At 36.1% G+C, this 111,959-nt stretch overlaps 1 long non-coding RNA gene, 1 other non-coding gene and 1 pseudogene across 3 annotated transcripts; 1 reads left to right on the top strand and 2 right to left on the bottom strand.

Moving 5' to 3' along the window:
* Positions 1–31,325: 31,325 nt before the first annotated feature.
* On the bottom strand, positions 31,326–31,432 carry LOC145161949 (small nucleolar RNA R71). Its single transcript, XR_013738804.1, has one exon. It is a non-coding gene; the product is annotated as a small nucleolar RNA R71 (small nucleolar RNA).
* A 9,315-nt stretch (positions 31,433–40,747) lies between these two features.
* On the top strand, positions 40,748–65,170 carry LOC145159235 (putative disease resistance protein RGA3; annotated as a pseudogene). Its single transcript, XR_013737563.1, has 2 exons — positions 40,748–40,818; positions 61,738–65,170. The product of XR_013737563.1 is annotated as a putative disease resistance protein RGA3 (transcript).
* A 550-nt stretch (positions 65,171–65,720) lies between these two features.
* LOC145159236 (uncharacterized) lies at positions 65,721–67,248 on the bottom strand. Its single transcript, XR_013737564.1, has 2 exons — positions 66,863–67,248; positions 65,721–66,221 (listed from the first exon to the last, which is right to left on the bottom strand). It is a non-coding gene; the product is annotated as an uncharacterized LOC145159236 (long non-coding RNA).
* Positions 67,249–111,959: the final 44,711 nt, after the last annotated feature.

The raw sequence follows: 111,959 nt of genomic DNA, 5'->3' as shown, positions 1-111,959 counted from the left end.
TCATTGATTCAATAAACCAACATTGTTAGACTACAAAAATGCTTACAAAAAATAAATAAATAAATAAATAAAAAATAGCAGGTCTGTAAATAAAAGATAACAATTGTAAACTTCAATATAAACTAAGAGCATAAGCTAGAATATCTTGTCAAATTACTTTTTATCAATTATTTTTTGTATTTGTCATTTAACATTTTATACCTTATTTAGATAATTATATAAAAAAATATCATGCATTGGAAACATAATCATATCTTGATCAGGATCAATGTTTAAATTTATTATTACATGGTCTCATCTCAGCCAACTGGGCAATATGATATTAATTAGGTTGTGGTTTCCTTCTTTAATCTTACAACTCCAGCCTTCTGCAACATCACAAATTTTAGCAATCGCTATGTGGAAGTTTCCTTCAAACTTCAACATTGGATGATTTCTAGAATACTATTCTACACATGTGGTTTTAATTTGTCAAGAATGGGTGGTAGCATGTTTGTCAAGCTTGGATGGTAATAGACAATTGAATTCATACATTCATTTGCCTATAAAAGGAAATGAAACCAAGCTTATTAAAAACACCACACCTCAAATTACATCTTCATTTTTCTCTCATATTCATACAAATATATATTTGATATATTTGTTTTTCTTTCCTCTATCTCTGTAAACACTGAAAATTATAATAAATTGGTTCTCGGCTTCCTCCGCCCGTGGTTTTTCCCGATTTGGGTTTCCACGTAAATATCGCGTGTTTTTTCTTTTTATCGTTCGATTTATTCTTGGTTGATTATTCAAATAGTTTTATATTCCGTTGAATCGCTATCGTGATATTTGGGTTTTATACTTCGATCTTGAAGTTATCGATTATTTATTGTAGTCGATTTGTCTACACGCTATAAGTCAAATGTCATGTGATCTACAAACAAATAAAAGCTATGACTGCTTTATTAAAATTTTACCATTTTTAGCAACAAATTTAGTAAACAATAGCATAAACTTTTATCAATATGAAAAATGGCTAGACAGATAGGCAAAAAAAATCCATTTTTGTTGCATACATTGGAAAAAAGATGCAACTTCACTACAAAAATTAGTGTTTTACCATCATATTAAGACCATTAAAGATGCAAATATGATCTTGATCCTGCCAAAGTCATTAAGTGAGGCTCTCTTCTTCTGAACAATGAGCTTTAATTTCTTCCCCAAGAACTACTCACCCACTTGTTCTTAACATTTGCAATTAATCAATACTCAGGTATCATATAAGCTGCATGAACAACATGTCAGGTGCATATACAAGAACCTATCAATCAATAAAGAGAGGTCATTAAAAGCATGCTAGACATGGCTTCTTCCATATAAACAAACCCATTTACTGAATGGATGAACACGATATGTTTAACAAGATCAAGTGTCATTGGAAATGTGTTAAGCAACATAATCTGTTACTCCCCAAAACATTTCCTCCTATTAATTTGAACATGGTAAAGATCAAATAACTAAATTAACTTAGCTTTGTGATATTCGAAATGTTGGGATTTTGCAACAGGCAAAGGGACTAAAAATGAATCATGGTTGAAATAGCCAAAGTACAAATTTGCTCACTATGAGTCCTAATTTAACCCTTAGCTCAACAAATATAAAACCTAACATAATCATGTGGAAAATACGAATTGGGGATTCACAGTACAACGAAATCACACAAAATAGAGGTATATTATATTCAAAAAAATCACATCATTCAACTCTGAAATACCGTCACTCTGTATCATGAAATCAGATTGCCGAGATCAGTCGCAACATCCAAATGTCATGTAAAATTAGGAACAAGGAGAAAGGTCTTACATGATACTCGATGAAATCTATAGATGAACTGGAACAATATCACGAACACATTTTTTCTGATGCTCAGATGGCCTTTATCTGCCTTGATATCTATGAGATTTCAATATCCTTTCTTTTAGATGCAACTCTCATTTGTGAGTCTGCAGGATTCTACTTCAACAAATCAAAACGAAATCGTAAAACTAGAGATAAAATCATAAATGGGTTGCCGGAGGTGAATGAAGCACCGCGGGGGAGAAGAAGCTCCGGTGGTAGGGGTCGCCAAAATCACCAGAGAGCTAGGGCTTAGAAGGGTAAGTGGAAGAGGTAATTGTCGGTTTTTTCTTTCAAAATTAAGTGATTGGTTTTAGACTTCAAGGTATTTCATGGGGTTTGTAGGAATTGGAATTTAAATTCAACCCATTCTCTTGTTTGGCGGGAAAAATGCAGGGAAATAATTCCAGTGAAATCCAATAAAATACCGACATCAAAGGTTTTAGAAAATCTTCAGACAACAAGAAATTAAATTCCCATTTTTTTTTTACCTGTAACCAGTAGTTTTTAGATCAAGGTATGAAGTTTTCTTGAATTTATGGGTTGTATTTTGATTTTTTTTTTCTTTTTCTTGGAAAAATGATGTTTTCGGAATTGATAATTATCATGTCTCGAAAGATGGCCAAATGAGATAACAATAATTCAATAAAGGGGTTCTCGAGCAGAGGGTCTTTTAATTTACTAAATAATAATAATAACAATAATAATAATAATAATAATAATAATAAGATAAAACGCTAAATAACAAATGAGAATACAAGAAGTTAATTACAATCTTTAATGACAGAGACGAATTAAAATAAATAGATAAATAAATAAATAAATGACAGAGACGTAAAATATAAAAGAACATTATCATGAAATATGAACAAACTAAGGGTACAATAGAGTTGGAAGGTTCATATTATCATATGGCCCATGCTTTGGGATTTCTAATGAGTTTTATAAACTTAGTTTCTTCTTCACAAAACCTTTACCCTCAAGTAATAATCTAATTTATATATTTATTTATTTATTTTTATATTTTAGAAAAATGTGTTTGGCATGACTTTTGTATCAAAGTTGGGCTTTGGTAAACATATTTATAATATGCAGTTGCTCATTCATTGTCACCACCGATGATCTTTTCCACTTGATGTGATATTTGATCATTAATGATTATGTTTAACTTTTTTGAGAATTTAAACCAATTTGAGATTATCTTTTAGAGATTATTTGTTTTATAGTTTTTGCTTGTTTGCTCTTCGCAAGAATCTCATTAAAATATTTTTCATTCTTCAGGATATTTTTGCAGTTCATATTAGTTTTACTTGTGAAGGGATTAGGGTTTTAATTTTCAAGGTGATTACGCCTAAAATGTGGATCTTTGTCAAAGACAATCCACTCAAAAGAGAGCATGCTCAGCAGCTCACTAAAGCCAACGTATTCACAGGGCCGGCTAAACTAAGTGAACCAAAAATTTGAGGCCATTATATTTTACAATGTTGTAAAAATCGTTTGATGGTAGTTCGGCGGTCGACTGACGATAAGCGATTAATCGGACTAGGCGGGGATTAATCGGCAATTAATCGGGGCCCCTAATTTATTAACAAAATTATTTTAAAAAGTAATATTTCCTAAAATGTTAAGTATTTGAAAATTTAAAATTTTAAAATTTTGAAAAGTTTAGTATTATATTTTAAATTTTGAAAACTAAAAAAATTTGAAAATTTAAAGTTTTTGTGTAATATTAAAAAATAAAAAATTTTGAATTTGTTAAATATTTCCTGCCTATGACCGCCGAGGACCACCATGCCGGAGTTTGACCGATTTTGATCAATTTCCGCCAAACACATTAATCGTAATCGGTTCAAGGCCGCTAAGCGATTAATCGGCCGCCAATGCCGATTTTTGCAACACTGATATTTTATGTAAGATTGTAAAAATCGTTCGACGGTAGCTTGGCGGTCAACAGATGATTAGCGATTGATTGGGCTAGACGAGAATTAATCGGGGAACCTTGATTATTAATAAAATTATTTAAAAAAATTAATATTCTCTAAAAATTAAGTATTTGAAAATTTAAAATTTTGAAAATTTATGTATAATATTTTAAAAGTTGAAAGCTTAAAAATTAAGAAATTTATAATTTTGGTATAATATTTGAAAATTTGAATTTTTAAAAAAATTCTCGCCTATGACCGCCGAGGACCTCCAAGGACCGCTAAGCCCGACTTTGACCGATTTTGACCAATTTCCGCCAAACATCCTAATTGTAATCGGTTCAAGACCGTCTAACGATTAATCGGCCGTCAAGGCCGATTTCTGCAACACTGACTTTATGTTATAAACCATCTTCCTATATCCTGGATTGGGATCGGCAATAATAAACTAAAAACTTTATAATTGGCCGAGTTAAACATTTTTTTTATATTATGTATATAAACATAATGTTAGATCCTTCATTATAAGCAAAAACAATCAGGGATCCTTACCTGTCGACATAGGGGATGTGGCAGAAGAGCTTTCTTGCAAAGTAACCTATTCGAATCGGAAGGATCTCTCAGCTTAAGGCAAGGCCAAAAACTTCTCAATCTTCTCTTCAGAGCCCTCAGGAGCAGGAACAAGCTCTTCAAGCTTGAAAGCTGCAAAAAAGCAAACAAAATAACAATTGAATTCCAGGATCCTTATATCAGTATAAAAGAACCCTACCTTTCTTAACCCAAGCATCCGGCAGGAGATCCCCACCGAAAACGGAGTCGCGTCTCATAAAAAGGTATTTTTTCTTTCCATGCTCCGTCGTTCTATTTTGTTTTTAGGAAAAGAGAGGGTCTGTGGGCTTTGACTTTGAGAAGGAAATGAGAATTCCCGAAGGTCGTAAGATCATACATACATGCCAGTTCAGAAAGACCTATATCAAGCCTTTTTTACTGATTCACTTGGTCGATCCAATATAGATCCTCCAAATGATAGGCATGACCTGAATGTATGAGATCCCGATCACCTTAAAGAACTCAGAGACGATTGCAGGAAAAGGGTATTTCAACCCCAAGGAGAAGGGGTACTCAGGAAAACATATCCAGGTTGGGGAAACGAAGTCTGGTTGGATAAGAGGATCGAAGGGCCTAAAAACAACTTCAGGAGGGAAGGCTCCACTAAGTCTTAAAGACTCGATGTCATCATCACCAAAGAAACATATTCCTCATAGGAAAGGATTCCTTGATCAATGAAGTCGTCTTCGGGAAGAGATAGGATGCTTTGCGAGAAACGACCATTTTCCTACCCATGACAGAAGAAGTAAAAATATATAGAAGAAAAAGAGAGAATTACCTTCAAATAAATCACCGATAATTGAAAGATAGCAGGGAAAAGTAAAGAAAATTGAGGAACTAATCATCCCTATTTATACTACAAGAATAGCTTATTTAACTGCTTGTAACGGCTAGTAATTCACCCATTGAAATTTGAATTATCCTAACCGTTAGGGGTTAAATTCAGAAATTACCATTATCTCTTTTTTCATTTATCTTCTTTAAGTTATCCCTTAAACAATCTCGAAACTAAGTCACTTATTTTCATGAATAATAAGCGATAATTGTTAGGGCTAGGATCCTGAAACTACTCTAGTACCCTCAAGTCTAAGGATCTTCAAAGGCTTAGGATCCTCGAACCTCGGGATCCCGAATATACCCCAGGATTCTGACTAATATTTTTTATTATTCATAACGACGATATATTCTTTTGTCTTTCTCATATGTGCAGAAATAACCAGTCAAAGTCACTGATATTGCCATATTTATACATATTTTTAGGCAATATTTAATTACATTTTTATTAATATTTTGGTTATTTGCATAGAATTATGGTACTTATAAGGATAAATTGTTATTTGCAGCCAAAGTAGAAGCATTTTCGAAGAAAGGGACCAAAATTGACAATACTTGGAACTTTAGAGACTTGAAGATTTAAAAGAAAAGAAACCCACGAAATCTGCTATACTCACGTCGTGAGATGTCTAGATTCACGACGTGAGTTGGAGTGTTCTAGAAGATATGCATCCGGATGAAAGAGTCCTTGTCGAACACGTTTATCTCATACTCACGACGTGAGGATTATCGGGTCACGACGTGAACTCGGCAAAATCAGAAATTATAGATACCTTAGTACATTACGATTTGAGAGACTTTTTGGCTGCCTTGGAGGGTTCCTGGAGACGAATTGGAGAAGAAGAAAACTTATGGAATTGGTTTTCAACACCAAGGAAGAGGAAGTTCAATATTTGATTCATATTTTGGTACATTTAAACATGCTTTTGATTATGGATATTATTTGCTTAGTTGCTAGTATGTCCAGCTAAATCTACATGCTTCTGTTAGCTAGATGAAGCTGGAACTCATGGTTTTAATACATTAGATTTGAATTTACTTGTTGGTATTATGCTTGTGTTTGGTTGATTTACCTAGCATGTTTGATTCAATTTTTGATTGCTTAAATTTCTTGTTCTGTGTAGTTAGTGAATACAAATCTGCATGAATTTGAATACCTAATAATTCAGTGAACACTAGTTTATCAGAGCTAAGATCAAACCAATCTTAGATAAGTAATTGGATCATTGAATTAGGTTGTGCTAGAGAACTCATATTATGACCATAATTGTGTTTATTAAATCAATCTTACATGGCTCCAATCTTATTCAATAATTGATTATGTGTTAACTATTGTGTGACCATACATAGACTTACATGAATTAATCAATGTTAGTAGATTTAGAACTAAATTGCTAATACTATCTTAATTGGTACCAACAGTAATTGTCATAGCTAATTTATAACCCATTGAGTGAAAGTAGATTCGAACTAACAAAAGTGTTTGTTTGATTGATTGAGTTGTGTTAAAGAATTAAGTTCATCTAAACTTGCAAAATTAGATAAAACCCCTTCCTTTGTTAATAATTAGGTTAATTTAGTAGTAGATAATTTAATTAGTCAAAACCGTTCCCTGTGATCGACACCCGACTTACCCTACTATTCTATAATTTTGACTAGGTACATTGCCTAGGTGCAATTTAGTTAGTTAAGGTAGTTAGGTTATAAATATTAAAATTAGGTGTAGCTAATTGTACGCATCAAGTTTTTGGCGTCGTTGCCGGGGAACGGCTTAATTGTTAGTTGATTTATTTGCTTTAGGTTGATCGATCCTTTTTGTGGGGTAAAACCTGCAAAACGTTATTTTTCAGTTTCGTTTATTTGCAGTACTTAACTCACGACGTGAGCATTAGTGGCTCACGACGTGAATTCAGTGATTTCCAGTTTTCTTTGTTTTTAGTTTGTTTTTTTATTTTAGTTCAGTCTTACGTTTTTTTTTATTTTATTTTGCAGGAGTACATGACCAGAGGGTCCAATACACCTTTGGTGCCACCTCTTGAAGATCCAGAGTGTGCCCTTCACAAAAAGAAGGATAAGAACGTGAAAGACGATCAAACACCAAAGAAGACACCCTTACAAGAGTTCAAGTCAGTGTTCTTAAAGAAGTCGGGGAAGAAAACGGGAGAATCAAGCTCATCTACAAAGGACAAGAGCAAGATTGCAAGTTTAGATCAAATACCTATCTGTCACACCCCAAAACCGGAACGGCGGAAACGTTCTGGGGTGGAGGACGTCATGTTTAGTATCACAAGTCATGCATCATAGTAAACAAAGTAATAAACAACCATTTCATTAGAAAGAAAGTGTTACAAAGTATGAGATTCACATAATATAGAAATACATAGCTAATAACAAAAGACATGAAGCTATACTGCTCCATCTTCTGAATCCCAGTATGCGAACCTGTCTACTGGTCTCCTGAGAATACAAGTTATTTTGAAAGCGTAGATCAGCATTTAAGATGGTGAGTTCATAAGATTTAAGTGATGTAAGTGAGTAGTAAGAAAGTTGTAGAAAGTTGTAGTAAGTTCTTCTTAGAAAAGTTTGGCTGTTCCTCCAGAAAATCCTATATTTGCTGCTTTGATGAAAGATAAGTAAAAATGACTCTACAGTCCTTTCTATGAGTATTAAATGGATACAAATTATATATAACTCAGAGTAAACAAACAATCGGTTGTGTGTATCTACCCTAAGCCCACAACCAAACAAGGAACAGGAAATGAGGCGGAAAGCACACATCCCATTGTTTGTTAGATCATTGTTGTATATAACCCTGGCGTATTCACTTGGTACTCACGAAGTTAACTGTAATAGTTCATTTAGTTTGATGAAAATATTCCTTAAGAAAACCCTTATTTCTTATAATAAAATGGTAACCACAGTAGTTCCTTCTATAATCACTTAGTTTATACTAGCTATATATAATCTAATATCGAACAGATAGTTAATTGTGTGAATCTGCCCTAAGCCCACAACCAAACAAGGAACAGGGAATGAGGCGGAAAACACCCATCCAACTACCTATCGAATATTAATTATATATAACCCTGATGTATAAACTAAGGTATTATAGAATTAACCACCTAAGGTCCTTTAAGTTATACTGGTTTAATAAAATGGATTAAACCCTTTACTGGTAAGTTTCTAGTTTTGTATATCAAAAGTTCTTTACTTGAAAAGTATGATTTGTACTAGAAAACGGTGCATTGAATTAGTGTCCTATGACCTGGCCCATACCTGGTACCCCTTATGATTACTTAGTGTATACAGAAACATATACATATCTAAGATCGGATAGATAGTAGGTTGGGTGAATATGCTCTAAGCCCACAACCAAACAAGGAACAGGAAATGAAGCGGAAAGCACACATCCTACTACCTATCAGATCAGATTAATATATATATATATATATATATATATATATATATATATATATATATATATATATATATATCCCTGAATGCATACACTAAGGAATCATAAAGTTAACATTATAGGCCTCATTCTACTGAATGTAGTAGACTCGACTGTTCTGTGTGTCGGTTGTAAAATTATGACAACCCGAAACCTCTATCTTGTACAAACCATTCACTTCAATCAAAGTCAGACTTGTTACTGTTAACTTTTAACACTGTTTAGAGTCTGTTTGAGCATTCAAAGCTTGGTACATCAAAGGATTAGGTGTTGAATGGGTCAACTAAAGTTCCAAACCATCAAGCAAGCCATAAACCCTCAAATGAGGAGTTTACGGCCAGGACCCATGAGTTTACGGCCGTAAACTCATGATGCCCGTAAACTCCAGCCTATAAGTATGATGCTTGGTCCATTTCCTTCACTCTTTCCATTTCCAAGGCTTGGAACTCGAAAACTCTCTCAAGTATCATAGGATTTTGCTTCAAAAACCCTCAAAATGTAAGTAAATCCTTCCATCTAAGTGTTAATACTTCTCTTATCCATGAATCACCATTGATTTCATCCATGGATTTCATCTTTGAGTCTAGATCTTCAAAGATTCTCAAGAACATCAAGAACACTTAGGTGTTTTGGGGCCGAAAACACCCTCCTTTGCCTTCAAATCGTAAGTATGACTTCCCTATACTTGATATCTAGTAAGAACTCATGCTTAGCACCTTGAAAACATCCTATATCCATGATCAAAGTGAGCTTACGGCCAAGAGCATCTCCCTTGGCCGTAAACCCTTATTAAAGGTGCAAATGTGGTCATAACTCTTCCTAGGGCTTGGACTTAAGGCTAGAACACTTCCTTGTGGATTGTAAGACCTTAAAACACCCTTTTGGGCACAAATCATCATGAGTTTACGGACGTAAACTCTTGTGGCCGTGAACACATGGCCGTAAACTCTTGTGGCCGTGAACACATGGCCGTAAACTTAGTGGTGTGGCCTTAAACTCCTTAGATGCAATCCTTTGAGGTTATAACACTTCTATATAAGTGTTTCCTAGTTCCTAAGGTGTTTCACTTACATGATTAGTTGTATAAACACTAATTATATTCACATATGTGTCCTTATATGCTTATTAGGATCCGTGTGTGTGCTCAAGTTTCCACTTGACATCTAACATCCTATACCACTCTTTCATCCAAGCTACTCACTACAGGTGAGTTCATACCCCTACATTTTCCGTGTTTTTAACGTTTTCAGGTGGGGAATACAAGCCAAATATAAATGCTTTTGTAAATTAATACAAAGGGCTATTTATAAATATAAAACTCATGTAATTCTCATACTTTAATCCCTTTTGTACTGTGTTAAGCATAAGAGACGTTTTCACTAAAAATGGCATAGTTTTCCGAACTCGCTATTCACTACGCTTTACATGCAAACTATAATCGGTATAGTTAGGGATTTTCGAAACGTAACAAGTACAGAAACTTTCAATACTAAACATATACACTATGACATATTTAGTTTATGGTTTACATCACTACATGAACATGACATTCATAACTATAATTGTCACTACATACGGTATACATACGAATTTCACTACGGTATAACACTACAACACCACATGTAAACTAGATTGTACGATACTGTGAGGCACTACCTCAACACTGTACCCTTAGGTGTACAGGGATAATTCCTATCATAGTATAACCAGAGTCTCCTGGAGGGAGAGCGTGAGATTTGTGAATAGATCTATTCGGGACCGACAATCCCACACCCGAATTGCTAGCTACAGTTAGGCAGGCATGCCTGGGGTGACAAATGTCATTTAACTCAACGCCTGAAGAACGTTGGAAAGGCCTCTAGTCATATCAAGTATGGTTATACGACTCACATTATGTATAAATCACCTTTAGTTTGCAAGTTGGTACTCTTCAACACTTTTATTTATACTAAATAGAACTAATACACACTACAACTGGAGAATTTCTAGGGTTTTCAAACAGAACCGATCATACTATGGTTTTACGTATGAAATATTTATACATCATGATTAGCATTAGCTAGTCACTTGAAGTATTATTTTCGCACATCACTACAGCTTTCAGTAACGAACATTCATCGTTATATACAAAATTGAAAACACTACATCCTCACTATAGAAAATATCGGATTTTCTTGGAAAATACAGTTATTCATGGTTTTATACAGAATTGAAAACACTACATTCTCACTAAAGAAAATATCGGATTTTCTTGAAACTATACGAACACCTTTACAAACTCATCAACAAGTTTTCATTACAAAAATACCGCTTATGAACTCACCAGCTTTATGCTGATATTTTTCAAACTGCTTGTATTCTCAGGAAATCAGTAGATAAGTACCTGCTGGATTTTTGAGGAGTTGGACCAATAAGAGTTTTATGTTTATATTCATACAAACTATTTGATGTAATTCAAAGAAGTTTCAGACAAAGTTTCAAACTGTGTAATCATTTTCATTTAAGTATTCACTGTAATGGTTGTGTTGCTATGATTGCTATTATTCATTGGCTGTGATGCTACACATGACGTTCTCCACCCCAGAACGTTTCCGCCATTCTGGTTTTGGGGTGTGACAGATTGGTATTAGAGCCCTTGTTTATAGCGAACTAGTATACCGAACCATACGTGGTATACAACTATAAACACTAAGGGGCGTAAGTGCTCTACACTAAAAGTATACTTTCAAAAATATAAGTATTTTTATAAAAAGTATACGAGCATGCATACATAACAGAATTCGTGTCATTAGTAGAACAAAACAAAAAGTATTTGGATGTTGGGACACTGCGGTTAAACTTGGGCAGATATGTAATCATGTTTAGGGTGAATATAGCCTGATCAACAATATTCAGTCAGGGCATGACCAACATGTGCGTGGGAATGACGGTGGTGTTACAGCAGGCCTAAAACTTACCAAAAACATTCATCCTAAAATACTATAGGAGTATTTTGTTAGAGCCAAATTCATTGAGGAGATTCATTCCTAGTGTTGTTACCTATTCGTTTCTTAGCGATAGCTTACTTGCATGAGTAACCTTTCATTGCTTGTCGCTTGGTAGAACACTTTATTATCAGGATGAGATGTATTTTGTTTCATATATCTTGAGGACTTACCATCCTCTTCTTCCTGGTTGTTTCTAGAACAAGATGCCTCCCCGCCGAAGATCCGACAGGAGAAACGACGACGCACCGCCACCACCACCACCCCCTCAGTTCGACCTCGTCATGTTCCAGGCAGCAGTTACCGCCGCCGTGACTGCAGCAATGGCACAAGTGGACGCTGGAGGGGCTGGAGGTGGAAACGACCTTCAAAGACAAGACGGAAGTCAGGGACAGCAAAAGGAGTGTTCCTACAAGGACTTCATGACTGTAAAGCCCAAGTCCTTCGATGGAAATGGAGGAGTCATTGCTTTGACTCGATGGTTCGAGAAGATCGAATCCATCTTCGAGATTTGTGCTTGTTCAGAAGCCAACAAGGTGAAGTTTGCCGCCTGCACCTTCACCGACCGAGCCTTGACCTGGTGGAATGGTCAAGTCAAATCCCTAACCCTGGCAGTGGCTAATGCCATGGGTTGGGAAAGACTGAAGGAACTCATGCTTGCTGAATACTACCCGAGGGGCGAGGTGCAAAAGTTGGAGCACGAACTTTGGAATCTGGAGATGAAGGGATCTGACATCACTACCTACACTGCTAGATTTTGTGATCTGGCTCTCCTTTGTCCGGGAATGGTCACTCCGGAAAGAAAAAAGATCGAGAGGTACATCTGGGGGCTAACGGCCCCGACCAAAGGGAACGTCTTGGCTGCTAGACCGACTACATTTGATAGCGCCAAGTGCCTGGCACAGACTCTGATCGATCATGGAGTCGATCTAGATAAGGTGGCAGCTGTCTCTGAGCAGCAAAAGGAAAGTGGTGGGAAGAAGAAGAAATCCTGGAACAAGCGGAAGAGTCAGTCTTCACAGGAGCCTTCCAAGAAACAACAAATAGTGACAGTTCATGTTGCTACTACTCCTGCTGCTACTCCAGCTGCCGTTCCAACCACTCAAGCTCCTGCCAGCGGTTATTCAGGGAAGCTACCTCTGTGCAACAAGTGTAACTTTCATCATCACGGACCCTGCCGTGAGTTGAGTTGCAACAGATGTGGAAGGAAGGGACACACAGCTCGATACTGCAAGACACCAGTCCAACCAACCAATCAGGCTCCTGGAGCGGGCGTTGGTCAAGCCTGCTATGGTTGTGGAGAGGTTGGACACTTCAAAAGGAATTACCCCAGGGCAGCAACAGCTAGCAACACAGGGAGGGTACTAGCTATAGGCCAGGAGGAAGCAGTCGCTGATCCTACCGTTGTTACGGGTACGTTCCTCCTTGACAACTCTTGTGCATGTATTCTTTTCGATTCTGGTGCGGAAAGGAGCTTTGTTAGTCATGCATTCAAACATCTAATCAAATGTAAACCCCAACCTTTAACCGAAACGTTCACCGTCGAGATGGCTAACGGAAAGAAAGTGAGCGCTAATGACATATTCTTAGACTGTACTCTTACCCTAGACAATTACTCTTTTCCCATCGACCTTATGCCCGTGTCCATCAAGAGCTTTGATGTCATTATCGACATGGAGTGGTTGAGCTCCAATCGTGCTGATATTCTTTGCTTCGAGAAAGCTATCCGTCTCAATCTTCCCTCTGGTGAAACCCTCATGATTTATGGAGATAAGCTTAGCTCGAACCTTCGTATTGTTTCATGCATCAAGGCCCAGAAGTATCTGCGGAAGGAATGTCACGCATCTCTAGCTCATGTTGTCGATGAGACGCAAAGAGTTAAAGACCTCGAGAACATCCCCAAAGTCTGCAACTTTCCTGATGTCTTCCCCGAAGATCTCCCAGAAATCCCTCCTGAACGTCAAGTCGAGTTTCGTATCGACTTAATCCCCGGGGCTACTCCTGTAGCTAAATCTCCTTATCGTTTAGCGTCGGCAGAAATGCAAGAGTTATCCAGCCAGCTCAATGAGCTGATCAGCAAAGGATTCATAAGGCCGAGTTCCTCATCCTGGGGAGCTCCAATCTTATTCGTGAAGAAGAAAGATGGATCCTTTCGGATGTGCATTGACTACCGAGAGCTGAACAAGCTTACCATCAAGAACCGTTATCCCTTACCCAGAATTGACGATCTCTTCGACCAACTTCAAGGAACCAGTTACTTTTCAAAGATAGATCTAAGATCAGGGTACCATCAGTTGCGGGTTCACGAGAATGATGTGCCCAAAACAGCATTCCGAACTAGCTATGGACACTACGAATTTGTAGTAATGCCCTTTGGTCTAACCAACGCACCAACAGTATTCATGGACCTGATAAATCGAGTGTGTCACCCTTTCCTAGACAAGTTCGTGATCGTGTTCATCGACGACATACTTTTCTATTCGCGGAGTGAGAATGATCATAAACAGCACTTGAGGCAGGTGCTGGAAACATTAAGGGCGGAGAAGCTTTACGCGAAATTTTCAAAGTGCGAGTTCTGGATCAGGAAGGTAAATTTCCTTGGTCACGTGGTTAGCGAAGAAGGAATACACGTGGACCCTTCCAAAATCAAAGCGATTGAGAATTGGTCTGCACCAAAGACACCCACAGAAATCCGACAATTCTTAGGTCTCGCGGGCTATTATCGCAGGTTCATCCAGAACTTCTCCAGAATCGCTAAGCCTTTAACTACCCTCACACAGAAAGGTGTAACCTTTAGTTGGGGAGTCAAGCAAGACACTGCATTTCAAACATTGAAGCAGGCCTTATGCAGCGCACCTATACTGTCCCTGCCCGAAGGGACGAAAGACTTCGTTGTCTACTGTGATGTATCCAATCAGGGCCTAGGCTGTGTGCTCATGCAACGACGAAAAGTTATCGCCTATGCCTCGAGGCAGTTGAAAACACACGAGGTCAATTACACAATTCACGATCTAGAGTTGGGAGCAGTGGTCTTTTCATTAAAGATCTGGAGACACTATCTCTATGGAACCAAGTGCACTATCTTCACCGACCATCAGAGCTTGCAACACATCTTTGATCAGAAGGAGTTAAACATGAGACAACGGCGATGGGTAGAACTACTCAGTGACTACGAGTGCGAAATTCGCTACCATCCCGGCAAGGCCAATGTAGTAGCAGATGCCCTCAGTCGAAAGGAGTATTCAGGGCGAAAGGTGAAAGCATTAACGATGACCATTCATTCCCATTTATCCGCGCAAATCAGAGAGGCTCAGCTGGAAGCCTTGAAACCAGAGAATGCGGCGAACGAGGCCTTGTGGGGAATGGACAAGAACTTGGAGGTCAAGAGAGACGGAGTGTACTATTTCATGAACCAGATCGGGACCCCAAAGTACGGCGGGTACAGGGAGGTTGTCATGAATGAGGCACACAAGTCAAGATACTCTGTTCACCCAGGTTCAGATAAGATGTATCTGGATCTCAAACAACTCTATTGGTGGCCAAACATGAAATCAGAAATTGCTACCTTCGTGGGTAAGTGCTTGACTTGCGCCAAGGTGAAGGTAGAGTATCAAAAGCCCTCAGGTTTACTTCAGCAGCCAGAAATACCTGAGTGGAAGTGGGAAAGGATAACAATGGATTTTATCACTAAGTTACCTAGATCTCTAAGTGGGTATGACGCCATCTGGGTAATTGTCGATCGGTTGACAAAATCCGCCCACTTCCTGCTAATCAAGGAAAAATTCAAAATGGAGAGACTCACGCAGATCTACATTCGAGAGATAGTTCGCCTTCATGGGGTACCTGTATCCATTATCTCCGACCGAGATAGCAGGTTCACCTCAAGATTTTGGCAATCGCTACAGAAGGCTCTTGGAACTAAGTTGGATATGAGCACGGCTTATCATCCACAGACAGATGGATAGAGTGAGAGAACAATTCAGACATTGGAAGATATGTTGAGAGCCTGTGTCATTGACTTCGGCACGTCATGGGACGCTCAACTTCCTCTGGTCGAATTTTCCTACAACAACAGCTACTATACCAGCATCAAGGCTGCACCGTTTGAAGCCCTCTATGGCCGTAAGTGCAGATCTCCTCTGTACTGGGCTGAGGTGGGTGACACGCAGCTAGCCAGGGGTCAAGTCCCCGACAGTACTCTCACTGGTCCTGAGATCATCCGAGAGACAACTGAAAAGATCGTACAAATCCGGGAACGACTGAAAGCCTTACGAGATAGACAAAAGAGCAACGCCGATAAGAGACGAAAACCCTTGGAATTCCAGGTTGGTAACCGCGTCCTTCTGAAGGTCTGACCCTGGAAAGGCATGATACATTTCGGAAAACGTGGAAAGCTAAACCCAAGGTACATTGGACCATTTGAGATCCTTTCTAGGATCGGTCTCGTAGCATACAAACTCCAGTTACCACGAGAGCTCAGCAACATCCATCTTGTCTTCCACGTGTCGAACCTAAAGAAGTGTCTGTCCGATGAGACACTTGTGATTCCTCTCGACGAGATCGAATTGGATGAGAGTCTACACTTTGTGGAAAAACCTGTCGAAATCATGGACCGAGAGGTCAAGCGTACGAAGCAAAGTCGCATCCCAATAGTGAAAGTCCGCTGGAATGCCAAGCGGGGTCCTAAATTCACTTGGGAGCGCGAGGATTCAATGAAGCAGAAGTACCCTCATCTTTTTACAAGTCCATAATTTGTATCTCTAGTCTTGAATTTCGGAACGAAATTCCCTCTAACGGGGGGATGATGTGACAACCCGAAACCTCTATCTTGTACAAACCATTCACTTCAATCAAAGTCAGACTTGTTACTGTTAACTTTTAACACTGTTTAGAGTCTGTTTGAGCATTCAAAGCTTGGTACATCAAAGGATCAGGTGATGAATGGGTCAACTAAAGTTCCAAACCATCAAGCAAGCCATAAACCCTCAAATGAGGAGTTTATGGCCAGGACCCATGAGTTTACGGCCGTAAACTCATGATGCCCGTAAACTCCAGCCTATAAGTATGATGCTTGGTCTATTTCCTTCACTCTTTCCATTTCCAAGGCTTGGAACTAGAAAACTCTCTCAAGTATCATAGGATTTTGCTTCAAAAACCCTCAAAATGTAAGTAAATCCTTCCAGCTAAGTGTTAATACTTCTCTTATCCATGAATCACCATTGATTTCATCGATGTATTTCATCTTTGAGTCTAGATCTTCAAAGATTTTCAAGAACATCAAGAACACTTAGGTGTTTTGGGGCCGAAAACAGCCTCATTTGCCTTCAAATCGTAAGTATGACTTCCCTATACTTGATATCTAGTAAGAACTCATGCTTAGCACCTTGAAAACATCCTATATCCATGATCAAAGTGAGTTTATGGCCAAGAGCATCTCCCTTGGCCGTAAACCCTTATTAAAGGTGCAAATGTGGTCATAACTCTTCCTAAGGCTTGGACTTAAGGCTAGAACACTTCCTTGTGGATTGTAAGACCTTAAAACACCCTTTTGGGCACAAATCATCATGAGTTTACGGCTGTAAACTCTTGTGGCCGTGAACACATGGCCGTAAACTCTTGTGGCCGTGAACACATGGTCGTAAACTCAGTGGTGTGGCCTTAAACTCCTTAGATGCAATCCTTTGAGGTTATAACACTTCTATATAAGTGTTTCCTAGTTCCTAAGGTGTTTCACTTACATGATTAGTTGTATAAACACTAATTATATTCACATATGTGTCCTTATATGCTTATTAGGATCCGTGTGTGTGCTCAAGTCTCCACTTGACATCTAGCATCCTATACCACTCTTTCATCCAAGCTACTCACTACAGGTGAGTTCATACCCCTACATTTTCCTTTTTTTAACGTTTTCAGGGGGAATACAAACCAAACATAAATGTTTTTGTAAATTAATACAAAGGGCTATTTACAAATATAAAACTCATGCAGTTCTCATACTTTAATCCCTTTTGTACTGTGTTGAGCATAAGGGACGTTTTAACTAAAAATTGCATAGTTTTCCGAACTCGCTATTCACTACGCTTTACATGCGAACTATAATCGGTATAGTTTGGGATTTTCGAAACGTAACAAGTACAGTAACTTTCACTACTAAACATATACACTATGATAGATTTAGTTTATGGTTTACATCACTACATGAACATGACAATCATAACTATAATTATCACTACATACGGTATACATACGGATTTCACTATGGTATAACACTACAACACCACATGTAAACAAGATTGTACGATACTGTGAGGCACTACTTCAACACTGTACCCTTAGGTGTACAGGGATAAATCCTATCATAGTATAACCAGAGTCTCCTGGAGGGAGAGCGTGAGATTTGTGAATAGATCTATTCGGGACTGACAATCCCACACCCGAACTGCTAGCTACAGTTAGGCAGGCATGCCTGGGGTAACAAATGTCATTTAACCCAACGCCTGAAGAACGTTGGAAAGGTCTCTAGTCATATCAAGTATGGTTATACGACTCACATTATGTATAAATTACCTTTAGTTTGCAAGTTGGTACTCTTCAACAATTTTATTTATACTAAATAGAACTAATACACACTACAACTGGAGAATTTCCAGGGTTTTCAAACAGAACCGATCATACTATGGTTTTACATATGAAATATTTATACATCATGATTAGCATTAGCTAGTCACTTGAAGTATTATTTTCGCACATCACTACAGCTTTCAGTAACGAACATTCATCGTTATATACAAAATTGAAAACACTACATCCTCACTAAAGAAAATATCATATTTTCTTGGAAAATACAGTTATTCATGGTTTTATACAGAATTGAAAACACTACATTCTCACTAAAGAAAATATCGGATTTTCTTGAAACTATACGAACACCTTTACAAACTCATCAACAAGATTTCATTACAAAATATCGCTTATGAACTCACCAGCTTTATGCTGATATTTGTAAAACTGCTTGTATTCTCAGGAAATTAGTAGACATGTACCTGCTGGATTTTTGAGGAGTTGGAGCAACAAGAGTTTTATGTTTATATTCATACAAACTATTTAATGTAATTCAAAGAAGTTTCAGACAAAGTTTCAAATTGGTGTAATCATTTTCATTTAAGTATTCACTGTAATGGTTGTGTTGTTATGATTGCTATTATTCATTGGTTGTGATGCTACACATGACGTCCTCCACCCCAGAACGTTTCCGCCATTCTGGTTTTGGGGTGTGACAAAAATGTAAGTTTTCCCCTAGTTTATAACTATCTTGACTCAAAAATAGTTTGTATTAACTTCCAAGTGGAACTGTCACAAAATGAAAGTAATAGGAAAATATAGGTACTCAGTTGTCTTATGAACTGACATTCTGCAGTACTGTTTACCTTTAACTTATTAGTTTAATTAAGGTAAAATGTGATATTATTGTTACCATGCTTGATTTGACTAGTATAACACGACGTTCGAGACATCGAAATGATATGACATTCGTCACCCGTAGACCTGCAGGTCCCACTGTAGCTAGCAGCAAGGTGTGGGATGGTCAATCCCATATAAATCTATACACAAATTCACGCTCTCCCTCCAGGAGACTCTGGTATAAAACATGACACTACACTGTATGCCGCGCCATGAAGTAGTATCTCACATTATAGTTATGGTATCTTAGTATCCTCTCGTTATAGTATCTTAGTATCTTCTTGTTATAGTATCTAAGTATCTTCTTGTTATAGTATCTTAGTATCTTCTCTTGTTATAGTATCTTAGTATTCTATAACATCTAGTATGAACTGAACCCCTAAACTATACCCCTTATAGTTTACTAGTATTTTACTTGAATTGTTGTTGAAAACACTCATTTTCCTACTAAGTTATGCTGGTACTTTAAAAATGGAGTTTTGTTAAACTATAAAGTAACATAACTTTAAAAGAGTTTTTGAAATGTTTTGACCACTTATAAATGACATAAGCAATCCTTGAAAATGTTTCTAACAAAAAATTTCACAATTATCATTGTGTTCAACTTGTATCCCCCCCCTTAAAAGCATTTAAAACAGTTTAAAAGATTGATTACGGGGTATGAACTTACCTTATGTGGGTGATTCAAACGAATATGCGCGTAAGGATGAGAAGTTCCACGAATGAAGTCCCGAGACTTAACGAGTCCTAAATGACATATATTGACATATATTGACATAAATATAGTGTTTAGAAGCAACCACATGCAAGGAAACACCTTACGGGACTAGGAAACACTTTGTCCAAGTGTTGGAATCACATCTGATTCACTAAAAGGGAGTCTACGGCCATATGAAGGAGTGGGCGGCCGCACACTCATGGTAAAGAGTGCTCAAAAACGTTTTCCAAAGGTAGGGAGGCTTGTAGGACTAATGCTCAACAAGTGGTGAAGCTGGAATGCACTTTGAAGGCCCCTTTAAAGGTGTTTTGAGGGGTGTACGGCCACACCTGGGTGTGCGGCCGCACACACCATAATATCATGAGTTCTGGGCATTTTCAAGGACTTAATCTAGTGTTCTAAACAAGATTCAAGCATAAGGTAAGAGTACTTACGATCCGGAGGCTCGAGATGGCACAAAATCACCAAGAACAAGTGTGTGTTCTTGGTGAAATGGATGAAGATTTGAAGATCTAGCCAAAATATGAATTCCAATGGATGAAATCAAAGGATGTTACTAATTTAAAAGGATTAACAACAAATCAAGGGAAGAACACTTACAATCTTGAAGATCTAGGCTGAAAATCGGCTGATAGTTAAGAGAGATAATCGAGTTCTAGGCTTGGGAGTGTGAAAAGGGATGAATGAAGGCTAAGTCTAGCCTTTGTACACGAGAGTGTGCTTCCAGGAGAGGGGTGTGCGGCCGCACACCCAGTGTGCGGCCGTACACTCCTTATGTTGGAGTGTAAGGCTCGATTTTGGTGCTAGAAGTGTACGCGATCCATTCCTATACTCGATGCTTGAATGTACTGAGCTTTGAACCTTTAAACGGACTCTAAATGAGGCTAAATGATAGCAGAAACAAGTATGACACTCAGCTGAGTTGGATGGTTGAACTGATAAAGCAAAAAAAATTCGGTTTGTCACACTATCCCAAACGAGTGTGAATACGAGTCCGAGAACGAGTTTGGACTATATACGAGCGAACCCGAAGACGAGCCAATCAACGAAATGGTGAACATTGAAGAAATGACAATGGGAGCTTACAAGAAGCGTATTCGAGAAGATGTTGGTCCGGGATTAGTACAACCCACGATTCCTGCCACTGGCACATTCGAGTTGAAGGGACACATCATTAATGCACTAAAGGATATTCCATTTTATGGAAAGGATCATGAGGATGCTTTTAAGCATCTGGTGTAACACCCAAAAATTCAAGCCAATTTAAAACTTTTTAAACAACCCAAAAACCTTTAGTTATTACAAACTTGTTTTCAAAATGTAAAATATCAGAGTATTCCCAGAAACATGAACATAATAGGAGGAGCTGTACGATCATGCCTTCGCCTTGCCGCGATCCCCTGATGTACCTGAAACAATAAACTGAAACTGTAAGCCCGAGAGCTTAGTGAGTTACCCCCAAAATACCGATACACATACAGTCCACATAACCATGTCACACCATGACATATCATAACAAACTGAACATAACAGCATGCAATGGGTCCACGGCTTTACAAGCTGGTTTACCCCTGGGTCCTCCGTACGAGTCTGTAATGCCTATCGGGCCCTCAGCTCGTATCTGGAATACCATCGAGCCCTCAGTACGAGTCTGGAATGCCTACCGGGCCCTCAGCTCGTATCTGGAATGCTCCCGAGTCCTCAGTATGAGTCTGGAATGCCTACCGGGCCCTCAGCTCATATCTGGAATACTCTAGGGTTTGTTGGCTATCGCACGGAGCAGTACAACCTCAACCCATCCCACATAACATATCAACATGTAACAGATAATGCACATACAGTTAATCAATCAGTATCACAGGTAGTCCTATAGACCTACCCTCTAGAATTTTAACTAGCATGCATAACTAACTCATACTCAACATAATACAACTAGTAGGATATCAAATCCAATGGGCCGGCCTTGGTGCCTTAGACCCCTTAGTATAGTGAGGATAACTCACCTCGCAACTGCCGTCGGAAACAAGAAAACTCAACTCCCGGATCACCCACACGAACTCCACCACCTGTAGGTACCATAAAACCCTTTTTCATAAATTCCCAATTTACCAGAATACCCTCAGAAGTCAACCCTTGGTCCAAGTCAAAGTCCACATTCAAAGTCAACAGTCCATGTTGACTCGACTCGTCGAGTGCAGATCGCCAACTCGTCGAGTCCTTCCTGACCTCGAGAAGTCGTGACATCCTTGATTGGCTCGTCGAGTTCCCTTTTAACTCGCCGAGTTCATACGTGCCCAAGAATGGTGAGAAACCCTAGCCGACTCGCCGAGTCTTCGAACGACTCGCCGAGTTCAAGGCAATCTTCAACGGGCTCGCCGAGTTGTTCATCCACTCGGCGAGTGATGGGTTTTGAGCACTCTAACACTTCCTAAGTGTACATGCAACCCTAATAACCTTGAATCTATGTTTTCTCTATATACATGTAAATTTCTTTTTCAAGGCTATTTCCTAACTAGCATGGCATGGGGATTACATAAAACATAAAAAAACTAGTAGAAATACATACCTTGTTATTGCTTGGATTCCTTCAAGACTTTGTGAGCCTAGCACCCCAAATGTTGTGCCTCAAATGCTTCACACAACACCACAAGACTTGGAATAACTTGAGAGAATACTTCTAGCACTCAAAATTGGTTATGCCCTCTCTAGTAACACTAGGTCCACTAGCTCTACTAGGTCACCATTTTGCTAGCCATAGGGTTCCTTTTATAGTGTTGTCACAATTAGGGTTTACACATGAATGCCCTTAATTGTCATAACTCTTGATTTCCCATGACCCATGGATTTGTAACTCCCATGGACTATCCATGGAGCTCAATTTGGTTACATCCATAACCCATAAACCATGGATCATTAATCCACCATAAAAGAATTGATGATTGTCATAATCAACCCTATATATTTAATTAGTCTCACTTTGATCACTAAATTAATCCTAGATTAATACTTGATCAATACTGATTAAATAATACTATTATTAATATATTAGAACTTATAATATATTAATAATCATAAGTGCCTTATTCTCTCATTTAGTCTATCCAAGTATTGCAATGTCATGCAACCCAAATGGACCATGCCGGGTCGGGTCAAGTACATACCAAATAAAGTTATGGACTTAGACACTATATCCAACAGTCTCCCACTTGGATAAGTCTAATAACTATATTTGCAAATATGACTTCAAAATCCGACTAGCAATCGTAGCTCTTTCAAAGTCTCTCGGAACTGAGATGATGATGATACGCCATTTAAGATAAGTGATCATATAATCCTCTGTTCTCATGATATCAGCCGGACAAACACATGGAACATGGTCTTACTTATTGTCCAGCATTTGTTTCTCGATCTCTGATTTGTTTCGACATAGAACTAAATTGAACACATCAATTAGGTTCTGACCAGGCCCGGTACATAGGTCAAAACCAAATCATCGAGGGGCCCAGATATCGCTTCTATTTCTAGAAGGAACAGATAAACTTCGACTTATATGCTTGTACTAACTACTTGTTGAATTATTCACAAAGGCACGTTTTATGACATCGAGTTACCAATGCGTTTTCGTACAATCAATGAATAACCAACTCATAGTCAACAACTCATATCTCTAGGTTTGAAGATTTATATGATATTACCGTCTCACGATCACTCGAGATAAATTCCATGAAGTGATGCAAGTGAGCGTGGGTTGGATCCAATACTCAGCCCTTATGAGCACTCATGAATGTTGTAGCAACCATTGCATTGTCCAAAGCACTTTTAGACAAATCATACAAGCCAAATTCATGACAGTCTTAAATCAATACTTACTTCCAAAGTTTGACTGACTGTGGATGGTTTGAATAATAACATAATTATTCTGGAAGTAAAAACATGCAAAATTGAAACATAGTAAACAATCAACACAAGATAGTAACACCTTACTCATAAATAAATAACAACTTTTATTTATCATCAAATGTCAATTACATTTTACAAGTTTCAGGAATCTAATTATTGAAACTAATATTATCCCTCAGCCCAATGCGCCTTGCATGCTGTAAATGCTTAACCCTGCTCAGTCCCTTCGTGAGGGGATCTGCCGGGTTCTCATCTGATGATACCCTCTTAGCAACGAGGAGTCCTTCTTCTATTCGATGTCTGATGAAATGGTATTTTCTGTCAATGTGCCTAGATCTCCCGTGATCTCTTGGTTCCTTAGCCAAAGCAACCGCACTTTCGCTGTCACAGAAAATTTCCATTGGCTCTTTTATAGCTGGTACAACTCCAAGGTCTCCGATGAAGTTCTTTAGCCATATCGCCTCCTTAGCTGCTTCACTTGCTGCTATGTACTCTGATTCACAAGTAGAATCAGCTACTGTCTCCTGCTTGGAACTTTTCCAAGTAATTGCCCCTCCATTTAGGATAAAGACCCAGCCCGACTGAGAGCGGAAATTATCCCTATCAGTCTGGAAGCTAGCATCGCTATACCCTTCCACTCTCAAGTCATCACTGCCTCCGAGGGTAAGGACCCAATCCTTAGTCCTCCGCAGATACTTGAGAATGTTCTTTACCGCTGTCCAGTGTGCCTTGCCAGGGTTCCCTTGATATCTACTGACCATGCTCAAAGCAAAGGCCACATCAGGGCGAGTACAAGTCATAGCATACATGATCGAGCCCACAGCGGAAGCATATGGTATATGACTCATTTCAGCTATCTCAGCCTCTGTACTCGGACTCTGAGTCTTACTCAGCTTGGCATTACTCTGGATTGGTAATTCTCCTTTCTTGGAATCTTGCATACTGAACCTCTTCAGTACCTTATCCACATAAGTACTTTGACTAAGTCCAATTAGTCTCTTACTCCTATCTCTCAATATCCTTATCCCTAGGATATAGGCAGCTTCCCCAAGGTCCTTCATAGCGAAACACTTCCCAAGCCAGGACTTAACCTCCTGCAAGGTTGGGACGTCGTTTCCTATGAGAAGTATGTCATCCACATACAACACCAAGAAGCTAACTATGCTCCCACTAGCCCTGACATACACACAAGACTCATCCTCACTCCTAGAAAAGCCAAACTCTTTGACTTTCTCATCAAAGCAAAGATTCCATCTGCGAGATGCTTGTTTCAATCCATAAATGGATTTATCAAGCTTACACACTCTATTAGGGTATCTTGTATCGACAAAACCCTCTGGTTGAGCCATGTAAACATCCTCAGCCAACTTTCCATTAAGGAAAGCGGTTTTGACATCCATTTGCCATATTTCATAATCATGAAATGCAGCTATGACTAATAATACTCTAATAGACTTAATCTTAGCTACTGGTGAGAAGGTCTCATCATAGTCAACTCCCGGAGTTTGAGTAAAGCCCTTCGCAACCAGTCGCGCTTTATAAGTGTGCACCTTCCCATCCTTGTCGGTCTTCTTCTTGAAGATCCATTTGCACCCAACTGTCTTACGACCTGGTACATTGTCAACCAAGTTCCAAACTTGATTGTCATACATGGACTGAATCTCGCTGTCCATAGCCTCCTTCCATTTAGCAGACTCAGGGCCTGCCATGGCTTCCCTGTAATTATTAGGTTCATCCAAATCTATTAGTGTACTATCACTAATAAATGTATCACCTTCAGTGGTGATGTGATAACCATAATAAAAATCAGGTGTGTTCCTCACCCTAGTGGAACGTCTTGGAGGTACAGACTCGTCTATCGGATCAACAGGAGTTTCCTCCTCAGGTTGGTCGATAGCATTTGAGGTTCCTTCACCACTTGACTCTTGAAGCTCTTCAAGGTCAATTTTCCTCCCACTGTCCCCTTGGCTTATGAATTCTCTCTCACGAAAGACTCCTCTTCTTGCTACAAAGACCACATTATCACTGGGTCTGTAGAAGAGGTAACCAAAGGATCTCTGTGGGTAGCCGATGAAAATACACCTCTCACTTCGAGGTTCAAGCTTATCATGAGTCTCACGCCTCACGAAAGCTTCACAACCCCAAATCTTGATGTGGTCCAAATTGGGAACTTTCCCAGTCCACATCTCGTGAGGTGTTTTGGCAACCTTTTTAGTAGGGACTAGATTAAGGATATGGGCGGCAGTCTCTAAGGCATACCCCCAGAAAGAGATTGGTAACGAAGCTCGACTCATCATGGAACGAACCATATCCAACACGGTTCGATTGCGCCTCTCAGCTACACCATTCAACTGTGGTGTTCTGGGAGGTATCAATTGTGAGACAATCCCACATTCCTTAAGATAGTCAAGGAACTCAATGCTAAGATACTCTCCTCCTCGATCGGATCGGAGCATCTTGATGTTCCTGCCCAATTGATTCTCAACTTCCTGCTTAAACTCTTTGAACTTTTCAAAGGTTTCTGACTTATGCTTGATTAAGTAAATATATCCATATCTACTGTAATCATCAGTAAAAGTCACATAATAGCGATTAGCATCCCTTGTAGCAACTCTGAAGGGCCCACACACATCCGTGTGTACAAGGTCCAACAAACCTTCACCCCTATCACAAGTACCTGTGAAGGGTGACTTTGTCATTTTTCCAAGTAAACAAGACTCGCAATTATCATCTGACTTGAGGTCAAATGATTCCAAGACTCCAGCCTTTTGGAGTTGGCCTATGCGCTTCTTGTTAACATGTCCAAGACGACAATGCCACAAGGATGCTTTATCTAAGCTATCTGAAGAATCAATATACAACACATTATTTCCTTGATTGTCTACAACATTCACGGCTTCATATACACCATCACAAGGTAATGCTTTAAAGTAAAATACATCATTGTAATAAACATTAATAGCACCATTTTTATTATCAAATGAAAATGTAAAACCTTGTTTGTACAAGCCATGAAAGGAAATAATATTTCTCGCCATTTCGGGCGAGTAACAACACTTATTCAAATCTAACATTAACCCATTATTAAGCAATAAAGAATAAACTCCTATCTTGGTAACAGGTGATGCTTTCCTGTTGCCCATGACTAAGTTTATCTTCCCGTGCTCCACTTGCTCACTTCTTCTTAGTGCCTGCAAATCAGTACAAATGTGAATACCACACCCCGTATCAAGCACCCAAGAATTAGCGTTAGATGAGTTGTTAGACAATATTGTGTAAATACCTGCATGGGTGGGTTTAACCTTCCCATCCTTTTTATCTTGCAGATATTTAGGGCAGCTTCGCTTGAAGTGTCCCTTATCCTGGCAATAGAAGCACTGTGCTTCCTTTGGGTTTGAAGAAGGAGTAATGGGACCTTTCTTTGTCCCACTTGAAGAGGAACCATCAAGAGTCTTACCCTTGGTACCCTTCGAAGGGTTTTTCCTCTTCTTACCCTTTCCCTGCCCAATAGCCAGAACAGGGGCTGTTGAAGGAGTAGAAGTAGCAACCGCTTTACCCTTAAGGCCATTTTCAGCTGTCCTTAAGAGTCCTTGAAGTTTGCTAAGTGTGACTTCCTCCTTGTTCATATGATAAGTCATACGAAACTGATCATAACTTGGAGGTAAGGAATGGAGAATGATGTCAATCGCCATTTCCTCAGGAAAGTCAACATTTAGCTTCAGCAACCGGTCAACGAACCTTTGCATCTTCTGCAAGTGACCGGTGATGGGTTCACCATCCTTCATCCTTGCGGTTATCATGGAGGAGATGATTTCATACCTCTCCTGACGCGCGCTCTGATGGTACCTTTCCATCAGATCCAGGTGCATCTCATAGGGGTAGAAATCTTCATAGGATTTTTGAAGTTCAGGAGTCATGGTGGCCATCATGATGCATGCTACTTTAGTAGCATCCTTTTCATGTGCAACAAACTCCGCAAACTCTTCAGGAGTAGCAGTGGCTTCACTCACAACCTTAAGCTCCCTATCGAGGACATATTCTTTGTCCTCATAGCGGGTAATCATTCTGATGTTTCTGATCCACTCATTGAAATTGGATCCATCAAAGATGACCTTACCACACAAGTTCATAAGGGAAAAGGAGCCTGTTGGGTTTGAGCCAGAAGCATTGTTGGAAGACATCTGAAAGGAAAGAAAGACAAGTTTTATTAGATTAGGAATCCTTAATAATTCACCCAAATGAAATATTAAGGCTAGGATCCAACAAACTATTTATAGTTGGAAGAGGGATGCCGTAATCCATACTATAAAATATTTGAAGGTAGGTAAATGACGATTTACCAATTTCCACCATAAGAACGAAATATTTTATTATTAAGTTTTATTGGTTTTGAAACTCCTAGATCTTTTGAGATACATTGAACTTTTCAATGGCATGTTTGAATCTCGATTGTGCCCTCTCAAGTTTGTGACTGGGATGCCGAGGATCACAAACAAGGTGTGAATAACCATACAAATTGACTTGGTACCCTTAACAATATTACCTAATCGATGTGCCGGTTAACCACACACGCTCCACCGATCTATAATAAGGTCAAGTTACCCTTTGCCACTCTTACTAGTCCATGTTAGTGTGCCGGTTAACCACACACGCTCCACTAACGACTTGGTAAGGTACAAAGTGTAATTTTATGGGCTAGCACCAATTTCACATTTTCCTAAAGTAACTAAGATTGGGAATTTATAATGTATAGTTACTTTATAATTCATTACACTTTTAACGAGTATTTAAAGTCGTATCCTACCCGTTCGGCTAACGACCCTCCACCGATCAAGGAAGCGGTGGGTGAGAGTGGACACCCATTAAGTCACCATTTTATAGGCAACAACCTTATACCCCCCTTATAGACCGGCTTCGTGAATGAGGCCTACTAACGGTAAGAATGACATATTCTTATACATATCTATATAATAAAATTATAATAATAGTATAAGTGTTGATTTTTAAACTTTTTTAAAAATCTAAGGTTTAATTTGGAATTAAAGTATTAAAATATAAGACTTTTCAAATTCCAAAACTTGAGGGCAAGATTTGAAACTATTCCAAGTCTCTTCAATTTGTAACTTATGAGTTTTAATGGTTCATAAAAATGAAGACTCTTCATTTTATGAAACCTCTTTAGTTCTTTAATCACAATTAAAAGAAGTGACTTTTGGTTATCCACAACATGAGGACAAGTTATGGACACCATCATAGCCATTAAGATCATGAATTAAACACACATGGTGGTTACACATAATTCCTATGATCTTCTAAAAACTCATAAGAACACAAATTCATGTCAAGCAATTTCAAGAAATCATATAAACATATACAATACTTGAAAATTGATAAAAGTCATGTAAAATGGGTTAACATAATCATTATCATTTTGAAAAACAGATTTTACAAGTCCAAAACAGATTGGGATAATGATCTTAATCCATTTCCAGCAACAAAACTCGAAAAAACTGCCCAGCACGCTCCTACTCGCCGAGTGCATTATTCTACTCGCCGAGTAGGATGAATTTGTTCATGGACTCGGCGAGTCCTCCCCATGGACTCGACGAGTCCAGTCGTCAGAATGCAGAATTTTCGATTTTTAAGCAGTTTTGCATCAAGTATACATAAAACAATCCTAGGCTCTGATACCACTGATGGCTTTTGAGCATTCTAACACTTCCTAAGTGTACATGCAACCCTAATAACCTTGAATCTATGTTTTCTCTATATACATCCAAATTTCTTTTTCAAGGCTATTTCCTAACTAGCATGGCATGGGGATTACATAAAACATAAAAAAACTAGTAGAAATACATACCTTGTTGTTGCTTGGATTCCTTCAAGACTTTGTGAGCCTAGCACCCCAAATGTTGTGCCTCAAATGCTTCACACAACACCACAAGACTTGGAATAACTTGAGAGAATACTTCTAGCACTCAAAATTGGTTATGCCCTCTCTAGTAACACTAGGTCCACTAGCTCTACTAGGTCACCATTTTGCTAGCCATAGGGTTCCTTTTATAGTGTTGTCACAATTAGGGTTTACACATGAATGCCCTTAATTGTCATGACTCTTGATTTCCCATGACCCATGGATTTGTAACTCCCATGGACTATCCATGGAGCTCCATTTGGTTACATCCATAACCCATAAACCATGGATCATTAATCCACCATAAAAGAATTGATGATTGTCATAATCAACCCTATATATTTAATTAGTCTCACTTTGATCACTAAATTAATCCTAGATTAATACTTGATCAATACTGATTAAATAATACTATTATTAATATATTAGAACTTATAATATATTAATAATCATAAGTGCCTTATTCTCTCATTTAGTCTATCCAAGTATTGCAATGCCATGCAACCCAAATGGACCATGCCGGGTCGGGTCAAGTACATACCAAATAAAGTTATGGACTTAGACACTATATCCAACAGCGAGTTCATGGTCATCTTCAACGGACTCGCCGAGTTGTTCATCCAACTCGCCGAGTTCATGACCATCTTCAACGGACTCGCCGAGTTGTTCATCCAACTCGCCGAGTCCTTGCAGTTCTTTATCCATGCAGATGCTTTTTAAGCCATGGCAAGGTTCCAGATTACAGATCCAAGCTTCTAATGCATGTTTTTCACGTAAAGTTGCAAACTTTACGTGTATGCATGGCTAATAAGGCTCTTAATGGCAATTCTAAACCCTTAATGGAACTTCATGCTCTAGAGGGACCTCAATCATGACTAAGGCTGTAACTTTATGCTTATAGAATCCAAGGAGGGTCCAGATCTGGAGTTACAACTTCAGATCTAGCCCATAGCTCACCATATCAACTCAAAATCCACAAAACCCCCAAAACTCAACCAAAAGAAAAGAGATCTAGAAGGAAAGGGAAGTAAAGATTGCACTTGATACCTCCAGAAGATGCTAGCTGAGGTAGTTCCTGCTTCCCACACTTCCTTGCTACCACTCCTTTGCTCTTCAAGCTTTTCCCTCCTAGCCAACCTTCTTTCCAAAGCTTAAGTCACACCAAGAAGAGTATCACACGAATTAGGGTTTCACTGAGCTCTCAAAGACTGTAAGGAGGCCAAAGGAGGCCGATGCTCCTTTAAATAGGGTGTTAAACCCCGGGATTTAGGGTTTCATTCGCCAGCTCCTACTCGCCGAGTTCCTTATTGGACTCGGCGAGTAGGTCACTTAAACGTGCGACCCAACTCGCTGCTACTCGACGAGTAGGGCAACCAACTCGTCGAGTAGCCCTTGAAAACAAGAAAATTCTTATATAATATCAATACCTGAGAATCGGGGTGTTACATCTGGATGAGGTCAATGACATTGCTGACTATTTCAATGTCCCAAATATCAATAGAGATAATGTCTTGTTAAGGATGCTACCATTACTTTCAAAGGAGCTGCAAAAGACTGGTTGAAAGCACTCTCACCTGGTACAATCACTACTTGGGTTCAAATGCGTTAGCAGTTTCTAGACCAATTTTGCCCACCATCCAAGATAGCAAAACTCAAGAAGGCAATAGCCAACTTTGAGCAACAGCCGGGGGAGTCACTATACGAGGCATGGGAGCGTTACAAAGGATTGTTAAGGAATTGTCCTCAACATGACCTTAATATTCAGCAAGAGATGTCTATTCTCTATGATGGGGTCAATGTCATGACTAGATAACTCCTTGATTCGCAAGGCCCTCTCACGAAGAAGAATCCTAATCAGATCAAGGTGCTAATTGAAGAATTCGCAAAACACTCTCGTGAGTACCACAACCCAAGACAAGATAGAACCAAAGGCAGTGGGGGTGCATAATCTGAAGAAATGGCTGCTATGATGGTGATGTTGAATAATATGGACCGGAGATTGACCCAAATGGACCAATCAATTCATGCAATAAGAGTTGGATGTGAAAGGTGTAATGGTCCACACTTGACCAAGGATTGCAGCTTAGACGATAACAGGTACAAAAAGGCTCAAGTTTGCTACTCGAGTGGGGATAAATATGATAAGGATTGGAGAAAACCAAAAAAAGAGTGGCTGCCATATGATGAATACAAGAAGCAAAAGGAAGAAAAATATAAGCAGACAGGCCGAGGCTTCTACCAAAAAGAGCAACCACCAGCCGAAAAGAAAGTAGACTTGGAAAACATTTTGACCAAATTTATGGAAGCTTCCGAGAAAAGGCATGATGATACTGATGCAGTGCTAAAGGAACACATGAAAATGATGAAAGAACAGCACACAATGATGATTGACCAGCAAGCCTCTTTAAGAAATCATCAAGCATCGATCCATAATTTAGAAGTCCAAGTTAGTCAATTAACTACTTTGGTGAGCAACAAATTATCCTCACAATTTCCCGAAAAGAATGCTCAATCCCATGTAATGATGATTGATACTGAAGAAGAGGCCATCTCTGAGTTCCTAGAAGCACTAGAGGTGGAGCCAAAGCTATCCGGACCAAGGCCAAAGAAGTCGAAGCTTGAAATCGAATATGTTGCTAAAACACCAGACTCACGTCGTGAGCCCGCTATGCTCACGTCGTGGGCTCGATCTGAACAGAAAAATTCAGATTCCGTCCCGGCTTACCGACCGCCTTTGCCGTTTCCATCTCGAGCACATCTCAGTCCACTGGAAAGGGAACATCTGGAATTTATTCAGCAAATAAAGGGTATTCCTATTAATACCCCTTTTATCGATTCACTTTTAAAAATTCCAGAATACGCGAAGTTCCTACAAGATCTTATAGATACTCGTCAACAGTTAAAGAAGAACTCTAAAGTAATTCTTAGTGAGCAAAGTTCAAGAGTGGTATTGGGAGACAAACCTAAGAAGATGGGGGATCCTGGACGCCTCACTCTTCCATGTGAGTTTGGTAATAACTTAAAGACTTATGCTTTAGCCGATTCTGGGGCTAGCATAAATTTAATGCCATATTTATTTTATCAAAAGCTGAATATTTAGAAAATGAAGGGTACAAAGATGACCATCCACATGGCTAATCATTCGGTGACTCACCCGAGGGGAATTGTAGAAGACATCCTTGTTAAAATTGGGAAATTTGTTTTTCCAGTTGACTTTGTGGTTATGGATATGAAGGAGGATGATAATGTCCCAATTATTCTTGGTCGCCCTCTACTTAATAGTGCTAGAGATTTAGTTGATGTTTGTGAATCCAAGCTTACATTGAGGGTTGGTGATGATGAGGAGACATTTGGAATACAAGATGGTTTTCAAGGAGAAGATGTAAAAGGTGAGGTGTTCAATATGGATGAAGATAATGATCTTGAAGAATTGGAAAAGCTAATGGAGGAAGAAATCAAAACAATTCATAAAGTCAAACGTACCAAACCGAGAGCAGCCGTCCTGTTCTTCGTTGAAGTCATTACCTACACAAAACCAACAACTTTGATGAGTGAGGAAAGTGATGAATTGTCGAGTGATGAAGACAAGGCTACTTCCAAGGAAACGAGTCCATTGGTGAAGGAAGAAAAGATTCCTTGGGAACTTAATAAAAGTGAAGAAAAATTGGAGACGAAAGGGATCAAACGCAAGCTCGATGGAGACGAGACCAAAGCTAAAAGGGAGAATTCAAAGAAGGCGTACATTCGATGTGTTCAAGCGTACAAGAGGCGATGGAAAGAACAGAAGGTGCAGGTGGTGGACTCCTCTGACAGCTCAACGTAGGAGGCACGGAGTCTGGCTCACGACTCCATAAAAAAGAAGCGCTTCTCGGTAGGCAGCCCGAGCTCGGTTTGAATTTTCTTTTCTTTTTCTTTTTAGTTTTTGCATTTTTAGTTTTTAGGAATTTCGATCGTCTCATCATCTAATAATTTTGAATAGTAAAACATTAAAAGTGGGCTCCCTGAATTAAGTGGTAATTAATCATGGTTTTAAGTAAACATGAAGATAGATTTCACGGAAAATAATCTGACCAGACCGCACTCACGCCGTGAACACTTATGGATCACGACGTGAGTCCAAACAAACATGGGATACGGGATACTTTAGTCTGATAATTTCGTTATCCCAACATGTCTTCTTAGCCCATTCATAAGCCAAATTCTGTTAGACCAATAACCAATTAAGTCCACTTGATGATTAATAAGATGACCCAACTATAGAGCCCAGCACGGACTCATGACGTGAATCTTAAGGATTCACGACGTGAATTTTGAAAACATATCAGGACCACAGATAAGGGACAAGATACACTTTGACCTAATTCATTTCTTAATTCCCACGAAGTGAGAACGGTTCCTGGTCCCCCCTTATTCCGATTGCGGCCGACCACTACCCCTTATTCCATTTTTGCTTACATAAACTCCATCTTAAGGTATTACTTTCTTGTTTTTAGTGAATAATTTTGCTTTATTAGTTGATTTAGGGCTAGGGTTTGCTATTTAGTAAAATTTTCATATGTGCCCTAAAATTCATGTTATAGTCCCTGCATGTTGGATGAATGAACTCAGTATTGTTCTAGCATAAAACCCCAACTATTATTTTGGCTCGATTCATACACTGTATTGACAGATTCTGACCTCTATGGACGAACTCACGACGTGAATCCTTAGGGGTTCACGACGTGAATTCTGGGCGTGACAAAATTGGCTTCTATTTGATTCTAATATGTTGGATCTTTCTTGTTTGGTTTTTGTTATTTCTTGTTTTGCAGAAATGGCTCCTAGGCGCGAGATTCCAGCAGAGGTGGCCAATTTGCACCCATTTTACGTTTTCCCAACAACTTTGCCTCGGGATATTTTGACACGGTGCAACAACCGGTTGGGGTGGCTGTACAACCGTGAGATTGCTATTGCCCCTACAGTTAATTGGGCAAGGTTAAGGGAGGTGGAGCTTGTTAAACAAATGTCCCAATATCTCACAAAAATATTTTTGGGAAATGGGTTTTCATTTACGTGTAAAGGGTGGAACAACTTGTTCAAAATTCAAGAAAGGGTGTACAAAGAACTTTGTGTGGAGTTCTTTGCAACTGTGACATTTCATGAAAATGTCCAAGATCCTACCTATCAGCGAACATTGGTTTTCCGTCTCGGGGGCGAATACCGAGAGTGTTGTTTGGTGGAGTTCTCTTGGCGTATGGGGTTGTATGAGGCGCATGAGGCCATGACTCTTGAGTTTGAGATGTTTTTGAGGGAAGCTGCCCGCGGGTATGAGAATGGAGTTTTGGGGATTGGTTTTTGGAGCAACATTGCTTCCGGAGTGTTTAACTCCGGGGTGTCACCAGAGAGCAACATTAAGTCACCAATCCACCGCCTACTCCACCGCCTTATCACTTTTTCCATCCACCATAAACATCATGGGGACAAGGTTACAAAGATAAACTTGTTCTATTTGTGGACAATTTTACAGTCAGGAGTATGCTGCAACATTCCATACTTCTTGGCCCACTATTTGGCAGAATTTGCTACGAGTTCCCACCCCGGGAGCCCCATTTGTGGAGGCCATTTTATTACAAAATTGGCCCAGTCTTATGGTTTGATTGTTCCCGACATCACCCATTCTTTGACTTGTATGGAGGGAAACAAATTCACTATGGGGTATTTGGAGACAATGAGGGTAGTGAAGAATTATGGGTCTCATTGGGGAATTCTTCATTCGAATGATGATGATGGTGACGAGCAGCAAGATGATCAACCCGAGCCACAACCACAACCATGGCCTCGACGGAGGAATGTTAGAGGTCGAGGAGAGAGAGGGCAGCCGGTGCATCAACACGCACCCTTTGGAGGAGCACCTCTTGGAGGAGATATGGCAGGATATTTTGATCAATTATCCTTGAGTACTAATTGGATCGGGGGTACAATGGAGAATATGGTCAGACATTTCGACATTGAGCAACCACAACACTTGGGGAATCAATACCCCGTTTGTCCTACATGGAGCTCTTATCAGCAGTCAAGGGGAAACGAAGTGGGCACATAACGATGAAGAAGATGATTGATCGTTTGCCTGTATTTTGATTAATTAGTTTTTTTTTAATTTGGGTCGTGTTAATTTTGAACTTGTTTGGATTGTTAAACTTTTGATCTTGTTTGTTTTGATATTATGTTACTTCTATTTTTCCTTTGGTTGCTATATTTCATATTTGCTAAAGGAGTCTCGGGAAGGAAAGTCGAGTCGAGAGCGTATACGTTTAGACAAGTGTCGTTTAGAGTCTAAAGTTTAGAGTCGAGACCCACAATTGGAAATAAGTGTGGGGTCCGTCGAGAGAGAGGATAGAGTTAGAAGATTCGTCAAACACTACATTTAGAAGGGTCTTAATTCATTAAGACATTGGTTGGAGTACATTTATTTACAAGAAGGATGGGGCTATTTCCGTTTTTGTTTGCCTAGTTCTCACGTTGTGAGTCCTTATTCCTCACTTCGTGAGATGGGTTACGAAGGAATTCAAAATTCAGATTTAGCGACCTTACGTCGTGAACACCAATACTCACGTCGTGAGTCGTATATTCTCATACAACTGCAGCCTTTTCATTCACTGATTTTACATGCTTCACCACCATTCTCTTTGGAATTATTTTGAAGATTATTCTGGCTCGTTTCTTCCACTATATAATGTGGCGTAAGCTTTCCCACATTATTCTTCACGTTTTGGAGATTTGCACCACCTTTATTGAAGATTGAAGTTTCGATTCGTTATTGGTGCTTTACATATCTAACAAGATCAAGATCCAAGTTCCTACTTAGAATAAGTCCATATTCAAGATGCACATTTTATCCGCACGACTGGAGTTTGATCACGCCACTGCTATCCCAGGGGAGTTTGTTCATTTTTCTCCCTTTTATTGCTTTTAATTTATTTTATGCATACAATGAGGGCATTGTATGAAATAAATGTGGGGTAGGGGGTCGAAAAAGTAAAAAGTAAATTGCTTGTAAACAGTGTTGTAAAAATCGCCGAGTTGGCCGAGTACTCCTCTGAGTACTCGCTACTCGGCCCCTTACCGAGGCGAGTTACAAAATCCTGAGTACTCCCCGATCGGCCACTTACTGAACTGGGTAATGTTGTAAAACTCGGTCAACTCGATGATTAATATGTATAATATACTTAATGATTTATTATTTAACACACACATGTGATTATTACTACATATATATCTTAAATTTTCAGTAATTATTCATGAAGTGAGACCATTATGTGTTTTTCATTTTTTGTGTATTCACATATATCTAATTTTGTTATATATTTCTATCAACTTATGATTTTAACTTATGATTTTGACATATATAATTTCCCTAAAAATATTTCTACATGAAATACCGAATCCGAGTACTCCCCGAGTACTCCTGAGTACTCGCTACTCGGTAGTCGGCCGAACAGGTACCGAGTAACGAGTTCTACAACCTTGCTTGTAAATATAAGTAAATTCAGAAAATTTAAAATTTTTAAAAACTTAGTAGTAATTTTCATAGGTTTGAAATAATAATCTAATAAATTGTCTAGTAATGATAATTTGAACTTAAGTTGCTAGTATTGTGTGGGATGATCTGATGAGAGCTCAAATGTTTAGTTGAGCCAATATACGTTATAGTGCATTTGTGGCCTCCTTTATTCTAGTGAAATCATGAGACAAAAACACAACCCCGCTTAGTTTGAGGGATGCAATATGTTTAGCAGCCTGTACTTGGAATGTATCCAGGAAAACTAATATATTTAACCAATAAAGGTTGAAGTTAAGCGCCCCTGCTTAAGCATGTAGGGTTTTGAGTAGAAAAATTGAGATATTTAAAAGAGAGAGAGAGAGAGAGAGAGAGAGAGAGAGAAAGAGAGAAATTACCGAAATGTTAAAAGCTTGAAGAATTTTTGGAGCAATCAAGTATAAAGTTTAAGTTTAAAGATCAAAGATCAAAAAATTCTGAAGAAAAATCAAAAGTTGAAGATACCAAAAATCACACAAAAATGTGATGAATTCAAAGTACAAATTGAAGATCAAATATCAAAGAAAGAAGAATTCAAGAGCTCCATTGTGGTATCTTAAAGTTATAATTCTCTAGATTATGTATGCTTGGGTGGCTTTACAAAAATGCCTTGAGGTTAAAAAGATTTATGCAGATGGATTCAGAGGGATGCATAAATTGAGTGTTGTTCAAAAGAAGTGGGCGAGTGTTTATGAGGATTGTGAGTATTTAGAATTGAGGGGGGTCCTTAGGAAAAAATTTCAGACACAAATGCACGCGTTGAGGTTTTGGCATAATGGCTGAGCTGGAGTTGGATTGTTCTATGTGATGCTAGTGATAAAGGTTTAAGTTTAAAATAGTTAAATTTGCTTGAGGGCAAGCAAAACATAAGTGTGGGGTATTTTGATATTGCCATATTTATACATATTTTTAGGCAATATTTAATTACATTTTTATTAATATTTTGGTTATTTGCATAGAATTATAATACTTATAAGGATAAATTGTTATTTGCAGCCAAAGTAGAAGCATTTTCGAAGAAAGGGACCAAAATTAACAATACTTGGAACTTTAGAGACTTGAAGATTTAAAAGAAAAGAAACCCACGAAATCTGCTATACTCACGTCGTGAGATGTCTAGATTCACGACGTGAGTTGGAGTGTTCTAGAAGATATGCATCCGGATGAAAGAGTCCTTGTCGAACACGTTTATCTCATACTCACGACGTGAGGCTTATCGGCTCACGACGTTAACTCGGCAAAATCAGAAATTATAGATACCTTAGTACATTATGATTTGAGAGACTTTTTGGCTGCCTTGGAGGGTTCCTGGAGACGAATTGGAGAAGAAGAAAACTTCTGGAATTGGTTTTCAACACCAAGGAGGAGGAAGTTCAATATTTGATTCATATTTTGGTACATTTAAACATGCTTTTGATTATGGATATTGTTTGCTTAGTTGCTAGTATGTCTAGCTAAATCTACCTGCTTCTGTTAGCTAGATGAAGCTGGAACTCATGGTTTTAATACATTAGATTTGACTTTACTTGTTGCTATTATGCTTGTGTTTGGTTGATTTACCTAGCATGTTTGATTCAATTTTTGATTGCTTAAATTTCTTGTTTTGTGTAGTTAGTGAATACAAATCTGCATGAATTTGAATACCTAATAATTCAGTGAACACTAGTTTATCAGAGCTAAGATCAAACCAATCTTAGATAAGTAATTGGATCATTGAATTAGCATGTGCTAGAGAACTCATATTATGACCATAATTGTGTTTATTAAATCAATCTTACATGGCTCCAATCTTATTCAATAATTGATTCTGTGTTAACTATTGTGCGACCATACATAGACTTACATGAATTAATCAATGTTAGTAGATTTAGAACTAAATTGCTAATACTATCTTAATTGACACCAACATTAATTGTCATAACTAATTTATAACCCATTGAGTGAAAGTGGATTCGAACTAACATAAGTGTTTGTTTAATTGATTGAGTTGTGTTAAAGAATTAAGTTCATGTAAACTTGCAAAATTAGATAAAACCCCTTTCATTTGTTAATAATTAGGTTAATTTAGTAGTAGATAAATTAATTAGTCAAAACCGTTCCCTGTGATCGACACCCGAATTACCCTACTATTCTATAATTTTGACTAGGTACACTGTCTAGGTGCAATTTAGTTAGTTAAGGTAGTTAGGTTATAAATATTAAAATTTGGTGTAGCTAATTGTACGCATCAGTCACTCTCAATGTATACTCGTCAGAACCATGCAAAAGATCCAGAGGACCAGGTCAAGCAACAACTATAAGTTGATCTCGGAGGATCCCGAAATTTTCGGAATTGTTGTTATTAGCTTTAGACTATATATATCACTTGTATTCATCACAAAACACACGATTTTTTGACATAATACTAGCACTTGTAATCGTACTTAATATACTTTTCTCTGTAACCAATTACTTCAATCAATAAAATTATCAAGGCAGGTGATCATTATCACCTCCTAAGGTTTTATACTGGAAATCCTAGCAAGGATCAATGATTTACCTTGTAAACCACTTGTGTAATCTAGTTCTCATTTCACGGATCAATTCATTAACAACACTACAGTCTCTCATACATTTCGGTTGATTTTCACTTAGTTGATTTTTGACCAAAATATGTATCATAAATGAGATTTTCTAATATGTGTCCTAAGGACATATATAAGAAGCAGAAGTGTTAATTATAAGAAACATAACCATAACTAAATGTGATAAACATTAATTATTGTAATATTCCTTATAATTAATACTTCAACTAATGTTTCTTATATTTGCCATTAGGACATATATATTAGAAAATATCATCATAAATATATAAATTTCATCGAACAAAACTATATGCATATTCAAATCAATAACTAAATGTGATAAACATTAATTATTGTAATATTCCTTATAATTAATACTTCAACTAATGTTTCTTATATTTGCCATTAGGACATATATATTAGAAAATATCATCATAAATATATAAATTTCATCGAACAAAACTATATGCATATTCAAATCAAATTTTTCATCGGTTGCGCCATATGTAGCCGAATGGTGGATTTGTATGGAGAGTGAGTTTTACTTATTTTAACTTGGTAAAAGTGGTATACCACTTTGTATCGAAGAAGTCTCAATTAAACTTAAGAGAGTTTAATGATGAATAACTTTAATCAGTAATGTTTTATTATTAATTAAACAATTTAAATAGTGTTTAATAAATTAATAGTTTATTTAAAAAAAAAATATCTCGTCATGCTCAATTTTGTTCACATACAAGAGAGAGTGGACCCCGTATGTTTTCATTAGGGCAACGCACAAGCCAAATAATTATCGTATTAGATTTAAATAAAGATATTATATATTTGCATAAATATAATACTATGTTTACAATCACACGCACCCCTCCTACTACAATATTGTACTTGTATACATACCTTGTGACTTGAAGTCTTTTTTCTTCACAACTACTCAATTTTATCTTCCAAAATTTGCATCATTTCTCTGCAAAGAAGATCGAAAGAGATAGCACTCGTACCAGGTATTATTTTCAAGAAGTGTTTACTTAGATATTGATAATTGTTTATATTATTTTTGTTCCAGTCTATACAATCCATTCATTTGTTGGTCCAACCCCCTTAAATATTGTAAAACAACACATAAATAATGAAATCCATCACGCATTCGTTATTACTTTTTTTATCTCAAAATATGGCCATGAATTTGGATTTGTATAAGAACATCAGAAATTAAAAGTGGTTTTAGTTTACTTTTTGCATATTAGTTTTTATATGAGCTTGTGTGGGTATGTTTTGATGTTTTCTTCTATGTATACTATAACATGGGGCGATAAAAAACCACCTATATTTCGATCTGAAAGTGAAAACGATATTTCTAAAACGGCCGAAATATATAGTCCTTTTTTTTTGACAAACCTAGAACAGATTACAAAATCTATATATAGGTACGACAAATCTGGATTAATATAGCTGTTATCAATTCGGTTTGGGATGCTTTTTCCGGTCTAGAGTCCCTTTAGTTCATCCTATGTTAGTTTTTTTTTTCATGTATTTTTTTTAATAATTTTTCAGTTTTCGTTTTATGTTCCTACTGAGAGCGGCATTGTGTTTTCGTAATACATACAGAAAGGCTTGCAGTCGGTTGAAAGTTCTTGAAAATATACCATGTAGCTAATATGTTGGAGATTTAAGTTCCGCTTGTTGAAAAAAATTTAAATTTAAAAGTTGATGAGGGTATATGAGTTTGTTATTTAAAAATGTTTTCATATGACATGATAAAAGCTTTTGTTTCAGATAAGCAACCTTGAAAACCTAGTTGTAGGTTAGTAAGTTAGTAGAATATCAATATATGTATTCAACTTTATTGAAACGTCTACGGTCTAGCTACCAAAGTTATAAGATAATTTTATGTAGACAAATCTTTAAAAATGGTCCTTGGAGCATTTCAGAAACTCTATTCTTTAATTGATTCCATTCTGATGGCGGAGTTCCAAGGCCAACTACTTACAGATCATCCAGCGGTGAAAAACATGATTTCATGTTGGTAATTAAAGCTCCTATCAATTTGATAGATTGACTTCATCAGGTGCTCCAGTGGGCTAAGTGGGCTACAGTTCAGTTCATAGTGCAAACCCTAAACATGACTTTTGTGGTGTACCTACTCACAATTACTATGTGCGTCGTGATGCTTGCTGTGCTTGAGGTGAAATGGTCATGTATTGAGTTAGAAGGAAATGAGGAAATGGGAGAAGATGAGCAGGTGATCGAATGGGGTTTATGAATAATCATTTCTCAAATTTAATTACATGGAAAAAGTTAAAAGACACATTTTCCTTCGTCTAACTTGCACCTAATCAGACCTAACACACCAAATTAAATAGTGTTAGGCACACAGACGATCCAGTAATAGTTTTCAAACCCAGAAATCATCCTTTGAAAACAGAAAAAGTTATGGACCAAACTCAACTTTATTGGGAACCATAGACACCATTTTTGAAGATTTTCCTTTCTATATAAAGTCTAATTTCTTTTTGATACCGGTTAAAGGTGCCTCTAACAAACACTAACATTGTTTTTCCATTTTTAATAAAAAAAGAGAAATTAAATTACCTCCTACCTTTTTTGTCTACGGTTATTCCTACCTACTAAAATTATGACAAATCACCATTCAATTTAATTTTTATTTGATGTATTCTTAATATAGCCTTAATGAGTTAGTTAATAAAATATGGAATGATGATATTTGTCATAATTTTATTGGGTAGGAACATTTGTAGGCATGAAAAGTAGGAAGCAATTTAATTTCTAAAAAAAAAAAAAGATAGGAGAATAAAGACATTGTTTTTTTTTTCGTTTTTCTGGGATTGAAAAGGAGGATGAAGAATTGAGTCCTTGGATGATGGACAACACAATGTACGTGAAAGACATTGACGAAAAAAACATGATATTTACGCCACATTGTGTTTTATATTAAGTGAAGAAGAGAAAACTCGATAAAAATCCTTATATGTTGGCAACATAAACGATTTAGTTATTATATATATATATATATATATATTTATTCAATTTAGTCCTAAAACCGGACAATCGTATGCATTTTGACCCATGTACATGTTCAACATGCCATCCGATTTTTAAATTTTATATTTTTGGCCCAAATTTTAATTTTTTTTTACAAATTTGGTCTAAAATTTATATTTTTGGCATAGATTTTAAAAATTTGTTACAAATTCATCATAAATTTAGTTTGTTTACATCTTTTTTAAATCAAAATTGTTTTTTTTTGCTGTATAAAATCATATTTATACAAAAAAAACATATTTCTATATAAAAACCTTTTTTACAACATTTTTGTATAAAAATTACATACTTATAAAAATATTTCTTTATGTTAAATACATATCTATAAAAATGTACTCATGTGAAAATACATGAAATACACTTATGTAAAATACGTTATTATATCCATAAAAATGTATGCAAAGATGTATTTTATAAATTAATATATACCAACATGTTTTTATAATATATATATATATATATATATATATATATATATATATATATATATATATATATATATATATATTCATCAAAGATGGTCTATGTGGTTTGAAAATATTTACTAGATCGTTCTTATGGCTAACTCCATCACATTTGGTCCGTTAAGTCTGAATGTTTGTGAGACATGTGAGGGCAAGATCGTCATTTAACAACCACAAGGACCATACTTAAAGTTTTGTCTTAAAAAAACTTACTAACCCATCGTTGGACTAGAATATCAAAAGATATAAATATCAAGGACCAAAAATATAAATTAATCTCTTCTTCCCCTTTCTAACATCATCCATATTTTCTACTACGGTTCTTGAAGATTTGTCTTGAGAAAATAAGACAAATACATCAGTAGAAAATCCAATTCAACCTTTTCATATACATTGTTTGTTCGTGTAGCCATTTGGCCTAATCTAAGCCAAAATCGAAATCCTTTTGCTCTAAATTCTCGATCCCCACATCCAATTACAATTTGTTGCCTCCTAAACTATTCTCCGAAAAGACCACCAATTTTGGTTGTCGTTGTCGTAGGAGATGTCATGTGGCCATTTCAAACGATCCAGAGTCTTTCCCACTACTCAGAAGTTATTGATCAATGGATTCTAGGTCTTAGTCACTCATTTTGTTCTTCAGTAATTAATGCAACACACACCAGCAGAAAGAGTGGAAATGTTGTCGAGTTACTGAACTTAGTAGAGGCCGAGAAGATTCTAAGAGATGTTCGAGCATATAATGTGAGAGTCATACCTGTTAGAAAGCAATCATAGTTTACAGATTTCATTGTTGTTGCCACAGTTCATGTCACCTAATCGTTTCTAGTAGAGGCGGTGTTTGATGCCTTGGACCATTTCAGAAACTCTACTCTTTTAATTGATTCCATTCTGATGGCGAAGTTTAGAGTCCGACCACTTGCTGATCATCCAGCGGTGAAAAACGGAAGACCGCCTGAAGCCCTACCCATTCCCCAAGAGCTTCTTGACACATCCACTATTGCAGAAGCAATAAGTGTGATTTCATGTTGGGATGAGGATAAAATGGAATGGGGGCAACATTAATCATGATTTCATGTTGGTATAGCTCCGATCAATTTGACAGATTAATTTCATCATTTGCTCCAGTGGGCTACAGGTTCAGTTCATATTGCAAACCCTAAACATGACTTTTTGGGTGTACGTACTCACAATTACTATGTGCATCGTGATGCTTGAGGAGAAATGGTCATGTACAGAGTTAGAAGGACATGAAGAAATGGGAGGAGACGAGCATGTGATCGCTTGGCTTTATGAATAATCATTTCTCATATTTAATTAAATGTTGCAGAAATCAGCCTAATCGGTCAATTAATCGGAGATTAATCGCTAAACGGACGTCCACCGTTGAGATTTATTGTTAATCGGTCACTATAATCGGGCTTTGTCAATGCAAGTCAAAGTCGGAATTAATCGGACATAATCGGATTTAATCAGACCAAATCGGGTTTGGTCAATATAGGTCAAAGTCGGACCTATTCAGAGCTAATCGGACCTAATCGCCGATTAATCACTTATTTTGGAGGATTAAATTTAGATTTATAATTTTTTGAATATTTTTCTTAATAATTAATGGTCCCCGATTAATCTCCTGATTAATCCTCGCATAGACTATTAATCCCTAATTGCTAGTCCACCGATTAGCAGGCAAATTACGATTTTTGCAACCAAGAATTATTTACATGGAAAAAGTTAAAAGACACACTTTCCCTCATCTAACTTGCACCTAATCAGACTTAACAGACAAAGTTAAACGGTGTTAGGCAAATGGACGATCCATTAAAAGTTTTCAAACCCCAGAAATCATCCTTGAAGACAGAAAAAGTTAAGGACCAAACTCAATTTTTTTGGAAACCATAGACACCATTTTTAAAGATTATCCTTTCTTTATGACTTCTAATTTCTTTTTGATACCGGTTAAAGGTACCTCTAACAAACACTTAAATTGGTTTACCATTTTTAATAAAAAAAATGAGGATGAAAATAAAAACAGACCAGAAAGGTAGGAGAATAAAGAGATTTTTTTTTCTGTGTTTCTGGGTTCGAAAGGGAGGATGAAGAATTGAGTCCTTGGATAATGGACAAGATACTGTACATGAAAGACATTGAAGAAAAAATATGATATTGGGGCTATATGGTTTTTTTATATTAAGAGAAAAAGAGAAACTTCGATAAAAGTCCTTATATGTTGGCTTCATGTAAGGTCCTGAAACGGATCTTACCAGTGATCAAACAAACAAAACAATCAATAATAATGAGAATGAAGTAGAAACAGAAATCAGAACAAGCTTGCACACGCTTCTATTGATGAAAAACGTCTGGTACAAATTGTCTATATCTACCGTGAACTCTGTGGCATCAACAACCATCAAATGACCTAGCTAGCATCTATATATAATGGACTTGGGACGACTTTGGGTTTACGGTCGTAAAGAGGCTTACGGCCGTAAACTCATCACATGGCCGTAAACTACAAATAAACTACTAAAAACTGCATATTGACCCAAAAGAACCTATTAGAACGAAAGCCTAGACCAAACCATTAATTGGACCCTTCAATCTCCCCCTTGGTTTGGTGCTAGCTTGAAGTTAATCTTTGTCGACCACCATCACATATGCCTGTCCCATTGCCCCGTTCCACATACGTTTATTGATGATCTCGGCAACCATAGACGTGTACTCTTTCGCAGCTTGTTCAAAAAGCTGCTCGGCAACTTTTATTTGATAAGTACTCAGATGATGAATATCCCACCTCCCGAACTGGAACAAATCCCTTCGATCATACAGACGGATGCATCCATTTTTAAGCTTGATAACAGCAGACGATGTAGTCTCGTCGAAAACCCAATACTCCATGGAGCTTAGAGATCCATCTGGGTAACTTTGAAGCACAGGGATTTGTTTGACCTGATTGGTTGCAGGCCACATCACCACCTGAAGAGGATGACCAGTCTTGGGATCTATGACATCATGATAATGCTTGATAACAGACTCAACAGTCTTCATCGAAGGAAAACCCTTTTTCACCTGGTCTTCTAGAAAATGTTTGAACTGAGTTGCCTGTGGATTATCCGAGGGATTTGAAAAAGGAGATCGTAACAACTCTAATAGATCCACCCTAGTCCATGAATTGAAATCATGACGGTCTTTGTAGAGCTTGGTGTTGCCACTCTTTCTTCGTACGATCCACATGTTAAGAGGATCATGAAATCCCCAAGAAATGATCCCAGATCTATCACCGTACGTATCTCTAAAGCGAACAGCTCCAAGATTCGTAACGGTGATTGTTTCTTGATCTGCAGGTGCATTCTTGTCAGAATTCCTCTTAAACAGGAGTTGTCCTTTCTCAGCTGCTTCAGCTTGTCTATCACGCATAATTGCCTCAATATGGGGAGCATGAGCGGGTTCCTCATCAAAACGATTAACGACCCGTGAAGTCTGAACGGTTGGCATAGTAACAGGAAAAGCTTGAGTATGTAGATTGATCCTGTACTCATCTGCAGATGTTTGGTATTTGTCACCAAGATCTCCTTCAAGCTTCTTCTTCAACTCAAAATAACTGGAGGTAAGGAGATTAAAATGGTCTTGAAGATCAGAGATTTTCTTTGTCTTTATCGTTCGATCATCCTGGAGATCAGACACTTGAGACTTCAATTTAGCATTCTCATTCAATAACTCATTGACTTGAATATCAAGTTCAATGTTCTTCTGATCCAGGACACTGATCTTCTTTTGAAGCTCATCAAATGACGGTCTGTCTGCTCCTTGGTGACCTTCTTTGAAAGAAATCCCTTTGCCACGAGAAGAAGGATCTACATTTTCATTCTGAGCAAGATGCATAGCTAATCGCACAGAGGCATCATCAGGATCTATCCTAGGAGGAGAGAATCCTGGTGGAGCAGAGGAGCCACCGGCCTCAAAATTGGTGCTAGGACCTCTATGAAATGGTTCTGTTGATAAGATGGCAGGTGTAGTAGTTGGTGTAATCGGCATGTCATGAGACAAGTCAAAATCCAAAGGCCCAAACCTAGGATCACGTCTTCTTCTCTTAGGTGGAGGCTGCAAGGTCTGGTCTGTTGTATCATCACCCTGAAGTGGTTCAATAGTAGGTGAGGCAACGTCAAGGGGAGGAATCCCTGACACTGTCACCATTGGAACTGTAGAATCAACTATTTGATCTGTAGACATGGGTGTCGATTCGAGAACGTCTTCAGGATCCCTTCTCTCCGTTGCCGTGTGAGCAACATACCTGAGATTATCAAGCAACGAGTTAAGGTTGACATTTGACAGAAAGTCATCATTGCTTCCAAAATTAGTTGGAATCTCATCTCTATCGAAACCTGTAAGATCAAGGTCTTCATACTGATTAGACTCAGCTGCATTCTTGGAAGACCCTTCATTGTAATCACCTTTAACTTGGACTGTTTGCAGGTCATGCTCCTCAGCTACTGATACAGTAGGAGCAACTGTCTCTTCCCTTTCTTGATCTGATACGGTGATCACATCTCCTTCCGAGATCACCTTTTCTGACGAAGTAGGCTCCGAAGATATCTTATTAGAAGATCTGTGGGACTCGGACGCTTCATTCGGCTCAGCAAATCGTCCAAATTTAACCAGAGGATACAGTCCTTGAAAGATAACTTTCCTTTGCGATTTTGTTTAATGAGCCCAATAGTGCGAGGGCCCAAGGACTTCATATCAAGTGTTTCTCCCTCCTTTACCATGTCAGGAAACTGTTTGTTGATGAAGATCTGAACGAATCTAGGATACATCAAGAAGGTATCCCGAGTGATGGCATTGATGTTGACCACAAACTCGTCCAGGATAAACCTAGAAAAGTTGAAGCCAATCCCCGCAGCAAGAGAAACAATAGCGCCAGTGTTTCTCAGGGATATTTCATCCACACCGGACCTTCTGCCGGAGATGCAGCTCACGAACACGTGGGCTAGGAATCTCCAATAGGGTGGCAGAAGCTTTTTCACTGTAGGAGGAGAATCACCTTCATACCCCATCTTCTTTAAGATTTTCTGAGCATCTTCAATACCAATTTCCGTGGGAAATCTCGGTAGGTCATTGATAAACAATGTCTCTCTTACGAACTGCTCATCGATTACAATTTTGCATCCTTTCACGACTGCATCTACTGTCACTGCTCCATCATCGTCTCTTGTCAGTCTGGTAGTCTCTGATAAAATGAATTTTGATATCAATGTGCTTGGTTTTTGAGTGTTGGACAGGATTTTTAGCAATTTGAATCGCAACCTCATTATCACAGTAGATAGGGGTTTCTAGATAATTCAAACCGTAATCCAACAGCTGATGTTGGATCCAGATAACTTGAGAGCAACAGGCAGATGCAGCAACGTATTCCGCTTCAGCTGTTGAAGTTGAGACAGTGTGTTGCTTCTTGCACTGCCATGACACCAGCCGATCTCCAAGATATTGACACCCTCCTGAAGTAGATTTCCTGTCAAGCTCACAGCCTCCATAATTACTGTCAGCAAAAGCACATAAATCAAATTCAGAATTTTTCGGATACCAAAGACCCAATTTTGGGCTGCCTTTAATATACCGAAAAATTCTTTTGACAGCAATAAGATGTGAAAGTTTAAGATTAGCCTGATAACGTGCACATTGACAAACTGCAAACATGATGTCTGGTCGGCTTGCAGTAAGATACATCAACGATCCGATCATCGATCTGTAGTGTGTCTGATCTACGGATTCGCCATCAGTATCTGGAGTCAGAAGAGGTCTTTCAGCCATCGGCGTTGATGCAGGCTTAGCGTCTTGAAACCCGAACTTCTCAAGAATATCCTCCACATACTTGGCTTGATGTAGCAGGATTCCGGTTGAATTTTTTTTGACCTGAAGCCCCAAAAACATGGTCATTTCTCCCAACGAACTCATCTCGAACCGCTTTTTCATAACACCTTCAAACTCCTTGCATAGCTACAGACTGGTAGACCCGAAGATAATATCGTCAACGTAAATTTGAACCAAAATCTGATCATTATCGACATGCTTGATAAACAAAGTTTGATCGACAGTGCCACGAGAGTATCCATGCTCGAGTAAGTGCTTTGTAAGAGTCGCATACCACGCTCGAGGAGCCTGATGTAACCCATACAATGCCTTATCCAACTTGTAGACATGATTAGGAAACTTCGAGTTAACTAACCCAGGGGGCTGATCAACATAGATTTCTTCCTTCACCTTGTCATACAAGAAGGCTGTCTTGACGTCCATTTGATAAACTGTGAAGTTCATATAAGAGGCATATGCAAGGAAGATACGGATAGCCTCCAAGCGAGCTACTGGAGCATAAACCTCAGTATAATCAAGACCCTCGACTTATCGAAACCCGCGAACCACCAATCTAGCTTTATTTCGCACTATAACCCCTGAATCATCCTTCTTGTTTCGATAGACCCAGCGTGTGTCAAGAGACTTTTTGCCCTTTGGTAAGTCAACCAATTTCCAAACCCCGAGTTTTTCAAACTGATTCAACTCTTCATGCATAGCATCTACCTAGCTGGGCTCATTCAGAGCCATTTCAACATTCTTGGGCTCTATTTGAGAGATAAAGCAAGAGTAGAGGCATGTATTGACATCTCCACTCTGACTTCTGGTTTTAACGCCATCGCCCAACTGACCAATGATGTTCTCGATCAGATGATCGCGTTGAATTCTTGATGGTACCATTGCCAGATTGTGCATGTCTGCAAACTTTAAAGCTGTCATTTGATCTGCACTAAAACATACCAAATAAGAAACGAAAAACATTTGAGCAATGAATGTTATTTTGATCAAAATAATAAATTATTAATTTTTTTAATTTACTTTTATTAAATCAATTTCAAATTAGCCCAAAATAATAAATTATTTTAATCAAAAACAATTTTACAATCAACATAGGGTTTACGGTCAAACTTGAGTTTGCGGCCGTATACCCATGGCCGTAAGCTAACGGCAGTAAACTGAGTTTACGGCCGTAAACTCCTGGCCGTAAGCTTGGGCAGTAAACTGAGTTTACGGTCGTAAACTCCTGGCCGTAAGCTTGGGCCGTAAACTCCGATAGTTTGTTTTTCGTCGATTTTGGCCTCAAAACTCATCGATTTCATGAAGCGAATGCATTTCCTTGGTCGGAATCCTCTTACCTACGAGATGAACGGAGCAATTTCACGAAATCTAACAATTTTTTTTTGAAGCTGAGAGAGAATAGAGGGGTGTTTGCGGCCGGAATCAGAAAAGTGAAGGGATTCCGGCTGTAAACCCTCTATAAATACCTTTTACCTTTTACCTGCTTTCCACACTGTGTAAGGCACAGTCCAATTTTTTAAAAGTTTTCAAAAATAATACTTTGAGGATTTTAAAATAAAAACTTAATAAAAATAAACTAAATAAAAAATTGAAAGTAAAAATAAAATTAGAAATAAAAATAAAATTAAAATAGCAAATAAAAAATAAAATTAAACATTTCTAAAATTTTGACATACACAGATAAAATAGAATTAAAATAAAATTAAAATTAAAACAAAACAAAACAATTTCCAAAATTTAAAAATTTTAAATTTTTATAATTACAAAATAAAATAAAATAAAAACAAAAATAAAATTTAAAATAAAATAGACTAAACTTTATCTAAACGAACACTGAATAAAATTTTTGTGACTTAGGGATCAAAGTTGTTAGACAACCCTAGTCTACTTATTGGTACCTTTATCTTCATGTCTATGTCTGATCGATCGTCGGTATTGTGGTCCACTTAAACACGAAAAATTTGTGATAATTTTGGACAAACTAAGAATGACAAGACATTTTGATTCTATATTCTTAGATAGATTTCCTAGGGACCATTTAGCTGACGACGACCAGGGATATTGTTGTCCACCTAAATTGAGCAGCGAGATCTACAGACAATCTGTATGTGTTCAATTTTAATTGTACCAGAACATGTTTCCCGCTTCCTGATATGCTCCAGTAATCAAGAATTTCCAGAATACTCCTTACACCGGGTGAGCAGACAATTATTAAGAGAGAAGATAGATTTAGAATGCATATGCTATACACCCAGGTCGGATCTCTTCCAATCACGCAGAGGATGAAACATATGACTAACTGAAGTTTCAGACGGATTGAGAAAAAGAATGATGCATATATTGTGTACCAGGTCGGATTTTGAGTCACGCAGAGGAGACAATATATGGCTAACAGATAGAAAGAATTGCATAGAAAGAAGATGCAGAGAGATAGAGTTGCATATGTTACAGTCCAGGTCGGATCTCTCGATCACGCAGAGGAGGCAACATATGGCTAACAGACAGAAAGAAAGAAAATAACCTTCTACATATCTAATTTTTCGGAATTCCCCAGTCACCCCATCAATACCGGAATTAGGGACAGAATCCGCACATCGAGGAAAAGTGAATCCACAGTTCTAGATACGGGTTCTTTTAGTGTGACCAGTAGATTCCCATGTATATCTCACTGCTCAACCTATCCGAGCGTCGTATTGTCAGGCTAAACGGATCTAACTAGTTCAATATATGTCAAGTCCTAGAATTCCTTAAGTTCAAATCTTCCTAGTCAAGTCCATTTAGAATCTTTCGTGCCTACCGACGCATCGACCATAGAGCGTAGACAATTCAATTTTGGTACGTTACGCAGATTCAGATTGCCCGTTATCACTTGATAATATCACTTCCCAACACATGACCTACAAGCAGGATTATCAGTAACATCCTTTTGATTTTCTGATTTTTTTAATTGTTTTTGGATTTTTTTAATTTTTTTGTTTGGTTTTTGTTTATTTCTCCCCCTAAATTTGTGCATGGGTGAGAATGAAATCACAAAAATCCGCAAATTTAAACTAACCAAACCAAAAATAAAAATAAAAAATTAAAAAATAGACGATAAGAATCAAAAAATAAAAAAAATAAAAAATAAAAAAAATAAAAAACTTAAACTAAGTAAAAAAATAAAATAAAATTAATCCTCAAAACGTATCATCTTCAAAAATCCCACAAGCACATCGAATCGAGCTTTGTTAAAAGGCTTGGTGAACAGATCCGCCACATTATTAGCAGTGGGAACCTGTTCCAGCCGGATAAGTGAACGTTCATAACAGTCTCTGATAAAATGAATTTTGATATCAATGTGCTTGGTTTTTGAGTGTTGGACATGATTTTTAGCAATTTGAATCGCAACCTCATTATCACAGTAGATAGGGGTTTCTAGATAATTCAAACCGTAATCCAACAGCTGATGTTGGATCCAGATAACTTGAGAGCAACAGGCAGATGCAGCAACGTATTCCGCTTCAGCTGTTGAAGTTGAGACAGTGTGTTGCTTCTTGCACTGCCATGACACCAGCCGATCTCCAAGATATTGACACCCTCCTGAAGTAGATTTCCTGTCAAGCTCACAGCCTCCATAATTACTGTCAGCAAAAGCATATAAATCAAATTCAGAATTTTTCGGATACCAAAGACCCAATTTTGGGCTGCCTTTAATATACCGAAAAATTCTTTTGACAGCAATAAGATGTGAAAGTTTAGGATTAGCCTGATAATGTGCACATTGACAAACTGCAAACATGATGTCTGGTCGGCTTGCAGTAAGATACATCAACGATCCGATCATCGATCTGTAGTGTGTCTGATCTACGGATTCGCCATCAGTATCTGGAGTCAGAATAGGTCTTTCAGCCATCGGCGTTGATGCAGGCTTAGCGTCTTGAAACCCGAACTTCTCAAGAATATCCTCCACATACTTGGCTTGATGTAGCAGGATTCCGGTTGAATTTTTTTTGACCTGAAGCCCCAAAAACATGGTCATTTCTCCCAACGAACTCATCTCGAACCGCTTTTTCATAACACCTTCAAACTCCTTGCATAGCTACAGACTGGTAGACCCGAAGATAATATCGTCAACGTAAATTTGAACCAAAATCTGATCATTATCGACATGCTTGATAAACAAAGTTTGATCGACAGTGCCACGAGAGTATCCATGCTCGAGTAAGTGCTTTGTAAGAGTCGCATACCACGCTCGAGGAGCCTGATGTAACCCATACAATGCCTTATCCAACTTGTAGACATGATTAGGAAACTTCGAGTTAACTAACCCAGGGGGCTGATCAACATAGATTTCTTCCTTCACCTTGTCATACAAGAAGGCTGTCTTGACGTCCATTTGATAAACTGTGAAGTTCATATAAGAGGCATATGCAAGGAAGATACGGATAGCCTCCAAGCGAGCTACTGGAGCATAAACCTCAGTATAATCAAGACCCTCTACTTGTCGAAACCCGCGAACCACCAATCTAGCTTTATTTCGCACTATAACCCCTGAATCATCCTTCTTGTTTCGATAGACCCAGCGTGTGTCAAGAGACTTTTTGCCCTTTGGTAAGTCAACCAATTTCCAAACCCCGAGTTTTTCAAACTGATTCAACTCTTCATGCATAGCATCTACCCAGCTGGGCTCATTCAGAGCCATTTCAACATTCTTGGGCTCTATTTGAGAGATAAAGCAAGAGTAGAGGCATGTATTGACATCTCCACTCTGACTTCTGGTTTTAACGCCATCGCCCAGCTGACCAATGATGTTCTCGATCAGATGATCGCGTTGAATTCTTGATGGTATCTCATGGCTGATATCATTAAGCGAGACGGGAAGATTGTAAATATTGACACCTCCTTCATTTGCTGATTGTCCCACACCGGATGACTCTGCTACAAACTCATTAGAAATGTCTTCAGGAAAGAGTAGTTCCATAAAAGTTGAAGTGACAGCGGAAGCATCTCTTGACATGAACTCACTTTCAACAGGAGTGAGTGGTTTGGCCTCAGCATCAGGAGTATCATTCTGAACTGGAGATTTTGGACTATCAGGTGGTACAGATGACTCCCCTCAGGCGAAGCAGATGACTCCCCCTCAGATGGCGAAGAGGATACCATTGGGGGTCTGTAGACAACTTCTTCGTCTTCGTCTTCAGAAACATTCTTCGAACTAGAGAAAGACCCAGATGAGCTATCCGAAGACACATTTATGGACTTGAAAAGCGATGTGTAGTCAAATAACCAATCCGGACCCACTCGAGCATCCGTTTCGTTTTCCTCTAACCAGCACACGTCATAGGATTCCACAATCTGCTTTGTCTTCTTATTGTAGACCCTATATGCGGTGCGTGCAGCGTACCCTACGAAGTAACAATCATCGGCTTTGGCATTAAACTTTGGGTTGGACTCTAGGTGAAGAAGGGTGCAAGGGCAGCCAAATACGCAAAAATGACTGACTGATGGCTTGTGACCATATAGAATCTCATACGGAGTCTTCATCTGAGCTTTGTTGATCAACACACGATTCTGAACGTAGCAAGCAGTGTTGATCGCCTCGGCCCAAAAGAAAACCGGTAACTTGGAGTCAGACAGCATCGTCCTTGCAGCGTCTTTTAAGGTTCTATTTCTCCTTTCAGCAACACCGTTTTGTTGAGGTGTGTGGGCGGAGCTGTATTGACGCATAATCCCCTTTTCTGCGCAAAAGTGATCAAGAATTAAATTCTTGAACTCTGTTCCGTTGTCGGTACGAAGCGCCTTCACCCGATTGTTGGTTTGGTTCTCAATTAGCACTATGAACTTCTTTATCAGTTCTGTAACCCCCAGCTTTGTTGGATAAGAAGAAGACCCACGTAAAACGAGAGAAATCATCAATCACAACCAAACAATATGAACTTCTGTTGATGCTAAGGACGTTGACTGGACCGAACAAGTCCATATGTAATAATTGGAGCAGCAGACTGATTGAGTTAACCTGTTTTGGCATGTATGGTTTTCTGTGATGTTTACCCTGGGCACATGATACACACTTTTCAAACGTTATGAAGTCTCTGACAGGTAAACCACGAACCATCTCATTCTTTGCAAGACGATTTAGGTTTTTGGCGTTAGTATGACCGAGTCTTCGGTGCCACAGCATTGCATTTTGTTTTGAGATCTTTGAAAAGAGGCACGTAACTTGTTCTGGAAGATTGCTATTCATATCAATAATGTAAGCATTCCCATCCCTTTTAGATTTTACAAGAATCCACTCTTCTGGGATGACAAAACTTGGCTTGAGAATCATACATTCCTTGTCAGTGAAATGTATAGAATAACCTTTGTCGCATATCTGAGACACACTCAACAAACTATGCTTTAATTCGGGAGCAAAGTTGACATTCTCGAAACTTAACACTCCATTTGTGTCGGTTCCTCTCTGAGTGATCTTGCCACCTTCTCCACCCGCAAAGGAAACATATCCCCCATTAAAAGATTGAATGTTGTTCAGTTGGGAGATATCTCCTGTCATATACCGGGAGCAGCCGCTGTCGACGAACAAGGTCTGACGACATTCCCCCGCAACTGTCCCTGCAAAATGTGCGGGATCATTCAGATTTGGGAACCCAGGTCATCACTTTCCTGGGTTGACCCGTTGCCTTTTCAGATTTATCATTGTTTATTAATTTTCCAGAGGATACAGATGATGGATTGGAACTTATTTTGGGCAGCCGTTGATAATTAGGTTTTCTAACAGTCACCGATGGTTTTGAAATAGGATTTTTATCAGTCTGCCTTTAGCACCTAGGTTTTCTACCTGAATTTGTTGAAGACCCAGAGCTGCTCCTTAACGAAACCGATCTTGGCTGAGCCATGTTAGGTTTTGGCAAACTGTTCTGGACTTTGTTATGAAAGACCTTTTTATTGTTTTAAAGAACTCCCCGTTTTCTACTACGATCATCCTTCCAATCATCATTCCGAGAACGAGTTTTAGAGGACTTTCTAGTTAAAGACCTTCCTCTAAATTTGTTCTCTCCTCTTTGTGACATATAATGTACAAACATTCTATTAGGACAATTCCTAGATATATGACCACCAGTACCACAATTGAAACAAATCTGTTTGTTATTATTAAAACCTATACTGCTCTTTTCATATTTGTTTTCCATACCGACACCCTTGCTTTTCTCACATGAACATGAACAAGAAGTAGGTTGTGAGATAAGTGAGGGTGTATCAGATGGAGAAACTTATGAAAATGGTGGTTTTTTATTATTATCATCACACACATCAGAATTGTCAATCATCTCATCAAACACTTTAAAAACATTCAAACCAGTATCAGAAGGTGCAGAAAAATCACAAAAAACATTGTCACTATCAACATCAGAAAAATTAAAGTCTTTATTTAAAACTAAAACTTCAGGTTCAGACTCAGTTTTATTTTCAGAAACAGATCCTTCAACTTCGTGCTTTGACTGATTTAAGGATTGATCTGCAGGAGAAGTAGAAATGTTAGTACTTTCAACATTAATAAATCCTCCCGAAACAAAACCAGACGGCTTGCCATAAACCATGAATGGTTCATTGACAATCTCCTCCTTGGACAAAGGTTGAAACTGGTATGAATGGTTGAAAGGAGGAGGCACTTTGTCATACCCTAGACCCTTAGACTGATTATGTTTAAATTGCATGCAGTGGTCTATCATGTTGGCAACTACTTCACTTGATACATCAAATTTTCTAAAATCGAAATCAGCAGTCTCAAATTTGCTCTTTAATGTGTCAAGTTCAGTAATTAATTCAGCGTTCCGTGTCTTTATGTAGTCATAATTCTCACATTTATTACTGTAGTCCTCCTGAAGTCTTCTAAAGTCCTTTATTTTAGTTTCTAACTGGGCCTTAAGGGGTTTTTGTCCTTTTCTAAGTTGATAGCCCTCATATCTAAGGTCCTCTACTTCTCTAAGTAACGTTTCTATTTCCTCATGAAGAATTTTAACATAATCAACACAAGCTTGAGAGCATGAAGGCAAACTTACCTCACTTTTCTTCGGTTCAGAAGTAGAAGATACCATCAAAGCAAACTGAAGCTCCATCATCTTTTCTTCAGCAGCAACACTCTCCACAGAAGCTTCATCTTTGACTTGGGCTAGGTGAGCATTTTCAGGTTTTGAAATATTCAAGGCCTGCATCTGGTCCTCCCAGTCAAATGACTGAGCAACCATAGCCTTCTCGCTATTGACCTGAGCACCTCCCCGATTGTTTCCCATCGCAACCATTGTCCTGTCGTTGTTCAATCTTCGATCCGACATCGGGCACTCACGAGCAAAATGACTTGGCTCATGACAATTGAAACAACGTAACTTTCCCTTGTTGAACCCTACCTTCTTATCGACACTCATACCCCAGTTGTTCTTCCCGGTCTTCTTAGCAAACTGCTTCGCGCTGAAAACTGTCATGGCAATTTGCCATGTAATATCCATTTCTTCCACGTCTTCTGGATGAATCTGATCCAGATCAGCAAACAACAATTGTGGTGGAAGATCTGCAGCTACAAGAGCATTGTAGCAGTTGACAAGTCCTGTGGCGAGAGCAAGATTTTCATCACACTCCTTAGCACTTGAGGAAGAAGCCCCGTTAGAAGAAGAAGCAACTTGAGAGGCAGCAAATGATTGGTTCTGAGGAAGAGGCATGGATGATGCAGCAGGAAGTGAAGTAGCTGATGAAGTGGAAAAGGATTGAGTCTGAACTTGCTGAGCAGCATAAGGTTGACCTGTAGAGGGAAAAGTGAGAGATGAAAGAGCATTGTCAGATGAAATTCCAAGATTTGTAGCTGAGTACGAATTCACATGGTTTATCTCCCGCTGTTTATCATCAATATCACACGCCTTGATGATCGCCATCACCTGAGCAAGAATAAGGCGATTTAGGTCTTTGGTCTTCTTGATAACGGCTACATTCATGTCCAATGACTTTGGAAGGGCATTTAGTAGCTTCTTGTTTATTTCAGACTTTGTCAAGAAGATTCCAGCTATGCTCATCTCAGTGGTGAGAGTTATGAATCGTTGAAGCTGTACCTCCAGGGTCTCACCAGGAACGTAATTGAACATGTTGAACTTTTGGCGCAGCATGTCCTGGCGACTCTCCTTCATATCTTCATTTCCTTCATATACCTCAATTAAGGCTTCCCACAGAGCCTTTGCTGAAGTATACTCCCTAAAACCTTGAGCTATATCCGGAGACAGAGCCATGGTCAGAGTGGCCAAAGCCCGTTCTTGCTCCTCAACCTTCTCAAAATCTTCATCAGTGTAATTCTCAATTGCTTTGTCAACCACTTGCCCTGCAACAGTTGTGGTTATTCTAACGGGATTCTTAATGATGCTTCTCCAAATTTTGAAGTCCTTCATTTTAATGTACTTCTCAATTCGGTATTTCCACTCAGGAAAACCATCTGCAGACAAGAGTCTTGGAATGCGAGTAGTTGTGCCCATGACAGAGTCCAGCTCATGGTGATGTGTTTGACTTCGTGAATCCATTGAATATTAATTTAAATAAAAAAAATTAAATTATTTTCTTTAAAAAAATATGAGTTTCCGGTCAAAATAAGCGTTTACGGTCAAAGGGGTGTTTACGGCCGTAAACTCGGTTTACGGTCGTGAGTTTGCGGTCGAGAGTTTACGGTCGATGTATACGGTTTATGAATCTAAGCTTGCGGTTATTGATGAAACTTAATTTATGGTCCAAGAACTGAGTTTACGGTCCAAGAAACTTCTTGAGCTTGCGGCCGTAAACTCTAGGCAGTAAACTCCCAGAACTTCAAGAAATCACGATTTTTGGATTGAACTTGATTCCCCTTCGCAGCAAACACCAACTCCAATCGTAGACAATGAAGAATATGGCCAAAAACTCGATTGTAAGATGCTTTGACACTGGTTTTGCTCTGATACCAATTGTAAGGTCCTAAAACGGATCTTACCAGTGATCAAACAAACAAAACAATCAATAATAATGAGAATGAAGTAGAAACATAAATCAGAACAAGCTTGCACACGCTTCTATTGATGAAAAACGTCTGGTACAACTTGTCTATATCTACCGTGAACTCTGTGGCATCAACAACCATCAAATGACCTAGCTAGCATCTATATATAGTGGACTTGGGCCGACTTTGGGTTTACGGCCGTAAACAGGCTTACGGCCGTAAACTCATCACATGGCCGTAAACTACAAATAAACTACTAAAAACTGCACATTGACCCAAAAGAACATATTACAATGAAAGCCTAGACCAAACCATTAATTGGACCCTTCACTTCATTATCGATTTAGTTCTTATATATTCTTTATTTAATTACGTCCCAAAACTGGATAATTGTATTCATTTTTATCCTTTTACATGTTCCACAGGTCATCTTACTTTTAAAATTTATATTTTTGGTCAAAGTTTTAAAATTTATTACAAATTTGGTGTAAAAGTTATATTTCTTGCTTAGATTTTAAAATTTTGTTTCGAATTCATCCTAAATTTTGTTTTTTTACATTTTTTTTAAAAAAAGTTGTTTCACATTTGTTTTTATTTTCTGTATAAATCATATTTATAAAAAAAAACATATTTTCACATAAAAAAACCTTCTTTTTCTATATAATTTTTTTAAAACATTTTTGTATACAAAACACATACTTATAAAAATATTTTTTATGTTAAATACCTATTTATAAAACGTAGTTAAGTGAAAATACGTGAATTACAGATATGTAAAATACATTATTATACCCATAAAAATGTATACAAACACGTATTTTATAAAAATATATACAAACTATATATATATATATATATATATATATATATATATATAATTTCATAGTAAACGTATTTGTATATATTTATATATTTATATGCATAAAAAATAATAGGTTTTTGTATACAATTTCTTTTATATAAAAATGTGTTTACATATTTTTTTTTATAAAACGTATTTGTTTTTTATAACTTACTAGTTTGTATACTTTTTTTTATAAAAATATGTTTGTATACGAATGCATTTTGTTTGATATATTCGATATAATATTCTTAAACTTCAACCCCTAACTTGATTACTTTCAAAATTTTTGAAATTTCACTATTATTTCCTCTTACATCAAATGTTTTTGCTGAACACCTACTAAGCTATATATATTATAGCTGAAAATGAGAATTATATAAGAGCAAGATAAATGTGGAATTTTTAAAAATATTAAAAGTAAATCAAGTTATAAGGTGAATTATAAAAACATTGGACAATTACAATGTATATATGATACAAAACGACGTATTATAGTGAGTTTGGATACCTAAGCTTATATTCCCTGAAGGGTATATTCACTTTTCGCATATATATATATATATATATATATATATATATATATATATATATATATATATATATATATATATATATATATATATATATATGTTGTAAGCTAATTATTATGGCCCGTAGCCTTTGTATGTTGTATATCTCCTCATATTTATTCGGAATACCAAAATGGTTATTTATGGGAAAATATATTTTGTAATAGTGTTTTATTTATTTGGATGTTAACACTATATGGTTTTTTTTTTTTATATCGACCTTAAGTTTGTAATAAAATCAAATTCTAGAAGGATTATTTTTTTGATCGATTTAAAGAAAATTTTTCATACCGGTGCATGTAATAAATTATATTTATTCCTTTCCAAAAAAATAAATAAATAAATAAATTATATTTATTTAAAAATTAATTTTTAATACAAAATGCTTTTCAAATATCAGTTTTATATATATATATATATATATATATATATATATATATATATATATATATATATATATATATATATAAATAGAGTTTTTATTAGATAGAGTTGCTGAAATCAGATGTGAAAAATAGTAAAAAATCATTAGATAAATTTATCATTATGGAGGATGCTGTATCAATATCAACTAATCATATTGAAAATATGGATCCAGATATGTCGATGTTAAAAGTATGAATTATAATGCTTACATTACTCCTACATTTTTTTTAACCGGCAAATATAATATAATATACTCCTGAATTAACACCTAAATCAACCTACGTTCACGACGAGACTTGAACCTTGGACCTCAAGGAAGGAGGGCACCACCTAATACCGCTGGGTTAGAAGCCCTTTGGTTCACTTTTAAATATATACATTTTTCCCTATATAGAAATTTGCTTTTTGTTCTTTGGATATATTAAAGAATATATAGGGGTATTCATAAATTTTTGGATGCAATTGTTTGGGTCGTCATAACGAGCCTTTAGAACAGTGGCTGCAATTGTAAAAAGTTAATGTATTAATTATTTCAAATAATCATAATCTTTAAATATGTTTTACTAAATATTACAAATGAAAATCATGAGACAAATCAAAAGGATATATAAAATAACAAGAAATAAGAAATGAAGAAAGGTTGCAGGCTTCTCTCTCTCTCTCTCTCTCTCTCTCTCTCTCTCACAGAGCTAACTCTCTCATTTTATTAACAGTTAAAATGGCCGGAAGTTTAGTCACTATTGCTGCCGAGGGAATACTGAAAAAGGTGTTGTCTGTTGCTGCCGGCGAACTAGCCATTGCTTGGGGTTATCAAGAAAAGCTGATCAGCCTTCATGGAACATTGGACCTGCTTCGTGCCAAGATACGTGATGCAGAGAGACAAAAGGGAACAGAGGCTGTGATGGTGTGGCTGAAGCAACTAAAAGATGTGGTGGGCAAAGCTGATGATGTGTTGGATGAGGTTCATTATGAAATGCTGAGGCGTCAGATAAAGAAACGAGATCGGTTGTCAAGAATGGTTCATCTCTTCCTAGCCTAAAAAAGCTTTCATTTCGCTGGGAAATAGGTCATAAAATCGAGAACATCAATGAAACGTTGCTTAAGATCAATACAGAAGCAAACAGATTAGGACTACAAAATGAACAATACCCTGTTGGCCCTGTTCCGGATCATCTCTATCGGGAGACTATTCCACATCCAGAAGAATTCAAAATTGTTGGGAGGGAAGTTGATGAACTACGTATCATAGAGCTTTTAACCCAATCAAGAATGGAAGAAAAACTTACAGTTCTTCCCATTGTGGGAATGGGCGGTATTGGGAAGACAGCTTTTGCTAAGTCTATCTACAATGATAAAAGAATCGAGCAGCATTTTGATGTGAGAGCATGGTTGTGTGTGTCGGTTAAGGTTGACATCATCACTCTTCTTACAAAGATCTATGAATCTCTTGCTGGAAAGAAACCTGAGTCGGACTCTAAGGTCAATTTAATTAAAAGTCTTGAAGAGAAGTTGGGATCAAAAAGATATTTTCTGGTCTTGGATGATGTTTGGGTTGAAGAGAGGCCATATTGGGAAGAGTTTAGGAGGTGTATGATAGGTGTAAACTCACAAAATGGAAGTGGCATTCTTGTCACTACACGGAAACTTGAAATCGGAACAACTGGAATGAAGGCTGATTCATGTCATTTAAAAGGTCTTTCTCATCATCATTGTTGGCACATCTTTAGAGAAAGAGCGTTTGTGGCAGGCACATCACCGTCTCCAGAACTGGAATCCATAGGCCACGAGATTGTAAAAAAATGTGGTGGTTTACCATTGCTATTAAATGTAATAGGTGGCATGTTGGCAAATTACAATAATGACAAAGAAAAGTGGTTGTCCATACAAAATAGCAAGGTTTGGGATCTAGAAGAAGAAACGGATAGAGTTCAAAAGAGTTTGGAACTGAGCTTTGATAATCTCCCCAATTCTATGGTCAAGCAATGCTTTGCATATTGTTCCATCTTTAAGAAAGATAAGGTCATGAAAAGGGAAAAACTGGTCCGACTTTGGATGGCTTTAGGTTGGTTCAAGCAGATGAGGAAAAAAACAAGGAGATGGAGGATGTTGGAAATGATATTTTTCAAAATTTGGTCAGCAATTCGTTGTTCCAAGATGATGAAAGGGATGAGTATGGTCACATCACTCGTTGTCGCATGCATGATATGGTGCATGATCTTTCTTTATCACTTTCAAAACATGAAAGTCGATGTCTTGTGGATGCGACTAATGATGATATCACATGTATCCCTCAGGTTAAACATCTCTCTTTTTACCAAGAACGGAAAGAGGATGATGAATTCAAAGCCAAGGTGTCTATGTTCACTGAAAGGGATACAGTGGCTAGAAGTTTGCATACACTGTTCATCAGAGGTGAAGTTGAGAAGAAATTTTCATTTCAACCATTAAAGTGCATGCGAATCCTAAAGCTCAAAAGTTGTGGGATAGAGAAGATAGACGACTCAATTGGAGAGTTGGTGCATCTCAGATATCTTAATTTGTCATATAACAAGATCCGTGTTCTTCCAAAATCTATTGGAAAATTATACCACTTGCAAACTCTGAAGCTGCCTAGAGACTTGAACCAGTTTCCGGAAACCATGAGAAATTTGATAAGCCTGCGATATTTCCAGTGTGACAAAAACATTCCTGCCAATATCGTAGGACAACTAACTTCTCTTCGAACTTTGCCTTCCTTCACAGTGCTTAGAAGGAAGGGACATGGTATAAAAGAGCTACGCCATTTGAATAACCTTGGTGGAAAGCTCCATATTGGCGGTCTTGAAAATGTTAGGAGCAAAGAGGATGCTGTTAAGGCAAATTTATCTAGAAAGAAAAGGTTATACGATATTCATTTCAGTTGGAATGTGGATGATCAAGGCTCCAGCAGAGTTGACAAGGATGTATTGGAAGGCTTGCAACCCCCACAAGATGTGAAAATATTGAAAATTGACAGTTTTTGTGGTGATAATTTTCCAGAATGGGTAATGAAGATGGCAGTCAATATTGATAGGAAAGAGATGCCCCTTGACAAGCTGGTGGAGATCAGATTATATGGATGTAGGAGCTGCCTCTCTCTTCCGACGCTTGAGCACCTGCCACATCTTCGGGATCTTGTGCTAGAACGTATGGACAGCTTGACATACTTAAGGAGTTCCGATGTTACTGGATCAAGCAAGCCTCTGTCTCCATCATTGAGATCACTCCAACTAAAACATATGAAAAGACTGGAAAAGTGGATAGACGGAGCACCCAACAGCTCAATAATGATATCGCCTGTTCTTGAGAGCTTGGAGATTCGTTTCTGCCATAAGATTAATCTCTTAGATGAATGCCATCCCCATCCTCTTATTTCCTTAAAGATATGGGGTTGCATAGGTCTGGTGTCCATTAAGAGCATAGAAGGCCTCACATCTCTTGAATCTTTAGAAATTATCATGTGTCGTCGTCTTTTAGAAATAATCAATTTGCCCAACCAGTGTCATTCTTTGAAGACTTTGACAATTATGTATTGCACCAACCTGACTTCCTTGCCTCATGAAACATTTGATTGTTTTTCCTTCTTAAAAAGGTTGGAACTTGGTCCGTTCTCGAGGGAGCTCGATTCTTTCCCGAGTCTCCAAGGCATCGAGAAGTTAAGGGACCACCTTCACTCTTTATATTTGGACGGTTGGTATCATTGTGAGTTGATGCCAGAAGAAATACAACACCTCACCTCCCTGACTGAGTTAACCATAAGAAGATTCAAAATACAAGAACTGCCTATATGGTTAACCAACATGTCATCTATCCGATATTTGAGATTCAATAACTGTGAGAGGCTAAATAACGAAACAGTTAGACAGAGAGCGCCGCAGGAAGCATATGTCTCTTTAAATTATTCGAGGGTGTACATTAATAGAGATGTTAACTAATTGTTTGAGTGCGTTGATGTATAAATAGTGTTGTATCATTTACTCCTCCTCTTGTTCATTTAGAAACTGAAGTCAGACTAGATGATGAAGAGTGTTAATTAATTAGTTATTTGAGTGTGTTGGTGTATAAATATGTTGTATCACTCGTTCCTCCTCTGGTTCAATTATAAACTCTCGTCCCACTTTCTCCCCAGCCATCCAATTGTATGAGAGTTTTGTTTTTAAAAGTCCAAACATACATTAATTCTATAAATTTGATCCTTAATTACACTTTATACTAGATGTTGAAAAACACTTCTCTCACTTATTTCTTAAACCCACCAGCTTTTAACAGCAATGGAACGACCAATTTTGCAACGTGCAGCTGTCATTTTTAACAAGATCTATATCATTAAGAAACCTACCTGTCTAGCAAGGAGCTAGTACGTTCAGCTGTCCTTAGGATTCTTTCATAATTCATCATTGCCATTCAACACGGATTAGAGAATAGGATCAAGTTTACTCTCATCTCGTTAATTTATAATTTATATAATTTAGTAAGAGTGCTCGGATCTTGATTTCCGATTAATGAACAAGGAATATGGAAAAAGAATCACTTCCTTTTTAATTTATGATAAAATTGATAGCTAAATATTGCTAGTGACAGAATTGTATTATTTTAGCATCATTCATGATGAATATACGAGATGTCCAACTAAAATATCAAAAACAAATCAAATGAATAGCAAATATGAAGTCAAAACTTGTCGATCAAAATCAAGAATATAATGGTGTATGTATTTCAAATGATGAGGCCACAACAAAGACTTACAAATTAACAACACAAAGGTAAAACAAAACCATACATGTACGTATATATCTCTACTTAACATTTAACCTCAACTTTCTAATATACCAATTAATTTCAACATATGTTGTAGGCTTCACCTCGATTGCTTGGTCCAGCAATCCATCTGGAACAGGGTGCCCTGTTCTCTAGATATAGTCAAACTCACATGTCTTCAATAATTGTTTTACAATCATAATAAGACCAGTAGAGAAAAAAAAACAAGCACAAATAGGCATGAATGAAAAGCAATATTCTGGTATTGATTCAATCTTTAAAACTGCAAACTGAAAGTTAAGTTATCATAATCTTTGCCAAAATGATCTCAAGAACTGCTCAAAGTCATGAAGTGAGGCTCTTTTCTTCTTGACAATGAGCTTTCTTCCTCAAGAACAGCTCACCCACTTGTTCTTAACACCTGCAATTAATCAATATTCAGGTATCTAACAACCCACAATAACAACATGTCAGCTGCATCTACAAGAACATATCAATAAAATAAAAATAAAATAAAATAAAAAAAAAGAAAAAAAAGAAAGAGAGAGCATCATAAAAAACATGCTAGATATGACTTGTTCCATATAAACAAACCCATTTACTGAATGGAACGAACACCATATACGTTTAACAACATCAGGTGTCTTTGGAAATCATGTGTTGAGCAGCATAATCTGTTACTTCCCAAAACATTTCAGAAGTATCCTCCTACTAACTTGAACATCGTATAGATCAAACCACTAACTTAACCTAGCCCTGTGATATTCACAATGTTGGAATTTTGCAACAGCCAAAGGGCCTAAAAATGAAACATGGTTGCAACAGCCAAAGTACAAATTTGCTCGCTATAAGTCCTAATCTAACCCCTAGCTCAACATATATAGAACCCAACATAATTATGTAAACAAAACGAATTAGGGCTTGCAGTAGAGGTATATTATGTAAGAAGGAAATCCAATCAAGCATATGCAAAAAAATCTCATCATTCAGAAATACCCTCACTCTAAATCAGTCGCAACAACCAAATGCAAGTAAAATTGGGAACAGGGAGAAAGGTCTCACATGATTCTCGATGAAAGCTGTAGATGAACAGGAACAATAACACTGTAACATTGCTTCAGATGGACTTATCTGCCTTGATATCGATGTGATTTCAATACCCATTTTATTAGAGGCAGCTCTCATTCGAGATCTGCTGGACTGCCCTTCAACAAATCAAAACAAAAAATAGAACGAAAACCCAGAATTACAAGATCAAATCACAAAGGGGTTGCCGGAGGTGAATGAAGCACCGACTGCAGGGTCGCCAAAATAGCTTAGAATGATCCCACGCATTGCGATTTCGTCAAAAATATTAAATATTAAAAAAAATGGTTTATTGAATTTTTGCAGTTCTCTGTTCTATATGTGATTTCCTCATGGCCCTATCTATCTTAGGGGTGACTATCCTATCTTGCGTCATAGAATAACAGGTTGACAAGTCAAAATAAATCAATTCTTATACGATCCATATAATTATTTTTGTCTAGGGTTCATAGGTTGGGACATCAACTCGAACACAACCCATTAAACCATTTAATCATATAGATTTGTAGGTTTAGGAGTCAGATTTAAATTCACGGGTTTGTGGGTCAGATTCCAAAAATAATCGTGATACATTCTAATAAAAAACAGATGAAATTATTTAAAGATGTATCTATTAACTAAAAAAGATGAAATTGTTTTAAGAGGTATCTATTATATAGCATGGGGTAGATTTAATTTAAATTAAAAGATAAACCTCAATTTGGTTATTTGAAAATTAACAAATAAAATTTCTCATGTCTACATACTACTACTACGCCGCAGTACACGATTTCTTTTCGACCTTTGGTAATACATATGGTTTATGAAAAAATGTGAAAATCATTAGTTTTGCTTTTGCACATGTAATCAAATTAAATGCTATTTCACATAGTTTTTTTGGGCCTCTACAATAATGTTAGGTTGTCAAATCCAACAAATAAGCAGAGTCGATCCACAAAGACTTATGGCTAATGTCTATATCTATTTGCATAAGGTACTTTGGTCACAAATGGAGTTTTGTTTGCAAGATATCAAGTTATGTAAATAACAATCTACTTTGAAAACATGCAGAAAATGAAATAGATCTGTAAACAATGAACTAAACAATTCTAGTTCCAATATTGTAATTTAACTTGATTATACCTTAATGTGACTCATAATTACTATTCTAAGTTGGTACTAAAAGATATTAACATGATCTATTACCTCTCTATTACTTTGGGTGTCTCACCATTACAAAATTAAATGGACTTTAATCCCATACCTATAACAGACTTGTGCACTAAGTCTCTTGTCAGACCTTTAGTCTAGTGATCTGCCAAATTTTGTTGCGATTTAACAAACTCTATCGAAGTCACACCATTCATGATTAGTTCTCTAATCATACTATGTCAAACACCTAAGTATCTAGACTTGCCATTATAAACCTTGCTGTAAGCCTTAGCCATTCTGCTTATTTACTAACAACAACTAACACAACAAACTCATATTATAGGCAGTGAACCTGATCGAGTGTTATTTATATCTGTTGGATCTATATGCCCAAAAATCATTATGGAGTGATATTGCTAATAATATATGATCCTATAGGGTCACACTTTTATCAAGTTGGTACATTTTGTATATTTATTATTAATATGATTATTAATAAATAATATCGATTCTTGTATTTTAATTAGGGAATAACTATTGTTTTGTGAAAATAATAATTATAAGAGAGTATTACTATTTATTATTTCATATGGTATGAATTAATAAGGTGTTGTTTGTTTTTTCGAAGCGAAAATTCATGAAGTCTGCAGACCACCTCTGCAATCATCTGTAGTAGAAGAGGTGGAACAAACGGCTGCAGCCTATAATAAGAAGCATGTTTGTTTTTTAACATCTGCAGACTGCTGCAATAAACTGAAATTTAAATAAACTAATTTTATAAACTGAAAATAGTTCTCAACAACGAAATTTTAATAATTCTAGTCTTAAAACATTGAAAGAATACTAAAAAGAACATTTAAAAAACAAAAATATAAAACTTTTAAAAAAAACTTAAAAATAAAAAATAAAAGAAGGTAACAGTTTTATTCTAGAAAAAACTAATTTTAAAAAACATACAAAAAGAAAATAATAAAAAAAAATTAAGAAAGTATTGCAAAGAATGTCTACAAAGTTCGTAAAAAATTACACACGTTAAAAAAGATGCAGTTGAAACTGAAAATATTATTAACAGAAACGGTAAATAATTAAAAAATCAAAGTTTTTTTTTTTCAAAAAATCAAGTTCAAAAAATTTATGGAAACTATAAAAAGAAATTGTATCAAATCCGTAAATAAAAGTTTGAAAAAATCAAAGTTTAAAAAAAAATAGAAGTTTAAAAAAAATAAGTTTTACCAAAATTCTAAAAAAAACACTTGGAAAAAATGAAAGCTGAAGAGGTTTGAAGAGGCAAATCAAGTGATGCGCCACGCAGCACACGCGTAGAGGTTTTGTAGTTTGAAGTCTTCCAAAAAAACAAACTGTTGCGAGAGGGAAAGTGTTGCGCGTGTGCTACGCCGCGCAGCAGAAAGTGGTTTGAAGAGGTTTTTTAAAAAAACAAACAACACCTAAGTCATGCACAACATTTTGGACTAGTTGGATTCTTTTGTCTTTTACCTAAAGAAAAAGTTTATATTTTATAAACTTGGAGTTTATAAAAAATTAAAGAATCTTACTTTTTAAAAGGAATATTGATGGTGTGGGAGGTTGCTTTTTCAACCTTCCACTTTTTGTCTCTCATGCTTCTAAAGGCTACCATTACTTTAGATTATTTTAATGGTTATGCCTTACTTTTCATGGGCTATATAATAGATGCATGAGGCTTGCATTTTTGCAAGAGTGAAACTCTTATTTTTCTTCTCTTTGCTCTCTAGAACCGTGGGTTCTTCTTCTATTCTTCCTCTCTCTCTCTCTCTCTCTTTTGAAGTTAGTTTGGTGATTAGTGTTGGATAGTGTGTCTAAGTCCATAACTATATTTGGTATGTAGTTGACCCAACCCGGCATGGTCCATTTGGGTTGCATGGCATCATAACAATTGGATAGACAAAATGAGATAAAGGACACTTATGATTTATTAATATATTATAAGTTCTAATATATTAATATGAAATCATATTATTTAATTAGTATTGATCAAGAATTAATTTGGAATTAATTTTGTGATCAAAAGAGACTAATTAAATAAATGGGGATTGATTGTGTAAATCATGCATTCTTATATAGTGGGCTTATGATCCATGATTCATTATGCTGGGCTAGGACCCATGGGGTGATCCATGGATAGTCCATGGAGGTTAAAACCCATGGATCATGGAGGAAATGAAAAGCCATGCACATTAGGGTTTACATGGTGTAACCCAACATGTGGCACACTATATAAAGACCCCATTAGCTTGCAAAATCGGCATTTAGACTAAGACAAAGAGGGCTAGCCGATTTTGAGCTCAAGTGTTCTTCTCTCAAGTAATTCCAAGAGTTTTGGTGTTGTGTGAAACATTTGAGGCATCACATTTGGGGTGCTAGTCTCACAAGGTCTTAAGGAATCAAGCAACAAGAAAATGTATGTCATTCTACTAAATTTTTGTATTACGTATGCTTCAAGAAATGCTAGTTAGGATGAAACCTTGGAAAAAATCATATTTGCATGTATATTAGAGAAAACATAGATCCAATGTTTCTAGGGTTGCATGCACACCATAGGAGTGTTAGAATGCTCAAAACCCAACAGTGGTATCACAGCCTAGGCTTGTTTTCTTTATACTTGATGCAAATTGCTGAAAAATGTCGAAAAACTGGATTCTGTTCAGGGGACTCGACGAGTCCTTCATGGAACTTGACGAGTCCAAGTGTATCTTCAACCAACTCACTGAGTCAGTTCATGTACTCGACGAGTTGGCAGGCCTGAGTGCAAATTTTCGAGTTTTGTTGCTGGAATTAGTCTAGAATCATTACCTTAAACAGTTTTGGACTTATAAAACCTGTTTTTGATGTGGTAATGATTATGTTAAACCAATTTCAAAGTTGTAATCAAAGTTTCAAGTTTTATATATGTTTATGTGATTCTTGAAAATTCTTGATTATGAATGTTCATGCTTATGAGTTTTGGTAGATCATAGGAATTATGTGCAAATTGTTTATTAGTGTAATTCTTGATCTTAATGACATTGAATAGACTCTATAACTTGTCCTCAAGTTATGGAAATCCAAAGGCCACTTCCATTAAAACCATTAAATCTCATAAGTTACAAGAAATGAAAAGTTTTGAATAGTTTCAAAACTTGCCCTCAAGTTTTGGAACTTGTAAAGTCACTTTAGAAAACTTTAGTTCCAACCACTAGAATTTTAAAAGTTAAAATTCAACCATTATACTATTATAATATTAATGGTTAATATGTATATATATGTATAAGAATTAAGTCAGTCTTACCGTTAGTAGGCCTCATTCACGAAGCTGGTCTATAAGGGGGGTATAAGGTTACTGCCTATAAAATGGCAGTTTAATGGGTGTCTACTCTCACCCACCGCTTCCTTGACTGGTGGAGGGTCGTTAGTCGAACGGGTAGGATAGGACATTAATTCTCATTATAAGTATAATGATTATTTTAAAGTAACTACACTTTTTAGGAATTCCCAATCTTAGTTACTTTAGGATAATGTGAATTTGGTGCTAACCCATGAAATTACACTTTGTACCATTACCAAGTCGTTAGTGGAGCGTGTGTGGTTAACCGGCACCCTAACCTGGACTAGTAAGGGTAGCAAAGGGTAACTTAATGTTTATTATAGATCGGTGGAGCGTGTGTGGTTAACCGGCACATCGATTAGGTAATAAAGTTAAGGGTACCAAGTTAATTTGCATGGTTATTCACACATTGTTTGTGATCCTCGGCATCCCAGTTACAAACTTAAGGGCACAATCGAGATTTAAACATGCCATTGAATTGTTCAATGAATCTCAAAAGATCTAGGAGTTTTCAAGCCAATTAAAACCTAATAATTTAGTTCGTTTTGGATGGTGGAAATTGGTAAATCGTCATTTACCTACCTTCAAATATTTTGTAGCTTGGATTACGGCATCCCTCTTCCAAGTTATAAAATATTGTGTTGGGTCCTAGCCTTAATATTTCATTTGGGTGACTTATTAAGCATTCTTTATCTAATCTAAACTTGTTGTTCTTCCTTTTCAGATGTCTTCCAACAATGCTTCTGGCTCAAACCCTACTGTCTCCTTCTCTCTCATGAACCTTTGTGGGAGAGTCATCTTTGATGGTTCTAACTTCAATGATTGGATTAGAAACATAAGGATGGTCACTCGCTACAAGGACTAGGAATATGTCCTTGACAAGGAGCTAAAGGTGATTGATGAGTCTTCTGCTACTCCTGAGGAGATTGCTGAGTATACTGCACATGAGAAGGATGCTACTAAAGCGTCCTGCATCATGTTGGTTACCATGACTCCATAACTCCAGAAATCCTATGAAGATTTCTACCCTTTTGAGATGCATCAGGACCTGATGGTAATATACCATCAGAGTGCTCGTCAAGAGATGTATGAAATCATCACCTCCATGATAACAACAAAAATAAAGGATGGAGAGTCCATCACGGCCCACCTGCAGAAAATGCAAAGATTCGTGGACCGGTTGCTTAAGCTGAATGTTAACTTTGATGAGGAGTTAGCAATAGACATTATTCTACACTCTTTACCCTCTTGTTATGATCAGTTTCGTATAACTTATCATATGAACAAAGAGGAAGTTACGCTTAGCAAACTTCAAGGACTTTTGAGGACTGCTGAAAGTAGTCTCAAAGGTAAGAATGTTGTTACCACTCCTACTACTGCCCCTGTCCTGGAAATTGGGCAAGGAAAAGGGAAGAAGAGGAAAACCCCTTCGAAGGGTACCAATGGAAAGTCTCTTGATGGCTCCTCTTCCAGTGGAACCAAAGGTAATTCTACTACTCCTTCTTCTGTCCCGAAGGATGCACAGTGTTTCTACTGTCAGGAAAAAGGGCACTTGAAGCGAAGCTGCCCCAAATATCTGCAAGATGTCAAATATGGGAAGGTTAAACCTACCCATGCAGGTATTTATACTATTCAATCTGATAACTCACCACATGCTAATTCTTGGGTTCTTGATACAGATTGTGGAATTCACATTTGTTCTGTAATGCAGGGCCTAAAAGAAAGTAGGGATGTGGAGCACGGGGAGATAAACTTGATCATGGGGAATAGGAAGGCTTCACATGTTACCAAGATTGGAGTTTACTCTTTATTGCTTAGTAGTGGGTTAACTTTAGATTTGAATAATTGTTGTTACTCGTCTGAAATGGCGAGAGATATTATTTCCTTTCATGGCCTGTACGAAAAAGGGTTTACATTTTCATTTGATAAGGATATTGGTGCTATTAATGTTTTTTACAATGGTGTATTTTACTTTAAAGCATTACCTTGTAATGGTGTATATGAAGTTGTGAATGTTGTAGATAACTTAGGAAATAATGTTTTACACATTGATTCTTCCACTAGTTTGGATAAGGCATCCTTGTGGCATTGTCGTCTTCGACATGTCAACAAGAAGCGCATAGGCCAACTCCAAAAGGCTGGAGTCTTGGAGTCATTTGATTTAAAGTCAGATGATAGTTGCAAATCTTGTTTACTTAGAAAAATAACAAAGTCACCCTTCACTGGTACTTGTGTAAGGGGGTGAAGGTTTGTTGGACCTCATACACACAGATGTGTGTGGACCCTTCAAAACCGCAACAAGGGATGCTAACCGCTTCTATGTGACTTTTACTGATGATTACAGTAGGTATGGCTATATTTACTTAATCAAGCATAATTCAGAAACCTTTGAAAAGTTCAAAGAGTTTAAACAAGAAGTGGAGAATCAGTTGGGCAGGAACATTAAGATGCTTCGATCCGATCGAGGTGGCGAGTATCTTAGTACAGAGTTCCTTGACTATCTTAAGGAATGTGGAATTATTTCACAATTAACACCTCCTAGGACACCACAGCTTAATGGTGTGACTGAGAGGCGCAATCGAACCTTATTGGACATGGTTCATTCCATGATGATTCGAGCCTCGTTACCAATCTCATTTTGGGGGTATACCTTAGAGACTGCCACCCATATCCTTAATCTAGTCCCTACTAAAAAGGTTGGCAAAACACCTCACGAGATGTGGACTGGGAAAGTTCCCAACTTGGACCACATCAAGATTTGGGGTTGCGAGGCTTTCGTGAGGCGCGAGGCTCACGATAAGCTCGAACCTCGAAGTGAGAGGTGTATTTTCATCGGCTACCCACAGAAATCCTTTGGTTACCTCTTCTACACACCCAGTGAGAATGTGGTCTTTGTAGCTAGGAGAGGAGTCTTTCGTGAGAGAGAATTCATAACCCAAGGAAACAGTGGGAGGCAAATTGACCATGAAGAGCTTCAAGAGTCAAGCGGTGAAGGAACCTAAAACCCTAGCCAACAACCTGAGGAGGAAACTCTTGTTGAGCCAATTGACGAGTCTGTACCTCCGAGGCGTTCCACTAGAGTGAGGAACACACCTGATTTTTATGGTTATCACATCACTGCAGAAGGTGATACATTTATCAGTGATAGTACACTGGTAGATTTGGATGAACCTAATAACTACAGGGAAGCCATGGCAGGCCCCCGAGTCTGCTAAATGGAAGGAGGATATGGACAGCGAGATTCAGTCCATGTATGACAATCAAGTTTGGAACTTGCTTGACAATGTACCGGGTCAAAAGACAATAGGGTGCAAATGTATCTTCAAGAAGAAGACCGACATGGATGGGAAGGTACACACTTATAAGGCGCGACTGGTTGCGAAGGGTTTCACTCAAACTTCGGGAGTTGATTATGATGAGACCTTCTCACCAGTAGCGAAAATTAAGTCTATTAGGGTTATGCTCGCCATTGCTGCATTTCATGACTATGAAATATGGAAAATGGATGTCAAAACCGCTTTCCTTAATGGAAAGTTGACTGAGGATGTTTACATGGCTCAGCCAGAGGGTTTTGTCGATGCAAAGTACCCTAATAGAGTGTGTAAGCTTGAGATATCCATTTATGGATTGAAACAAGCATCTCGCCGATGGAATCTTTGTTTCGATGAGAAAGTCAAAGAGTTTGGCTTTTCGAGAACCGAGGATGAGTCATGTGTATATGTCAAGGCTAGTGGGAGCATAGTTAGCTTCTTGGTATTGTATGTGGATGACATACTGCTCATAGGAAATGACATCCCAACCTTGCAGGAGGTTAAGTCCTGGCTTGGGAAGTGTTTCGCTATGATGGAACTTAGAAAAAGTTGCCTATATTCTGGGAATAAGGATATTGAGAGATAGGAGTAAGAGACTAATTGGACTTAGTCAGAGTACCTACTTGGATAAGGTGCTGAAAAGGTTCAGCATGCAGGATTCCAAGAAAGGAGACTTACCGATCCAGAGTAACGCCAAACTGAGTAAGACACAGAGTCCGAGTACAGAGGCTGAGATAGCTGAGATGAATCATGTACCATATGCTTCCACTGTGGGCTCGATCATGTATGCTATGACTTGTACTTGTCCTGATGTGGCCTTTGCTTTGAGAATGGTCAGTATATATCAAGGGAACCCTGGCAGGGCTCACTGGACTGAGGTAAAGAACATTCTCAAGTACTTACGGAGGACTAAGGATTGGATCCTTATCCTCGGTGGGAGTGATGACTTGAGAGTGGTGGGGTATAGCGACGCTAGCTTTCAGAATGATAGGGATAATTTCCGCTCTCAGTCAGGCTGGGTCATTACCTTAAATGAAGGAGCAATTACTTGGAAAAGTTCCAAGCAGGAGACAGTAGTTGATTCAACTTGCGAATCAGAGTACATAGCAGCAAGCGAAGTGGTGAAGGAGGCGATATGGCTGAAGAACTTCATTGGAGACCTTCGAGTTGTACCAGCTATAAAGGAGCATATGGATATTTTTTGTGACAGTGAAAGTGTAGTTTCCTTTGAAAAGGAACCTAGGGATCACGGGAGATCCAGGCACATCGACAGAAAATACCACTTCATTAGACATCGGATAGAAGAAGGAATCCGCATGGCAAAGAGGGTATCATCGGATGAGAACCCAGCAGATCCTCTCACGAAGGGACTGAGTAGAGTTAAGCATTTACAGCATGCGAGGTGCATCGGGCTGAAGGATGATATTAGTTTTACAGATTAGATAGCTTTTGAAACTTGTAATAGTTGAAATGTAATTGACATTTGATGTTTAAATAAAATGAGTATTTATTTACTGGTATAGTACTGTCTTGTTTCAATCATTTACTATTGTTTCACTTTGCATGTTTTGACTTCAAGAATAATTTTATTATTATTCAAACTTATCCACAGTCGATCATACTTTAGAGGTAGGTATTGAATTAAGACTGTCATGAAGGGCTTGTAGATTTGTCTGAATGGTATTAGACATAGCACTGGGTGCTACAACATTCATGAGTGCTCATAAGTTCTGAGTATTGGATTCAACCCACGCTCACTTGTATCACTTCATGGAATTTATCTCGAGTGATCGTGAGACGATAATATCATATAAGTATTCAAACCAAGAGATATGAGTTGTTGAACTATGAGTTGGTTGTACATTGATAGTACGAAAACGCAACAGTAACATGATGCTATAAAACGTTCTGTTGTGTGCAATTTGATGAATAGTTACTTCAAGGATATGATTCGAATTTTATCTGTTCCTTCTAGTCCATGGAGGATTAGAAGCGATATCTGGGCCCCTCGATGATTTGCTTGGACTTATGTGTCGGGCCCGGTCAGAACTAAATTGATGTGTTCAATTAAGTTCTATGTCAAAGAAATCGGAAATCGGGAAACAAATTGTTGGACAATAAGTACGACGTTGTTCCATGTGTTTGTTCGGATGATATCTTGAGTACAGAGGATTATATGATCACTTATCTTAAATGGCGAGTCATCTTAGTTCCGCGAGATTTTGAAGAGCTACGATTGCTAATCGGATCCTAAAGTCATACCAGTAAATATAGTTATTAGAAGTTATCCAAGTGGGAGACTGTTGGATAGTGTGTCTAAGTCCACAACTATATTTGGTATGTACTTGACCCGACCCGGCATGGTCGATTTGTGTTACATGGCATCATAACAATTGGATAGACAATATGAGATAAAGGACACTTATGATTTATTAATATATTATAAGTTCTAATATATTAATATGAATTCATATTATTTAATTAGTATTGATCAAGAATTAATTTGGAATTAATTTTGTGATCAAAAGAGACTAATTAAATAAATGGGGATTGATTGTGTAAATCATGCATTCTTATTGTTGGATAAGGTGTCTAAGTCCATAACTATTTATGGTATGTACTTGACCCAGTTGACATGGTCCATTTGGGTTGCATGGCATTGCAACACTTGGATAGACTAAATGAGAGAAAGGACACATAAGGATTATTAATATATTATAAGCTCTAATATATTAATAATATTATTTAATTAGTATTGATCAAAGAATTAATTTGAAATTAATTAAGTGATCAAAAGGAGACTAATTAAATATATGGGGTTGATTGTGTAAATCATCTATTCTTTTATAGTGGGCTAATGATCCATGGTTTATTGAATTGGGCTAAAACCCATAAGGTGCTCCATGGATAGTCCATGGAGGTTATAAACCCATGGATCATGGAATATGGAAAGTCATGTCAATTAGGGTTTACATGTTGCAACCCTACTTGTGACACAACTATAAAAGGACCCCATGACTAGCAAAATCGGCACTACTAAGTGAAGAACTAGAGGGCTAGCCAATTTTGAGTGTAAGTGAACTTCTCTCAAGGTTATTCCAAGTGTTGTGGTGTTGTGTGAGACATTTGAGGCATCACACTTGAGGTGCTAGGCTCACAAGGTTCTCAAGGAATCCAAGCAACAAAAGGTATGTTCTTCTACTAGTGTTTTATGATTCAAGTACCTCTTAACATGCTAGTTAGGAAGTAAACCTAGGAAAATTATTATTTGCATGTATCTTAGAGAAAACATAGATCCAAGGTTTCTAGGGTTTCATGTACACCATAGGAGTGTTAGAATGCTCAAAACCCTTCAGTGGTATCAGAGCCTAGGCTTGTTTTCTTGATACTTGATGCAAACTTGTTTTTCCAAAACCTAAATCTGCCCAGACTGGAAAACTCGACGAGTTCTGGCCAAAAACTCGCCGAGTTCATGAGTTAATACATGAACTCGACGAGTTCCTTAGAGAACTCGACGATTTTTGTCTCCCAGTTGCAGATTTTCGAGTTTGGCTGCTGGAAATGGACTAGAAACATTACCCTAAACTGTTTTGGTCTAATAAAACTTGTTTTAGATGGTGTAATGTTTATGCTAATCCATTTTCAATGACTATTATCAAAAATTTCAAGTTTTGTATGTGTTATTTATGATTTTTGAAATTGTTGATATGCATGTTCATGAACTTATGAGTTTAGAAGATCATAGGAATTATTTGCAAAATTGTTTGTTAGTTAATTCTTGATCATTATGTGTTTTAATGGAATCCATAATTTGTCCTCAAGTTATGGATTACCAAAAGTCAATCTTTTAAAGTCCATTAAATGAACACATAGGTTACATAAAATGAAAAGCCTCTCATTTTAATAAACAATTAACTCATAAGTTATGAAAGTTGAAAAGTTTTGAAAATTACAAAATTTGCCCTCAAGTTTTGGAACATGTAAAGTCATCTTAAAAACTTTAGTTCCAACCCCTAGAATTTTAAAAGTTAAAATTCAACCCTTATACTTTATAATATTATAAGTTAATAATATATATATGTATAAGAACAAGTCGTTTTACCATTAGTAGGCCTCATTCACGAAGCCGGTCTATAAGGGGGGTATAAGGTTGTTGCCTATAAAATGGAAGCTTAATGGGTGTCCACTCTCACCCACCGCTTCCTTGACTGGTGGAGGGTCGTTAGCCAAACGGGTAGGACAATGAATTTAATCCTCATTAAAAGTATAATGAAATTATAAAGTAACTAAATCTTTATTAATTCTCAATCTTAGTTACTTTAGGAAAATGTGAAATAGGTGCTAACCCAAGAAATTACACTTTGTACCTTACCAAGTCATTAGTGGAGTGTGTGTGGTTAACCGGCACAATAATAAGGACTAGTAAGAGTGGCAAAGGGTAACTTAATTTTATCATAGATCGGTGGAACGCATGTGGTTAACCGGCACATCGATTAGGTGATAAAGTTGAGGGTACCAAGTCAATTTGCATGGTTATTCACACCTTGTTTGTGATCCTCGGCATCCCAGTCACAAACTTGAGAGGGAACAATCGAGATTCAAACATGCCATTGAAAGTTCAATGTATCTCAAAAGATCCAGGAGTTTCAAATCCAATTAAAACTTAATAATCTTTTTCGTTTTTCATGGTGGAAATTGGTAAATCGTCATTTACCTACCTTCAACTATTTTATAACTTGGATTACGACATCCCTCTTCCAGTTATAAATAGGTTGTAGGGTCCTAGCCTTACTATTTCATTTGGGTGACTTATTAAAGACTCTTTATGTAATAAAACTTGTCTTTCTTTCTTTCAGATGTCTTCCAACACTGCTACTGGCTCAAACCCTATAGGCTCCTTTTCCCTAATGAACTTGTGTGGGAAAGTCACTTTTGATGGTTCTAATTTCAATGAATGGATTAGGAACATCGGAATGATTACTCGCCATAAGGGGAAGGAGTATGTCCTTGAAAGAGAACTGAAGGTTGTTGATGAGTCGACTGCTACTCCTGAGGAGATTGCTGAGTACACTACCCATGAGAAAGATGCCACTAAGGTGTCTTGTATCATGTTGGCCAAAATGACAGTAGAAATCCAGAAATCCAATGAAGATTTCTACCCTTTTGAGATGCACCAAGATCTGATGGATAGGTATCATCAGAGTGCTCGTCAGGAGAGGTATGAAATCGTTTGCTCCATGATAACAACTAGGATGAAGGAGGGAGAGTCCCTCACTGGCCACTTGCAGAAAATGCAAAGATTCATGGACCGGTTATTGAAGCTTAATGTGGACTTCCCTGAGGACATGGTGATTGACATCATTCTCCATTCCTTACCCACAAGTTATGATCAGTTTCACATGACTTATCATATGAACAAGGAGGAAGTCACACTCAGCAAGCTTCAAGGACTTTTAAGGACCGCTGAAAGTAGCCTTAAAAGTACATCAGCTGTTACTCCTACTCCTACTACTGCTCCTGTGCTGGTAATTGGGCAGGGGAAGGGAAAGAAGAGGAAGACCCCTTCGAAGGGTACCAAGGGAAAGCCCCTTGATGGATCCTCTTCAAGTGGAACCAAGAAAGGTTACATTCCTCCTTCTTCAAACCCTAAAGAAGCACAATGCTTCTACTGCCAGGAAAAGGGGCACTGGTAGCGAAGCTGCCCCAAATACTTGCAGGATGTAAGGGATGGGAAAGTTAAACCCACCCATGCAGGTATTTATACTATATTGTCTAATAACTCATTGCATGCTAACTCTTGGGTACTTGATACAGGTTGTGGTATTCACATTTGTACTGATTTGCAGGGCCTACGAAGAAGTGAGAAAGTGGAGCACGGGAAGATAAACTTAATCATGGGCAATAGGAAAGCATCACCTGTTACCAAGATAGGAGTTTATTCTTTATTTCTTAATAATGGGTTAATTTTAGATTTGAATAAATTTTGTTACTCGTCTGAAATGGCGAGAAATATTATTTCTTTCCATGGCTTGTACAAACAAGGTTTTTCTTTTTCATTTGATAATGATAATGGTGCTATTAATGTTTATTACAATGATGTATTTTACTTTAAAGCATTACCTTGTGATAGTGTATATGAAGCTGTGAATGTTGTAGATAATCTAGGAAATAATGTATTGTGTATTGATTCTTCAAATAATTTGGATAAGGCATCCTTGTGGCATTGTCGTCTTGGACATGTTAACAAGAAGCGCATAGGCCAACTCCAAAAGGCTGGAGTTTTGGAATCATTTGACCTAAATTCGGATGATAGTTGCGAGTCTTGTTTACTTGGAAAAATGAGAAAGTCACCCTTCACTGGTACTTGTGAGAGGGGTGAGGGATGTTTACAAGAGTCAACCAGAGGGTTTTGTCGGTACAGAGTACCCTAATAGAGTGTGTAAGCTTGAGAAATCCATTTATGGATTGAAACAAGCACCTCGCAGATGGAATCTTTGTTTTGATGAGAAAGTCAAAGAGTTTGGCTTTTCGAGGAGCGAAGATGAGTCCTGTGTATATGTCAAGGCTAGTGGGAGTATAGTTAGCTTTTTGGTATTGTATGTGGATGCCATACTACTCATAGGAAATGACATCCCAACTCTGCAGGAGGTGAAGTCCTGGCTTGGGAAGTGTTTCGCTATGAAGGACTTTAGAGAAGCTGCCTATATCCTAGGGATAAGAATTTTGAGAGACAGGAGTAAGAGACTAATTGGACTTAGTCAGAGTACCTACTTGGATAAGGTGCTGAATAGGTTCAACATGCAGAATTCCAAGAAAGGAGAGTTACCGATCCAGAGTAACGCCAGATTGAGTAAGACTCAGAGCCCGAGTACAGAGGCTGAGATAGCTGAGATGAGTCGAGTACCGTATGCTTCCGCTGTAGGCTCAATCATGTATGCTATGACTTGTACTCGTCCTGGTGTGGCCTTTGCTTTGAGCATGGTCAGCAGATATCAAGGGAACCCTGGCAAGGCCCACCGGACTGCGGTAAAGAACATTCTTAAGTACCTGCGAAGGACTAAGGACTGGGTCCTTACCCTCGGTGGGAGTGATGACTTGAGAGTAGTAGGGTATAGTGATGCTAGCTTTCAGTCTGATAGGGATAATTTCCGATCTCAGTCAGGCTGGGTCTTTACCTTCAACGGAGGAGCAATTACTTGGAAAAGTTTCAAGCAGGAGACAGTGGCTGATTCAACTTGTGAATCAAAGTATTTAGCAGCAAGCGAGGCAACAAAGGAGGCTATATGGCTAAAGAACTTCATTGGAGACCTTGGAGTTGTACTAGCTATAAGCCTATGAAGATTTTCTGTGATAGTGAAAGTGCTGTTGCCTTAGCTAGGGAACCAAGGGATCACGGAAGATCCAGACACATCGACAGAAAATACCATTTCATCAGACATCGAATAGAAGAAGGACTCCTCGTGGCAAAGAGGGTATCATCGGATGAGAACCCAACAGATCCCCTCACGAAGGGACTGAGTAGGGTCAAGCATCTTCAGCATGCGAGGCGTATAGGGCTAAAGGATGATATTAGTTTTGGAAATTAGATAGCTTTGAAATTTGTAAAGTGTAATTGACATTTGGTGATAAATAAAAGTTGTTGTTTATTTATAAGTAAAGTGTTGCTATCTTCTGTCAATCGTTTACTATCATTTCATTTTGCATGTTTTGACTTCCAGAATAATCATGGTATATCATATTATTCAAATTCTCCACAGTCGGTCATATGTTGGAAGTAGATATGAATCAAGAATGTCATGAAGCTGGCTTGTAGATGTCTAAAGTGTTGGACATAGCAAAGAGTTGCTACAACATTCATGAGTGCTCATAAGTTCTGAGTATTGGATTCAACCCACGCTCACTTGCATCACTTCATGGAATTTATCTCGAGTGATCGTGAGACGGTAATATCATATAAGTCTTCAAACCTAGAGATATGAGTTGTTGACTATGAGTTTTTTATACATTGATTGTACGAAAATGCATTGGTAACTCGATGTTATAAAACATGTCTTTGTGTATAATTCAACAAGTAGTAGAACAAGCATATGATTCGAAGTTTATCTGTTCCTTCTTGGATTAGAAGCGATATTTGGGACCCTCGATGATTTTGTATTGACCCATGTACCGAGCCCGGTCAGAACTAAATTGATGTGTTCGATTAAATTCTATGTCAAACAAATCCGAAATCGGGAAACAAACTGCTGGATAATAAGTAAGACATTGTTACATGTATTTGTTTGGCTGATATCTAGAACAGAGGATTATATGATCACTTATCTTAAATGACGTATCATCATCATCTCAGTTCCGCGAGACCTTGAAAGAGCTACGATTGCTGATCGGTTCCTGAAGTCATATTTGCAGTTATAGTTAGTAGACTTATCCAAGTAGGAGACTGTTGGATAAGGTGTCTAAGTCCATAACTATTTCTGGTATGTACTTGACCCGGTTGGCATGGTCCATTTGGGTTGCATGGCATTGCAACACTTGGATAGACTAAATGAGAGAAAGGACACTTACGGATTATTAATATATTATAAGTTGTAATATATTAATAATATTATTTAATTAGTATTGATCAAAGAATTAATTTGGAATTAATTTTGTGATCAAAAGGAGACTAATTAAATAAATGGGGATTGATTGTGTAAATCATGCATTCTTATATAGTGGGCTAATGATCAATGGTTTATTGAATTGGGCTAAAACCCATAAGGTGCTCCATGGATAGTCCATGGAGGTTATAAACCCATGGATCATGGAATATGGAAAGCCATGTCAATTAGGGTTTACGTGTTGTAACCCTACTTGTGACACAACTATAAAAGGACCCCATGACTAGCAAAATCGGCACTACTAAATGAAGAATTAGAGGGCTAGCTGATTTTGAGTGTTAGTGAACTTCTCTCAAGGTTATTCCAAGTGGTGTGGTGTTGTGTGAGACATTTGAGGCATCACACTTGAGGTGCTAGGCTCACAGGGTTCTCAAGGAATCCAAGCAACAAAAGGTATGTTCTTCTACTAGTGTTTTATTATTCAAGTACATCTTAACATGCTAGTTAGGAAGTAAACCTTGGAAAATTATTATTTGCATGTATCTTAGGGAAAACATAGATCCAAGGTTTCTAGGGTTGCATGTACACCATAGGAGTGTTAGAATGCTCAAAACCCTTCACTTATATAGTGGGCTTATGATCCATGATTCATTATGTTGGGCTAGGACCCATAGAGTGATCCATGGAGGTTAAAACCCATGGGTCATGGAGGAAATGAAAAGCCATGCACATTAGGGTTTACATGGTGTAACCCTACATATGGCACACTATATAAAGACCCCATTAGCATGCAAAATCGGTACTTAGACTAAGACAAAGAGGGCTAGCTGATTTTGAGGTCAAGTGTTCTTCTCTCAAGTTATTCCAAGAGTTTTGGTGTTGTGTGAAACATTTGAGAAATCAAGTAACAAGAAAAGGTATATCATTCTACTAGATTTTTGTATTACATATGCTTCAAGAAATGCTAGTTAGGATGAAACCTTGGAAAAATCATATTTGCATGTATATTAGAGAAAACATAGATCCAAGGTTTCTAGGGTTGCATGCACACCATATGAGTATTAGAATGCTCAAAACCCATCAATTAGAAGACCACTTGAGTTGTTCCCTTTAGTGCATATTTGAGTTAAGCACTAAAAGGATTTAGACACTCAATAATACAAGAAGGAACTAGCATTCCAAGTTCCTTACTCTTGATGGTGGATACTTGTAGAGAAATCATACACTTTGATTTTTGATATTTTCATCAACACCCCAAAACCAAGTGGATTCAAAGGCATCAAAGGTTATCTTTAAACATCCTATTGTTGTTTTTTTTATTTCATTCTAACCTCTACAAATGGATCCATTATGGTGTGGTTTTGTTATGATCTAAAAATAAACTTATTATTTTTAAAGTCTTCCGTTGCCGGTTTTTGTGAAAAACAAACTTTTATTTCGTATCAAAACTCAACAGTGGTATCAGTGCCATCTTTTATATGTTAGAATGATTTTTTATGTTTGATAATCTTTGGTTTTTTGAAAACAAGCATGGATTTCTTTTGGTTAAGAAAAATCCATATTTGTCTTCTTTAGCAACTTATTGGTTAAAATTGTTTATTTTTATATATAACCATTTTTCATGCATTTTGGTTATATAAAAGTTGCCTTAGAAAAAACAAAGAGTTGTTTGTTATAATATTTGATATGTTGTTTTGTATAAACAAGCCATTTGGACATTTGTGTTGTGATTGGTTGATATTTATTTATTCATAAGATGTAATAGATAAATAGGTATTTTTTTCATTTGTTGATTTGTTGTAATAAATTAATTAAACTAGTTGTATTTATTTTTAAATGTAACAAGATGAAGAAATGACCTCCTTGAAGATGACTTAATCATTTAAGACAATAATCCAAACCATAAGCTTCTACTTTTGGTTTTGTGTTTAACTATAGTCTTAATGGTTTAAGTGTTGCAACTTTCACAACATTAAGATTTGAAGTCCTTTTGCAAGCAAGAGTTGTATTGGCAAGTGGGAGTTTGAAAACCTTTGGAAGTGTCGCTTAATTCCTTTAGAAAAAGACTTCATAATTCTTGTGATGGCTCACAAAAATTATTACTAAACATGACTTGGTTTATACACATTATAATGCATGCTTGTGATGGTTATTTTATGTTAAATGTATGTTATGTATTATGTATGAAAATGATTTTTACATGTCAAATAACATTTTTCATATGATAATATCACTTAGATTTTGAGTAAAAAATATTTAAAAGATAACATATGATGTTTATAAATAGATATTTATAAAAACGTTTTACCGGTTACCGGTTAAAAATCGACTTTTGTTTAAAAATAGTTTTATTGTAAAACTTATAAATATCCAAGTTTAAAATATTTGAAATAGTTTAAAAGATGTTTAAACTTTATACAAACAACATATCTTTATAATAAATAAGAAGTTTTTATTAAAAAGACTAAAATCGGTTTATAACGTTATAATGACAAATAATAAAACTAGTGATTATTTTTGCGTCGAAACTTAATATATGATATTGGTATTTTAAACATAACGCAAATGATGATATTATGTTTTATGCATGCTAAATAAGATTTAAAACATAAGTATCATCACCCAAGTTTTGGTTTATCAAAATATGACTTTTATCATAAGATGCATAAAATTGAGTTTATAAAATAAAATGAGTCTATTCTATAAATTCATGAAGTCATAAGTTTTTTATTGTTAAAAGTAAGTTTAAAATAGTGATTTTATAACTCATCCAAAACTCCAAGTCTTAAGTATAAAATATAGTTTTATTAAGACTATCACCGGTTCTTAAAACCGATCTACGACTAAACTTTAAAATACCGGATTTTAGTTTATAATTGATCGCGGTTAATGGCAAATAAAATGAAGTTTTATTTGGCACCTTAAGAACCTCATAAAAAGTTATATGAATTTTACAAAAGAGTACATGAATTGTTGGATGCATGCAATATTCATGAGACCATGTTTTTATAAACTATAATAATTGTAAAACATATATAAACTTTTATTTACAAAACTTCAAATCTATGCAATCCATTTAAAATCCACTTGGTATTTTTGTGCAGTTCATATGGATTTTTCGGTCACCATATTCATGTGAGTTGTCAAAAATAGCAAGGTGTTTTGTATTTGTTTATGGGAAAAAGGTCACCTAACCATTTGTGGAATAGAACTCACATGCTTTTTAAATAAATGATTTGATCAAGTTTTATGTGATAAAAGTCGCCTAAGCATAAGAGTTTTGAGGCATAAATGGGATAAACATGCCAAGCTAACCAATAGTTGCTTAGGATCGCATAATCTAGGAGTTACATATCGTATGCAATTGGTAATCGCTACCTACCGAGTTTGATTAAGTTTATGGGAAAAAGGTCACCTAACCATTTACTTGTTTCGTTACTTGGATCCTAGACTTAATAAAATAATGTTTTAAGAAACAATATAAGGTATTAATTTTTAAAGACTGAATATTGAAAATACTATATGAAACTTTGTTAAATTTTGTTGATAACTGTTAATAATTTTACGCCCTGCAAAACCTCTCTCTTGTTGAGTTTCAAGAGATAGTAACATTTGATGGTTACAATTTCTATAACTGGTATAATATCTTGACGTTCCACCTTAAGGATAAATAGAAATTATATATACTGAAAGATCCCATACCTGAATAACCTCTGCAAGCCAGTTAGAACACTTGAAATAGTTTCAAGTTTGTTCAATCATTGAATAAAAGGAAGTCTAAGAGATTATGCACTCATATAGACTTATAGTTGAGTTAAGGGAAATACAACACAAACCCATAAGTCAAGAAAGGACCAAATGATTAGTGTTGTTTCTATTATGGAAGAAACTAGACACTAAAAGTAGAATTGCTCCTCTCATCTCATTGAGCTAAAGAAGTCTAACTTGGACAAGACTTTAGATATCTATATGATAAAACTATTTATTTTTCCATCATTCACTTGAGTATGTAATACTTCATGTGGCACTAATAATTGATATTATGTGCTGATTATTGGAAGAAATAGTCAACTGATTATAAACGAATGGTATTTCATGTTGAAGATATAACAAGTGTTGTTATAGTCTTTTATTTAAACAATAGATGTTTTGTACCTATTCTTATAGGTACATGCAAAAGTTGTAACTTTATGAATAAATCAAGATTTACTTATCGTTTAATGGATGTTCACATTCATGTTCTGAAACGATGTCTTCTGTGTTAAAGAATATTTTCTCATAATGTTATTTATGAAGTAAATCTATAAGCTTTCATTAAATTGATAGTTCTGATCATAACACTTATATAATGAAATGATATTTGATTGGAACTTATCTATGTCATAATCATCGTGACAACATAAATAAGAAATACATATACCAAATTCAAAGGATAGAATTTTTGAAGGCAAATGAGCTTGATTCATTAGATATATGTGAATCATATTTATATGGGAAGATGATTCATAGGTGTCTTTATTTATTAGTAGTTAAAGAACAAGAGGCTTGACAAAGAGTTATACAAAAGTGATGTATGTAATCTTTTCAATCCATGAATAGATTTAGTGATAGATACTTAATCAATTTCACTAACGACTTTTATTAGTTGTTGATGAACTTTTTGATCTGATCAAATTTTTCATAGTGAAGATTGAAATACACATTAATGAGATCATCATTAACCTTTCATAGTGATAAAGAAAATGAGCTTTTGTAAACCAAGTATTCTTGGAACATCTTAGGAGTTGTGGAATCGATTCACAACTCATTCCGACAAAAACACTCACTCATCATTAGTATGTTCCTTGTGGCACAGGATCACCTGGTCACTTGGATCTATCTTTTGATGTTTGAGGTTGCTTTCATATTCTCTAGTGGGATAGGGTCACCTGGCCACTAGTTGAATGTTGATAGTACAAGTTTTTAAAGAGGATAAAACATAGACCTTGCAGTCTATTGTATGATGTTTTAAAGGGACTATTTACTTTATAAAATTTTGGAATTATGCTTACTGCAACAAATATATATTGAATATATATTTCCAACCAAACAAGTAGATTAGATACTTATATTTGACTGAGGATGAAATGGTTTATCCTTATCTAAAAGGTATAGAGTTATGGAACTTATGTTAGACAATAAGTTTAACCACTCTAGCTTCTACTAACTGCATTTATGTAGAATATCCTAACTGATTGTTTAGGATGAAGTTTCTACTAATCCCACTAATTGTCATTCCATGAGACAAGCGATTAGAAAGTTCTTTTTCTAAGTGGGAGCTATATGGAACCTTAAGAGCTTAAGAACTATAAACTAAATGCGTCATAGTTTGTAACTAGCAAGTTTTCAACTGTTGTTGAATCTACTCAATGGTTGATCAGAAACTAATAAAACACGTTGAGATGCATGCATGTATGATTATTATGTATGGGCTTCATTAATATTCTTTGATATAGTTTGACTATAAAGAGTAAGTGTGTTTTCAAGGGAGAAAACATACATGATTGAAAATTTTCTCCTATTTAAGCTAATATCTCAAAGTAAGAATCTTCTTTCTTATAAGATAATTACATAGTGTGATTTAATTATAAATCTAGATGACTCTTTTGTTTTCTACAGAGCTAGTGGGAGCACAATAACATTCCTAATTTTATATTTAGTCGACATATAATTCATGGAATAAGGATCATGGCAACTTAAAGGATTAAGTAAAATTACATTAATTGTCAAGGATCTTAAAGCAGCTTAAGATAAAGGACTCTGAGAGAGTCATCTTGTCAAATACCACATGACATGATTTTGAGCAAAATCCTAGTGCAAATGTTTTGAACTAGATAATATGATTGTATTATGTATGTTGATGCAATTAGATTAATCATATATGCCATGATTACGCATAAAGGCCAAATAAGTCGTATGCTTAAAGCATGTCGAATGATATCAGTATAATCTGAGAACAAGTCATTGTGTGACTTATAGGAATATTCTAAAGTACTTGCGAGAACTAGAGAAATATTCCTAGTCTACGAAGTATTTGAAAGAAAGCTATGTTTAAAGTTGTTACACATGTGCTAAATTTTCAAATGGATTGAGATGTCTCTCAGTTACAATTGGGTGTGTCCTCATTATGAATGAAGAGATAGTTACATGGATAGTGGTTCCATGTAGATTTTAATTACTGTTACACATCAAAGTTAGAGTACCTCGTGGTTTGGAGAACCACGTACAAAGATGCTTAATGTATAGTTCAATATGACTATGAGTAATCCCATTATGCAAGTATTGGTATCTAAGTCATATTCAAGCATCTAATTAATTCTCAATAGTTTTTCTTTATATAATGAGTTATATATATAAAACTGAAAATGATTGTATTCGCAAAGTTTACACAAATTAAGGTTGTCGAATCTACTTAACAAAGCTGCTTCATTAGCTAAAGCATGATAGTCAAGCTGGTGCTATAGAGCCTTGTCGATATAAGTTGATATATTAAAATTTAGTATTTGGATATTGGAACAATAAATCAACATATATTGTAATGAATGATATATGGGATATGAGTCTTTCATTAAATAATTGTTGTGTTCTATATTAGCATGTTTAAATCATTGAGTAACTAAGTTATTCTAAATGTCGATAGTCGTTCATAGTTGTGGGAGCATCTATGAGGTAAGACTAATATGAATGGATTGGTGGATTCTCATGGAGATGAGAATGGAAAAGAGCTGCTACCAACTTCATAGGTACTTGATTAGGAGAATAAGTATTGGACTTGACCCGTATCAAAACCAGTTTATGGATCGTAGTCAAGAGTCATGTTTTGATCAAGGTTGTATCTTTTTAATCTTAGACCTGAGATACATATTTAGGACTTGAGGTGTAAGGATTGTTGTGCTTAGTCATGGTTCAACGATGTTTCGTAAAAGGCAGTCATAAAGGCCATCGTTGGGTATGACATGAACTTCATTGATAGGCGTATGTAGTCAATATGGGATTTGTCTCTCTTATTCGTTAAGAGCATGACATCTAAGGCCTTAGTTAAAGTTGAACACTAAATGAGATTGATTGCGATCCATATCTCATGTTCGACATGATGTCTGAGACAAAGGAATAATTGATACCATACCTTTAGTAACAATTACAGCTTAGAGCTCCTGGAATTGGCAGTTGATGAGATGGCACCCTTCATATGTTGTTAGGGGCAGTAGCCCGTTGCTAGACGTCAGCTACTGTCTATGTCAGTCTATCATGAATCTTGTGCAAGTGGGAGATGGTTGGATCTATATGTCCAAGAATCATTATGGAGTGATATTGCTAATAATATATGATCCTATAGGGTCACACCTTTATCAAGTTGGCACATTTTGTATATTTATTATTAATATGATTATTAATAAATAATATCGATTCTTGTATTTTAATTAGGGAATAATTATTGTTTTCTAAAAATAATAATTATAAGAGAGTATTACTAGTTATTATTTCATATGGTATAAATTAATAAGTCATGCACAACATTTTGGACTAGTTGGATTCTTTTGTCTTTTACCTAAAGACAAAGTTTATATTTTATAAACTTGGAGTTTATAAAAAATAAAATATCTTAATTTTTCAAAGGCATAATGATGGTGTGAGAGGTTGCTTTTTCAACATTCCCCATTTTGTCTCTCATGACTGTAAAGGCTACCATTACTTTAGATTATTTTAATGGTTAGGCCTTACTTTCCATGGGCTATATAAGAGATGCATGAGGCTTGCTTTTTTGCAAGAGTGAAGCTCTTCTTCTTCCTCTCTTTTTTCTATAGAACTGTGGGTTCTTGTTCTCTTCTTCCTCTCTCTCTCTCTCTCTCTCTCTCTCTCTCTCTCTCTCTTTTGAAGTTAGTTTTGTGATTAGAAGACCACTTGAGTTGTTCCCTTTAGTTCTTATTTGAATTAAGCACTTAAAGTCTTTGGACACTCAAGTATACAAGAAGGAACTAGCATTCCATGTGCCTTACTCTTGAAGGTGGATACTTGTAGAAAAATCATACACTTTGATTTTTGCTATCTTCATCAACACCCAAAACCAAGTGGGTTCAAAGGCTTCAAAGGTTATCTCTAAAACATCCTATGATTGTTTTTTTATTTCATTCTAACCTCTATAAATGGATCCATGATAGTGTGGTTTTGTTATGAGCTAAAATAAACTTGTTATTTTTAAAGTCTTCCGTTGCCAGTTTTTCTAAAAAACAAACTTTTATTTCGTATCAAAACCTAACAATATCATATTTTTAAAAAGGAGTAAGATCAAATGAGAACACCAAAAAGGTTGAGAATGCGAGAACAAATCTAAATCATTTAAATTATTAAATTAAAGGTTATTATCAAACCACCAATTTATGTAAATTTTAAAAATTAGAGGTATTAAAATGTAACTTTCAAATGGTGATAAGGGTATTATAGTGATTACATCATTAGCACCGTTAGTTAATTACTATAACTCCTCAATCACTCATATATTTCTTTTTATTTCCCGTCTCTCTCTCTCTCTCTGCATCTCTCGCTGTAAACCCAGATACGCCTCCACCGCCACCATCTTCTTCTCTCGCTCTAAACCCATATGCGCCTCCACCGCCTCCATCTTCTGCGAAAGACCTTCTGTTCACCATCATCATTACATCCACACGCCACCATTTTGCACAACCCCACATCACTGATCCACCACCATCTCTTGCAACATATTTAACCACCAACCTCCATCATCATCTTCGATTCAAGATGTGTGGACCTGCGTTTCTTTGTGGCGACGATTGGATTCTGAGTGAAGAAAAGGGGTTTACCATCGTTTCTTGGGAAAAAAAGAACCCCCGCCATCTCGACATGACGATAGTTGCATCACCATACACAAATCACCATCTTTCGCAAAAAATTAGGGCTATTATCGAATGAAAACATATGGTAAGTTTTCTTTTTCTGTTATTCTATTGATGTATTGTCTTCCTTTTTGGTTCATATAGTTTGTTTTATGGGAGGGATCTTGTTAAAATATGTTTTTTTTACCAGGAAGTTTAATTGAGGTAAGAATTGATCATCTTATTTAATTTATTTAAGAAGAAATAGATAATGATTGTGTTTATCTAAAAATCATCATCGTTGATTTTTGCTGAGCACTCCATGACCGAGTAAAATAATAGAATAAGCGAACGCAAGCTACTATGACTATCATGCTCTCATTAGATGTAAATAACTTTTTCTTTCGAGTTTTATTCATTAATGATTATCAAGTTTTTATTCATTAGCGATTATAAAATTAGGTACACGTAAAATATCTTCTTGAATATCATTTAAGTTATTACAATTTATATTCGGTTGTGTTTTGTTGGCTACAAATCCATGTTTTATATGTGTTTGATGGAAATGTAATATTAAAATGGCATCGGATTTTTATGTGACATACTTTGTATTTTTTTCCTATGATTTTTATAGGTTTTATTGGACTTCATAATGTAGAAAGATACAAGCAAAAAAGAGTACATATTCAGGTTGAATCAGCCTGGAAAAATCTAAGAATAACAACTATATCTCATCCTTATTTTTGAGTGTCACAGAAAACTATATATATATTTTTTATGTTCTTGGTTCATTTGTGATTATAACTAAACTAGATTTTTTATGTTCATATTTCTTTTTATTCATTAATGAATACAAATGTATTGGTTTTTCTATCTTGGTAATGTACTTTATTCATTTATAATTATGAATTTTTTTGTGGTTTTTTTTTATCTTCACATGGTGTTTTATTTATTATGTCGTTTGGTGTTACTTATAATCATTTATGATTAACATAATACGGTTAAATAAAAACATTAAAAATTCATTTTATGTATACTTTCTTTCAATAATGAATACATCAGAAAATGATTTTCAATCTTGATAAAATAGAGTAAAAATCAAAATCACTAAAATTATATAAATATAATTGGTTTTAATCATTTATGTCTGAAATGAACAAAATACCGTATGAATCATATAATAGAAGAATTTAAATAAAATGAACAAAATACCGTCCACTAATAAAAAAAAGAAAGAGTCATTAAATTCGGTTTTTGGTAACAATCAAACATAATCCCTAAAATTTAGAAAAATCTTAATTAATACATTCACAATTACTAATATGCCATTACATATTGATTGGTCTAGATTTGGTCTCGCATTCTCAACCTTTTAGGTGTTCTCAATTGATCATTCCCCCTTTTATTTCGTATCAAAACCCAACAATATCATATTTTTAAAAAGGGACCTGATGTGTGATTTATATGCAGTAGTTTAAAATATATAATTCCTAGTCTATCGCAACTAACCACACCTTACAGACAGTAAACCTGATCGAGTATAATATACTTTTAATAAGCAAAAGTGTCGAACTCAAGGGGAACGGTAGTGAATTAACATTAGAATATTTGATTATAGGTTATACTAAATAAAAGAAAGAAGAAAAAGCGGTTTTATTATTAAATCTCAAACAAATTAATAAATAAACTAACTAGATAAACTGATTGGAAACGAATCATTTCTGGTACTCATGTTTAGATTGGATTACTTCTCAAAATCATGATTAACTATGTTAATAGTGCAATGGATTTATTAGTTCGTTATCGAATTCTAATGTCACTAGTTATTTTGATTAGATTTTCTAGTACATGTAAGTAATGAACAACTAACACAATGATCATGCAATTAGTAAACACATAATTAATTTAATATATTAAGAATATGAAAGATATGATCTAGTGATTTCTTATCAATGGTCATGAAAATAAATCAAAGTATGGAATGTATATCTAATACTCTCTAACACAATCAAAGTCACAGATTAACATTACCTAACCCTAAGATTTGATCAATCTCTAGTCTTAACAGTTTAATGGTCATAAACTAATTAAGATTCAAGTTAGTGTAATTAGATTAGTTCTCTTAACTACACATAAATCAGGAATAGGAAATAAAAATCATAACATTAAAATGATAAGTGATGATCAATCAAACACAATTTATAACCAAAAAATAAAATCCAAAATCATTGAAATCAACACATAAGATTGATTTTCATCTAGCCCAAAGGAAAGTTACAGGTTTCGAAACATGAATTCAAAAAGAAAAAGCACAAATAGAATCAAATGGAAAGCTAAATGTTTAGAACAACAAACCAAATTATTCCTATCATGAATCAGCTCTCGAATCCTTCATATCTTTGCTCCATATCAGCTTAACGGCCATCGTACCGCCTTCTAGACCCTCCAAATGGCTTCTTTGAGGTTTATTTTCGTAGGGAATGAGTTAGGGTTGAAGATATGTCATTAGGGTTAATTTTTGGCTCTATTTATTGATTTCAGGGTCGCCACGACGTGGAAAACCTCTTGCCATGTCATGGGAGATGGATTCCTTCGCGTCTACAAAATTTTCTAATGTCGCACGCTGTGGAAATGGCCTTGCCACGGCGTGGGTACTGGGAACCATGTAACACCAGTCAAATTCAGGTCAAAAATAAATTATTCAATAACCTTGATTGGGATAAATAAAGTGGTAGATATCGTAACAAAGTTTACAAAAATATAAAGAACACTAAAATCTGAGTTATAACGAAGAAGTTATGATCAATCGAAGATCCGCGACAAAACTGGCAAAACGCTGTTTAGCGTAAAAAGTGAGTTTTTAATAAAAACTCTTTTTAGCCTTAACAATCTAAATGAAGGTCGTATAATACGTTAAACCGAGGGTTTACATAAAAAGAACGTCCAAATCTGACTTCGTATGAGGAAGTTATGATTTTTCTAAGATTCGACACAGCAGTGTACAACCCAAAAATCAAATTAAAGATCGAGTCATTTTTAGGCGACACAACCTAAACGAGAATTGAAGATCTCGTCAATAGTAGTGCAACGGTAAAAAGACAGACGAAAACGGACGTTAGATGAAGAAGTTATGAATTTTTAACTGACTTTTCCTGTCCCGGCCTGTTAAAAATATAACCTCGCCTACGCGTGCATATAAAGAGCGTCGGAAACGGAGCTCGTATGCGAAAGTTATGAATTTCAGAAGTTTTGGGCACAAAAACCGAAAAATCACGAAAGCCGGGAATTTTCGCATGGCTAGGAACCAGCCACGTCACCCGTTCCTCGCGAGAAGCCCCGTGTCCGGCCTGCTGACTCACCTGATGCGCGACACAAGCGCAATCCGACGCGTGCCATCGCGGTGGAGGCATCCAAGATGCGACGCGTGTGCAGCCCCCCTTCCGACGCCTGGCCCCCTCGCATGCGAGCCACATGCCCTCTTCTTCCCTCTTCGGCCGAGGACTCTCGCACTATAAATAGAAGGTGCGAACCCTCTCGGTTCCTACACCATTTTCACATCTTTTTCACTTCTTTCAATCCCATAAACTTCTCTACAACCCCCCCCCCCCCGAAGCCCCGATATCATATCCAACACCCGAAGAACATCCTGAGGCACCAGAAGTCCGCAAGAAAAGAGTCTTTCGGGTTCTAAACCCGACCCTCGCAAAGCCCGGTTTTCAATAGTAAAGCCTTTTTCTAGCAACGAAGTGCTGCCCAATTCACTACTTATCTTTTTACAACCCCCCCCCCGAAACAACGTTATTGCTAAATTTATATCTTTTAAAACTTGTTAATATAACAAGGTTTTTATTTTATAAATTACATTCATATAAACTATAATAGGTATAGTTTATGGAAATTCCAGATTATATTACTAAGTAGGAGAAACGATATGAAAGCAATATATATATATATATATATATATATATATATATATATATATATATATATATATATATATATTATAACAGGTATAATTTATGGGTCAGTTCAAAATATTTATCGTCATAAACAGGTTTAAATAAAAATTATTATATTTTTATTTACTAAAAGGTTTTTCACGTATTAGTCGTAAACTCGTTGAAACAATAGATTTGTGAGACATGACTTTGAGTACTTATCTAAGTACCCACGAGAGTCCCCACTTATGAACCAGAGTCTCCTGGAGGGAGAACGTGAGTTTGTGTATAGATCTATACGGGACTGACAATCCCGTACCCCGACTGTTAGCTACAGTTGGAACGGTTATAAGAACTCACATGGAGAAAACAACGACTCATTTACGTAGTAATATGCTTCTCAATCAAGCTTAAGGAATAATAACTATATGATTACTTTGTATATACATCAGGGTTATACATACTTTTTATCCGATAGACAGTGGAATGTGTGACTTCCGCCTTATTTCCTGTTCCTTGTTTGGTTGTGGGCTTAGGACAGAATCACTCAACCGACTGTCGGTTCGATTTTAATTATATATAACTTGTAGGTACTAAGTAATCATGATAGGGTATTATCAACACATTCAGAATTCAGGGTAAACACATCTTCAACTAGTTTTACTTAATAATAAAACTACAAGTTATCAAACTATGTATGACATATTTACTTACACTTTACGGTCTTCAAGTATTTAGACTACATTCCAGCTTTAAGGAAAAGGTAGGATTTTCCGGGTTAAACGTTATCACTTTACAAGTAAACAGTTTTACAAATTTATTCTTAGGGAAAATATAGGATTTTCCGGATTTAATACATTCATTTTAGACACAACGAATCATAACTCTCTTTATAGAAAATATCAGATTTTCTGGAAATAAATACAATGATTTACATATTTGTGTTATTATTTAGTGGATATGTTTCGGTTATATACAATGAAGATTCGATAGACAGTGAAATGTGTGATTTCCGCCTTATTTCCTGTTCCTTGTTTGGTTGTGGGCTTGGGGCAGATCCACCCATTCGACTGTATGTTCGATCTTTGATTATATATAACTTGTATGCACTAAGTAATCATGGTATGAAATAGAATTGATCACTTTACGTATGCGAATTTAAAGTGTCATATATCACTCTTTAAACGTAAGAAACATATATATTTTGGTCTTAAGGCCAAAGACTACATTCCATTTTATTAAGAAAATATAGGATTTTCTGGAGTAATACACGAATTGTCACATCCCCGAACCAGACGACGGAAACGTCTGAGGGCTCGTGTGACTTTGAATTGAAATATCATCACAATGAATATATATGAAACATAACATCATCATCATCATCCATTACAATATTACAACTGACATTGTTCACATCAATTATTATGTTTGAATATTACATGCCAAAAGTTCTAAGTATGATGAAACATAAATATAACAAAACGTCCATTAAATTGATCCACCGAACCTGCTTCAACGGTTCCCTGAGAATATAAGTTAATTTAAAAAGGTCAACATAAAAATGTTGGTGAGTTCATAAGCATGTTTGTGAAAATGATTTGGATTATTCGTAAAACCCAGAAAATCTGATATTTTCTGTAAACAGTTTAGCATGTTTCTTTCAGATCTCGTATTAATGCATGTGTGTTATTGTTTATTAGAATGTATAAAGATAATGCAGAAAACGTGATGAGAATGCCCCCAGACAACCCGGTGTTGTATGTAATAGAGAATGCTGCCGTACCAACCCTCGAGGTTGAGTACCAGTACATGTATGTTCCTGAGTAATCCAAAGAGAAAAGAAAAGAATGGCCTTCCGTAAATTTATAACGTTAATTCCTCTAAATGAGCCGTTACAACCATACTTGATAATGACTCTTTCGCCTGTCTTGACGTCTGGAAGACGCCGACTTGTTTAAGGTACGGTTTGTCACCCTAGACCGGACTAGTGTAACTGTAGCGAACAACTCAGGTGTGGGGCGTCACCCTCGTATAGATCTATACACAAACTCGCGCTCTCCCTCCAAGAGACTCTGGTTATAACTACAGACTACGATCGTACACTCAATAGGTGTCAACCGACAAAACTCACTAGATCCTTAATCGAATTTACACGAAGAAAAATGTATAAAACTCATTCCAGGCCCAACGAACCATGTAAGTGAGCCACTAGGGCATCGCTAAACATGTGAGTCATTTCAAGACCTAATAGGAATGAGATTTATATAACATGGGCCTGTAATATATGTAAAAGGACAACTAAGGCCCATTTCATATGTAAGGTATTTACAGACCCAGATAGCACGCAAATAGTATCCAAGGTCCGTCGCACATGTTAATGGGTCAATGAGGCCCAATAAACATACAAATAGTATTCGAGACCCATCAAACATATAAATGGGCCACTAAGGCCCAATAACATGAAAATGGCAAGATTTAGCCCGTTTGTTATTGTATTGCTTGTTTTAGCCCAATTATTTACCAAAAAGCATAAAAAGCCCACTTTTTGTAAAAATGACCTTCTGGGCCCAATAAGCCAAAAATTTACAGTTAAGGCCCAATCTTACTAAAAATAACACTTTAGTCCCCATTTTAATCAAAACTTGTATTTATGGCTAGTTTTTGGTAAAAATAACATTTCTAACCCATTTTTGTCAAAAATATCCTTTTTGGATTGATTTTTGTGAAAATACACATTTTTCTTGTTTTTGACTTTTCTGACCCCGGTTGTTGGAAAATTTGTAGAAAAATCATCGTGAGTCGAAATTTGGATCCGTAATGTCTGAAAGTTTGGAAACTTTGTCTACTTTGTTCACAATTTTTCTCATAATTTTTAATGGCCTCTATCTCATGGGAAATTTCTCACCTTCATAGGTTGGTCCGATATTATTTCAAATATGATAGATAGTTTTGTAAAATTCGCCAAAAATTGTAGAAAATCGTATGAAAACGTGAGAGTATTCATTTTAAAGGTACAAAGCTGAACGTTTTGCATGTAAAACAGTTTTGAAAAATATTACCATTAAGGTGGTCAAAACAGTTCGAGATTGGACGAAAACATTTCTGTTAAGGGCTGATTTTTGAGTTTAAGTTATCCATGTCTGTACACAACACTTGTTTTTGCTATCTTAAGTGTATAAATCCCAGATATACAAGTTTACATGTATTATATGTGATAACACATACTTTTCTCAAGGTTTTCATGTAAATCCAAGTGATAAACTTCATATTCTTAACATATTTTTAGATTTATGAAGTAAATAACACATAATCACCAAATAAATCATGAAAAACACACATATTCATGCATACACACATAGATCTACACAACACAACTTGTACTCTCCCCCAAAACAAAGTAAAAACCAAAAACAAGGGGGTATGAACTCACCTTGCTTGTTTGATCTCGATTTGAAGAAGAAATGAGTGTGTTTTCGGCCCTAGGAAGTCTTCTTGAGTAGATATCGAGCTTAGGGGGGTTTTCTAAGAGTGTGATCACCAAAATGTTTAGGAGAAGTTTTCTTAACATAAGAATGAAGTTATATAGCTTGGATATGTAGGAACTTACCAAAGAAAGATGATTTTTGGTGGAAATCTCCTTGAACAACCCTAGATCTTCGAAAATTTGGAGAAGAGAGGAGGTTTTCAAGAGAGAGTGTTCTTGAAAGATTTTTGAAAGAGAATGACGTGGTGAGAGTGAGGTTCGGCCGAGAGGAAGAAGAAGAGAAGAGAGAGGGAGTGAGGTGATGTGCATGGAGATCCACCATGCAATAAAGAGGTGGCAAGCTCTCATAATTCCTCTAATTTCCCTTTATTTTTCTTTTCTTTTCCTCATTGGGCCGAGAATGGGCCTAAAGAGAAAGGAGGTGGATTAGTTTGGCCCATTTCTAGCCTTGTTTCGAAATTATGAGGCCCAATAATTACTTTTCGGCCCATTGGGCTCATTAGATGGTTCACGGCCCATTTGAAAGAAGAAAGGGAGTTTATGGCCCATTAGGGCAAATTAATTCATTTATAGCCGAATAAGGCCCATTAGGGTTAGAATGAATCATTCTAGACCCAAATGGTCGAAAATGTTATAGGTTTATGAATTGGGTCCATTTAGAATCCAAATAGGGTTTCTAAGCCCAATATAGTTGAATTGAATGCTTATTGGTCCATTAAGCCCAATAAGGAAATCCTAGTCCATAATGAACTTGAACTTGGATTTCTAGGGTTTTCAACCCTTAATTAAACATAAGAGATGTATTTACATTTGTTATGATATTGTACATGACGTCCTCCGCCCCCGAATGTTTCCGCCGTTCCGGTTTGGGGGTGTGACAAACCAGAATTTGGCCTAAACAAGAAAGGCATCCGATATTTTGTCTAGTATCCGGAACATTTTGGATCTCGTCAATCGGAGTTATGAGTATGAGATATTTTCAATACACTTAAGAGAGGTCAAATTGCCAACAACATCATTTTTGCATCCTTTTTAGCTCATTTCTCCTCCTTTTGCATCCCAACTCCTATTTTAACTGTAATTGAACATTTTAAAGCATATTAAGAATCATATATATTAAAATATAACATTTTTACTCAAATATATTAGGATAATGGCGTAAAATACATAGTTAAATAAGACCATATCAAAATACCCCACACTATTCTTTTGCTTGTCCCCAAGCAAAACTAAATTCATTATGATTTCATTTTAATACCACCACATCAAACCTTGCTCACCAATGTCACATAGAATAACCCAAATTGAATTTGCCAATTATGTTTCACCTCAATGCATATATTTGTGTCTAAAAGATCCTAAGTACTTTCTAAATCCTAAATACTCACAATCCTGATAAACGTTCCCCACTTAATTTGAAAAACATTCATTTCTATATCCATCTAAATACATTCTAAGAAAATTTTCTTAACCTGAATGTATTTTTGTTAAGTTCCCAAGCGTACATATTATAAAATAACCTAGAAAGAAAAATTATAAATCAATAGCCCTTGGCTTTTGGCAATTTGCCTTATTTCTTCACTTCTTCAAAATCTTTATACTTTGGTAGCTTATATTCGCTCACCAACTTTTACATTTTTTTCTTTTCTATTTTTTTCTCTTTTTTTTCACAATTTTTATCACTTTTTTTTCATAACTATCTTTTTTTTCTCTCAACTAAAAACCTAAAAGAAAAATGTATGCTTAAGCTTGGAAACATAACTCTAACCATTTTTGGTTAAAGGAATTAGTTTAAAGTGCAATGACTACATAAATTTTCGTGGATACAGTACACGATGCAAAACGTATTATATCCCTTAAACTATACAAGTTCTTGTTTTTGTCACATGATTTCACTAGAACCGGAAAGACACAAATATATTATAACATGTTGGCTCAACAAAATCTTTGAATTCACATCAAATTATCCCACATATCACTAACAAACTTAGTCCTAACACAATTATATTAGAACAAAAAATTCAAAAATTAACTAGATTTTTATTTAGACCATTTTTTCAAGTCTCCTTATATTCCCAATCACCATTTTAGTCTAGCATATACATATATATATATATATATATATATATATATATATATATATATATATATATATATATATATATATATATATATATATATATATATATATATATATATACTAGCCGTTTACCCGCGCCAAGCGACGGGTGCGAATAATTTTTTTAAGAAATTAGTTTCTCGAGAATCTATAACATGGAAGGAAAAGAGTGGTTGAGTATATAGTGAGAGCGGTTATGTACTCAAATATATACCACATTGTTTTTGGATGTTGCAGAGTGAGTTATTTTCAAACTGAGAGGAATTTTAAATTGACAGTGAGTTGTTCTCCTCTCATGCATGTGAATGCGATGGGCGGTGATAGTTTCTTTTCAGCACATAATTTATTTTTCGATGATTGTATTCCTTTCAATGATGGTGGATATGTTTCTTTCGGCGAGCCTTTTTAATTTGGAGGATAATTTTTTTGGTAAACATGTCATTTCACAAAGACATCATTATAGTGTACGTTGATCGGCTAATGGCTTCTCCGTCTTATGGTGTTTGTTTGAATGCATCAATATTGGAAATTAACTTTTCATGAGTCAAACAACATTTCGAAAAAAATAGATACATAAAACTACTCAATAACAATCGGTTGCTATAACCAAACAAATTACAATTCAACCTGATTTGATTACACCATACCTTGACATAAAAAAGGATGTTATTAATTTACATAAAAAATATGTAAATTAAAGTAAGAACACAAAAAATAAAACCTAGTGTATTTTTATTTAAGTGGATAAATGAGCATAGAAATTATGTAACATAAAATACCCGAAAATTTTAATAGGTAAACCTTGAGAATGGAAGTTGTACCGGACAAACAAAACTATTAAAATTATAGTTAACATTTTGATTAGTGTTTGAAACCTCGAGACTCGGTTATGGGATATGGACAAATGAGAAAGAGATGCCTCTCGAAATCTTGGATATCTTTTCCCATTAGATGATAGATAAGCATAGTTGTTTCATTCTTTTCAATATTTTTTCTAAAACCAATTAATTGAAAAAAAATTGTATTAATTCAAAGTTTCTAACACATATCATGCATTTTTTGTAATGTTAAAACCATATTTTGAGTTATTATTAGTTTTAAATCTGGTTCCAATTTTCCTAAATTTGTATTTTCTAGAAAGATTTTTTATTTAAAGTTCGATTTTTTTTTCAAAACATCGGTTTCGTTGTTTAACTAAAATTAAATCAAGTTATAGTAAATCAAAGACATTAAAATATTAAAAAACAACGCGAATGAATTTATCCCAAGACTAATAATACATACAATTTACACCCCTGTTCCAGTGGTACAACATAGACATCAAATTAAATGGACTATGACAACCTTATTATTCATATACCAAACAGTAGACCTTCCATCGTTGCTGATTTAAAGGAAACCAAATATGGACTTTCTGGTTGAGTTAGCATTCAAGGCATCTCAAAACTTGCGTGTGGGAAAGTTATAGAAGAGAAAGAATGTTTATAGTGCCTGCAAAATAACATTTGCACTTATTACATAGACACAAAACCTACGGTACATGAAAATAAACACATATGATATCAATGTTATCCATAAATACAAACCAAATTTCACTTCCGTAATCTTGTAATTTTTGTAAAATACAATGTCTCATAAAAAGATTGAGAGTACAGTGTTAGAATTGGATAGATTTTTGAAAGTACAATTTCTTAACTAGGTTGTAAAAGAGAAATGAAAGTAAGATGTGATGATAAACATATTAATCAAAGTACGTGTCTATTTAATGTATTTAAAACATATTAATCAAACTACGTTGCAATTTCATGTATTTAGATTAAAAGAAAATTGTTTACCACTAAGATGTTAAGGAAATTTTCGAGACCATCAGTGACATTAATATTGTATAGATGATAAGCACTGATCCACTAATTTACACGGTTCAAGTTTTGTTGATCTTGTAATCATATCATAAAATAACCATCAACTTAAATAATTTCAATTGTATAATTTTTTTTCATGCACCTTCATCATCCATGGTATCATCTGCTTTCTCCTTTTATCTATCTAAATAAATAGAAATGGTACCAAAGAAATGATTATTTATTTGTTACAAATGCAAACCTGGATTAGACTGGTTGGTTGTGTACCAACGAAATGATTAGTAGCTTCAATCCTTTTCAAAATCTCATAAAACTTCTGAATTAAGACCTTGTTGAAACGTATTCATCTAAAGCCCCAAAACCTCTACACACTGACAACAAAAGTTACTGTCAAACATATAACCGCTTTGAAATATTCAAAAATGGGATTGCAACATAAATTAGGTATTTAAGCAAAGCTTACCTATAACCACATGTCTTTCACGTTTCAACTTTCATTTCTTCAATAAATATTGTGATCATAGTTACTTTAGAGGGGAATTCTAATAACATAAATAATAAAGTTCCTAAAAGATATTTAACCTCAATAACTTGGTGCTTTGTAGAATCTTTCCATGTGCTAATCAAGTTATAATTATAAATAAAGGAAAATTTTAAATAACATAATCATTACTTCAACAAATGCATGAGCTTGACAAAAAAATAAATTAAGAACCAAAAAGAGTAACACTGAGAGAAAGTCTTTAGCAGCAACATATGGAAACTTGTTTTCCTGCTAAATGCTACCGGAAATTTCAAAAACTTTCAACAATGATGAACGAAATTACAAATCAAATACGTACCCTTCTAATAATGGGAGAAGAGCCTGCAACAGAAAACAAAAAATAAACATGCTTATTCATGAATAAGAATCAAGAAAGTATTAAAATAGAAACCAAATATATGAATGAATAAACCAAACTAAGCTTGAGAAAAATGAAATAGCAAACTTACAATGATATAAATGAGATAATCTTTGATGAAGGGGGTGAAGGTGAAGCAAAATTTGAAGTCCTCTTGCTATGAAAACACCTTCTGGACATTGTTTTTTTTTTCTCATTGCCCCTGCACACTGTTTTTATATTAATAAAAATCAATTTTTATAGTTTTAGGACCATATTGCCCCTGCACATTGTTTTATATAATAATAAAAAATTCAATTTCTAAAATTTTAGGACCATATTGCCCCTGCACACTGTTTTTATAATAAAAAAATCAACTTTTACAGTTTTAGGACCATATTGCCCCTGCACACTGTTTTTATAATAATAAAATCAATTTTTACGGTTTTAGGACCATATTGCCCTTGATTTAAATCTGATTCATATTTCATAAAACAAAAAACAAAAAATAGATACAAGCTTCAAAAATTGATCTTAATTCTATAAATTATTTGTGAAATTTGATGGAAATACCTCTCATGCTTTAACCGTGATGACATGAGGTGTAAAACCAACACCAGGTGCACATATCAATCATATAACATAACAAAATTTAACAAAATACAAATTAATATATTCAAAAGCATCCCAATTTAATACAAGTATCAATAATTGATTTAAACCGAGAAAATACCTCTTGAAGCAAATTTACAGTTTCAACCCTGTGTTAAGAATATAAACCACTTAAGACAGATATGTCCCTCTTCATCTTTTCTTCCAAAAACATCTTGATCACTACAATAAAAAAAATTATAATTTATCAAGAACTTAAGCATCATACAATTATTTAAAAAATTGATTTCCCTGTTCTTAAACATCATAACTTATCAAGAACGTAAAAATACACAACAAATTAAGGCCTAAGGGATGTGGTTTCATTTCCATGGAGAATAGTTGGATGCAATGCATGAATTAAAAAAAGGGGCAAATAAATCTAGGTTGACTAAAAGGTTAAGATTAGAAAAAAGAAAGAAATGGTAAAAAAAATTCATCTCCTTGTTCTTTACAGGTTGGTATTATTTACAGTTTGGCTGCCAAATTACTACTTGTTCTTGATGGCAAAATACGAATTTTTTACATCTTCAAAGCTGAATTCAATCACATTTTTTATGGAAATCATCATCTCTTTGTTTGGAGATTCTTGTGTGATTAAAGTAGCAGCTTTGTATGAACTTTGTGTGTTTGTTGAAGCTTCTATTGCAAGATTTACGTCCCATGTCTGCAAATCAAAAAAGATACCCATGTCTAAATATTATGAGTGGTCTGTTCACATACCTTTGTGGTGGTGCTGAGAAAAAAAAATCATCTTTTGAATCAAAGTGTTGAGATTGAAGAAGGAATGATACTTATAAACAAACAAACAAACAAACAAACAGTTAAAGAGAGAGAAAGAAATGATCACACTTATTAGAATATTTACCTCCTTCTTTGAGAAGGATTTCTTCGAATTCTTATGAATCTGTTTTTCGTGAAAAAGATTCCTCTTGCTTCTTGCTCAATTTCTCAGTACACATCCAAGTACAGATAAAATAAGAAAAATTGGAGGGTTAAACTTTAAGGTTCAGAAGGGATAGTACTGGAGTGAAGGGAGCAGGTGGTGGTTGTTCAATGGCGGTGAATGTTGTGGTGTCTTATGTGAAGGATGGTATGATTTCAAAATCTGCTAAATGGGTGATGTTGAAAATCGAACATTTCTTCGGGTGGTGCTGAAAATCGAAGATGGCGGTCATTGGTGTCTAAATTTCAATCCTGGTCCATGAAATAAACACACACAAACACATACAGAGTTAGAGAGAGATAGTGGTGAATGAAGCCCTAAATAATGTCGCACAACCTTAAATCGTTAAAGAAATCTCGATAATCAACTTGAAATTGTGAAGAAAAACAATGAAATCATGAATTTGTGTTGAAAAAACTTACCTAGCTTGCAGGAGATACGGTGGAGGAGGCAAATGTTGATACGGGAACCATAAATGGAATAGGAGGGATATGGATTAGGGCTATTATCAGAGAGTTCCAGAGAAGAGATGGCGAAAGATTCTTCCACAAGCAATGCCTATTAATCGACTGAGATAAGAGATGATATATAGAGAGACGGAAGAGATCAATTAGAGAGACAGAAGAAATTAAAGTGAGTAATTAGAGAGACATAATAGATATGGGAGAAACGATGACTGATGGTTTTAGATGAAATTAGGGTTTTCCATGTTTAGATATAGGGAGAAGGTACTACCGTCAGTTACAATCAAATGAGCATGTGCAGACGTTTTCATTATGCTTAACAGGATTGTACATGATGTTATAATAGGTATACCTCTTAATTTTCAAGAAATGGGCAATATCCTTAATAATATAGTAAAGATATATATATATATATATATATATATATATATATATATATATATATATATATATCATGCTTGTTGTCCTTTTTTCCAATCCCCATACCCTACACTTAACTTATACAATACCATCATTGTATATTATAACAATTAAAGCATATAAAATAAAATAGGGGGAAAAGGTACAAACTCGCCTTGATTATGTAGCCGCGAGAACGAAATCGACTATATTGGGTTGCTTCGAAATGCGTGAGCTAGAATGACGACGCTTTGGATTTTGCTAGAAACTAAAAATTGGAACTGATTTCCTGCTCATGTCGGAATTTGGTGCATAAAATGATCAGTGAAAACATCGTATAGTAATACATGTAAAATCCAGGAATCGTTTCACGGGAATTTTCTTCGCACAAAAGTTGTCGCCAAGTCGTGGAAACTGAATAGTGGTAAAAATTTGTGAATATAAGTCAACTTGAGTCATGTAAGCAAAACACCCGTCTCGTCTCTTGTGTATGATCTTCCATCTAGTAATGGACTTTAATAAAGTCTCGATCCCTCTCTCGTGTGGGTAAGTGACCCCATACTTATGTGATGAAACACCTCTCGTGAAGTATCTCTCGTGATAAAACCGCACTCGATCCTAATCGCTAAAATATTGAAAACAACCAAAGGGCAATTTTTTTTTGCAAAGATCTAAAACATCAAGAGCATCAACTTGGAAACCAAAAATAAAACAAAATAAAAATAAAAATAAAAGCACACTAAAATAAACAAAATATAAAACTAGCAATCCAAAATAACTAAAAAGGATATCACGAATACTCGTCTTCGTTGGAATCATGCAACAAATGTTGATTAAATCTCTTGAATGCAAGAAGTGGTTTGTGAAAACAAAAACGTCGGGACCCGTCAGTCTATTTCTTTTGTTTTCTTGCACCATTATCTAATAAGTTGAAACAAAAACTGACCCAACTAGTCAAGAATAGCAAGAGTTCGGTCTTCCGCTTAACCATCATGACATGTCTTGCTATTCTACGCCTTGTGGATTGAGTTGGACAAATCACCAAAGTAGTATACTAAACAAGTCAAGAATTCCTGAAATGCTTGCAATCTCGAAACCCGTGCAAAAATGAAAAACCAAGCAATGCATATGATCACGAATTCCTGCACATAACAACAAAAACCTTCTCGACAAGTGACATGTTATCAAAGAAAATAAAAATAAATTTAAAAATGAAAAAACAAATAACTAATAATCAAATAAAATAAATTAATAGAAAACCAGTCCCCGACAACAGTGCCAAAAACTTGATGTATTATTTATATGCAGTAGTTTTAAAGTTGTAATTCCTAGTCTATCACATCTAACCACATCTTACAGGTAGTGAACCTGATCGAGTATAGTATAGTTTGTATACGCAAGAGTGTCGAACTCAAGGGAAATAGTTGTGAATTAACATTAGAATATTTGATTATAGATTATACTAAATAAAAGGAGGCATAAAAAAGAGGTTTTATTAATAAATCTCAAACAAATTAATAAATAGAATAACTACATAAACTGATTGGAAATGAATATCTTCAGGTATTCTATTTTAGATTATCTTACTTCTCAAAATCATGATTAACTTCGTTAATAGTGCAATAGATTTATTTGTTGGTTACCGAATTTTAACGTCAATAGTTATCTTGATAAGATTTCCTAGTATTGATAATTAATTAAGAAATAAAAAATGAGCATGCAGTTAGTGAACACATAATAAATTTAACATATTCGAGATATATAAAAGATATGATCTAGTGATTTCTCATCAATGATATTGAAAATAAATCAAAGCATAGCATGGATATCTAATTCTCTCTAACATAGTTAAAGTCACAAATTAACATTGCCTAACCCTAAGATTTCATCAATTTCTAGTCTTAACAATTTAATGGTCGTAAACTAATGAAGATTCAAGTTAATGTAATTAACTTGGTCCTCTTTACTACACATAACTCAGAAATAGGCAACAAAAATCATAACATTAACATGATAGGTGATGATTAATCAAACACAGTTAATAACCAAACTAATAAAATCCAAAATCATTGAATTAAACACATATAATCAAGTTTCATCTACTCCAAACGAAAGCAACAGGTTTTAATATCTGAATTCAGAAAGTAAAAACACAAATAGAATTAGTTGGAATGTTAATCATTGTAAGAATAGCAAACCAAATGATTCATGTCATGAATCAACTCTTGAATCTTTCAGATCTTCGCTCCATATCACGCCGTGGGAGCTGGATTCCTTCGCATCCACAAAATTTTCTGATATCGCCACGCCGTGGAAATGGCATTGCCATGGCGTAGGAACTAGGAACCAGAATTTGGCCTAAACACTAAATTCGTTTGAAATTTTGTCTACATTCTTGAATATTTTGAATCTCCTCAATCGGCGTTACGAATCATGAGACATGGCCAAAACACTAAAGAGACGCCAAGATGCATACAACATCCTTTTTTCATCTTTTTTTAGCTCATTTCTCGTCCTTCTTCATCTCAGCTCCGATTTTAGCTATAATTGAACATTTTAAAGCATATTAAGTATCATATATCTTTAAATATAACATTTTTACTCAAATAAATTAGGATAGTATCCTAAAATACATTGTTAAATAAGGCCATATGAAAATACCGCACACTATTCTTTTGCTTGTCCCCAAGCAAAACTAGATTCATTATGATTTCATTTTAATAACACCACATCAAACCTTCCTCACCAACATCATACAAAATAACCCAAATTGAATTCGCCAACTATGTTTCACCTAAATGCATATATTTGTGTCTAAAAGATCCTGAGTACTTCCCAAATCCTAAATACTCACAATCATCATAAACGTTCCCCACTTATTTTGAATAACATTTGTTTCTGCATCCCTCCGAATACATCTTTAGAAAATTTTCTTAACCTCAAGGTATATTTGTTAAGTTCCTAAGCATACATATGGTAAAATAACATACAAAGAAAAATTACAAATCAATAGCCCCAGGCTTTTGGCAATTTGCCTTATTTTTTCACTTCTTCAAAATCTTCATACTTTGGTAGCTTTTATTCACTCCACAAATTTTACAAATTTTTTTCTTTTCAACTTTTTTTCCTTTTATTTTATTTTTTTCATAACTTTTTTTCACTTTTTTTCTTTTTTTGCATAACTCACTTTTTTTTTCTGTTAACTGAAAACCTAAAAGGAAAACATATGCTTAATCTTGGAAACATAACTTCAACCCTTATTGGTTAAAGGTGTTAGTCTAAAGTGCAAAGACTACATAAATTTTCCTGGATATATTTCAGTACACGATGCAAAACATATTATGTCCCTCAAACTACACAAATTTATGTTTTTGTTGCATGATTTTACTAGAACTGGGAAGTCATAAGTATATTATAACATATTAACTCAACTCAATCTTAGAATTCACATCAAATTATCCCACATAACAATAGCAAACTTAGTCCTAACGCAGTAATATGCAAAACAAAAATTTTAAAAATTAACTAGATTTTTAGTTTAGACCATTTTTTCAAGTCTCTATATACTCGAAATTTCTATTTCAATCTAGCATATATTTTTTCAAAATCTAGCATGCTTGTTGTCCTTATTCTAACCCTCATACCACACACTTAAATTATACAATGCTTTCATTATATATTATAACAATTAATGCATATTAAATAAAAGAGGAGAAAAGGACCGAACTCGCCTTGGGTATGTAGTCGCAAGAACGAAATCGATTGTAGTGAGTTTCTTCGAAATGCATGAGTTGGAATGACGATGCTTTGGATTTTGCTAGAAACTGAAAACTGGAACTGCTTTACTTTCCTGCTCATGTCGGTACTTGATGTGCGAATCGATCAGCGAAAACATCGTATAGCAGTTAAAAATGTAAAATCCAAGAATCGTTTCTTAGGAATTTTGTTCGCATAAAAGATATCGTCACGTCATGGTTGCGAGCGTGTCATGACATGGAAACTAAACAATGGTATAAATTTACAAATAAAAATCAACTTAAGTCGTGTCAGTAAAACACTCGTTTCGTCTCTCGTATATGCTCTTCCTTCTAGTAATAGACTTTAATAAGTCTCAATCCCTCTCTCGTGTGGGTAAGTTACCCCACACTTATGTGAAGCAATGCCTTTCGTAAAGTATCTCGCGTGATAAAACTGCACTCAATCCTAATTGCTGAAATATTGAAAGCATCCGAAGGGAAAAATATTTCTCCGAAGATCTAAAACTTCAAGAGCATCAACATGGAAAAAAAAATAAAACATAATGAAAATAAAAATAAAAGCACACTAAAATAAATAAAATATAAAACTAGAAAACCAAAATAACTAAAAAGGATATCATGATCACTTGTCTTCGTCGGAATCATGAAACAAATCTTAATTAAATCTCTTGCATGCAAGAAATTGTTTGTGAAAACAAAAACTTTTGGGACCCGTCAGGCTATTTTCTTTGTTTACTTTGCACCATTAACTAATAAGTAGAACAAAAATTGAACCAACTAGTCAAGAGTAGCAAGAGTTCGGTCTTCCACTTAACCACCGCGATACGTCTTGCTATACTACGCCTCGTGGATTGAGTTCGACAAATCACCAAAGTAGTAGACTAAACAAAGCAAGAATTCCCGAAATGCTTGCAATCTCGAAACCCATGCAAAAATAAAAACCAAGCAATGTGTATGATCACGAATCCTGCACATAACAACAAAAATCTTCCCGAAAAGTGACATTTTATCAAAGAAAATAAAAATAAAACTAAAAATAAAAAAAATAACTACTAATCAAATAAACTAAATCAATTTAAAACCTTTCCTCGGCAACAGTGCCAAAAAACTTGATGTGTTATTTATATGCACTAATTTTAAATTTGTAATTCCTAGTCTATCACATCTAACAGCACCTTATAGGTAGTGAACCTGGTCAAGTATAGTATAGTTTATATAAGCAAGGGTCTCGAACTCGAGGGGAACGGTACTGAATTAAAATTAAAATATTCGATTATAAGTTATACTAAATAAAAGGAAGCAAAAAAAGGGTTTTATTATTA

This window comes from Lactuca virosa, chromosome 2, assembly GCF_052849685.1.
Source record: "Lactuca virosa cultivar CGN04683 chromosome 2, Lactuca_virosa_CGN04683_v6, whole genome shotgun sequence".
Taxonomy (NCBI): domain Eukaryota; kingdom Viridiplantae; phylum Streptophyta; class Magnoliopsida; order Asterales; family Asteraceae; genus Lactuca; species Lactuca virosa.
Note: the sequence above shows the minus strand (reverse complement) of the source record. Positions and strands in the feature narration are given on the sequence as shown.